At 34.8% G+C, this 144,179-nt stretch overlaps 1 protein-coding gene across 4 annotated transcripts; it reads left to right on the top strand.

The window, feature by feature from the left end:
• VWDE (von Willebrand factor D and EGF domains) lies at positions 35,018 to 105,158 on the top strand. 4 transcript variants are annotated; one of them, XM_013979734.2, is made up of 31 exons: positions 35,018 to 35,359; positions 42,107 to 42,291; positions 43,525 to 43,756; positions 52,489 to 52,554; positions 55,609 to 55,856; positions 56,638 to 56,727; positions 58,233 to 58,377; positions 61,084 to 61,301; positions 61,554 to 61,627; positions 62,985 to 63,255; positions 65,279 to 65,487; positions 65,639 to 66,609; positions 69,808 to 69,944; positions 73,451 to 73,606; positions 73,730 to 73,834; positions 75,335 to 75,449; positions 77,058 to 77,308; positions 79,012 to 79,231; positions 80,788 to 80,925; positions 83,801 to 83,941; positions 86,126 to 86,692; positions 88,053 to 88,148; positions 88,235 to 88,330; positions 89,403 to 89,498; positions 90,371 to 90,466; positions 91,713 to 91,808; positions 98,750 to 98,827; positions 98,950 to 99,045; positions 99,796 to 99,891; positions 101,915 to 102,018; positions 104,860 to 105,158. In XM_013979734.2, the coding sequence occupies exons 1-31, from the start codon at positions 35,293 to 35,295 to the stop codon at positions 104,872 to 104,874; spliced, it is 5,475 nt and encodes a 1,824-aa protein (XP_013835188.1). In that variant the 5' UTR covers positions 35,018 to 35,292; the 3' UTR covers positions 104,875 to 105,158. The 4 variants fall into 4 exon arrangements, with proteins under 4 accessions (XP_013835188.1, XP_013835187.1, XP_013835189.1 ...); XM_013979733.2 differs by having other exon boundaries at positions 98,750 to 98,845; XM_013979735.2 differs by lacking the exon at positions 88,235 to 88,330 and having other exon boundaries at positions 98,750 to 98,845.

Genomic DNA, 144,179 nt, shown 5'->3' with positions numbered 1-144,179 from the left:
TTAATTTGTTGCGGTGACTTGTGATCAGTGATCTTTGATGCTACTATTGTAATTGTTTTAGGGCCCTATGAAGAGTTCCTATAAAAGATGGCAAACTTTACAGGTAAAAGCCATCAGAACTGATGGCTCCACCCACCAGTTTTTCTACCATTTCTCTCCCTCTCCTCTGGCCTTCCTATTCCCAGAGACACAACAACATTGAAATTAGGCTAGTTATTATTCCTACAATAGCCTCTAAGTGTTCAAGTGAAAGGAAGAGTCATATGTCTCTTACTTTAAATCAAAAGCTAGAAATGATTAAGCTTAGTGAGGAAAGCATGTCAAAAGTCAAAAGCTAGGTCTCTTGTGCCGAATAGTTAGCCAAGTTGTGAATACAAACAAAAAGTTTTTAAAGGAAATTAAAAGTGTTACTCATTGAACATACAATGATAAGAAAGTGAAATAATTGTATTGTTCATATGAAGAAAACTTCATGGGTCTGAATAGTTCAAACCAGCCACAGCACTCTGTTAAGCAAAAGCCTAATCCAGAACAAGGCCCTACAATTCTATGAAGACTGAGAGAAGTGAGGAAGCCACAGAAAAAAAGGTTGGAGCTAACAAATGTTGGTTCATGAAGTTTAAGAGGAGAAGCCATCTCTAAATTTAAAAGTGCAAGGTGAAACTACTGATGTAGAAGCTGCAGCAAGTTATCCAGTGGATCTAGTTAAGATAATCAATGAACGTGGCTGCACTATACAACAGATTCTCAGTGTAGACAAAACAACCTTCTACTGGAAGAAGATGCCATCAAGGACTTTCATAGCTAAAGAAGAGAAGTCAATGCTTGGCTTCAAAGGACAGGCTGACTCTCCTGTTAGGGCCTAATGCAGCTACTGAAGCCAATGATCACCTACCATTCTGAAAATACTAGGGCTCTTAAGAATTATAGACCAACAACAGAAGACAGGACATTTATTTACAACATGGCTTAGTGAATATATTAAGTAAGCCCACTGTTGAGACCTATTACTACAAAATATTACTGCTCATTGACAGTGAACCTGGTCACCCAAGAGCTCTGATAGAGATGTACAATGAGATGAATGTTGTTTTCACAGCTGCTAACACAACATTTACTCTCCAACATCAAGGACCACGGAGTCATTTTTGACTTTAGAGTCCTACTATTTAAGAAATACACTTTGTAAGTCTATGGCTGCCATAGATAGTGATTCCTCTTATAGATCTGGGCAAAGTAAGTTGAAAACCTTTTAGAAAGGATTCACCATTCTATATGCCATTAAGAACATTCATGACTCACAGGAATTCTAAGTGTCTTGCTATTTCCACCACATCTGCAGTTACTCTCTGCACTGAAGTCTTAAAGCCCTGAAAGTCATCCATGATGGTTGCAATTGACTTTTCCAAACTCCTGTTAATGTTGATATTCCAAATTTTCACCCCTAATTTGGCTCTAAAAACTGCTTTCTTTTCAGCATTCCTACTGTGACCCTAAATTTTATTGGGGAAATTTACGAAGATCTTCACATACTAAATGAAAGAAAGATCACATGAGCTCTTTTAGTGGAATGGGATGAGATATTATTTGGACTTGTCCATTGTAGAAACTTTCGTAGTTTCTTTTATTAAAATGTCAATTGTGACTCTGATTTATATCTATGATTTACTTATTGTGTTAGTTTTAATTTTTTTTTTTTGTCTTTTTTTTTTGGCATTTCTTGGGCCACTCTCATGGCATATGGAGGTTCCCAGGCTAGGGGTAGGATCAGAGCTGTAGCCATCAGCCTACGCCAGAGCCACAGCAACACGGTATCCGAGCCGCGTCTGCAACCTACACCACCACAGCTCACGGCAACGCCAGATCCTTAACCCACTGAGCAAGGCCAGGGATCGAACCCGCAACCTCATGGTTCCTAGTCAGATTCATTAACCACTGTGCCACGACGGGAACTCCTACTTATTGCGTTAGTTTTAAAACATAAACCAAAATTCTTTGACTCTTTCCATGATGGCATTGGGGGGTAACTGTTGGGTGGTCAGCGCTCCCTCTTTTGAATCTGGGAAGGTATTTCATTGATTCCAACAATATATTACAGTAAAAGCAATGCTATATGATTTCTGAACTAGGTCAGAAAAGGCCATCCAGCTTGCACCTGGTTCTCTTGGGATGCTTCCTCTGAGATAAGCCAGCCAAAATGTAAGAAGATTGCCTACTTTGAGTCTACCATGTTGCAAGGAAAGAACATTACAGGAAATTGTTATATGCTAAGGGATCAAGTACAATGTAAAAGGGGGAATAAAAAAGAAAGTGAATAAAAACAGAATATGAAGAATATAATAGTGGTTGCCTCTGGCTGATGGGATTATAAGCCATATTTTCTAGCTTTTACTATATTAGACTTTCTAAAATATTTATTAAATGTGTGTATTTTCATTATTATCAAAGCAAAATAAGATAATAAAAGAAGGGAAAAGTAAATCATATTATTCTAGATAAACTTAAACCTTAATATATTTGTTACTTTAAAATGTTTTCATTCATTGTTATTGAAACATACAGATATCAAATAACAATAAAGCAAAATTTAAAAGACTAGGGATAGATGAAATAATTACATTTATTACTTTTATCTAATGAATGGACAGATATTAAAATTATTTATTGAAAACTTAGCTTCTTTGTGGGACCTATTGGCTAAATGAAATATTTTTAAATAAATGAGAAATTGACAATACACAAGTAATATAATAATCAAGTGTTTTATAGAATGTTAGAATTTAAAGTATGATGAAATAAGCCATATGACATAAAATCAGAGTAGGTTATAAAAGGAGCAGTTCCCAGATCTATAAGTAAACATGTTCTATCCTTAAAAAGAAAAGTATTTACAAGTGGGAATTGACACCTGCAAACATTCAAATGCACACAAAAACATAAATCTATTTTCACCTTACTCTGTTCTTTGGAAGAAAAAGATGCTCATCACCAGCTATTACCGTTTTCCTTAAATATTATCATTATCCTTGATCTTCATCTTTGGTAAATTATTCTTTCTTCTGCCTGGCTGCTTCACTATCTAGTTTGTGTAGATTATCTATTATGGGAAGTTTTTCATGTTTGTGATTTCTTCGTGGGCTTAGGGAAAAGGGATAAGATTCAGGTTTTATTATAGACTGCATCTATAATGGAAATACATCAGTACTAATAATAGGGCCACTTATGACTTGGTTATACAAAAATTTAATACCATGAATTACTAACAAGTAGTTTTGCCAACAATATTTTATTGAATTAAACAGAAACAGCTCCTGACCTGTGGTATGACAATTTTGTGCACCATGCCTTGCTAAAAAGTAGCCTCCTGCTTTTGTGAGGGAACAGACCTTTGGAGCCTGAAGAGAAGACTGATTCTCAGAGACTGAGTGAGACAGTTGTACTGAACATGACATATATTTGGATTATGTGTAAAGACACAGCTCAAAATTTGGACCTTCTACTTAAACTATAAACTAAAGCAGAGTGCCTTGAAGTAGTCAGGAAAAAGTCAAGGAAGGCTCAATAATAACTGCTTTTTCACTAGTTACATCCAAAAGGAAAACCTGGACCACACCAATACATTGACTTCAGTGAAAGGAATGTAAGATTAGGGAAACGGGCTGACGATTTTACAAGCTCCTTCTTCCTTAACAGCACCCAAGATATACCTACAACTACACCTGTTATCTATACCCCTATATCAGCTATACCTGTATCATCTATCTGTCTGTCATATAACCATCTACCTATCTTTCTTTTCTTTTTATGAGCCTAATATTAAGAATGTCTAACTTCTTTCCATGACTATATGAAAATGTAACAAATATTTTATTAGAAATTATTTTGTGACTATTTCAGGATATGGAATGAGGGATAAATGCTTCTGTCAAGGAAACAAAAAAATGGTACCAAAAACAAACTGAAATAACTTCACAGTTTTGCTCAGTGACCACCAGACAAAAAAGGTAGAGGAAGACAGCCTCTACATGGAATAAGCGGAAAGAGTTAGACTATGAGGCTTTATATTTGACCCTGAAGATACTGAGTAATTAAGACAGAAAAAATACTTCAAGGGAGTTCCCATCGTGCCTCTGCAGAAATGAATCTAACTAGCATTCATGAGAACGCAGGTTCGATCCCTGGCCTTGCTCAATGGGTTAAGGATCCAGAGTTGCCATGAGCTGTAGTGTAGGTCACAGACATGGCTGGGATCTGGTGTTGCTGCGGCTGTTGCATAGGCAAGCAGCTATTCTATTCCTAGCTTGGGAACCTCCATAGGCCACGGGTGTGGCCCTAAAAGGACCAAAGACAAAAAACAAAAAACAAAAAACAAAAACCCTCACTTTAAGGATCTTCTTATTTAATAGATTGTGTTTTCTGGAAAATGAGAACTTACATAGTTGTTATTCATGTAAAGGCCAAAATACACATTAGAATATGTCCTTCTAACTTCTGTCATCAATCATCCCTATGCACAGACCATTTTCCTCCTTATTTTAGGGGTTGCTGCTACCTATGGATATGAATAGAACATTACACTTTGCATCAAGACTGCCTAGTATCCATCAGCGAGCAACATAGTTATGACTGTCAGATGTAGCTTGTTTCAAACATTTCAGTTCAGTTCACTTCAGTTCAAACAGTATTTGTATTCAATATTAAACCCTTAGTTAGGAACTGGACATTCAAAGATATATTTAAAAGGCTTTGATTCTCAAGGAGTTTAGAGTCTAGTAGGTAGAATAAACCTAGAAACATACAATTTCAATACCATGATATTTAAAAACAAAAATGTGCAACTGGTCAAGAGGATAATTCAGCTTTAATAATGTTTGAGTGTGAGGCAGGAAGTGTGTGAATATAATCTGGGAAGTTATACACAGCCCAGATCATGGAAAATTGTGTGCTTTAACGTAGAAAAGTACTTCAAGTAAATTAATGACAGCATAAGTGTGTTTGTGTGTGTTGCTAACATACAAAAAATTAGGTCCTGCACAGTTGAGTGAAGATATTGATTATATGAATCTGAAGCTCATACAATGGTTCTGGACTGGATATTCACATTGATGGGTTTGGGGATATGAGTAATAGATAAAACATGAGAAAGAATGCATCATACAGTAATACTATATAGGGAAAGGGAAAACAGCTGGCCAAGGAAAGGAGTTAAGAACACATTTATTAACAGTCAGAAGAACAAGAAACCTGCCAGGGATATAGTTTATAGGGTAAATCCAGGAAATTCCTAGAGCACTGAGAAGAGATTTTTTCCCCCAAATTACAGGATTCTTTTAAAATACCTGGTAAGAACATATGTGCATTTTATCAGTAAAATCAATATAAAATAACATTATGTAGAATATATAATCTTAACCAATAACAATTAGATAACCAGTATAATTGATATTTACTTGTTAAAATATTTCATAAATTAGCTGTAGAATATAAAATCGATATTAATAAATAGCTGCATCCTTGTATCTCTAGTTTTATATTTTAAATATAGAAATGAAACTGGGAAGTAAGAAAAAGCATGGTTTATTAGGAAGAGTTATTCTTTGATTCTCAATTGCAAAGCAGACTTTCATGTGTGAAATATTCATTAGAGATGAATATTACATTAATTTAATATTGTGTGAAAATCCTTGACTCATAAAATGACATAGCTACATGTAGGAAATAAACTACAAAGCCTGCATTGCCAGAAAAATGTGGGCAAGTATGATGTAACGTCAGATTTTCCAAGACTCTAAGCTGAATTCCTTTTACATCACTGCCTTTGTCCTCAGATCAATGACGGCAAAGATCTTCTTTGGCAAAATTTGTCCTACTAATGATGTGCAATTGCCAACTGGCAGTTATACAAGAAACCAGAAGAAGGACTCTGGTACTCCCACTCCATCATCAATGAAATCTCTAGACACACAAAATTTTCTTTGAATATTTTTTCTATCTTTTAAAAAAAGCTTAAGAACTGAAGTTCCCGTCGTGGTGCCGCAGAAACAAAGCCGATTAGGAACCATGAGGTTGCGGGTTCTATCCCTGGCCTCGCTCAGTGAGTTAAGGGTCCGGCGTTGCTATGAGCTGTGGTGTAGATCAAAGACACTGCAAAGATCCTACATTGCTGTGGCTGTGGCATAGGCCGGCAGCTGTAGCTCCAATCAGACTCCTAGCCTGGGAACCTCCATATGATGTGCAGCCCTAAAAAGATGAAAGACAATAATAAATAAATAAATAAATAAATGTTTAAAAATCTAGTGATTTAGATGATGTCTCCAGTTCTTAAAAAGTTCTTTTTAATGCAGATACCTATTTTTTTACCCTGGTTTATTGCTGTGTAGATTAGAATATACAAAAGCTCTGAAATAGGCAGATTTGATGTGTTTTAATATAACAAAAAATAAGATCATGTAGATAAAAAAAAGTCTGTGGAAGACATGTTGACAATTATTAATGTAATTCGCATGGAATTTGTCAACATACTATGGCTGGCATGCCAAATAAAGCTGGGTTCTGTCACTGTAAATAAGGTTTTTTTTGGGGGTTGGGGAGGGTTGGCCACACACATGGCATGTGGAAGCTCCCAGTCCAGGGACTGAACCCAGGCCACAGTAGCAACCTGAGCCACAGCAGTGACAACACCAGGTCCTTAACTTACTGAACCACCGGGGAGCTCCATAAATAAAGTCTTAATGGAACACAGCTATACCCATCTGTTTGCAGATTGTCTACAGCAGCTTTTGCCTCACAATTGCAGAGATAAGTAGTCTCCACAAAACATTAGTCAGTAAAACCAAAAATGTTTACTATTTGACCCTACTGAAGAAAATGTGTCAAACCTAGAGCAAAAGTTGAACAGCCTGCTTAGTGGAGAATGATTCCAGCTCAGATGAGGACTAAATAGAATTTACAGTTCCCTGGCTAAGTGATAACTAAGACAGCCTCTTTGTCCTCTTAGATCTTTTATTTTAATTAGCATATTTACTCTGTCACCAACAACAGAAGAGGGTATTTCTTTTCTTTCTTTCTTTCTCTCTCTCTCTCTTTTTTTTTTTTTTTTTTTTTTTTTTGTCTTTTTGCCTTTTCTAGGGCTGCTCCCGCAGCATATGGAGATTCCCAGGCTAGGGGTCTAATTGGAGCTGTAGCTGCCAGCCTACACCAGAGCCACAGCAACGCGGGATCCAAGCCTCCTCTGTGACCTACACCACGGCTCAGGGCAATGCCAGATCCTTAGCCCACTGAGCAAGGCCAGGGATGGAACCCACAACCTCATGGTTCCTAGTTGGATTCGTTAAACACTGAGCCACGACGGGATAGGGTATTTCAATCCCATGTTTGTACTAATGACCCAGCAATGACAGTACAGTAATTGCTGCTAATCATTGAGTCCTTACCAGCATTATGCTCAACATTTGATTAGTATCACTTAATTTAAATTTTATCCCAACTTTATCACGTGACTCTATATTATTCCCATTTTCAAGAGGATAAAATGAGGCTTAGATACTTTATGAAACATACTTTAATCTAACATCATCAATGTCAAGAGGCTAAACTCCTAATAATGAAGTTAGGGGCCCAGTGGAATAAATAGTGGAGGCTTGCTTATACCTAGCCTTTGAGTGCAGGCAAGTTTGCTAAAGGTGATGTATTAGCTAATTCATAAGAGAAGAGGAAGTTTTAACCAGAAAAACAGAAGAGAGGATAGGTATATGAAGACCATAGGTGATCTCTAAACTCCCTGACAATTTTGTAAAGTAATGTGTAATTTAGCCTTTTTCTGGCTGCACTGAGTAAATCTGCTCATTTAGTCAGATTCTACTGATAGACCATATGAGAAATAATAAATGCTAAAAACAACAAAATCTTTCCTGTTTATCGAGCACATTTTCCATACTAGGTATGCTAAATCTTCACATGTATTTTTGCTTCATCCACACAATAACTTTATGAGTCAAATACTATGATTATCCCATTTTACAGATGTCAAAAACAGGTGAAAACAAGGTAAAAACAATAGAGTTACCTTGTTGGTTAGTGGCAGAGCTAGTTTTCAAAACAAGTCATTCTGATTCCATGTCTCTTAACCACAGCACTGAACTGCCTTACATTGTTCTTCCTCAAGTATAATGCAGTAGCTCTCAGAATAACAGCACCCTGGCAGCAACTCACCTCCTACCAGATGACTTTCCTCGTCTTGAATTCAAACTATCCAAAGTTGAGGACAGAATGTTTAGAGAATCAGCTCTGTCTTGAAGCCTCCTGCTATGGACTGATTTGAGTGTGCCACCCACCCCACCATACCCTTTCATATGTTGAAACCCTAAGCCCCAGTGTGACTATATCCAGAGATAGGGTCTTAGAAAGTAATTAAGGTTAAATTAGGTCAGAAGGAGACTTGCAGATAGCACCATTCTCATATGGAGAAGAGATAACCTCTCTTCCTCTTCTTATAAGGCCACAGTTCAATGAGATTAGGGCCCCCCCTTATGACCTGCAAAACAGATTCAGTACCAGAGCACAGTTAGAGAGCACTCATTTAGAAATCTGCCCTCTTTCATCACCAGCCCCAATATTGTCTGTCCTGGTGGCCAAGCACGCGTTTGCGTTGAAGTGAAACTTGCAGGGGTCTAGGCAATCACTTGAAACCTACAAGCTAACTTCTACAGTAGAGCTGTAGTGCCCTTTGGAACCAGGCAGGGCCTCCTGAAGGCCAAATAAATGAACTTCCATCCAGTCCTGTAGCAGCTGTGCAATGCTCTGATGGTGTTGTCTGAATTATAGACACAAGACTCAAGTCTGTTTGGATTTTCCTGTGAAATTCTAGTGTGAACTGCTTTGAATGTATTTAATACAAAAAGCTAATTTACTTTAAGGAAGAAAAAAAGAGCTAGTCAAAGATTTTTTGTTTGAGTTGAAGAATATCCTGAAGTCAGCAGGAAGATAAGACTTATTATAGAAGACTCTATAATAAAGTCCTCAGATCACCTGCAGTGGAGGCCAGGCCTTTGAAGTCACAAACTCTGTGCTTGGCAGCACTTAGGAGAGATGTGAACAGGTCCCTAAGGGATACAATAAACCTTGTTGGCAAAGGACAGAAAGGAGACTTAACAAAAAATTTCATTTAATGGAGTGAGGATAGCTTCTCTAAGGGCAGTCACAATCACTTAAAGAGTCATCAAAGTCACTACAACTCTAAGTGACTGAGTCCAAAAATAACTTAAACTCTTCTCAGAAGCATAAAGAACTATGTCACAGGGGAATAATGGTATTGATGCAAATGCTTAACTGCAGAAAGCTTAGGATTTTTGCCCAAGAAGATGCTGAATATCAGGAAAGAATGTAAAAGCCAAAGGAACAACAACAACAAAATGAAAACTTCGACACACAATGGAACTCTGTAAATGATGAGGAGTGAATCTAAAACCTCAGAGTGAATCTCTCCTGAAGAACTGTGCTTCATCTCATTAGAGAAGTATCAGTGTCAGTGTCACTGATATTGACAACTTGAAATCAGAGGGACAAAAAGTATTTCAGAAAAATGAGACCAAAAAAATAGTCAGAAGTGGATTTGAAGAAACTTAAATACTTCTTCAAATAGACTTAAAAGAGAAAACAAGTGATATTTTAAAAGTTATATGATGATGATCAAAAGATTGAAACAATTCAAAGTTTCAAACTGAGAGAGCATCTTTATGTATGAAAATGCACATTTTGAGCATGAGATTCAAAAGCTTCAGCTGAGACATCGAAAAACTGTCTAAACTACATCATGATTATGAAACACAGCATCCGTTGAGGAATTCGTCACTTGAAATGGAGAATGGGGAAGGCAATATGAAAATGATGGCAGAGTGATATGGCCACAAGTCAAGGAATGATGGTAGCCCCCAGAAGTTGGAAGAGACAGGAAGGAATCCTTCTCTGGAGCTCTAAAGGATTTGAGTCCCTGACAGCTCCTTGACTTCTGGTTTCTGGCTTCCAGAACTGTGAGAAAAGAAATCTGTTGTTTAAGAAAAAAGGAGAAGACTGTATAAACTTCTCAAAGTTTATGAAAACATTACCCTTACACACTAAAAGCGTGAAACCTATGGTAAGATGGCCAAAACCTGAAGAAAGAATTGGAAAGCTCCACTTATTTCTATCCCATAGGATTTTCTGCTATGACAAAAAAAAAAAAAAAAAAAAAAAAACCTTAAGTTTCTTAGCAGCTCTGTTGACTAAAAGGTCAATTGACTAAGGAAGGAAAATGATCATAACAAGCAAAAATGCATAGAATCAGAGCTTAGAATCCAGCTTTTGCCAAAGGGCCCTTTTCATGCTGCTATTCCACATGCAGCCCAGGGCAGCTGCTAGAGAGGTCAGGGCATTCCCTGCATCCTCAGGTCCCTGGAGGAGGGGGGGTGGGCGATGAGAGGACACAGGGGTCCAGGGCGAGGCGCAGGTTTGTTCAGCTGTAGAAGAGCCCATTCTCCAATGTCCAGCACAGCAGAAAATCTGATGCTTTCCTCTCTTTAAAGCAATTTTGGTTGATCTTTTTCTAGTGTAACCGCTGCCCTTTAACTAATGATGCATATTCTCTCTCTCTTTTTTTTTTTTGTTTTTTTTTTAAAGTTTTATTGAAGTGCAGTTGATTTACATTGTTGTAATAATTTCTGATGTGCAACAAATTGATTCAGTTATACATGTACACACATTCATTCTCTCTCAGATTCTTTCCTCACATAGAACCTGTGTCCTCATGAATGCTAGTCAGATTCATTTCCACTGAGCCACGATGGGAACACCCCTAAGTTTGTTTTCCATGTCTGTGAGTCTGTTTCTATTCTGCAAATAAATTCATTTGTATGCTTTTTTAAAACTCCACATATAAGTGATATTGTATGATGTCTGTCTTTCTGTCTGACTTACTTACATTTAGTATGATAATCTCTAGGTCCATCCATGTTGCTGCAAATACCATTATTTCATTCATTTTTACTGCTGAGTAATATTCCATTGTATATATGTGCCACATCTTTATTCATTTTTCTGTTGATGGACATTTGGGTAGCTTCCACGTCTTGTTTATTGTAAATAGTGCTTTAATGAACACTGAGTGAATGTGTCTTTTCAATTTACATTTTTTTCAGATAGATGTCCAGGAGTAGCATTGCAGGATCATATGGTAGTTCTATTTTTAGTTTTTTGAGGAACCACCATACTATTTTCCTTAGTGGTTGTTACCAGTTTACATTCCCACAAACAGTGTAAGAGGACTCCCTTTTATCTGCATCCTCTCCAGTTGTTATTTTTTGTAGACTTTTTCATGATAGCCACTCTGATTGGTGTAAAGTGGTACCTCATTGTAGTTATTTGCATTTCTCTAATAATTAGTGATAGTTGAGCACCTTTTCATGTGATTTTGGTATGTCTCTTTTTTGGAGAAATGTCTTTTTAGATCTTTTGCCCATTTTTAAATTGGGTTGTTTGTTCGTTTTTGATATTGAGCTGTATAAGTTGTTTGTATATTTTGGAGATTAATCTCTTGTCAGTCACTTCAATTTTGTAGGTTGCCTTTTCATTTCATTTATGGTTCCCTTTGCTGTGCAAAAACTTTTAAGTTTAATTAGGTCCCATTTGTTTATTTTTTGCTTTTATTTTCATTACTCTAGGAGGTGGATTTGAGAAGATATTGCCGCAGTTTATGTCAGAGAGTGTTCAGCCTATGTTTTCCTCCAGGAGTTTTATAGTTTCTGGTCTTATATTAAAGTTTTATATATTATAACTTCTAAGAGAGTATTTCTGGAATATAAATGACTGAAATAATAATTACTAATACATTATTTTCGTTTAATTGGACCTTCTAGAATTCAATTGTGTTGTGTTGTATTTTAAGTGAATAAATTTGTCCATGATTATTTCAGCCACAATTGAAATTTGACATGACCAGCTGGAGATATTTGAAATACTAAAGTTTATTTCTATATGCTATTAAGTTTACTAAGAAATCTGTACAAATAACCTAATATTTACTTTAATAATTGATGATTGGCTTTGAAAATAACAGGGAGGGAGTTCCCATTGTGGGACAGCAGAAATGAATCCGACTAGGAACCATGAGGTTGTGGGTTCAATCCCTGGCCTCGCTCAGTGGGTTGGGGATCTGGCGTTGCCATGAACTGTGGTGTAGGTCACAGACGCAGCTCAGATATGGCATTGCTGTGGCTCTGTCGTAGGCTGGCAGCAACAGTTCTGATTAGACCCCAAGCCTGGGAACCTCCATATGCCCTAAAAGGACAAAAAAGACCAAAAGAAAAAAAAAAAAAAGAAAATAACAGGGAAAAAACATAAAAATATCCAAACAACAATAACAAACCCCTGGCAAAACTTCAGTGTTTTTATTCTTCATTCTCTTTAAGAATTCTTCTCATTTTTTTGGATGTTAATCTTTGTTTCCTTCATTTTTCCCTTTCTTCTCTTTAATTAGCATCTTCATATAATCTCTGAGATAATGGATAAAATAGGAAGATGATATAAATTTGTTCAGTATGTTCCAGCTTTTTATCTTGAAGACCTTAAACCATGGAGGAGGGAGCATATTTGGAAAGTGAATAAAATATCTTTGGGAGAAAGATGAACAGTATATTCCCCTTCCTCTGTTATCACCCCAAACACAAAGACACATGAACAGACCCAACCAGAGTCCTCTAAATTTGGAAAAGGGAGAGAAGAAAGGTAGGGGAAGAATCTTTAAAGGAATGGCCGTATGGCAGATCTAGGCAGAAAGATAAGAATCAGCCTTAAAGAAAGTTTCCAGTGCCCCCAAAATGGCTGTGAAAGAGCAGCAAGCTGAGAGGACCTGAGGATGCATAACAAGCAAGGCAATGTCTGTTGCAGGGGATAAGCATAAGGGTAGAGCTCTCCATCCTGACAAATTGTTGCCACTCGGCAGAGCCTCTAGTACCTTGACAAGATCAGGGGTTGTACCATAAGAAATAAGCACTCTCCTGTCTTCCAATAAACCCTGTGTCGCACACACACACACACACATACATATTAATAACCATTTTGTTATATTGATGATTTGTTTCCTCATTTAGTCTAATTATATCCCATATCATTTTATGATTTTGTTGACATTAAAAATTAGGGCATGATACCACACCCCTCATTTTGTCATTTCATTCAAATAAGAAATAATACACTGATACTTCAGTTACTGCTCTTTATTTTTATTTATTTATTTATTTTTATGGCTGCACCCACAGCATATGGAAGCTCTAGGGCCAGGGACTGAATCCAAGCCACAGTTCTGTCAGCACTAGCTATTTTAACCCACTGCACTGGGCCAAGGGTTGAAACCCAATCCTACAGCTACCTGTACCACTGTAGTCAGATTCCCTTTTTTTTTTTAGAGCCATACCTGCAGCATATGAAGATTCCCAATCTAGAGGTTAAATCAGAGCTACAGGTGCTGGCCTACATCACAGCCGCAGCAACGCAAGATCCGGGCCGCATCTGTGACCTACACCACAGCTCACAGCAATGCCAGATCCTTAACCCACTGAGCGAGGCCAAGGATCGAACACTCTACCTCATGGTTCCTAGTCGGATTCGTTTCTGCTGCACAACGACGGGAACTCCTGCAGTCAGATTCTTAACCCATTGTGCCAGGGAACTCCCTGCTACTCTTTATTTTTATTGAATTCTATGAGTTAACCCAAATTTATGGTTATGCATATTATTTCAGAATTTGCCATTTATTTGTTCTATATTTTACTAAATTTGGTATGTATTTTTTATATTTTGATGTTTAGGAATTTTGTCATTTGTGACTTAATTTTTTTTTTTAATTTTGTGAACTTTTTAAGGTCATATATAACACTCACACATAAAGACAAATAAACCAGAGGTACATGGTGACTCCATGAGTACAAGTGATCGTCCCATTACAGCGCATTAGTCAGGAGAAAGAGTATCCACAGCAAGTCCTCCTCAACCTTGCGCAGCTGGAAAGTTTAACCAAATAAGGTTTGGTTTATGGCTCTGAATGACCAATGTGGCTGCTGCCTAATTTCTTTTTCCTTTTCCTTTCAAGATAGCATAATTTCCATGCACTACATGCATAGTTCCAAGAATTTTCATAATCAGTGTGCACCTACTTCTATAAGCAAAATATAACACAGATATCTCACCCCAAAATGTATTCCTTGTCCATTTGAAATCAACAAATACCCCACTACCAGCCCTGGAAGCTACTTATATATTCTTTGAGAAGATAGTACTACCTTGCATTAATGTCTGCCGTGGATGCGGCCCTAGAAAAGGCAAAATGCTCCCCCCCAAAAAAGCATTAATGTCATATAAATGGAATCAAGAAGTATGTAGCCATTTAAGTCTGTCTACTTTCACACTGCATAATGCAGCTGAGACTAATCCTTGGAAAAATGCTGTATTTGCTTTACTACTCTAGTGCTGCCTGTTCAGCAACATTTTTTTTTTTCCAAACACAGCCTGCCAATGCCACTTATTTACAAAAAATAGATCATTTTTAATGTTGGGGAGAGACACATAAAGTTTATTAAAATACATCTTGACAATCACTAAGCAAGTATAAATAAAGATTAATGGTTGCAACAATGAGGGGACATAAAGAGTGATGCATGTGACACAATGGATATGACTCTTTTCTTGGCATGTAATTTATAACTCCTTTATCTCTGATTTTACTTCAGCTGAATCATCAAGACGCTCTTGCGGTAAGAAATAGGGATAAAGGCAGTTTAGGCAAAGGAAACAGTGAGTACAAGGACATGGTCATGAGAAAACATCTGGTACATTTTGATGTCACAGTGCAACACAGTGTATTTACAGAAATGGCTTGCATCAACCTCAATTTCCTAATCCAAATACAAGACCCTTCTAAGCATGGAAACACCATCATATAGCGGTGAATGGTGCCAAGTATTGAATTGTGTTTAGATGGCTCTTTTCATTTCTGGAGTTCCGTGAAAGCTGCAGAGAAAGAGGAATGTCGCAATGAGGCCATTAGGCCCTCATCCTACCTCCCCTCACTGAGATGGAAGGTGGCAGGCGCATCTTCAGAGAAGCACGTTCGTCCTCATGGGCACTCCAGCAAGAGCTTTGAGAGGGTGAAGACTCTGTCAGCAGGGATAATCAGGGGGCGCTACCCTCTCCAACTGAACCATACCTGGCTTCAGTGATGGAAACTCCATCTCAAGTTTCTAAAACTACCAAATTTCCCCAAAACCAGTGCACTTAGCTAGTAGCCACGCAGGGCCTGGCTACTTGCCTAGCTGCTCGGGGCAGCAAGAAGCTGGAGCTGGAAACGCCGCAGGCATGTTTTCTGACCCGTGGGTCTGGGTCGAAGGCCTAAGTCAGGGAGGCACAGCGCACAGACTGACTTCGCTTTCCATGAGTAGGGCTGGCTGAGCCATGGTGAGCACACGCTGCCAACCCAAATTTGTAGCAGGAACAGACAAGGAAGGCCAGGATGGCCCCATCGTCCCTTGTCCCCATGCTTTGGCCTCAGGGACGTCTTTGTGATGGGCATGGGAGCCATCTGGTGCTCCTGCTCACGAGGAAGTTGAGAGATAGGGGGGCGCCTCCAGGTGCGGAGGCGGGAGGCTCTGTCAGACAACCCCAGGAGTGTCGCTGAGCATCTTCATGTACAGCTGGAGGCTGTGACTAACCCTGACTGATGGCCACCTGCCTCGTTCCTGCCTTTGCAGTAGTCACTTTTCTTCCAGTTGTTTTAGCTTTCCTTTAAGTACTGGAAGTTGTCTTCTCCAGGAGATACTGGGGGGTTTCTTTGTTTTTGTTTGTCTTTTTGCCTCTGACGTCCTGCTCCTTAAAATTCCCCTAGTGAACAGCAAGAAACGTCTAGATCCTATCAGACATCCCAGCGGCAAGGAACTTATAATTAGAAAAAGGGTAATCAGACACTTTCTGTTCCAGTCCCTCTCCCTACTGTAAGTGAGGAAAGACCCTCCCGCCCCCAATTCCTTTAATGTAAGCAAAGAAAACGTAGCTAATATACAGCACAATTAAAACAGAACAGCATTCATTATTGATTCCTAGTTATTGTTCAAGATCCATGTAGACAGGAATAGTAAAGTAAAAGTAGTTTGTTTTTATTTTCCAAGTACCCTTATGTTTTAAAGAAAATAAACATCTTATATATATGAAGTACAACTGTCTGCAGCTTTTAAAAAGTGCAAGACTTAACTGTTTAGGATATGATACTTTTGTTATTATCCCGTTGACTATAATCTATTTTATTAAGGTTAGTTTGATTTGTAAAAATGGAAAGCTATCTTATCATCTACCATGCAATTTAAAAATGAATATTAGATTCAGTTTACTAGATAATATCTTGAAATAACACACCTGAGTATGAGTGCTTTCCTTTTTTCTCTAACATAAATACCATGTCTTATAAGGAACACTTTAAAATGGATGCATATAATATATAAAATACGAATTTATTATAATTAGACAAAACATTTTACAGAAAATATTTCACCAAAATTTAAGATAAGAGATGTCAGATTTTTTTTTTTTTTACAGTTTTACTATAGAGCGCATATCCTCTTTTTACCCTTAGCCTTGTCATCTGTCTTCTTTGAGCAAACATTATCACAGATTCTAAGCTACAAGTATCATTGGCTGGTACTTCCCTTGTTTTGCGCACAGATTTACCATGGCTTCATAAACATCTTTTAAAAATGCATGCATGTAACACAGTAATTGTACATTTATTAAAGAAAATATCTTACAAAAAAGTGACTAAAATTTAATAAAGAAATAGACTTCATTTTTTACTATAGATGGCATCTTTTTAGCTTTCACATAAATAGTGCTGTCATTTCTCTAAGACTAATATTGTCGCTTATCAGGTTCTAAGCTCCTATAAAAGTACCATAGATAATATCTTTAACTGAATAGAGATACAAAAGAAGTGAGAGGAAATTGATTTTTATTGAGCAACTTTTATATAATAATAAAGAGAATATTGACCCATTTTCATTGAAATCTCAATTAAGACCATTATGGAAGCCTTGACATGGGGAATAAAGCTGCCTTACACCTGGTTCTCCTGAAGGAGAAGCTGTAGATAGAAATTAGCTAAAAGCCAAAATAGGAGGACCTAGTTAAAGTGGTTGACATATTTTTGATTGTCACACGCATTGGAATACATACTGCAGGCACCGAGGAAAATTTTTCTTATGTATTAAACTTAAGATTTTGTTCATTTTTATTTGTTCATGTATTAGGTGTAATAATATCCTTTCTTTATTATATACTCCTTATGATTTTTGAACATATAACCCAATAATAATACAAAATATTATTAAGCATTTGCAATCTTCATAACCTCTTAATTTACATACCCATAATACTTTAGAATTTGTTCACGTAACATAGAACTAACATAGGATTGAAAATAATCTTGGTCTATTTTTCTCCACTCTGTCACACATGATGACTAAGCTGTAGTTAAAATATCCCAGATCTGATGCTTTACATTGGAAAGTGAGTGGAATGGAATTAGCACAAAGATATTGAGGGGTAAACCTGTTTTGCTCATCTGTTTTCAAATATTCTATGTTATTTTGTACTATCAATAGCAACAAAAATTATTTTCTAATCTCTCATGTTTACACTTAGACACTGTAATAGAATATCAATTTGAATTTTGAAGAGCTATTTTTGATGTGTTCCATATTGGTTTTTTGTGTGTGTGTGAGTTTCTGCTGTGTCAGAAGGCAGATAGATCCTTTTTAGATGTGTTCTAACAGTAAATATCCACTTTAAAATGTAAAGTTTCAAAAATTTAGATATTTTTGATAATGAGTTGTATGTCATATGATAAAAGTAGAGTATATTTAATATTATAAAGTTTCCTTTCTTGTATTTGTTTTTATATCATTTTACCTAGTGTTAGAATTTCCTAAAGTTTGACCATTAAAGCAGATCCATTTGAAACTTCTATCTTTTGAAATTATATTTTGTGAAGCTTTTGATTCTAAAATTTATCAAAATAATTTTAACCAGATAACAGAACAAAGTCACAATGATTTTGGCTTTGAACTTGTTGGGTTTTGTAGATAGAAGTATGTTTGATAGACTTTTTTTCTATATGGGTCTTCATGGTACTCTGCATTAACTTTTTTTTAATTTATTTTTTTCCCACTGTACAGCAAGGGGATCAAGTTATCCTTACATGTATACATTTTCCCCCCCACCCTTTGTTCTGCTGCAACATGAGTATCTAGATAAAGTTCTCGATGCTATTCAGCAGGATCTCCTTGTAAATCTATTCTAAGTTGTGTCTGATAAGCCCAAGCTCCCAATCCCTCCCACTCCCTCCCCCTCCCATCAGGCAGCCACAAGTCTATTTTCCAAGGCCATGATTTTCTTTTCTGTGGAGATGTTCATTTGTGCTGGATATTAGATTCCAGTTATAAGTGATATCATATGGTATTTGTCTTTGTCTTTCTGACTCATTTCACTCAGTATGAGATTCTCTAGTTCCATCCATGTTGCTGCAAATGGCATTATGTCATCCTTTTTTAAGGCTGAATAGTATTCCATTGTGTATATATACCACATCTTCCGAATCCAATCATCTGTTGATGGACATTTGGGTTGATTCCATGTCCTGGCTATTGCGAATAGTGCTGCAATGAACATGCGGGTGCGTGTGTCTCTTTTAAGTAGTTTTGTCCAGATATATGCCCAAGAGTGGGACTGAGGGGTCATATGGAAGTTCTATGTAGAGATTTCTAAGGTATCTCCAAAATGTTCTCCATAGTGGCTGTACCAGTTTACATTCCCACCAACAGTGCAGGAGGCTTCCCTTTTCTCCACACCCCCTCCAGCACTTGTTATTTGTGGACTTATTAATGAGGGCTATTCTGAATGTTGTGAGGTGGTATCTCATGGTTGTTTTGATTTGCATTTCTCCTATAATCAGCAATGTTGAGCATTTTTTCATGTGTTTGCTGGCCATCTGTATATCTTCCTTGGAGAATAGTCTAATAATTTAGAATTTATATTTGTGTCTCCTGACATCTCAGTGAACTAAATCAACAAAATGTATTTATTGATTCAACTTGAAATTGAGCACTTGTGTGCTAGTTCCAGAAGAAAATATAAATGAATTGGTAATAAGAAAACACATAGAAATTCTCCATGTGCTCTGTTGTCAAGAAAATGTATTTCTAAATGAAGAGGGGAAAATGATACATGTGACTATCAAACAGGTAGATATTAATAAATAGTTTAGGGGGTTTAAATTGTGTTGCTGCTGTTACTATTGTTGTAATGTTAGAGCTGTGTCATTATAGCTCCTGCTTACTTAGTGGAGAGGAAGTTGGAAGGAATCTAATGACAGTTTTAGAGACAAGAAATTGTCTCAAATTCAGGTAATGTGTTTTTGTTGGAGAAGGGTTAGAATCATAGGAACCCAGTAATCTCAGTAAATGACTGTTGACTGAGTAAATGATTCAAGTTGTTAATTTGTCAAATATATTAAGTATCTGGTAAGTGCAAATCCAATTTGAGAGAAATGAATGATACATATGGAATTTTTGCTAAGTTATCATGGTCAGTCTAGCTTTAGATGAAAATAATGCTTCTTACCATTTTTTCACTGTTATCCTGAAATTCCATCATTACAAAACACAAATGTGCTGCCAGTTTGATATTTATTCTATTGTTTTCAGAGATTATTATTAAGAATAGGCCATGCTAGGAGTTCCTGTTGTGGCTCACCAGCAATGAAGCTGGTATACATGACGATGCAGGTTCAGTATCTTGCCTTGCTGTGAGCTACGCCATATGTTTCAGATGCAGCTCGGATCCTTCATCTACAGTTCTGAATCAACTCCTAGCCTGGGAACTTACATATGCCACAGGTGTGGCCCTAAAAAGAAAAAAAAAAAAAAAAAAAGAATAGGCCGTGCTGATTTATTAAAGCAAGCTGATTACTATTTTAAAAATCAGGTTTAAAGAGGACCATGCAGGAAATTCCTGTCATGGCTCAGTGATAACAAACCCAACTAGTATCCATGAGAACGCGAGTTCAATCCCTGGCCTCGCTTACTGGGTTAAGGATCCGGTATTGCCATGAGTTGTAGTGTAGGTCACAGATGTAGCTGGGATCCCATGCTGCTGTGACTGTGGCGTAGGCTGGCAGCTGTAGCTCCAATTTGACCCCTATCCTGGGAACTTCCATATGCCATGGGTGCAGCCATAAAAAGATAAAAATAAATAAATATAAATAAATAAACAGGACCATGCAACTATTGCATTTGGACTGCATAAGCAATGAGATCCTGCTGTATAGCACAGGGAACTATATCTAATCACTTCTGATTGAACATGACAGAAGATGTGAGAAAAAGAATGTATATGTATATGTACAACTGGGTCACTTTGCTGTACAGCAGAAATTTCCAGAACACTGTAAATCAAGCATAATATATTTTAAAAAAAGGAGTTCCCGTTGTGGCGCAGTGGTTAACGAATCCGACTAGGAACCATGAGGTTGCGGGTTCGGTCCCTGCCCTTGCTCAGTGGGTTAACGATCCGGCGTTGCCGTGAGCTGTGGTGTAGGTTGCAGATGCGGCTGGGATCCCGCGTTGCTGTGGCTCTGGCGTAGGCCGGTGGCTACAGCTCTGATTCGACCCCTAGCCTGGGAACCTCCACATGCCACGGAAGCGGCCCAAAGAAATAGCAAAAAAAAAAAACAACAACACAAAAAACAAAACAAAACAAAACAAAACAAAACGACATGGAAGCAACCAAAATGGCCATTGAAAGAGAAATGGATAAAGAAACTATAATGGAGTTCTATTCAGCCATGAAAGAGAACAAAACAATGCCATTTGCGGCAACATGGACCTAGAGATTATCATATTAAGTGAAGTAAACCAGACAAACATAAATATCATATGGTATTAATTATATGTGTAATCTTATAAAAATATATTAAAGAACTTATTTATAGAACAGAAAGAAACACAAAGATTTTGAAATCAAATTTAGGGTTACCAGAAGGGAAACCATGGGGGGAGGGATAAACTGGGAGGATGGGATTAACACATGCACACTACTATATATAAAATAGATAACTAACAAGGACCTACTGTATAGCACAGGGAGGTCTTCTCGATGTTCTGTAATAACCTGTAAGGGAAAAAAATGGATATATGTACGTGTATAACTGACTCACTTTGCTGTAAATCCGAAGGTAATACAACATTGTAAATCAAATATACCCCAATTAAAAAAAAAGCTAAAAAAATAAATAAACAGGACCAGAAAAAAGTATTTCCCTGCCAAAGACTCCCAGGAATCTTCTCAAATTGTATCCCACTTCTAATAGTGAGTTATGCACTTGATATTTTTTTTTCTTCTGCTTCTTTTTTAGGGTTACACCTGCAGGATATGGAAGTTCCAAGGCTAGAGGTCAAATTGGAGGTGCAGCTACTTCACAGCCATGCCAGATCCAAGTCACATCTGTGACTGATATGGCAACAATGAATCCTTAACCCACTAAACCTACATCCTCATGGATACTAGTCAGGTTCTTAACCTGCTGAGACAGAATGGGAACTTCTGCACTTGATCTTAAGAAATTAAACCTAAACATGGTGATTTGCTTTTCAAAAACTTTTTTTTAATTTCTGTAATGTCCTCTATCATCTACAAAATACTTTTATTACAGTGCTTTAGAGATGCATACTTTTTCATTACTGCCTGAAGTTGACACTGCTACTCAATGGAAACAACCTGTAGCTCTAAGAAACTACAGACAGGAAATCCAGGTCCTGAAGTCTGAGGATTTTCTTTGGTAGGTAAAGGGGAAGAAGTCTTTTCAAAGGCTTCACTTTACTAGAAGTCTCTCATTAAAATTGTTGTTCAACATGACATAGTTTACAAGAAGGTACATGTTTCCTCAACATGGCAATTTTTTCAATGTCCTTTTGTAGTTAATTATATTCATCTGTTTGCTTATTTTGAGGTGTAGTTCCTTTCTCAGATTAAGTGTCACAGCATTAAAGGTGACACCAAGATATATAATGTTTCACTGTCAGCTAGCAGATGGGCTCCTCTGTGACTGTTGGCACTTGAACTGTCAGTGTTACATATTTGTAATCCTACCCCTCTTTGGAAACTTATGTAAGCACTCACACTGTAGGTTTTTTTTTTTAATTGAAAACTAAGGTAACTAAATAATTCTGATTTGGGTTATAATTTTTTGAGATATTTGTTCTATAGACCCAGAAAGACAAAAATGCCTACATGTACTCAGTCATGCTTATCTAATGAAGATGCTTAGACCTGTATTTTCACACTACCTCACATCAAAATTTTCATGGCAATTTAAAATTTAATAATAGCCCCATTTATCAACTGTTTGCTGTATGCCTGGAATGGGTAAAAGGGTATTTCATTCACTGTCTCAATTTATCCCTCACCTCAGCCCTATGAGGTATTTACCCCCTTATGTTATAAATGAAAAAGCTGAGACATAAGGGGGTCCAGAGCTGGGGTTTCTAGAATAGGTCTGCCCAACCACAAAGTCTGTATTCTTAGCTGCTATCTGATCAGCAAGTTCTTTTCCCAAATCAAAGAAAGTATGTTAGTGAAAAGAACATTCGGATGCTGAAGTCAAAGAACATATTCCAGCCTTACACAAGTTATGATTTCTCATTGTCAATCCTCCTATCCATAAAAAGATGACTTTGACCCTGAGGAGAGGTTGCTGATTGGCTGCTGTTCCCTGGAGTTGTTTCTTTGCTCTGACAAGCAATGCTTCTTTTTCATTTGTTTTTAACTCTTTGTAGATTTTTAAATGTGTAGTATTTCATAAATATAAAAAGAGAAAAAAAAGGCTTGGCTTTTATTGAACAAACTGATGTTCTTACAAAATAGGCCCAATTTCTGTTAGTACAACAATCAGCTGGTGATAGCAGGTGCTCCCTTTATGTGGTCAATGCATTTCCATGTGCTAGTCCCCACCTCTCCCAGTTGTCTTGAACCAAACCATTGTCACATATTTATGTCTCCTACTCTGCCTCTGTGGACACCTGACTATATACTGTGCCCTCAAGCCATATTTCCCAAACTATCTTCTGCAGAGGTGGTGGGTAGGGCCCTAAGACTTCCACTCCATCTTTTATCAAAGCCATTGATATACACTATTTTAAAAATAAATTGTTTGTCTTAAAATAACCTTAAAAACCACTGATCTTGATAACTTCCCCAGCTCTAAAATAGGTAACTTTTATTGAGAATTTTTTTTACTATTTGTATCATTATTATTCAGGTACAAAAATACAGAAATTCTAAAGAGGTTTAAAATATTCGGGAAAACAAAAAAATAAGATCACGTATTTAAAAATAAATATTCTTCAATGCCTTTCTGTTTAGGTAGGCACTGAGATGTTAAGCCTCACTTTATAAACTAAAAAATTAGTTTTAGGAACAATTAAATAACTTACCCAAGGTCATAAAGCTTTTAAACTATTAGGTTCCAATTTTGAATAAAGGTTTGTCTAAGCTACTAAACAATATTCTACTAAACAACAAATGATCACTGAAGACGTTAAAGAAGAAATAAAAAAATACCTAGAAACAAATGAGAATGAAAACACAATAAGCCAAAACCTATGGGACACAGCAAAAACAGTTCTAAGAGGGAAGTTTATAGCAATAAAATCTTTTTTCAATACAACTCAACAGCAAAAAAGCGAACAACCCAATGGAAAAATGGGCAAAAACCTCAATAGACATTTCTCCAAGGTTGATCTACAGATGGCTAACAAGCACATGAAAAAATGTTCCACATCACTGATTATTAGAGAAACGCAAATCAAAACTACCATGAGATATCACCTCACACCAGTCAGAATGGCCATCATTAATAAGTCCACAAATAATAAAGGCTGGAGGGGGTGTGGAGAAAAGGGAAGCCTCCTGCACTGGTGGTGGGAATGTAACCTGGTACAACCACTATGGAGATACCTTAGAAATCTATACATAGAACTTCCATATGACCCAGCAATCCCTCTCTTGGGCATATATCCAGACAAAACTACCCTTAAAAAAGACACATACACCGTATGTTCATTGCAGCTCTATTCACAATAGCCAAGACATGGAATCAACCCAAATGTCCGCTGACAGATGACTGGATTAGGAAGATGTGGTATACATACACAATGGAATACTACTCAGCCATGAAAAGAACAATGTAATGCCATTTCCAGCAACATGGATGGAACTAGAGACTCACATCCTGAGTGAAGTAAGTTAGAAAGAGAAAGACAAATACCATATGATATCACTTATATCTCAAATGTAATATATGGCACAAATGAACCTTTCCACAGAAAAGAAAATCATGGACTTGGAAAATAGACTTGTGGTTGCCAAGGGGGAGGGGGAAGGAGTCAGGTGGTTGTGAGTTTGGGGTTAATAGATACAAACTATTGCGTTTGGAATGGATTGGCAATGAGATCCTGCTGTGTAGCACTGGGAACTATGTCTAGTCATTTATGATGGAGCATGATAATGTTCCATTATCATGTGTAATGGAAAATAGGATGTGTAAATGTATGTGTAACTGGATCACCATGCTGTACAGTAGAAAAAAATGTATTGGGGAAATAACTATTAAAAAATAATAATACAAAAAAATCTTTTTTTCAGGAAACAAGAAAAATCTCAAATAAACAATCTAAACTTACACTTAAAACAACTAGAGAAAGAAGAACAAACAAAACCCAAAGTTAGCAGAAGGAAAGAAATCATAAAGCAGAAATAAATGAAATAGAGATGAAGAAAAAATGAAAGATCAATGGCTCTTTGAAGAGATAAATAGAATTGACAAACCTTTAGCAAGATTCATCAAGAAAAAAAAAGGAAGAGGGCTCAAATCAATAAAATTAGAAATGAAAAAGGAGAAGTTACAACTGACACCATGGAAATACAAAGAATCCTAAAAGACTACTACAAGCAACTATTTGCCAATAAAATTGACAACCTAGAAGAAATGCACAAATTCTTAGAAAGGTACAATCTTCCAAGACTGATCCAGGAAGAAATAGAAAATATGAATAAACTGGAGCTCCTGTTGTGGCTCAGCAGGTTATGAATCTGACTAGTATGCATGAGGATACAGGTTCAACCCCTGGACTTGCTCAGTTGGTTAAGGATCTGGCATTGCTGTGAGCTGTGCTGTAGGTCACAAATGTGGCTCAGATTCTGAGTTGCTGTGGCTGTGGCATAGCTCAGCAGCTGCAACTCCAATTTGACCCTGAGACCAGGAACTTCCATATGCTTCAGGTGCAGCCCTTAAAAGAAAATATGAATAGACCAATCACAAGTACTGAAATTGAAATTGTGACTAAAAGTATTCTAACATAAGTCCAGAACCAGACGGTTTTTTAATCAAACATGCAGGGAAGAGTTAACACTTATCCGTCTGAAATTCTTCCAAAAAAAAAAAACTGTAGAGGAAGGAACACTCCCACGATCATTCTATGAGGCCATCATCACCCTGATACCAAAACCAGACAAAGATACCACAAAAAAAGAAAATTACAGGCCAATATCACTGATGAATATGCAAAAATCCTCAAGAAAATATTAGCAAACTGAATCTGACTATATATTACAAAGATCATGCACCATGATCAAGTGGAATTTATCCCATAGATGCAAGGATTCTTCAATAACCACAAATCAATCAGTGAGATACACCAAATTAACAAATTGAAGAATAAAATCCATATGATAATCTCAGTAGATGCAGGAAAAACTTCTGACAAAATTTGACACCCATTTTTGATAAAAACTCCCTAGAAAGTGGAGGGAGGTACCTCAACATAATAAAAGCCATATATGACAAAACCACAGCTAACATCATGCTCAATGATGAAAAGCTGAAAGCATTTCTACTAAGATCAGGAACAAGACAAGGATGTCCATTCTCACCACTGTTATTCAACATAGTTTTGGAAGTCCTAGCCATCACAGAGAAGAAAAAGAAATAAAATGAATCCAAATTTGGAAATAAGAACTAAAACTCTGTTTGCAGTAATATTAATATATATAGAAAATCCCAAAGACACTACCAGAAAACTGTATGAGCTCGTCAGTGAATTCGGTAAAGTTACACTATGCAAAATACACAGAAATCTTCTGCATTTCTATATATTAACAACAAAAGATCAGCATGAGAAATTAAGGAAACAATCCAATTTAGCATTGCCTCAAAATAATAAAATACCTAGAAATAAACCTACCTAAAGAGAAAAAAAAGACCTGTACTCTGAAAACTATAACATACTGATAAAAGAAGTCAAAGATGACACAAACAGGTGGAAAGATATACCATGATCTTGGGTTGGAAGAATCAATAGTGTCAAAATGACTATACTACCCCAAGAAATCTACAGATTCAATGCAATCCCTATCAAATTACCAATGATTTTTCACAGAACTAGAACAAAAAATTTAAAAATTTGCATGGAAAACCAAAAAACCCTGAATAGCCAAAGCAATCTTGAGAAAGAAAAATGGAGCAGGAGGAATCAGACCCCCTGACTTCAGAGTATACTACAAAGCTGCAGTAATCAAAACAGTTTGATTTGATGAAAACAGAAATATAGATCTGTGGAACAAGCCAGAAAGTCAAGAAATAAACCCAAGCATATATGGTCAACTAATCTCTGATAAGGGAGGAAAAAACATACAAGGGAAGAAAGTTTCTTTAATAGTGGGTTCTGAGAAAACTACATGGAAAAGCTACATGCAAAAGGATGAAATTAAAACATTCTCTAACACCATACACAAAAATAAACTCAAAATGGATTAAGGACCTAAATATAAGGCCAGATACTATAAAACTCCTCGAGAAAAGCATAGGCAGAACACTCTTTGACAAAAATCACGGCAATATCTTTTTTGATCCACCTCCTAGAATAATAAAAATAAAAACAAAATAAATGGGACCTAATTAAATTTAAAAGCTTTTGCATAGCAAAGGAAACCATTAAAAAAAGACATCATAGAGTGGGAGAAAATATTTGCAAATGAAGCAACCAACAAGGAATTAATCTCCGAAATACACAAACATCTCATGCATCTTTAATATCAGAAAAACATACAACCCAATCAAAAGATGGGGAGAAGCTCTAAACAGACATTTCTCCAAAGAATACAGATGGTCAAAAAGCAAATGAAAAGATTCTCAACATCACTAATTATTAGAGAAATGCAAATCAAAACTACAATCAGGTATCACCTCACAGCAGTCAGAATGATTATCATCAAAAAGTCTACAAACAATAAATGTTGAGAAGGTGTGGAGAAAAAGGAATCCTCCTACACTGTTAGTGGGAATGTAAATTGGTGCAATCACTATGAAAAACAGTATGGAGGTTCCTTAAAACTAAAAATAGAACTACCATATGATCCAGCAATCCCATCCCTGGGCATCTTTCTAGAGAAAATCAAAACTTGAAAAGATACATGCACCCAATGTTCATTGCTGCACTATGTATAATAGCAAGACATGAAGCAACCTAAATGTCCACTGATAGAGGAATGTATAAAGAACGAGTGGTACATATATAAAATGGAATATTACTCAGCCATAAAAAAGAAGGAAATAACATCATTTGCAGCAAAAGAGATGGAGTCTAGATATTGTCATACTAAGTAAGTCAGACAAAGACAAATATCATATGACATACTTATATGTTTAATCTCATAAAATGATATAAAAGAATTTTTTTGTAAAACAGAAACAAACACACAGCTTTCAAAATCAAACTTATGGTTGCCATAGGGGAAACTGTAAGGGGGAGGGAGAAACTGGAAGGATGGAAGTAATATATACACACTACTCTATAAAACAGATAATTAACATGAACCTACTTATACCACAGGGAAATCTACTCAATAGTTTGTAATAACTATATGGAAAAAAGAATAGATGTATTTATATCTGTAACTGGTTCACTTTGCAGTATACCTGAAACTAACATAATATTGTAAGTAAACTGTATACCAATAAATTTTTTAAAAAGTTGGTCTAAGCCAATAATGTATGTTCTTTTATTTCTTATTATGACAACTCATATATTACACAAAATTTAAATTCCTGATATTTAAAAAAGATAATCCAGGAATTTTTATGTACACTAAAAGATTTGTTTTTCTTTTAATTTCTAAGAATTATTTGAAGTCTAAAAGCATTGAAATAGATGGATCACTCATGAGGAAACACTGCTGAAAATTTAAAAAATATTGACAATAAATTTCATCTATAATAGTCATAAAAGTTTGAGAAAATTTTAAAGATTGACTTCAAAGTTTCTCATCCCAGTTGGATACAAACAAATCTTTGAGGTTTTACTTTATTTCACCTAATAATAAATGGAATGCATTGACATTTTGAGGCAATCTGTTTTTTTAAACCATGGCTGAAATTATTATAACTATTTTGCCAATAAAGTTTCAAAACTGAATCATAGAAAAAAAAGATCTAATTTTTTTGGTCCAAAAATTTCTGAGGGATTTTTATTTTGGAGAAATACAAGCCAAGAACACACATATAATATACAAATTTACTTTCCTTTTTAAAGCAAGTTTGTTTGGAAAACAATACAGAATTTCTTTAAAAACAAAACATAGGCTTATCATATGACCCAGCAACTTAATTCCTAGAACTCCATCCACAATAATGAACAGACGTGTACACTTAAATGTTAATGGCATCATTATTCACAATGATCAAAAAGTGAACAACTCAAAATGTCCATCAGCAGATGAATGGATAAACAAAATACAATATATTCATACAATGGGACATTATTTGCCAATAAAATGGAATAAGGTACTGACTATGATATGGATATTCTTAAAGATTGAAAAAAGCCATTTACAAAAGAATACGTGTGATTCCATTTATATGGAATAGCAAAGAAAGGCATTTATATAGAGGCAGAAAGGAGATTAAATTTTGCTTGAGATTGGAGATGGAGAAAGACTATAAGTTGGCATGAGGTTTATCTTTAGAATGATAGAAATGTTCTAAAATTAGGTTGTTGTAATGTCTGAACATATGCTAGTATTCATTGAGTTATACTCTAAAAACACGTGAATTCTATGTATGAATTCTATGTTAGGTAAATTACACATCAATAATCTATTTTTAAATATTAATTTGCATTTTGTAAAAATATGGCTTTTTTTCAAATTGATTAGGGTGGGTGTTTGGAACAGTTGGACAAAAACGAAGTATCTTGACATCTATTAGATTTTTTTTGTAAATCTATCCATTTACTAAATAATGAAATTACTGCTCCAATATTATCAAGCATTCTTTCTGTGGTTAAGAATTTAACTAATTATATATTACAAGTTATAATTGTGAGGCTCAAAATGCTTTGAGATTTAGAAAGTGATGATAACATAAATAATATAAACAAAAACATAAATATCACATAGCTTTGCCACCTGCTACAACGTTTTATTTAAGATTTCTAGAAGAGTCTAAATAATATTCCAGTGCAATTATGACACTTACTAGCCAGACATTTCAATTATAAAGGTATTGTATAACATATACTTCAGATGCAAACAATATTGCTTATGTGTATGGGTGGCTGTCAAAAGGGAAAATATACACCTTTTCCAGCTTCATGAAAAGGAATTTTAGTATTCCAATTTCATTTTTAAACCACATTGAAGAAATGAGTAAATCGAAAGAAATTAATTTTGTATTAAAATAAGGATTTTTAAGAGTTGCTTTTATTGTTGAGTACCAGAAACTAACATAGTGTTGTAGGTCAATGACACTTCAAACAAATATACAGACACAGAAAAAGGGGTGAGGAGTTCCTGTCGTGGCTCAGCAGAAATGAATTTGACTAGTATCCATGAGAACGCAGGTTTGATCCCTGGCCTCACTCAGTGGATTAAGGATCTGGCATTGCCGTGAGCTGTGGTGTAGGTCGCAGACGTGGCTTGGATCTGATGTTGCTATGGCTGGGGTGTAGGACAGTGGCTACGGCTCTGATTTGACCTCTAGACTGGGAACCTCCATATGCTGTGGATGCATGTGGCTCTAAAAGACAAAAAAGAAAAAGAGGTCAGATTTGTGGTTACTGAAGGTGGCGGGTAGGAAGACTGGGAATTGGATGAGGTGGTTAAAAGATACAAACTTGCAGTTACAAAATAAGTAAATAGAGATGTAATGTACTATATGATAAATATAACACTGCTGTGCAGTTATGTACAAAAGTTGTTAAGAGTAAATCCTAGGAGTTCCCATCAAAAGGAAAATATTATTTTTCTTTGTCTTTTATTTCGTATCCATGTAAGATGACGGGTGTTCACAAAACTTATTATGGTAATCATTTCATGATTATGTAAATCAAATCATTATACTGTTTACTAAACTCATACAGTGCTATATGTCAAATATATCTCAATAAAACTGGAAGGAGAAAAGCAAAAATAAAAATTGCTTTTATTGTATAAATGGCATAGAAACAAAATCTTTTGAAAAGCAGTAATTTCTCAGTCTTCTGTAAAGCAGTATGACCTACAGTAAAACTACTTAACTGGTAAAACGTCACCATGTTGCAATCTATGTGGTTTTGCATGGTTGATTGATATGTAATAAGGTTGTTACCTCTATTTGAATTTATGCCGAAAATAAACTCAATCAAGGATTGAAACATTTCTACTCTATTGAACATTTCCAAGAAACCTCCTTGGAGCCAATGAGGCTGAGATATGTTTAAATAAAGGGCTTGCTTTCTGGCTGATGGATAAAAGATTCATTCTTTCTATTTTATTTTACTTTTCTATTGAAGTATAGTTGATTTACAATAATGGTTTCAGGTATGCAACACAGTGATTCAGTATTTTTATAGATTATAGTTCATTTAAAGTTATTACAAAACAGGGGCTATATTTGCCTGTGTTGTACAATATCCTTGTTGCTTATTTATTTTATACATTGTAATTTGTACATTTCAATCCCCTATTCCTATCTTGTCCTTCTCCCCACTAGCTTGTTCTCTGTATCTGAGTCTGTTTTGTTACATTCATTTATTTGCTTTATTTTTAAAATTCCACATACAAGTGATAACACAGAGTGTTTATCTTTCTCTGATTATTTCACTAAGCTTAATGCCTTCCAGGTTATCCATGTTGTTGCAAATGGAGAATTTCATTCTTTTTAATAGCCAAGTTATATTCCATTTATCTGTTGATGGACACTTAGGTTGCTTTGCATATCTTGGCAACTGTAAATAATGTTGCTATGAACATTGACATGCAGTACCCTTTTGAATATTTGTTCTCATTTTCTTTGAATATATACCCAGGAGTAGAATTGCTGGGTCCTATGGTAGTTCTATTTTTAGTTTTCTGAGGAAACATATTGTTTTCCACAGTGGCTGAATATAATTTCATTCCCAGTGTATGAGGTTTCCCTTTTCTCCACATCCTTAGCAAAATTTGTTATTTGAAGACTTTTTGACAATAAGCATTCTGACAGGAATGAGGTGATATCTCATTATGATTTTGATTTGCATTTCTATGACGATTAGCAATGCTGAATATCTTTTCATGTGTCTTTTGACCATCTGTATATTATCTTTGGAAAAATGTCTATTCAGATTTTCTGCTCATCTTTTAATTGGGTTATTTGGGGTTTTTTGGATACTGAGTTGTACGAGCTATATATATTTTGTATATTAGCCCCTTACCTGTAATATCTTTGCAAATATTTTCTCTCATTCAGTAGGCTGTTTTTTTTTTTTTATTTTATCAGTGGTTTCTTTGCTGTGCAAAAGCTTTTCAGTTTAATTAGGTCTCATTTGTTTGCTTTTTTTTTTTTTTTTTTTGCCTTAGGAAACAGATCCAAAAAAATGTTGCCATGATTTATGCTAAAGAGTTTTATGGTTTCAGATCTTACATTTAGGTCTTTAATTTATTTTGAGTGTATTTTTGTATATGGTGTGAGAAAATGTTCTAATTTCATTCCTTACATATAGCTGTCCAGTTTTCACAGAACCACTTATTGAAGAATCAGTCTCTTCTACACTGTATATTCTTGTCTCCTTTGTGGTAGATTAGGTGACCATAAATACATGAGTTTATTTCTGGGCCCTCTATTGTGTCCCATTGTGTCTGTTTTTGCACCAGTACCATGCTCTTTTGATCATTCTAGCTTTGTAGTATAGTCTGAAGCTATGTAGCATGATTTCTTCAGCTTTGTTCTTTATTTCTCAAGATTTCTTTGGTTCATTCTTTTTACTTATTTTTTTTCTATTGTAACAAAGTATATATAACATACATTTACCATTTTAGCCATTTCAAGTACAGAATTTAGTAGCAATTAGTATATTCACATCGTTGGGCAACCATCACCACCATCCTTTTCCAGAAAATTTTCATCTTCCAAATTAAAACTCTGTTCTCATTTAATAATAACTCCCCATTGTCTTCTTCTCCCAGTCCCTAGCAACCACTGTTCTATTTTCTGTCTCTGTAAACTTGACTGCTGTAGGACCTCATATAGGTGTGGAACCATACAGTGTTTGGCCTTTTGTGACTGGTGTTTTTCACTTAGCATAATGTCTGCCAGTTCATTCCTGTTTGTAGCCCGTTTTACAATTTCCTGATATTCCATGGTATGTATATACCACACTTTGCTTACCACTTATCCATCAGTAAACACTTCCGTTTCACCTGTGCTTTAGATATTATGAATAATGCTGCTATGAACATGGATGGAGAGAGAGTCATTCTTATAACCAGCATTCATGCCAGGCATACAGTTCCCCTCTTCCCGCTTATTTACATTACTTCCTAAAGACATGCCATAATAAACATTATCAAATTCACAGTTGCTAAGCTCAAATATTGATTTGCTGATGCCCTTCTCTTCCCCTAATGCTATTTCTACCAACTTCTCTTCCCACCACCAAAAAAAGAGATAAATCCCTGGTAAGGACCAGGCTTTCTAATTTAGTAAAACATACATGGGGCAAGAAATTCATATATTATATAAATGTGTGTTTTTGGTAAGGTTACTCCAAATTATACTGAGCACCATAAGAGGATAACACTGAGAAATGATGAACTTTTCTATAATAACAAGATTTAAGAAAAAGTATAATTATATGGTCTTGCACCTTGGTTTTATTTTCTGTAAACTAACATGAATGTGTGTATATATGTATGTATGTATATATATGTATATATACACACATTCATGTTAGCTATCCTGTACCAGACACTAAGTACTCTCTCTCCAAACCCCTCCTCCTCCACACCCACCCCAACTCATACATAGACTTTTTTTTTTTTTTTTTTTGCCTTTTTGCCTTTTTGCCTTTTTCTAGGGCTGATCCTGCGGTATATGGAGATTCCTAGGCTAGGGGTCTAATTGGAGCTGTAGCTGCCAGCCACAGCCATAGCCACAGCAACTCCAGATCCAAGCTGTGTCTGCGACCTACACCACAGCTCACGGCAATCCCAGATCCTTAACTGAGCAAGGCCAGGGATGGAACCCACAACCTCATGGTTCCTAGACGGATTCGTTAACCACTGAGCCACAACAGGAACTCCAGACTCTTGTTTCTTAAACTCTATGGGGTAGGTATTATAACATCATTTCCACTGCACACACACACACAAAAAATGAGGTTCAGAAGGGTTAAGTGTTCCATCCAAGGTGACATAGCCAATAAACAGGTAGCAGAGCTAGGATTAGAACCCAGATGTCTTGATTTCAGCCTTGTGCACTTAATAACTGCATCTTTCTGGCCCCTGAATTTGGAGGTTTTCCCATATAAGTTCATCATAATTTTGCAAATGAACCTGACAAGAGCCATTTCCTTTTTCAAGGAAATTCTTATTTGAATTTTTTCACTATTAGGCTTTTATTTTCACTCAAGTTATAAATTCTTGGCTTCATTTTATCTTCCACATTGAGAGTCTGTACTATTTCTCTCTCAGTGATATTTACTGCATTTACACATAACTTTGCTATTTATAACTAGGGTACCATGAAGCCATTGTTTTTCCTCCTTTTCAAAAATAAAAATTTTTTAAATTTGAATATTACACCAAACTTTGATGAACCTCACTACATAATGTGTGTTAAAACATCCTTAATCCTTTTTATCTTTCCCATAGTCCTGTAACTAATTTTTCTTCAGTATATTCTGTGGACTCAAACCAGTTTAGATGAATTTTCCATTGAGATTTAAAAAAAAAATTAAATTATGCTAAGGGTTTCTTTTTCCATCTTAATTCACTTCTATGGAAGAAAATTCATTCTCTGTTACAATTCTAACTGGTATTCATGAATCAAAACTGAAAAAACAAATGAAACCCATTATACTTTAGCTTGTGTTCATGGTTTGCTGGAAGTCAGGTTTGTGATGTGGTCCTCCAGGAAGGTATATAAAATTTGATTGCATTTTTACAGATATTACTGGACAAAAAATTTGCAAAAAAGCCCGATATGATTTAATCCTGATTATAAATATTATTTCTGGTGATTTCACAAAAATAATTAGAAAATTGATGTTTATTTTTCTGTCTCAGTTTTGGACAGAATAAGAGAGCTACTACTGTCACAACATTAATTTCTACTTCCTCCTCCTATCGTTCATCACTGAGGACTAAGGTGACAGGTACAGCCTCTGAGAAGCACCTTTAGAAGCAAATCAGCACTCAGATTACCAAGAGTCCGTCTGCAGGTATAATCAGAAGCACTGCCCCTCCAACAGAATTTTGCAATCCATCTAAAGAGTTTCTAGGATTAGCAAAGTTTTTCCAAAGCATTTGTTGGAACATGGAGACGCGAGATGCCAAGTTATATCCTGGGGTATTTCCCCCTGAATGTGCGACAACTGTTAACCAAAACACTAGTGGAACCACTGTCCGACGCGCAGGGCACAACGCGGTCTCCTAGGACTGGTTGGGCGTGACTTTCAGGCACGCTGGCGGGCTTGGGAAGGAGGAGTCACCAGGCTCGAGACGTTATCCCCAGAGCCAGAACACGCAGCGACCCGAAGTGCAAGCAGGGACAGCCTGAGTGCTGTGAAAGAAGCACGGAGGGGCTGAGGTGGCCCCTCCTGCCCGCGCACACGGACGGAGCTCTGCGACCCCTTCGTCTCACCTGGGGCAATAGCGATGCCTGGCGGAATCTGGATGCTGACGCTGGTGTCCTTGCTCCTGACCCCTGGGAAAAGTCGGCCAGGTAGGGCGCTGGCCGATGGAAGCTGCAGGGGCGCCACCTGGGCCTTCGGGAGAAGGGGGGTTAATGACTTCCTGGATGACACGTGGAACGTGCCTGTGCATCTTTATGGCTGCATCTTATATTTGTCTCATACCCACCCCTGCTCTTTCATACTGCCATCTTTGAAATGGTCACTTTGCAGCTTTGGTGCTCTTCAGTTTTCCTTCAGCACTGGCTATTGTTGCTTCCTCTTCTGCTCTTAAGATTCTCAGTCTTGTTTTTGTTCCTTTGTTTCCTGCTGATCTCCTTTCCTTAAGATCCCTTTAATTTACTGTAAGAAACTTTTTCTGGATCTGCCAAATATCCTAACGGCAATGGACTTGAAATAGTCAAAAGGAGTTCAATTCCAAACTGTATCATTTCTACACCACGCCTACCCTACCTCCGAAATAATAAATTAACATTTTATCCCTAGAGTAATTCATTACGTTGTTTTCTGTATGATGTTTTTCATATATTTGTTAGAATCAGTTTTGCTACTACAAAAGAGATCTCTAAAGAGAAAATAGCTCTCCTCTCACTTAAATCCAGGACAAAGAACACATAGTTTAAAACACAGTGAAGTTAAAACACTGGTCAGCTCTTGCTGACTGTTTTTGTGTTCATATAAACAGGAACATTAAATGAAAGGTGACTTGTTTTTAGACATGTCCTTATGTTTTTCAGAAATAAATTGGATCTGTGTAAAATTACCTGAAGCTTTTCAAAAAAGATTGTGTTCAACATTTATAAGTGTTCAGCATATAATTTTGTTTTATCACCTTGTTGGTCTTGGTCTATTTTACTAAAGTAAGTTTTCTCTATAAAAAGAGTGTGGGGGTAAGCACTCCCCCATATAAAGTTGTAAAAAAAATATCAGAACCCAAATGTTATTTCCTGAAATACCTTAAGAAGCTGTAACTGAACTATGCCTTCTTTGCTTTGCTTACACATTTACTAGATTTTCATGAAGAACTATTAGAAATACATGTAATATACTGAATATGCACTCATTGAATTTATATAATGTTTCCAGAAAAATAATCAATATTTACAAAAGAATTTGCTTCAATGTTTACTATGATCACATAACCTTTTCTAGCCTCTGTAAAATAGCCTTGCAATCTCTCTACTGAAGGTGAATATTAACCGTTACCAGATTCTAAGCTCATATCATGGTAAAGCTGATAATAAAGTTTATAATAACTTCTTTATTATAATGAAGTAGAGATAAAAGTGGAGACATATGGAAAATATAAGGCTTTTCTTTTTAAAAACAGCTTTATTAAGATATAGTTCATATACCATACAGATCACTCATTTATGGTATACAATGTTTTATTATAGTGTACAATAGTCTACAGTTTATGCATATTCACAAATATGTGCAACAATTACCACAGTCAATTTTAGAACAATTTTATCACCTTAAAAAGAAATACCATATTCTAGCTATCCTTCTCCTACATCCTCCTTCACTCTTTCCACCTTCCCAACTGTAAGCAATCACAAATCTACTTTCTGCTCTATAGATTTGCCCATTCTGGATATTTTATCAAAATAGAATCGTATAATAGATTGTCTTTTGTGACTGACTTTTTTTCATTTAGCATAGTGTTTTCAAGGCTTGCCATGTTGTAGCAGGTATCAGTACTTCATGTCTTTTTTGTGATGAAGTAATATTCCATTGTAAGTATATAGCGTGTTCTGTATATACATTGACCAGCTGATGAACAGTTGTGTTGTTCCACCTTTTGGCTATTATAAATTTGCTACTATAAACATCTGGGTACAAGTTTTTGTATGGACACCTTTTTAGTTTAGAAATATAGCTAGCAGGGGAGTTAGTGGATCATAGGGTAATTCTGCTTAACCATTTCAGGAATAGCCAAGATATTTTCCAAAGTGATTGTACAGTTTTATATTCCTGCAGCAGTATGTGAGGGTTCCAAATTTTTTTTTCTTTTCATATATTTTTCTGGCTTTGGTAGCAAGGTAATACTGGGCTCATATCTGGTAGTATTCCATATTTTTCTATTTTTTGGAAATATTTGTGAAGAATTGGTATTATTCTTGAAATGTTTGGTAGAATTGAACTCTAGTGCCATCTGCACCTGGCCTTTTCCCTTTGAATGCCTGTGGTTTTTATTTTTATTAATTCATTTTTTTTACATGATATAAATCTATTTGGATTCCTTATGTTTTCTTGAGTCAGCTTTGTAGTTTGTGTCTTTTAAGGAATTTATCAATCTTCTATATGTTATCTAATGTACTGACATGCAATTGTAATAGTATTACTAGTATTACTAAGATCTCTAAAATGTGCCCTATTTCATTTCTGATTCTAGTAAGTCAGTCCTCTCTCTTTTTTCTCAGCAAAGTTAGAAATATGTCAACTTTGTTGATTTTTTTAGAAAATATCTTTCAGTTTTACTGATTTTTCTCACTGTTTTTCTACCTCAACTTCATTGATTTCCTCTTTAATTTTTAAATTCCTTTCTTTCTGCTTCGTTTAGATCTAGTACGCTCTATTTTTTCCAATCTTCTGGTGCAAGGTTAGTTTATTATATTGTTTTTTTTTCTTTTTTAATATAGACATATGTATCTATAATTTTCCTTTAAGCATTGCTTTAACAGCAGTCCATAAATTGTGGTATGTTGTATCTTTATTTTAATTCTTTTCAATGTATTTTCTCATTCCTATTTTCATTTCTTTGACCCACTGACTTTCTAGGCTGTCTAATTTACACATTTGTAAATTTCTTAAATTTCTTTATGCTATTGATTTGTATGTTCATTCCATTGCAAAAGGACATAATTTGTATGATTTGCATCTTTTCAAATTTATTGAGGTTTGTCTTAATAGTCTAATGTATGTGTAATAGGTGTATTTATGTTTAAAATTGAATAACTTCCTCATGGGTGAAATTTTATTGTTCTAAAATGTCCCTCCTTGCCTCTAGTAACATTTTTTAAAACATATTTTGGGTCATGGCCATTCTGGCTGGTGTAAGGTGGTACCTCATAGTAGTTTTGATTAACAGTTCTCTAATAATTAGTGATGTTGAGCATCTGTTCATGTTTTTTTTAGCCATCTATATGTCTTCTTTGGAGAAATGTCTATTTAGATCTTCTGCCCATTTTTTGATTGGGTTGCTTTTTGATATTGAGCTGCAGGAGGTGTTTGTGTATTTTGAGATTAAACTCTTGTCAGTTGCTTCATTTGCAAATATATTCTCCAATTCTGTGGATTGTCTTTTTGTTTTATTTATGGTTTCCTTTGCTGTGCAGAAACTTAAGTTTAATTAGGTGCCATTTGCTTATTACCATTTTTATTTTCGTTACTCTAAGAGGTGGATCTGAGAAGATACTGTTGCAGTTTATGTCAGAGAGTGTTCCACTTATATTTTCCTCTAAGAGTTTTATAGTATTTGGTCTTACATTTGGTCTTCAATCCATTTGGAGTTTAATTTTATGTATGGTGTTAAAGAGTGTTCTAGTTCCATTCTTTTGCAGTAGCTGTCCATATAGTTTTCCCATCATCACTTATGTCTTTTGTCCATTGTATATTTTTGCCTCCTTCAACATAGATTAATTGACCTCATGTGCTTGGGTTTATTTCTGGGCTTTTTATCTTGTTCCATTGATCTATATTTCTTTTTTGGGTGCCAGTGCCATACTGTTTTGATGATTGTATCTTTGTAGTATAGTCTAAGTTCGTAGAGCTTGATCCTTCCAGCTCCATTTTTCTTTCTCAGGATTGCTTTTCCTATTCGAGGTCTTTTTTGTTCTCATATAAATTAAAAAATATATTTTTATCTAGCCCCATGAAAAATGCCATTGGTGATTTGATAGGGATTACATTGAATCTGTAGATTGCCTTGGGTAGGGAAACGGGTTTGTAGAGTTACTATTCTAGTACTCGAGGAGTTAGGCCCCCAAATTGCCAAATGGGAATTCAAACCAGCCAAAGTTAACTATATCCTCTATTCTAGACTTAAGGTTGTAATGAAGTTTTTAAGAGCATGGCTTATTAATTGCTAAAATGATTCAAAATTTTTCTAGAGATTTTGAACATTTTAAGAGTGACAAGTAGATGTGGAGAAAAAAACCACTAAATAAATTATATAAAATATGAGATATTATGAATTATAAAATTGAGAAATTTCTTCTATATAAAAAGTAAATAAAAATAAAAAATAGGAGTTTCTATCATGGTGCAGCGGTTAATGAATCCGACTAGGAACCATGAGGTTGCAGGTTTGGTCCCTGCCCTTGCTCAGTGGGTTAACGATCTGGCGTTGCCGTGAGCTGTGGTGTAGGTTGCAGATGCACACATTATACAGCTCTTTAGCATTGTTCATGGCTTACTGTGATTGCGTCTACACATTTGCATCTTTAGCTTTGGATTAGAAAAAAATTATTCAAAGCAGCAAAGTCAAAGGAAGCATCAGAACTGTAAAAGCACTTAGGAAGGAGAAATACTACACAGAATAACTTTTTTCCCCTAAGACCAAATTCTATTTCAGGAAAAGATCAGAGAAAACATTTCAATAATTCATGCACATCTCACTAGTAATCTCTTTTATAATTTTTCCTTAGTTTGCAAACACATGCAGTCTTCTGATAATGACAGGATCTTAAAATTATTTCAAAATTAAGTGAAATGATAGCACATCCCTTAACTTCTATACACATGCATTTTATAAAATATTTATCTAGTGTTGACAGATTGAGACTGTCAAAATCACTAGAGCCTTTTGAGACATATGTAATTGGTGAAACTAGAAACAAAAGAAAGAACCTTTTGTAGTCATTCCTAAAATCCTTTGCTAAAAAAAATTCTTTAGGGAGATTTTTTTCTTGTAAGACAATAACTTTTTTTAACAGTTTAGTTGCTGTAACCATAAACAACAAAATGAAAAGCAAAGAAATTCTAAGCTACACATGAGATTGATTTGCATATTAATATCACTAGTTTATTGTGCTCCTTGTTAACTTGTTTGGAAACTGATTTTTGTTTATAAATACTCTTTAACCTATAATTATGTAATAAATGTTTGGGGATTTTGTTCAGTTAGATGATTTCTTTTTTTCCACAGTGAAGTACTTTGGTAATGATTACATCTTCCTTTTCTATTTCATAGATATTTTATTTATTATAGTGTATTCCTTGAACAAATATAATATCTAATATTGAGAGCTTGTCTCACTAATATGTCAACAAGGTACTCCAAGTAAGGCTATTTCCTTGTGTTTCTTATTATTTGGGTGACAGGAGCCTCAAATAAGAGCTCTATTTCTCAGATAACTGTTTCATTGCCTCCTCTTCTGTCTTCACGCTGGGAAGATACCCTTTCTGTTTTTTGCCTCTGTGAATTTGACAGAAAAAGTATCTTCCAGGCCATGGGTTTTCCATTGTGGCTCAGTGGTTAACGAACCCAACTGGTGTCTGTGGGGATGTAAGTTTGATTCCTGTCCTTGCTCAGTGGGCTAAGGATCGAGCACTGCCATGACCTGTGGTGTAGGTCACAGACACGGCTTAGATCCTGCATTACTGTGGCTGTGGCAAAGCTCTGATTCGACCCAGAGCCTGGGAACCTCCATGTGCCTCAGGTGTGGCCCTTTTTTTAGGTGTGGCTCTTTTTTAGACAAAAGATCCCGCCCCCCAAAAAATATCTTCTAGCAACTGAGGCTCAAAAAATGGCTTCCCTAAAAAAACTTCAAAACTGTCTATTTTTCCATGGTCTTTTCTTATTATTTCTTCAGAACTGTTCCCCTCCTCCCCATTCATTTTCTTGTGCTTAGAAATGAAAACAAACTTCTTTGATATTTTAAAAAGGAAAAAAAATTGAAAACTTTTTTTTCCTGCACTAGAAAAAAAAAAATGTAGGAAACTTCAGTAGGAGGGCATTTTATAAAAATTCTATTAGCATTTAAAGATTGGTTTAATTTGTTGCATTCCAGGACCTGGCAGAGATGGTATTTGGGGGGCATGTGGCTTCTGTGGCAGAAAGCAGGTCATGGAGAATCAATAATAAAATTCAAACCTGGAGGACCATTCTCAAGAGGAATCTTTGTAAGCCTATGCCTTTGGATAATAGAAATAAACAAATCCTGACTCAACAGCAATCAGCAATTTTGCTTGTACAAATTAAATGAACATAAAGTCCTTGAAGCTCAAATACTTCAAAAATACATTCTAAAAAATTTGCTGACCAGCTTATTGTATTTATGGAAAGTGTAACTTAACGTCATCTTTGTTTTACTAAGAGACCATTGCATTTCATACGGTCTTCATGTGCACCTGTAGGTTTATTTGCTCTGGTTTTTTTTTTTTAATTTTATTTTTTTAAATTTATTTATTTTATTTATTTTTTGTCTTTTTGCTATTTCTTTGGGCCGCTCCCGCGGCATATGGAGGTTCCCAGGCTAGGGGTCGAATTGAAGCTGTAGCCACTGGCCTACGCCAGAGCCACAGCAATGCGGGATCCGAGCCACGTCTGCAACCTACACCACAGCTCATGGCAACGCCGGATCGTCAACCCACTGAGCAAGGGCAGGGACCGAACCGGCAACCTCATGGTTCCTAGTTGGATTCGCCAACCACCCCGCCACGACGGGAACTCCTATTTGCTCTGTTTTTGTTTCAAGAATCAATTTTAATTGAGGACTGAACTATGTCAATAAGAAAATAAAAGACATAAAGACATCTATCTTTCATTCTAGCTCCGGAGTGCTCTCCTGGGGGATACCAGTTTCTTCAGAGCCCTTATAGAAATGTCCATTTTGACTCCTTGCACCTCCAGCAGTCAGCCATTCAAGACCTGATATGTGACAATGCCCTTTCTCCCGGATGGTATCGATTTCTCCTCTTTGACAGACCTGCCAAGATGCCAACCGAATGTGTTGAGGTATCAACTCACTAATGTGAACTACATCCATTTTTTCTTAAGTATTTTCTCATATAAGGATTGGATCTTGTTACAATCAATTTGTTTCTCATGTTGAAATACTATTTTAATTTTGTATCAAGATTCAGTTAATCCAAGGGAGTATTCCCATGTACTCTAATAGTAACAGTTAATGTAGTGATCAACAGTCACCAAATATTTTTACTTATAGTATCTTGTATCATTTTTACAACAACAGTATAAGATGGTCTATCATCATAATTCCTATCACACAGTACAGTAAACATATTTTTAGATGTAATACTCCTAGATAGCAGGACAGACAGCCAACTTTTGATTACAGTCAGTCATTCTCAAGAGCTGATGTAATCTCAATAACTTGCAAACAGTAAAATACTGTATATTTTAAGTGCTTTAGTTCTTGTCTGCTTAATAAAAGGATTATTCATTTTCCTTAACATTACCCACATTTTAAAAATTATACAGAAGTGGGAATTATTTCCTTTTTCAGGTATGTGATGTAAAAAGAACTCAGAAAAGATCTCCAGATTTGTCTTCAAGTGAGGCCTTAACTTCATTTTTTTTTTTTCAAATTGCCAACCAATTTGTCTGTCACCAGATTTTGAGCAATCTTTTCTTTCTCCCCTGATTTTTTATTTTTTAATTTTCCTGGCCATTCCTATGGCATGTAAAAGTGCCCAGGTCAGGGACTGAACCATGCCATAGCAGCAATCCAGGCCACTGGAGTGACAAAATCAGATCTTTAATCCACCACACAACAAGAGAACTCCTCTCCTCTGATTTTTTGATGCCTCTTCTACTGAGCACTAACTTCTTACAAATACTATTTCCAGAAATTTTTGAAGAATTCTCCTAGATCAGTTTATCTTTGTGCAATATGTTAAGATGACTGAAGATTGATTTTTTTAAATCTTTGAATGTATCAACTATTTTAGTAAGCTGACACTGAATTTATCTTATTCACAATACAAGAGTAATAAATGGAAGAAAGGTATTTTAATTTGAAAAGATTATATGAATTATGAGAAATCTACCCTTAAATTTACTGTTCCATAAAGTTATTTTTCTTTTATGGTACCCGTTATTAAATTTTTTAAATAATTGATAATTTAATATTTTAAAAGGCTGCTTAAAAGGAAATGCAAAGTTGATTTATCTATCACATATGAAACTAAACTGGCTTTTCAACTTTCATCTTCTCTGATCCAAAAGATGAACCACTGTGGAACACAAGCCCCCATCTGGCTATCTCTGAGAGATTCAGAAACACTGCCTCCACCTGGGGAGATCAAGCACCTGACAGCTTGTGCCACATGGCAATTTTTATTTAGCACTACAAAAGACTGCTGTCTTTTTCAAATCCCAGTGTCTGTGAGAAACTGTGGAAAGTTTTTTGTGTACTTGCTACAGCCCACTCAGGGATGTATGGGATATTGCGCAGAAGGTGAGAAAAATGTGTAATACATATAAACTGCTAATAATGGGACTCTGTGTGTTGGTGGGTTTTTTGCCATCCTCTGGCTAGGGTGTATGGACCTAATGCAACTCTTAGTGAGAGATCTGGCTTACTATTATCACTGTAATTAGGTTAAATTTCTGATTTAAATTGGCCAGATTTGTTCAGGATTCTTTGCTAAGATTTTAGAATCCTCAAAATATTTGTTAATATGAAAGTATCAATGGTTAATATTGCAGTGATAATGCATATTGATGTTATTTATCTGCTGATAACAGGCAATAAAATGGACCCTTCTCCTTTGTGGTATTCTTCCTCAAAAGGCATAACCCCAGTGTAATTATAAGCAAGCTCATATAAACCCAAATGGAGAAACGTTCTGCAAAATACCTGAATAGTACTCTTCAGAAGTGTCAAAATCATGGAAAACCATGAAAGAGTAAGAAATTGCCAAAGACTAGAAAGGTCTAAGGAAACTGTGATGGCATTCTGGATTGGATAACTGAAGCAGAAAAGAACTTCCATGGAAAACTAGTAAAATCTGCACAGTCTTTAGTTTTTTTAAGAGTAGAGTCCTAGAGACAATGTCTTAGTTTTGACGTATGTATCTTGATTTTGTAATAAAGGAGTACTGGTGGAAGATGGATATAGGTATATGGAATAGCTCTATGTTATTTTGCAAATTTCATGTGAACCTAAATTATTTTAAAATAAAATGTTTATAACAAAGCAAAAGTAAAATTATTTTCGAAAGCAATAAGTGTTGTAGATTAAAGAAAACTAGTCAATGCAATAAAGATTGACTGGCACAGAGATGCTATCCTTCAAAGGGAACCTGTGAAATGTCAATCTGAATAGGTGATGAGCTTAAACTGAGTTCTGAATGAAGAGTATAAGCCAGTTGAGAAAGATATGGGAAAAGAGCATTCCAGGTAAAAAGAACAGTGAATGCAAATGTCCTTAAATAGCGGTAGAGATGGCCACTCAAGGAACTGAAGGAAAATCAACATGGCAGGAACAGACTGATAGCATGAGCTTTGGAAAATGAGGTCAGAGAAGTTGAAAGGGAATAGAATCTGTAGGGTCTGATGACCGTAGCAAAAACTTACATTTAGTCATAACTGTAATAAAGTTTTAAATAGGTGAATAACATGATCCAAGGATTGTATTTAAAAGGCTACTATTCCTACAGTAAGACTCTATATAGGAAGCTGTCACATTAATTCTATAGAAGATGGTAGTGGCTTACAGGTTGGAGGAAGTGAAAATGGCCTCGACTGCTGGCAAAAGAAAGAAAGTAATGAGTTGAAATGTTTTTGGCAGGCAGAGCTTATGTATGGGAGAAAGTGGAAAGATGGAAAGAAAGGAACCAAGAACATCTAGTTTTTTGCTTGAGCAATTGAAATGGAAAAGCTAAGTACAAAGACATTGGCTGAAGAGAGAGAGAGAGAGGAATTGAGTTATATTTTGGCCTGTTATCTAAGAAGGGACATGAAATATACAGATATAAAGTACACATAAGACTGATGACCCCAACACTGACCATGCTACTGACTAAGGATGTTAGAGAATGGGGGCCCTTGCTGGAAGCTCCAAAATATACGATTATGGAGCTCACCGTAGATTATTGAACCCATTTAAATTCTTTTGTTTACTTTTCTCTGTGCTCAATAATGACTGTGAATTCTTTGAAAGCAAACGATATACCCTTTACATCACGGTCTCAAGACTTTGTATCCTAAACAAAGTAGGGACTTGACAAATGTATATTTAATTGAAGTATTTAATAGAACTAGTGACCCAACTCCCCTGATGCAAGGAGCTCAAAATAGAAAGAAACTATATAATAGTGATTTTTTTTTTTAACTTGGACTGTTTATACAAGAATGAAACTGATAAGTAAGGGATTTATTCCCGATGGACGGTGAGGCCGGGGTGTGCTGATATATGACCAGGTTATAGGAGGAAATCAACCCCCTTCCAATACATTATCTGGGCTCTTTGTATGTAGGAGACTGAAAATGCTGGGACATACTGCTATGGATTAGTGTTTTAAAACTAGGCAAACATTGTGAATCAAATAATAATCGTATGGGTAAGACTCATGAACATTTTTATCCTGAGATTATTAGACTCTCCAAATTAGAAAACCCCGAATGACACAGATACAGTGAAACAATGGCAAAGAATACACATGGAATTATACATTACAATTAATTTTAATTAATTATTTAAATTATGAATGAAAAGATTAAAAGTTTTATAGAATACTGGAGGTAAGGGTAGTAGAGCCTTTTTCGGAGAGCAGGACATTAACACTGAGAGTTTGAAGGTAAACAGACCTTGGTTGGATAGAGAGGGAGGGGAAGAACATCCCAGATAGGATCCATAGCACATGGAAGGCCTTAAGGCTATTAGATGTGCTCACAGGAGTGAAGACAGGCAAAGATGCTGGATCTCAGGGCGTGAGGGAAAGCATAGCAAGACATGGAGTGGGAAGGGCAGCAGAGCCTAATATTTAAGGAGCTCTGCATTTTATTCTCCATGCATTGAGAAGTCTTTGGAGAATTATACTTAGAGAGTTAGCCAGTAAATTTCTCCTTTGCTTACACAGCTGCTGGCCAACTAAATCTAGATGCAAGCAATATGCTCAATAAAGAAAGGCAGCATCTGCTCAGTTAGTAGAGCCAATGTCATTCACTGGGAAGGAGAAAATCCAGAGAGATGTGTTAGCTTCATCGAGTGGCTAGGATGAGATATTTTGAAAAATGTCTTTTAAAAGTATTTTTCTATACTCTTGCCATCAAAAAATAGTTAATTGTTATAAAATTTCAAGTAATATTACCAAATATTTGTATAAAACTCTGCAGATGTTTCAGTGGAACAAAACAGCAATATACTTACATTAGTTTAAGAAATATTGGCAACAGTTTAAAATGAAAAAAAAAATCTTTTATGCCAGAGAATACCATAAAATATAAATCATCAATTCAACAGAAATTTTGTTTATTGCTTATGCTAAATTTATTTACCTCAATATTTAAAATTTGCACTTCATGCATGCCTTTAAAACTTAAAAATATTTGCTGTTTTGTTAATGTCATTACTGCCCATTCAATTTCTCAGCCTTGGAAGAGTCAAAATTATTTCTCTCATTCTCCATATTCAAGTCTTCCTACTGGTTTTAGGGAAGGAGAATTTCTGGGAGATGATTATTTTTTACTCAGTGTACAAGTTATTATTTAGATGTTTGCATGAATTATCCTTTCTGATTTGCCAGTAAAAGCTTACTTTGAAGTAGCATATAGACTTGAATTAAACTTCATAGTTAGCAAACAAAAATGTCATTTAATCCACTTAAGAGTTTCTTTTTCTTGCTTACCAAGAATCTGAAACAGATGTTCCCTAATGATGGTGATTTGGCCAGTATATCATGTCAAGCTGAGGTCTCTGTGTGTCTCTAGGCTTTTCCTTTATGGTGACAGGATGAAGGTCCAGGTTTAGCCTTTATATTTCATTTTAGACAGGATAAAAGGGAAACCCCAAAGGGTAATAGAGGTATAGTGCTAACTTAAACTTGCCTGTACCCCCCACTTATGGAGATTGCTTAGGAATAGCCTTATCACAATTACTTCAGAATTCTCTGGCTCATCTCTGGTTCATCGTCAAAGGCAATCTATGAAATGGAGTTTTTACTTGAACATATTTCTGTTCCCAAACTTATGGTTATTGAATAGGTAACAGTGACTCATATTTAGCTTAAACACCATCAAAACAGCAAAAATTAAGAAAATTGCTTTCACTTTAATAGTATATTCTCATGATTGGATTTGGTCTTTTGTAATTTCTGTCATTTTCACACAACTTATCTACCCTTAGCAACTTTTAGAAGCCAAATAAGAAAAGAAACATTGATTTAATATTATAATTTTAATCAATACCATTGAAACAAAAAGATTGACATATGTGTATTTTTTAGAATAATCCATGGGAAATATATTTCTCATGTTTTCTGTATTTTTAGTTAGCAATGTAGTTAGGTCCTTGTGCTATACATGAAGAGGCAACATATCAATTGAAAGTAGGCTGTAAGACATAGAAATAACCTAAATGTCCATCAATAGATGAATGGATAAAGAAGATATGGAGTGTATACAGACAATGGAATATTACTCAGCTGTCCAAAAAATGAAATATTATTTGCAGCAACATGGATGGATCTAGAGATTATTACATTAAAAGAAGTAAGAAAGATAAATACAATATACTATCACTTTTGTGTAGAATTTAAAATAGAATACAAATTAACATATCTGAAACAAAAACAGACTCACAGATATAGACAACAGACTTGTGGTTGTCAAGAGGGAGGGATTAGGGAAGGGAAGGATTGGGATATTTGGATTATCAGAGACAAACTATTATATATAAGATGGATAAACAACAATGTTCTACTATATAGCACAGGGAACTATATTCAATAACCTGTGAGAACTCAAAATGGAAAAGAATATGAAAAAGAATATATATATATATGTGTGTGTATATATATATATGAGTCACTTTGCTGTACAGCAGAAATTAACACTGTAAATCAATTGTTCTTTAATAAAATTATAAAACAAAAGAAAATAGGCTGTGAGAAATTAAGAATGTATGCTATAAATCCTATAGCACCCACTAAAAAAAATTAAAATGTTATAGCCAATCAGCCAACAAGGGATATAAAATGGAATCATAAAGTATACCCTGTTTTTAAGGGGCAGAAAAAGATGAGAGGTGCCAATAGGACAAGTAGAAAATAGCAACACAGTGAATATAAACCCTACAATATCAATAATTAAATAAGAATGGTCCAAACACATCAACTGAAAGTCAGAAATTGTCAAATTGGATCAAAAAACAAGACTTTCAACTATAGGCTGCCTAGAAAAGCCAACTTTAATAATTTTAAAAATGAAGTCGAAGTATAAGAATAGAAAATGATATACTTTCTTACACAAATCACTAGAAATCTTGAATGGCTACATTAAGTTAGACAAAGTAAATTACAGAGAAAAGAATATTACCTGGAAAAACAAAGTTCATTTTCTAATGAAAAAAGCCTCAACAGTAGAACATAAAAATTCTAAATACTTACGTACCTAATAACAGAGATTCAAAATACATGAAGCAAAACTTACTGATATTCAAGAAGAAATAGACAAATCTACAGTCTATGTTGGAGATTAATACCCACCTATCAATAAATGAGTTTGTAGAAACAAAAACAGCAAAAATGGAGGAAACTAGAAGAACTCTTATCAACCAACTTGCTCTGACACTTAGAGAAGATCCCACAAATGATAGAACAATTCAGGTTATTTACAAATGCATATGAAAAATTTACCAAGATAAATGCATTCTGGGCCCTAAATTAAGGAAATTAACATATTAGAAAAAGCTTGAAGTTAACTAAAAGAAAAAGCCACTTAACATTTATTTTGGAAAACATGAAAGGTCACAAATTAAAGACCTTAGCTTATACACTGAGACTAAAAAGAAACACAAATGAGACCCAGAGTAGGCAGTCAAAAGGAAATAATGATCAGACTGAAAAAAATTATTGAAACAGAATGTTTATTCACACATACACATGAATTATCCTCTCTGATTTGCCAGTAAAAAAGAGAAAACTTGGCAAAAAAAAAAAAAACTCAAGAAAATAAAAAACTGGTTTATTTTAGAAATTCAATAAAATCAATAATTCACAAGACAATTTGATCTGTCAAAAAGATAAGATAGACATTACCAGTATAGGAACAAGAGAGGTGATACAACTACAGATTCTACAGATATTACAAGGATGAGAAAAGTATTATTATGAATAACTTCCACCCATGAACTAAATTTAAATTAAGTAGACAAATTTCTTGAAGCACAGAAAACCAAATCTCACTTAAAATAAATAACTTCAAAGGCCCTATATCTTTTAAGTGGATTGTATTTCTAGTTGAAATTTATCCCTCCTAAAAACAGTGTTAACATATGATCCTGCAAGCCCAGTCCTGAGCAGATATCCAGAAAAAAACTATACTTTGGAAAGATACATGCATCCCAATATTCATTGCAGCACTATTTACAATAGCTAAGACAGAGAAGCAACCTAAATGTCCATCGACAGATGAATAAAGATATGATGTGTGTGTGTGTGTGTGTGTGTGTGTGTGTGTGTATGCAATGGGATATTACTTAACCATTAAAAGGAATGAAATAATGCTATTTGCAGAAACATGGATGGACTTAGAGATTATTATACTAAGTGAAGTATGCCAGGTAAAGACAACTATCGTAGGACATCACTTATTTGTGGGGTCTGAAAAAAAATGGTACAAATGAACTTATGTTCTGTTCAAAACAGAAATAGATCCACAAACAGAAAAAACAAAAAAACAAAAAAACAACTTAACGGTTACCAAAAAGGAAAGGGAGGAGAGTGATAAGTCAGGAGTTTGGGATTAAAATAAACATATCACTAGATATAAAATAGATAACCAACAAAGATCTACTGTATAGCACATAGAACTATATACTATTTTGTAATAAATAAGGGAAATGAATCTGAAAAAGAATAGTTATATAAATGTATAACTGAATCACTTTGCTGTACACCTGAAACTAACAACACTGTAAATCAACTATACTACAATAAAACAAACAAAAGCTCATGCCCAGATGGCTCTGGAATTCTTCCAAACATTCAAGAAGGAAATAATACCAATTTTATGCAACTCTTCCCATATAAATAAAGAGGAGGAACTACTTATAAACTTTGGTAAAACCAGCACTATTCTGAAAGTAAAACCAGACAAAGACATTACAAGAAAAGGAAACTGGAACAATATCCCTCATGAATATAAATGCATATGACATGATCATCTGTTTGGGAAATCCAGTGGAATCTACAAAATAGCTGCAGGAGCTATCAAGTGACTTTAGCGATCCTGAAAAAAAAGATCAACATCTAAAAATTAATTGTATTTCTTTACGCTAGAAATGAGGTGTAAATATAGGAAAAGATGTACAAAATATGTAAAATGAAAACTATAAAATTTTGCTGAAATTATAGAACACCTAAAATTAAAAAAAGAGATAAAACATGTTCAGGGATCAAAGGACTCCATCTTAAGATGTCAAGCTTCCTCAAAATGGTTTTTAGCTCTAAAAGAGTACTAATCAAGATCCCAAAAACTTTTCATGGAAACTGACAAGTTTATTCTAAATTTTATATAGAGGGAGTTCCCTTGTGCAGTGGGTTAAGAATCTGGCTTTGGCACTGCAACAGCTCAGGTAGCTGCTATGGCACAGGTTCAATCTCTGACTGGGAACTTCCACATGCCATGGATGCAACCAATAAATAAATAAACAAAAAAAATTTATTTGGGAATACAAAATACCTACAATGTCTAAAACTATTTTGACAAGAAAAAATGTTGGACAAATTACAGTGACTTTCAGACTACTCTAGAGTTACAATAATCTCAAAGGGTTACATTAGCATTAAGATAGACAAATTGAAGGAAAAAAGCGAAGTGCAGAAATAAAATAATACATACACAATTAACTGATTTTCAACAGAGAACATAGTTCTGTGGAAAATAACTGTATAGTGTTTTCAACAAATCAGATATCTATATACAGAAAAATGAACTCCAATTCAAATGCAAATGAAAAAAGTTGGGTTTCAAATAACAGAAAACAAGTAGAAGTAATTTTTTTTTTTTTTTTTTTTTTGTCTTTTTGTCTTTTTGCCTTTTCTAGGGCCTCACCTGCGGCACATGGAGGTTCCCAGGCTAAGGGTTAAATCAGAGCTGTAGTCACTGGCCTACGCCAGAGCCACAGCAATGCGGAATCCAAGCCGCGTCTGCAACCTACACCACAGCTCAGGGCAACGCCGGATCGTTAACCCACTGAGCAAGGGCAGGGATCGAACCCGCAATTTCATGGTTCCTAGTCAGATTCGTTAACCACTGCGCCACGATGGGAACTCCTGAAGTAATATTTTTAAAAAAGATCAACACTAAGATTTTAGGATATTTAATTGACTCTGAGGAGGAGTCAAATAGAAGGCCTCAGAAGGTGTGGGCAATAAAAAATTTCTATGATCATAGGAGTCTATAGACATTCATTCCTACAAATCTCCTTCATTAACTCAATTTTCAAATCATCTCTCATTTTAAATTCTAAATTCTTCTGAAAAGCAATCTGATGAGCCTATGTTTGATCAAATAGTTACCCAATGAACTGAGCTTATCATTGGATTACAGTATTACCATGACAGCTGTAGACTCATTTCTATTACCCTGTGCATGATCATGGGGAAGGTAATTCCCAAGGAAGGGGGTACGGAACCAACTGTTGTATAAATTTCTTGACATTGTAATGTTTAAAAATTACATTACAATGTAGACTAAACATTACATTACAATGTACATTGCATTATAATGTAGACTGAAATTTGGAATCTAAGATATGAAAGCTATTCATTGTTTCAATATATGATCCCCAGAATATTTCCATTTGATCTCATCCTGAAAAGGGAAAAAGTTATGAAAAAAAATGAGAACAATTAAGCCTAAGTCTGTATTAAAACACACTTTTCCAAAGCATTGTCATCTTGGCAATCTATCACCTATCAATTTAATCAGTTAAATAACTTTAAAAATCTTAACCTTTTGTAGCTATTTCTGATGAGAATTTATACCCATGTGGCCCTGATGAAATTGAAAGTGGAGGTGACTGTTTCCGTAAGTATCACATTTTATTTTTTAACCATGTATTTATAAATTAATAATTTCAACGGGTTTTTATGTTCTGTGACTTACTTTATGTGTCTAATTATGCTAATATTTGATGATGCTCCAGTCTTGGGGGTATCAAAAAAATCATTTTATTGTGCTTTTAAGAAATAGTCTTGGAGTTGGCAAAGCTACAGGGAGTTGGGCATATTCGTATCCTGAAGATGTGTATGTATATTGGTAGAATCTTCTTATGAGAAAATTTGGTAATTTATCTCAACCATGTTAAAAATTCACATGCATTTGTTTTTAGGAATTTCACTTCTAAATATCTATCTAGAGAAATATTTAAAGTGTGAGGATACTATGTTTATAATAGCATTTTTCAAATAACATAAAAAGTCAATTGTGCATATCCAGTAACTGCTGCTTGATTCAATGGTTTTGATGTATCCATAATGATAAAATAGTCTCTAAACAATATTAAAATGCAGGAATACATTCTCTGACATTCATGGTATATTGTAGTTACTAAATCAGATTATGGAATACAACATTATTTTTCTCTTCTAGGAATGACTACATTCGTACCAAATAAGTCTTGGGAGATAAACACCAAAAATGTTAATTTCCCCCCTTCAATCTGTATATTTCATTTTATAATTTAAATTTTTAAAAGTTATTTCAAATATTGACTCCCCCAGTATAACAAATCCCTCTATATAGATCGTGTGATAAAATTTAAGACATCTACTTAAATTAGGAGCAGAAATTAAAATTATTTAATGAAACATTAGCTTTTTTGTAGGGCCTATTGGTCAAATACATTGATGACATATGGTGATACACTGAATGAATTAGCAATTTGTTTACATATAATTGACAAAAGTGTTTTTCATAGTGAAATAAACCATAATGACATAAAACAAATCAGGATAGATCATATAAAATTTAGATCTATCTAATTAATATGCTTTATCTTGAAAAATACTATTATAATAATCCTCAAAATAAATCATGCTGAGTTGTTTTCCTATGCCCTATTACATTTGTAAATGGTTTTTCCAGCCCATTTCTCTAGTATTCTCTAAGCAAGCTATTATCTTCAAAAAATCTGTTTGATTAGACCCTGTTATAAAAAAATGAAACAATATCTTAATAATAGTAACATTACCCATAAAGTATAATGGTTTGGCTATTCTGAATTATAGGTTTGGATTTTCTTTATCATACACATATATTGTCATAAAATCACTTCTCTCTCTTGAAATAACAATAAATTTAATCTACTTGTTATGCTATTCAAAGTACTGATGCCATTAATTGGAAAAAAATTGCTATACAAATCATACACAATTTGGGAAAGTAACACTTGAATGAAAACATTGAGTCAAAAGTCAACAGATAAAGCTTCAGGATAAAATAGAGAATATATCAATACATTTAGCACATGCTAAATTTAGAATTGACAGTGATAATAATTGTGCTTTTCAAGAAGAAATAATTTATCTATCATTTTTTTCTTTAAGTATATTTTAAAATACAAATGTTCTTTGATCTACAATGTTGTAACCAATGATCAGCTCACCCAGATTGTTGATTCCAAATGATTAAAAAATTTATCTTCATGCATTATTTTCTTTTCAGTCATTTGTTACCTCTTATTCCTAATAATCATTTCCATAGATAGTTCCTCCCTGTTTGGAAATAAGTTCAACCTCTTTTCCTTAGTTTAAGAGAAAATTTTTACTCGGATGTATAAGTATTAAAAAATCATATATATTCAAAAGTAATCTGTTATTTTCTTCAAATCTAGATATAATGATTTGGCCTAATGTTTAAAACGTTCAGCAAAATATTTATTACTTAGATTAATTTGAAAACAAGTCATTTGTTACTGGGATTTTGTAATTGGATATCTAACAAAATAAGACTTTAAAATATCTGAAAGTACATAAGGTTTGTCCCCCTGAGATTTAGACTAAGGTCTCAGAATTTTCCAAAATCTATATGACAGAATTGAAATTTTTTTTTTTTTTTTTTTTTTTTTTTTTTTTTTTTTTTGTCCTTTTAGGGCTGTATCCATGGTTCCCAGGCTAGGGGTGGAATCGGAGCTCTAGCTGCTGGCCTACACCACAGCCACAGCAACGCAGGATCTGAGCCACGACTGTGACCTACACCACAGCTCACACAACATCAGACCCTTATTAACCCATTGGGTGAGGCCAGGGATCAAACCTGCATTCTCATGGAATCTAGCCAGATTGGTTTCCACTGAGCCACGACAGGAACTCCGAAAAATTATTTTATTATTATCATAAAATTACAGTGTATATCATAGAAAATATTCGTATATTTTAGGACATTTAAAAAATCTTTTAAAATTGATCACTGAGATTTTTTTCTCTTTTCTAAAACATAATGAAGCAAATAAAAAACTCCTTTAGAAATGTTTTAGATCCCTAGATTTAGTCTTGCAAATGCCCAGAGATAAAAATTGTAAAATCTTCCTGAGTTCCCAGAGAAAATTAAAAATTTTTTTAACCTCAAAAAAATGAAAAGAATTAGACTGTTTAACATTTAATACATTTCACTAACACAGTATAATCACTTCAATTAGCAGCTCTTTCAACCCAATGTAATGATGGATTGAATTATAAGATAATTTGTAAGAGTAAAATAGTAAGGCATTTGGTTTTGCATTATCATGACTATTTTTCTAACAGGAAATTATAAAGTAGAAAATCTTAATTTTATTTGTTCGATGTTTTAGAAAAGGCTTGAAAGTACTTTTCTCATAAGAGCTAGACTTTTTAAGAGTAGTCATGTTCAGCCTGCTTTAATATAAGCTTGATGAGCTGACAAATTTGTTATCAATATTTATTTAATTATGAGTCAAAATAAGAATATACTACTTTGTTGATTGCCAGAGAATATTTCTATAAGTGTAATGTATTTTTCCTTAACGTACACCCCTGAGTTATAGTTTTCATGAGCTTTCCCATAAGTCAGTCTCCACTCTTTAAAGTGCCCACCGACAGATTTTGCATTTTCTCCCACCAGGTCAACTGACAGCCTCATTGCCCCCACCACCTCCAGGAAGGCCAGAGGTTGTGGTGGAGATGATTGAGTCCAGGCTTTTCTGTAGGTGTACTTTTGATGTTTCCCCTACAAACAACTCAGTGGGATTTCTCATAACTTGGTCTAGACTTTCTTCTCAAGAAATCAAAGAGGAGCTGAAACAAGAGACCACAATTCAGGCATTCTCTCTTTTAGAGCTGGATGGCATAAATCTCAGACTTGGAGACAGGGTATGTTTAAGAACAGTTGGGTTGTCTTTACTTTTCATAAATATGTTCATTTTCAAAATGGATTTTTTAATATATTCTAAAATTAGTTTTTGTCTCTGGAATAGATAGCACATTTTTTTCTTTTTTCTTTTTCTTTTTTTTGGCAATTGTTCCAACTCCAGTGACAATTGGATAAGTCAATAATCTTAGTGACTTTATATGAGTATTTGCTTTTAGAAATTCACTGATTACTATTAATGAACCCTTATGAATTTATATATATTTCTGGTTTTAAATGACATAATTTTATTATAGAAAGGTGTTTTTATTTTTTCAACAATAATAACAATTATTATCTACTCATAAATATATTTTGATTACAAAGTCTACAACCACTTTGATTTATGTTGAGGTTTGGGTAATTAATATTTTATAATGACAGAACTTTTCTCAATTTTCTTTTTTAATTTTTTTAATTAAAGAATAGTTATTTACAATGTTGTGCCAATTTCTGCTGCATATCAAAATGACCCAGTCATACATATATACATATTCCCTTTCTTATGTTCTCTTCCATCAGGGTCTATTGCAATAGACTGGAAATAGTTCCCTCTGCTATACAGTAGGACCTCATTGCTTATTCATTCTAATTTTCAGTCAACTTCTTAAGTTATTTTGCTTTATATTATATCTTATTTAAAAATCCCTCAAAAATTAAAATTAAGTACTTAAATATAATAATTTACAAATATTTCCTCCATAATTGTGTTGCTGAATGATCATTTGTTAACTGTATTCATAGATATTTTGCAGTGCTTCCATCTTTTTCTTGGAGAAGCCACATGTACAAAGTTTAGCCATCAAAAGCCAAGAATTTTTTGCAGGCATTAAGGTATGTAGCAATGGGGGTCTATTTAAGGATGATTCCTCTGGAACTATTTTCCATATTGTGATCTGTGGATGCTGGTTCCATGACCTCATCACAGACCGAAGGTTGAGACCTAAGAATCTGTATTTTTGAAAAACAATCCAAATAATTCTAGTGCCAATTAGGTTTGAAGGCCTGTTAATGAACTAAAGCTGAAATATGCTTGCATTTTTTTTTTCAGAAATAGCTTGAATTAGAATAAAGCACAAATTCTATCCCCATATATTCATCATTTAACTAAAAGTTAGAATGTCAAAATTTATCATGCATTTTGGAAGACAGGTACCAGATCAAGTACTGGAGCCTCTGGCTAGTGCAGAATTGGCCCAGAGATTTGGGCTTTCTGAACAGCAAAAACTGAACTAACTAAATAAGGCAGTATCTATGGTCACTGCTGGTAGCACTGCCACCCAAGAACTGCTGAGCTATTCTAGTGGATGAGCAGTCATGACAGGGAATCCAGCAGTGATGGAAGGAGGGAGGGCAGTATTAGTAGGCAAGCATGGTGCGACCTCTGAGGTCTAGGCCACGGGACTGGAGTTTGACCTGATCTCATCTCTAGTTCAAGGACAAGATGGGAAAATCGATAGATTGTGAGAATAAGACTTAAACCAGGACAAAGCCTATTTCTGGATAAAGTCCACTTATACATAATAGAGAGCAAGGAAATGAAAGAGGAGCTTGAACTGTTATCAGAAGAGCATAAAACCCAGTGGGAAGGGAGGGGAAGCAGAGCCCAGGCTCTGAGAACACAGAACCTTTGCATCTATATTGGTAAAAAACCTTGCAGACAATAGGGCCAGTGTCCAGTCCGCAGGTTCTATTTCTGATCAGGCTATAGGGCGACTATTCAGAGTCAACTCTTTTGAGAGCCAGCTGAGAACCAAAACTGTATAAAAACTCCTGGCTTCAAAAAAGGATTGACTGTGAACTAGGGTAAGAGCAGTCCTGTATTTCAATACTCAGTAAATCCAACTATGGAAAGCAGAGGCTGAGAACTAAGCTGAAGATTGAGATATATGTTGTAACAATAGTATTTTGATTTCTGTATTAAAATATTTAGATTTCTAATTATATTAGGGATGATAATAATCCCTAAGAATAATATAATTTTCTATTGGTGTGTCAGTAAACTTTAGCAAACAAATGAAAGAATGTAGGAATCTTTCTGTCTCCTCTATTCACCAGTGCCCAGCACAAACCAGAATCCAGCCAGACTGCTTAACACATGTTACTGAACCAAACTGTGCCTAAACTCAGAGCATCATAGTGACTCCCTGTATTCTTCTCTACACTGCTGATGTTTTCAATCGATCTTGTTTAATTCAACAATTCTAGTGCTTAAGTTATTACTACCAGTTCACTCAGCAGAATATGGGCTATTGAGGGAAAATGCCCTTTCATAATCATTATATCCTAGAAATAAATTCTATTTTCACCTTACTTCTCTGCATATTTTCTTATACCAGTTACAGCCTGAACTGAGCACTATATCAGAAGATGGGAAAGAATACCAGTTGAGGATAGAGAGTACAGTTCCTATTGTTTGTCCCGAATTCAGTGAGCTTGATCAGGAGTGCAAAATCTCATTAAAACTGACAACTGTTGATGAAGGTAAATCCATTTAATTTTATTATTATATTTTGAATGATAACCAATGCTTTTTTTCATTCCAGAAAGTCACTGGAATGTACTCATATACTTAATAATGTTCCATGTTTACATCAAATTACAGCCCAGTCATATAAATAATACTGGGCCAAATTTATGATTGTCAAAGCAATCTATGTTGCAATCAACATTTACCGCTCCTGGGCTCAAAGCACAAATTAGAAAAAAAAAGACAATAATGAACAATCTCCTCTTCATTTTCTTTCTTCTCCTTTTCTTCCTCTTCCATCTCTCTTTTTTAACCTCCTCCTCTTCATTATTCTTATACATTCTTAAAATCTTTAAGATTTTCCATATCCTCCCTAATGGGGGAGGTGTGATAAGTTATACTAAAAGTTCCAGCTCATGCAACATGAGTGTCATAATGCAAGCTTCATGCTTCACTCCCTAATATAAGCTTGTGTTTGAGATCTTCTGTTTTAAAATTCTTCCATTTAAATTACTTATTGTATATATTGAATGATACATGACCACATATATATCTTCTGTCACAGCCATATAGAGAGCTGAAATTCTTCCACAGAACAAAATAGACTACTAGAGGACAACCCACGTAGAACAGCGATTGGGTTGTTGGGTTCTTTCCCCCTAAGCCTCTGATGTAGAGAGCAAGCACATAAAAGATATATAAATTAAAATCACCTCAGAGAGATTATGATTCTGTTCACATACTTTTTCACCATAAGCTATTACACTTTACTTAGTAAATACACCAAATACCATATATCTAGTCTTCGTGTCTGTATTATATCTAAGTCAGAGAAACCAAAAGATAAAATGCTAGGTGAAAGAGAGTGTCATGGGAATGACTCATCCAGAAAAAGAGAGGACTATGGAAGGAGAGAGGAATCGAGAGGCCGTCCCAACATACTTGACAGTCACAAACTTAGGTAACAACCAGCTTTCAGGAGGACCATGAGAAACACTTTATTCTGAAATACAACCGGGAAAATGAAATTAAACCCTCTCTCTCAGGCTGTCTGACACAATTCTACTTCAACTATTTGTATACTACGCAAATTTTATTACAGTTTATGGGGGAGTATAGGAAGAGGAAGATGTTATTGACATTTTCCAAAATCACGTTAAGGCAAAAATTTCCTTCCAAATATACTTTAAACTGCATTTGCATACACTCAATTCTTTCAACAAGACAAGCATTACTATAATATAAAAACAGCCTAAATATATTCCTACATTTTAGAAGTTTGCATGTTCTTATTATCTGTCGATTAAAAATGATTTCCTTTTATTTTTCTGGAGAAAAATTTCTGGATTTCGCTGATATTCTTCATCTCATCTTTTTTAAGTATATTTTTATTATGTCTCTACTTTTATAGAGAACAAGTTGGTGTCTCCAAGTGTATTTCTACAAAGGCAAGACTCTTTTTCAGTCTTAAAGGGAACAGAATTTGGCCCTCACTCTATAGACCAGGGGAAATTATGTCATGGGTAATAGCTAAGCCAGATGTGTTCCATATTCACCTTAGGGAGCTGGTTAAGGGTTTGGATGTTTCTGTTGTTTGTTATGTGTGTGGGAAAACTATATATTTCTAGGAAAAAAATGCATGAAGAGAAAATTTTTTTAGGAATTTTGAATCTATGCAGTACTCCTATGTTATATCTGAGAAGAAAGTTTTTAATGACTTCTGTCCTCCTCTTTGATCTCAGATGGACTTTGTATTTATTAATTGGTGTGAGAGCAAACTTCTTTTGTAGCCAGGTTTTTGAGGATCTATCCTTTTTGGGAGTTCCCATCTTGGCTCAGTGGTAATGAACCCAGTTAATACCCATGAGGACAGGGGTTCGATCCCCGATCTCACTCAGTGGGTTAAGGATCTGGCATTGCTGTGAGCTATGGTACAGAGCATTGCTGTGAACTGTGGGGTGGGTCACAGACACAGTTTGGATCTGGTGCTGCTGTGGCTGTGGTATATGCAGGCTGGCAGCTGCAGCTCTGATTCGACCCTTAGCCTAAGAACTTCCATATGCCAAGGGTTAGGCCCTAAAAGAAAAAAAAAATACCCTTTTTGTTTAGTTATACAAATCCCTAGAATTCCTTCCTTTTCTTTTGTTACCATTTTCCTTCCAAATTATTATTTTTTTTTTTGCATGTTCTTTGTTCCATAGGCAACTCAAGGTTCTGAATATATCTGGACATTTTGGAGGTGAAAGTGTTGAGGATTTATTATTGGTGTGAAATAACTTAATTTGTTTTGATTTTTCCATTTTTTAAAATGATGAACTCTGTACCAGTAATCACTGCCATCACTCAAAAATGGATGGAACATGAGTTTAAGCCCTAAACATATCTGGACCCAAGGAAGAAAAAATTGCATTGTTTCTTATAATTATTTTATATAGAAACAAAGATTTTATATTGCTTCTGAATTTTATTCAGGTGCATATGAATTTATAACCTATAAAACAGTCAAATGTATGTGACCTAGGCTGATTAATTATTTGTAAAGATTACATAGAGTTAAATAACTTTGGCTTATTTACACAAAATTATAATCATATTTTTAAGGTAAGAAAAAATAATTTAAGAATAATAATTCAATGTTCTGTGTTAATCAACTTATTTACATGCTTTGGTTGGTAGGTTATCTTAGGAAATTCTTCTGTGTATTTTTTTCATTAAAACAGGTAAAGAAGAGCGAGGCTTGAATTTGGCACTGTCTTCCTGTCACGTGGACCTTCACCAGACTTCACCCTGTGCCAATGGAACATGCAGCCATGCTTTTGTGTACTACACTGCTATAACAGATTTTTCTCAAGATGGAAGCAGAGTCACAAATATTGTAGTAGAACCTATAGCTAATGAGGATTTCCTGTGGAACAACTACATTCCAGACAGTATCCAGGTTAACAAATTACAAAAAATACCTTTATAAATGAAGCTTTTAAAAAGATATGTGTATTTTATCACTATATCTTGTAAACTTTTCATTTCAAAATCACTGAACAAGCTACTTCAATTTTTAACTGATTCCAGTTTCAATAACTATGATATAAACAGTAGTTAATTAAAATTCATTGAAAGTGATAGGAAATTTATTGTGTATCACTAAATAACAATGAATGACAATAATACTGAAAATGTCTTTGCTTTTAAGATCAGAGTAAAGGATGTCCCAACTGCTTACTGCTATTCATTTACCGACCCACATATAATTACCTTTGATGGCAGGTAATTTCCTGAAAATTTTTTCCTTTAGTAGTTTTTCTCTTGGATTCTGTTGTTTTGTTTAAATATAATAATATTTTAGTTCTTAGTCCTATTCCCTGAAAGATTAGAAAGGAAGGCATGTATAGACATCTCTGGTTTATTTCAAAATACTCATTTATTTGTGTGGAATATTTTTGCCCCAAAATCTAGTTCTTAAGTTGTGAAGCTGAATTTGTATAAATGAGGATTCCTAAAAATACTAATATTTAAGCTTGATGTCCATTTATTTTATTTATAATAACTATTAAATTATCTACTCTAGAGATAGGTCCTGTACTGTATTTCTACATGATACTGAAATAATCTTTAAGATTTAGGCAGAACATTAAAACTAACACAATTATTATAAAAACTAATCAATTCTAGTTCATTGCAAGGATACTCAAGAGAAAAACTATCACAGCCATCAAGAATACCTGAATATCTGCCTTTGGAACTTAAAATAAGCAAAATATCAAAAAAATATAAGCTACCTTGCTATTAATATCTGCATAAAAGGATTTAAACGCAGTTATACAGTTCTAGGGAATGCATGGTTTTAAGTCATCTCTAAAGAAATAATAAACACCTCATTGTTGAGTCATAATTTTCTTCATGATACAAGGTAATTTCTTCTTTAAAATAATTATAATGTGATCATTGTCAGTAAAATTATTCAATATCAGTGATTATATGTAGAACTCTCCAATAACAAATGAAACTCCAACAAAATTTGAAGAAGTATTGAAAAGTTATGGAAACTAATCCCACATACAAGAATCCACTATGGTTATAATTAAAAGCTTGGAAGTTTTAGTAGAAAAACCTCAAGAAAGTTTTACGGTGATTAATTTAATTTGTTAGAATTCAACAAGATTAACTGTGTAACAACTAAGTGACAGTACACATTCTCAGTACTAGAGGTATGGCAGTAAACAATACAAACATTCCCTAGCATCATGGAGCTTATTCTATTTGTACAGGTGGAAAGAAATATACACAATTAATAAATAAAAAGTATAGTGTATCTGAGAAAATAGGTGCTATGAAGAAAACTAAAGCAGTGTTAGAAAGAAAAGGCTGAAAGGGGATTGAACGAATTGATGAAATAGAAGGATAGAGTAGTGAGGGAGATTTAAGTGTTTATCACCACTTTGTTTAATTCAGTACTCTAGAAATAATTTCTTGTGACATAGAAAGCTATTAGAATATAGATTTTTCATTCTTGAATCAAAATATATTGAATGCATATACATAAATTTAATACACACTTTTGGTTTGTAACAGATTGTCATATTTTATACCAATTCTTAATGCAGTTGACTTCTGTTAATGATAGGATGTATGATAACTTCAAGACTGGAACATTTGTGCTTTATAAGAGCATGTCACGTGACTTTGAAGTCCATGTACGTCAGTGGGACTGCGGAAGCCTTCACTATCCTGTGTCATGTAACTGCGGCTTTGTTGCCAAAGAAGAAGGTGATGTAGTTACTTTCGATATGTGCAGTGGTCAGCTGCATGAATCACAGCCATATTTATTTGTAAAGAGTCAAGATGTAACCAGCAATATCAAGATAAGTGAATCTTACTTAGGAAGAAAAGTCACAGTATGTATGATTTTTTACTATTAAAAGTATTTTTTCTTTTTAGATTTTGGATTCAAATATAAACTTTTCATCTCTATTAAGTTAGGAACCATTTGTCAACATTAGCTTTTTCAAGAAAATAGCCCTTTAATGAACACTGATGTTAGAAGGAATATCTACGCTTAATCACATATTAATAGGCAGAACATAGTTAACACTGTCAAATCTAAAGTGCCGTCTTTTCAAATTTCAGTATTATATAACTTAGTGGTTTATTCATAAAAATATTTTTGACAATGCTTAAAATGTGGTATACTAGGCAGACATGAAATATATAATTAATAATAAATATTCAGAAATATCTAGCCCATTTTTTGAAATGAATAGAGATAGTTCTGCCTCAGGAATAATATGGTAGATACATGGAAGAGATTATAAAATCAAGAAACAGATACAAAATTATATATTAATTAATATTTTAAAATAATACTTAATATCTGTGAGCTAATTGTTTGTATAAGGTCATCTTCCTTTCACCTTCCAAAAAAGTAAATACTATGTGAAATTTAAATGTAAGTGAAAGTAGTAGAAAATGTATGCAAATGTTTTTATAGCACTGAAATGAATGAGAATTTTTAATATAACATTATATATTTGAATTCCATCATAAAAAACCAAGATGCAGATCAAAAATTGGGAAAATATTTGCTACATATAAAACATACAGTTAATATAAAACTTGTACATTACTAATATATAGATAGCCCTCCAGTTAAGATGAGCAAATGATATAAATAAGCAATGCAAAAGAAATAAAACTGATAAATATGTCCAAATGTAGAAATAACCAACAAAAATATGAAAATCTCAACCTCATTAGTTAGCAAAGAAACATAGATCAAATTCCTCTCATACAATATTGACAAAAGTAGACAAAGTAGTGATAGTCTTTCCAGAGGACATACATATTTTTCATGTATAATAAATTGAACCTATGCATGTCATTTTTTAAAAAAAATTACTTTTGGAAATTTATCATGATTAAAATTAAGGATGTGAGTAACTCTATAATGTTCACTGTATTTCTTCTAGAGGGAAAAATTATGATTAATCAGTGATGAACAAAATGGTTTAACCAAAACCCTAAATATACTGATATCACATAATAGAACACCTTGTGGTGATGAAAATTTTGGAATAAATGTATATTGATTGACAGGCAAAGAGATTAATGAAATATAGGAGAGGTTTTTAAAGAATTTGCACCAAGCTACATTAACTACCTCAGATTGAGTAATAATATAAGGTTTGTTTGCTTTTAAAATGATTCTCTGTTATGAACACTTACTATTCAAAAAAAGGAAAAAAAAAAGGCTATTTTTAAATATCAAGCATTGAAAGGGGATGGAGAGTCAGAGGAACAAAGACAGGTAGTGTATGGTCAGTGGTGTTCAACACAGATATCAAAGTCCTTGAGCTGCAGAGGTCAGTCTTCTGTGGAGGATCATAGTTAGATGATGCAGACTATTAAGATGATTCAACGAACTCCTTGCTCCCATTCCCAACTTTGCAAGCAAACTTCTGCTATAATTTGGCTTCTGATTCTGTTTACCTACTATCTTCAGGAGTATACTGAATAGTCACAGGAATATGTATGCCACAGGAATTATATGTATCTGTGCAAATTAATTACAAGGCAGTCTAATTCTATATTAAATCAAGAATTATGAGAGACATTACTTGGTAAACATTATCCTCAACATTATTCTAGCTGTTTTAATTGTAAAAATATGTAATTTTTTAAAGAAAGGGATATAAACAAAATATCTCACTGGAAGTATCAATATGGAAATCAAATTTCAAGTCAGCCAAATACAAAAGTCCATTACTACGATGTGTAGCATTAAAAGGAAAGTTGTGATCTAAAGAAAATCAGTAGTTTATTTTCTTTTTATATTAAAGGAATAAATGAATTTATTTCTTATAAAGTCTTGTTTTTTGAATATTGGATATTTTTTAAACATCTTCTATTTCTGTATTTTAGATCTGGTTTTCTTCTGGAGCATTTATCCGTGCTGATCTTAGTGAATGGGGCATGAGTTTAACAATCAGAGCCCCCAGTTTAGATTATAGAAACACTTTGGGACTTTGTGGCACCTTTGATGAAAACCAAGAAAATGATTTCCATGATAAAAATGGGATAAAAATTGATCAAACTTTTAATAATCGTGTTGCTTTTATTAATGAATGGAGGTAAGAAAATAACTTGCTTTCACTTGTTATTGTATTAATATTTGACTTGAAATGAGCTGTGGGTGCCTCAATATTCTGATTTTTTGCAATACATTACTGCGAAAAGTGTTTTTGTCCAAATTACTGTTCTTTTCTGTTTTCTATCTGGAAGGATTTTACCAGGAAAAAGCATGTTTGACATAATGCCAGTTTCTCTGCCGTCACCTAGAAAACCATCCTTTTGTGGCTGCTCGCTGGAAACTACTTCACTATATCCATCTTCTAATCCTCTAGAAACTGTTTCTCAATCAGAGATTGTTTCAGCTTGCAAAGACCTGAAACATATCAAATTTGCTTCTTTGATACAAGACCTAGATGTCACCTCTGAATATATTAATTCAGAAGCTCTTGGCAGAGGAATAAACAAGCATACATCTCGAGAAGAAAATAATTTGGATTTCTTTCCTCATGAAAAAACAAGCCATGTGAACTTAACCAATCTAGATTTAAATTTACAAAAACATCCTGGGAATGAAAAACAAAATGCACTAAAAAGTGTAGACGAAGGGAGACATACACAGAACCAGAGTAATCACAGCCAAGAAATGAGGTGGGATCGACAAAACAGATGGAAACGACAAAACTTTTATGAGTTTCTTCCATTGTTTGCTTTCCAGAGTCTCAGCCAAAGTGACCTAGAAGAGTTTACTTACTTTTTCCCTGAGGACCACACTGAGGATGTCCACCCAGAGTTTGTCCCCACATGGCCCACACCGTCTGGCCTTACCGAATACAGCACGTTGGCCCTGTGTCAGGAGACTCTTGCCAAGTCTGGCATAGGAAGGCACTGCCTTGCCTTTCTTGGCAAGAGACTGGATAGTGTTATAGATATGTGTGTTAAGGATGTTCTCCTAAAAGATGATCTTAGCTGGGCAGAAGCAGGTGTGGCCCTTTTAGAAAATGAATGTGAGAAGAGGATTTTGGAAGAGGGGAAATATAACAGAGAAGAATACAGAAAGTCAATTCAAGACATTCTCTTGGTACTAAAATGCCCCAATTTATGTAGTGGCCATGGGCAGTGTATGGAATGGGGGTGTGCATGCTCCCCAGGTTTTAGTTCCTATGATTGCAGTGATTCACATGGTGAGTAAATACTCTCCATCTTTGATATTATGTATGCTATTTGATCATGAAAATTTGTTCTTTTTTATTATCAGTGTATTTTTAATTTTTTATTGAAGTATAGTAGATTTACAATGTTGTGCCAACTTCTGCTGTACAGCAAAGTGATTCAGTTATACATATACATACATTCTTATAATATATATACATACACATATGAAATTTTCCATCATTTTCTATTCCAGGAGGAAGACTGTATAGAGCTCCTTGTGCTATGCAGTAGGACCTTATTGTCTATCCATTCTAAATGTAATAGTTTGCATCTATTAACCTCAAACTCTCAGTTCATCCCACTCCCTTCCTACTCCCCTTGGCAACCACAAGTCCATTCTCTATGTCTTTGAGTCTGTTTATGTTTTGTAGCTAGGTTCATTTTGCCATAATTTAGATTCCACATATAAGTGCTATCATATGGTATTTGTCCTTCTCTTTATGACTTAATTCACTTAGCATGAGAAACTCTAGTTGCTTCCATGCAGCTGTGAATGGCATTATTTCATTTGACCATCAGTATCTTAACAGACTTTATTCAGATTATATACAGAAAAGAACCCAAATTATATCACCAATCAATACAATAATTTTCCAAAAGCATCTCATCTCACACAGAGTAAAAGCTGAAGTACTTATAAATGGCCTGTAAGACACAACATGATCAAGCACACAGTATCTTTCAAGACAATCCCTTACTGCTATCACCTCACCCATCCCATTCCACCTACTTTGGTTTCTGATCTGTTCCTTAAAACGATGGCTTCTCTTGATCTTAGGGCCTGTGCACATAGCTGGTCCCTCTACATGCAGAGAACAATCGTTTTTCCAGAACTCAAATTTAGTATTAAAAGGCACTGTTTATAATATTTTGCTAATTTTACTAATTCACTTACTTTTTCCCTATGATATCTAAATGGCACAAATTCTTTTGTCTCTCTATATTAGAGAAAGGTATTTTTAAAAGTCAGTTTGATTCTATTAACCATTAAACCAATAACATCTGATTTTCTTCCTACCAACATCAACGTGCCCTTCTCTATCTCAGTGAATGTAAATGTCATTCATTCCTCTAATGGTTCACATTATAAACTTTGTAGTCACTTTGACTTTTCTTTTTCAATCATGCCTCATGTTTCATCCATTAGCAGTAAATCCTGCTCTGGCTTCAAAGAATTTCATCTTTTTCCCTGCTACCAACTTAGTTGAAACCACCCTTCTCTCTCCTTGGAATATTATAGATTCTCTCAAAGTTTATTCTCCATGCAGAAGCTAAAGTGATCCCTTTGAAATATAAATCAGTATTACGCCTCTGCTTAAATTACTCTATTGGCTCTTCATCTCCTGCAGAGTAAAACTGGTAGATCCTACCATGTTCTAGAAGACCCTGTGTAAGTTTAGGCTCCTCTCTCGTTGAATTCATCTACCATTCTCTCCATAGGCCATTACTTTTCAGTGTTTCAAGTGGTTGCTTTGCTCTTCCTCAAAAGACCACACTTGCTTTGACCTCAGGACCTTTCCACTTTCGGCTCCCTCTCACTGGTGCATTCTACAACATATCTTCATGAATGACTTCCTTCTCTATCCAAGTAACATTTTATCATAAAATACTCCCATGCTCATTCTAAATAAAGTAGTTTTTATCATACAACTCCATGACCTTCATCACCCTTAATATAGTTAATATACTTTTTCTCAGTGATAAGCTTTTATGTGATACACTTCATTTTTTTATTTGTTTATATTTCATCCTCCCATATTAGCATGTGAATTTCACGAAGGCAGGGACTGTCTTGTTCATTATTTTACCTCCAATATCTAGAATAATACTAGAAAAATAGCAGTTGCTCAGTAAACATTTGCTGACTATACAAAGGAATGACATGTTTTTTTCATACTTTTTATAAATATTTTAGGGTTCTGAATACACATAACTTAGGATTTTTATACCCTATTGCTATTAAAGTTATTATATTTACTTAGATTTTGCTAGTATTTAGGAAGGTAGTGTAAGATTCAATTACTTTTTTTTTTTTTTCTCTTTTTTGACAGTCCTGTGGCATATGGAGTTCCTGGCCCAGGAATCAGGTTTGAGCCACAGTTTTGACCTACACCACAGCTGTGGCAACACTGTATCCTTAAACCCTCTGTGCCTGGCTGGGGATTAAAGCTGCATCTCTGCTCTCCAGAGACACCACCAATTCCATTGTACCACAGAGGGAACTCCTCAGTTACTTTTCATACTGCATTTATCTATTTTGACAACCAGACCTTGGTGACAGAGATAATGAATGATCTTACCAAGACCAGAACCAGAGATATAACCATGTGAAGGTCAGTTAACATGACTGCTAAAAGAAATTTTTTCTCCTGTGACTGAAAAGTACACCTAAGATTATAGTAGTATGTAGAATAGCAATAAAACATAAAAATATAAATAATATCTGAACAGCATCACAATTTTTTTTTTTTCTTTTTAGGGCTGTACCTTCAGCATATGGGAGTTCCCAGGCTAGGGATCAAATTGTAGCTCCAGCTGCCAGCCTACACCACAGCCACAGAAACACAAGATCCAAGCCATATCTGCAATCTATACCGCAGCCTGCGGCAACTCTGGATCCTTAATCCACTGAGTGAGGCCAGGGATCAAACCTACATCCTCATGGATACTGGTCGGGTTCTTAACCTACTGATTCGCAGTGGGAACTCCTTTGATAATTCTTTTCTAATGCTTATATTTGAATATTAAAAAGATTTTAATAAATTGCATTGCTAACTATACTATCTTATTACAAAGGCATTTTTCTATAATCAATCTAGATGTCACAATCCAAAATGACAAAACCAAAATATTGGCCATGATAGCAGTAACTTGTTAATATTTGTACTTTTAAATGGTATCAAATATTATTGAAACATTCATTAAACTGATATAATTAGGCACTGGTAGTATCTGTAATGCTATTTATATTGGTTTGAATAGTAGATAACACATTTTTTAATACCAGATTACTTTTAACATGTAATAGTTTGATTCATGTGCTAAATAATATTTGGGGTAGACTTTAAAATATTAGTCTATGCACGCTTTTAATTGTGGCCTTGAAAATAATTAGGGTTTTTTTGAATTAAGGAAAATATGTCCTACTTTTTAATTTTTTCTCAAAGACAAGGTTCCTGAAATTATAGAACTTGAGAATGATGGATTCTGTAATATTCGAAAATATAACTGTATGCTGGTGAGAGTTTTTGGTCAAGGCTTCAAAGAATCACCTTCAGTTAAATGTGAAGTTACTAAACTGCAGGTATGTTAATTATAGTGAGAAAACAATTGAATTTATGAGTTACTCAGATTAATTTTTTTACATTAATTTAGAGTATCAATTAGCAACATAATCCCAAAGGATGTCACTTCCTCAGAGAGCTCAACAGGAAAATTATGAAGTTGCTTAACCTTAAAGCTTCCCTATTTGTTAAATTTATTAATCTATTTTATATAATGTCTATTGAGATACTGGCTATTTCAGCATAATAAGATATTAAAGTAATATCAAACTTGATATGTAAGCTTCTGTATTTACTGAAATGTGAAAACACAGAGAATGGAGGTTATTTTTTATCTAAGACAGAGTACATGAATTATAAGATATAGAATATAACAATTCCTTTTTACACACCCAAAAGTAAGGACTGATTGTGCTCATTCTTCATATTTCCCTTACTATAGATTTACTGTGGGAAAATTCCCCCCCTCAAAAAATATTGTTTTTTTCTTGAGACCACCAAAGACACATGATCACTCAGTTTGAACACTGGTATATCAATTTACACCTTACTTTTGATGATTATTTATATGGTTTTCCTTTTCTTTATTCTCGTGGGATTTTATTTTAAGAGAAGTGCTTTGAATTTAGAAAGTACTTAAACTACATGGATAAGCTGAAAACTAATAGCAAATCATAGTTTAGCAACTTTTTTATTTTTCTCTAAACTGATTCTGAGATTGAGAATTTAAGGAGAAAATAATTTTTGTATGTATTTATAAAATAGTTATACAAGAGAATTATGCTTATTTAAAGACTTTATGAGCAGAAGCTTTCTAAATGAGCCATGAAATATTTTAACCCCCATGAAATAATGACACACAGTAGAAAATGTAATATATATATAATTTCATTCACTTCGGTATCACCCGAGAGAGTAGTCATTATATTGTCCTTGGCAGAATAAACCATATGATACCACACAACAATTCAGTGATTTGACAAGAGAGAATTTTAGAGGCTTATATTCTCTTGGAAAGTACACTTTGTACTTATTTTCAGATATATTTTTTCCTGTGATATTTTTTCTCATACTATTTTCCTCCTCGAAATATCTGATAAATTAATAGTACACTCTGGAATTCTCTGCACTATACAGAACTATAGAAAGAAACAAAATAATATTCACTAGCCAAAAACAAATTTACATAGATTAGCTGTTTTCTTTCTCACTCTGTTTAGAGTGTTTATATATTTTATTTGTAATACGATTAGGTTTGTTTTTAAATATTTGTATTCCATTTTAATTTCCTTCATACTCTGGTTGATTTTAATTATATACTTACTTAGAAGGTGTTCAAAATTTATCATGCTTCTGAGAGTTAATGCCACATAGAAGGTAAACAGAGAAATGTTACTTTCTTCTCATCCCTACCTCCCTCTTCCCATTAGCCTTTTTTCTCTTCATTCCCATCCATCCTCTGAAGGTGACCATTTTCACTATTTTTTGGTTTATCCTGTGTTTATTTTGTACAAAAGAGCAGATAAATCCCTTCTTTTTTTACATAAAGAGTAGCATATTACAGATTCTCTTTTCTACTTTTGTAGTAGTAACTTAAAACAAGTTTTTAGCTAGAGATCACTTCTTTCACTCCCCTCAAAAGCAGCTAGGACTACACAGAATCCAATTTTTAAATCACTTACTTGTAGGATTAAATCCAAGTTGTTATCCTAGAAACAAAATGGCCCTTCTTGATCCAACTCTTGTATGTTTTTCAGGCTTGAACTTCCTGTGTTTGTGCTAGGAAAATCCTTTGCTGTTTCATGTATCATTGCCTTTGCTATTCCCTCCAGCTTTGCTGAATCACACTCTCCGTTTCTGCTCCCAGTGTCTAAATGGCAGCCTTTTTCTTTCTTTCTTTTTTTTTTTGAAGTCTTCCTTGACTGTGCTAGTTAGACTTAGTGGTTCTTTCTCTATCATTACACCTTATTTGAATCATGGTTATAGCAATAATAAAATATTTTGTTTGTCTTTTCCTTTGAGATCTCTTTTCATCAGGACATTCTCAGCAAATAAGATATTCACAAAATACTGATGAATGGGAAAGAAAGAGAACCCTATTTATTCCTCATTTTGGTAGGCTCTCTAAACAGAATGGTGGAAATAACTCTTCTATTCCCAGTCACTGCCAAGAGACCTTGTGTCCATCCAAGTGTCAGTTTCATGACTACCCTGAGACATTGTTATCAGTCTCCTCTGCTGGAAGAGAACCACTGATATATCTGCTAGGCCTGACAGTGCACATCCCCTTAAATATGGAGATGTGTTCCGGTGTTCATTCTTTCGATCAAATCTTCAACAAGATAGTTTCTACTAGCCACAGACTAATATGTTCTCACTTTCCTTTATTTTTCCTTTCTGAGCTACAATATTAAAGCATCAGCCTGCTCCTTTCCATTTTTAAGCGATAAAAAGCATTCTACAGTCATAAACTAAAAAAAAACTAAATAAAAAATTTTGTAATAAAACATATCCTTTTAGTTTTCCGTTTAGTTATATTAAGAAAATTATTCTTGCTTTTCTTCTTTAAATACCAATGCATTTCAGTATTGAAAAAAAGATACTTAAAATGTAAAATATGTATGAGATGCCACTGAGTTATTAAATAGGGTGAAGTGACTAAAATTTATGTAGTTTTGAGTTGCATAAATTCATTTGAACTAGCTTGAGCAAGAATGATATTTTGAGGATAGTGCATTTTGCACAGAATTAGGATAAGAATATAACTGCTCAATTCTCAGGAAAAAAACTTACACTTGGGACTCCATTTAACTCAGTATATCTGTATTTGTGTGTGTGTGTGTGTGTGTGTGGTGATTCTGCCTTTCTCTGTTGTGGCTTTATTTTTCCCTTTAAGTAGATCTTAGCTTTCTCCATATAGTAAAAAATGTGGCCATCAATATCTCATTAATCTTTTATCTTGCAACTCCAGCCACCAAAGGCAGACTGGCTCAACACAACAAAGTTAAAATATCTGAAGCAACTGAAGCATCGGCTTAGCTTAGGTCCACTCCTGGACCAGTCAAGTATAGTCAAGGAAGTGGGTCATATAAGAACATGAGAGGTCATGTGAGAAACATGTTTAGAGAGGCAGAAAGGGCAGTGTCAAGTAAAAGATGGGATCAAGAGAATAAAGGATTTTCTGGGTTCAAAATGATTCTGTTATGTTTAAACTATATAGCCAAATGTGTTTCTTCTTGCTACAAAAGTCTTTATATAGTGATGCATTATATGTGGCCAATATCGGTAACTTCTTTGATTTGAATTCACAAGAAATGTGAGTCATTAGATGCAGTTTACATCAAATTAGGATGCATATGCTTTCATTATTCTGAACATTACTATCAATGTCATTTTTATTTCTTCATTATACATTCCATTATACCAGCCATGTATTTTAAAGTTTACATTTTGATTGTATGTAATTCACTAGCAAAGCATTTCCATGATCTAACAGAAGTTAATTGCTTTCTCATTATGCTTTCAGTATAACAGCAGTAAATGGGTCCTTGGAGAAGCCATCTATACACATACTGTTTTTAGAAATAGCAGAACTGTTGATTGTCAGCTGCCCAGTAATGTTCAGCAATCTGGTGCCATGGCTCTGACGGGTGAAAAACCTATTGCAAAGTGGCAATTAAAGGTAAAAAAATATATATATGCTCATATTTATAAATAAATTCTTATTTCTTAAAACTTCATAATGAATTTGTGAAACTACCCTTAGAACAAATTATCTTATTATAGAACTACATATATCTTACAGGTATCTAATGACGGTTATAAATTCAGTAATCCCAAAATAATGATCATATATGATGGGGCTTGTCAAGTTTGTGGTCTCTATGAAAAGGACTCATGTACTATAAAGGTATATATCTTTTCAGTTATTTTTACATTTATAGTGTAAGTTTTTCACTTCCCATGCTCTTGGCATATTATGTAGGTTTTCATTTTCATATCAGAAATAGTAATAGAGAAAAGCCTTCCTTGAGTTTATGCAAGATTAATCAAAATTGTTCCTCTGCCCACAACACTTGTTGAAAGGGCAAAGAAGAGCTTCTACCTTTAAAAATTTTAAGTGGAAGGTTGTTTACTCCTAAAAAATCAAAAGAGGAGGTTCAGTTTGAATTTTAATTTATACGTGCATTTTTAAAGTAGTAGTAGTTATTTTCCAATAAAATATCATTTTATGGTTATTTAATATTCTTTTTGGCAAATGACATGCATTTGGATAGAGTTTGTAAAATGTGTGAGGCTAATACTTTCATAGGGAGTTTCTTGTGGCAACTAAGTTCACTGAACCATGCAAACATCCACCACTTGAGGGATTACATAAAAGTACAGCCTGAGCTGAATCTTCCCAGCAATACCCTTCTAAACCTATATCCAGTCTACTGAGTTTATCAACAGACTTCTTTTACATGTCAGCTGCTGATTCATAACTGATACCATGGATGTAATATCACTTGGCTCTTCAAAACTAAGCAGCATATCAAAAATATTTATGTATATGAAAATTTAACCATTATTTTAATTAAAAAGTTTTTTGAGACTAGCAATCGGATCATATTAATAAGAAATTTGTTATTGAAAAGTTGTTTAATTTTAATTTTCCACCAAATATTAGATTTCTACACGTCCTATAATAATTACTGTTAAAATGTTATTCACAATTGTTTTAACCTCTTGAGAATATTTTGTTCTTATTTTTGTGTAATGTTTTGTGTGATGTCAAAGGAGATTTGGTAAAATGAGAAAAGTTTATATATTCTAAACAAAGTTTGGTCTTCTTTCCAGGTTAAAAATGGTTGCTACATTTAAGATTATTTCTTAATCTTAAATCAGGATCTCTCTCCACTGATTTGTTCTGTGATATCTATTATCAAGTCTGGATAATTACGTCATGGATCTGGTTTAGTTTTGCCATGTTCAGAGGACTGAGTGGGCTCCTAGAGGAAGGGAAGATAGCTATAAGTCAGTATGGTTTCTAGATGTGCAGGGGAAAAGAGTCTGATTTCGTTATAAATAAAACTATTTTATCATAAGTTTAGCAATAAAAAGGCAAAAAGAGATCTTTTCTTCCAGGTTATTTCTGCACAGAGATCCAATTATATGTATTTTTTATTCCTGCCATATGGATCAGTTCCACAAGCATTTGTACATAAAGGAAATGATTTGTTTTCTAATATGCATTTAAGTTCAGGACATATGAAAAATGTTTTCTAATCCAAACAGACTTATAAAATGCATTCGTTGGAATAATCACCATATATGCTGCTATCCTTCTATGCATTGTGTTTTTTCTTTCCTAACACTAACTATAGTTGTATCTCGACTGGTGTTTTCCTTTTTAAAAAATTTCTCTTAGGAAAATGTTTGCATTATTGATGGACTCTGCTACACTGAAGGGGATAAAAATCCTACCAGCCCTTGTTCAATATGTAGACCTGAAATTTCAAAATTCACTTGGTCATTTTTAGAAAGTAAGTTGCTGTTTTTTAATCCAAATATTTCCTTCCTCTTTAAGATGGGTTTTCAAGTAATTTTAAACCATGAGTTATACAACTATGTTTAAGATGAACACTGTATAATTTAGAATTTTTCCTAACTGGATAATTTACTCTGCTGGAAGGAAATATAAGATGAAGTGTTTTATTTTATATAATTTCTATGACTATAGTACAATAGGGTATGATATTTTTACTTTAATATTTGATAAGGAATGCAAATTTATCCCTACCATTCTGTGACACTATGAGTATAATGTTGGACATGGATGATTTTTGGATGCTTTGTTCCACCCCCAAAATACCCAAATTATAGTCATATACCATATAATTTATTTACTTCCTTAAATACAGTTATGTATCATTCTACTTAGGTGTTCCTCACATGCTCTTTCTTCAGTCATAAGACCAGACCTGACACCATAAGATAGAACAAGATGTAGTTACTCCCTGGTTCCATGTAATTTTATCTAAGGAGTCATACAACCTTATATTTACATACTGCTTTGTAATGTCACTATGTATTTTATTTATGTGCAAATTTCATTACTGTTTTAGACTGTATGTCAGATGATTCATTGCTCTGGTATAAGATTCATGGTATATTATGAAGACAGTGGGAATTTGGGAAAGAATTTAGTACAAGAGACAAGGGAAACACATCTAACTTCTGAATTGGTGTCTATATTTTTAATGGTTTGGTACAACGGGTTCACAATGTTCAAATATATAAGAGGGTCTTGAATTATCATCTGTTCCAAGGCCCTTGTACTGAGATGTGAGGAAATTAAAATCAGTAAATCGTATAAGGATACAGAGGGGCAGAATGGGAGCCAGAACTACAGTCTCTGGCATCAGTGCATTTTCAATGCAAGCAGAGTGTTTGTGCCCAGTGAAATAAAAAAGGCTGTTCTTTCTGTTAAGACAGTTGTCAAAGAAGAGGACATTTTTTTACTATCACAATATAAAAAAGATGTTTTAAATCACTTCATGAACATAAAGGGAACGCTCACGATCTAGTTACATTCCAGTGTAAGAGTTTGGACCCTAGAAGGACCTCTGAGGAGCCGAGGATTGGTATGACTAAACGGTTCCCAATTATTATAGCTGAGGAGGCAAGTACTGAGAGGAAAGTTCAGGGGAGTCAAATGAACAATCCAGTCACTGGCAATAAGGAAGAAACAGAGAAAAGGAGGCATAAGGAACAAAGTAAAGGTGAAAAGAATAGATGGCAAAGAAAAAAGAGTGAAAGAGCAAGTGAGATGGTTGACATAGAAGTAATTTCAGACAGAAGGAGGAGAGGAATCTAGCTTGGGCAATGTAAATGAGTTCACATGTTTTATGGTATAATCAAAGTGCTGTATACACTCTCATAGCAAAGACTGAAATCTTGCACCAGTCAGTTTTACATTTTCTAATAATGGAACTGAATTTATTTAGAATGTTTTTTAAAAATTGAAAGCAGGTAATAGACATTTTAGAAGAGTTCAAAATTTATTGAAATGTCTGTCTCAGTGGGAACTCTCTGTATCATTCTTTTCCTTTTCCATACAGATAAAAAAATAAATGTTTTCTCTATTTCAGAAAACCAACCTCCAGTGATTCAAATACCACAAGCTAAATTACAGACATTTTGGGGTGAGAACTTTGTGTACCAGTTCATGGCTTTTGACCCTGAAGGCTTTGACATCCATTTTACCTTGGATTCTGGTCCTGTAGGAGCAAATGTTTCCTCTGCAGGACTTCTTATGTGGAAAACAGAGTCACAGACTCCCCAGCAATTCATCTTACATGTCAATGATGACTGCAACGCTGAAACTACAGTCATGATTGAGGTAATACTTATAATTGCATAAATGCCACTCAGTTAATTAAGAAAATTAATAACTATTTTAAATTTAAAATGTTTTTATTATCTTTACATTTTTTAGTATTTATATTCTCAATATGTGAAGAAAAACTAAGTTACTAAATATTTTATGGAAAATATTTTATGAAAAACTAAGTTACTAAATATTTTATGGAAAATTAAACTACCAAATTTTAAAATAATTTTTGTAAGAATTTAAAACCCATGAGGATAGAGAATTAATTCATGTCCATCTCTATGAAAGATCTGTGATAAACCTGAGATGGGTCCTTTTAAGTGAAGGAATCTTAGATGTTGAATTAGAAATCAAGATTATAAATATAATCACTGAGCTGTACACTTGAAACTAACACAATATTGAATTCAACTATATTTCAATTTAAAAAGATTATCCAATCTCTTGAGATAGACCATGATGGAAGATAAGAAAAGCAATGTATATATATATTTTATATGTACATATATATAATATATGTGTGTGTGTATGTATATGTGTGTATACACACACACACACACACACATGGCTGGGTCGCTTTTCTGTACAGCAGAAACTGGCACAATATTGTAAATCAACCATACTTTAATAAAAATTAATTAAAAATAAAAATATTGTAATATAAGATTTGAAATAGCTAGTTGCAAACTATATTTTAATTTTTTGTACCCTATATTCACTTGAAACTTGGGGACACTTTTACATAGAAGTAATAATATTAAGCACAGCTGTGTACCTTGTCATATTAACCAGATAATTCAAGTGAGTGGCTACTCTCTAGATTTTGAGATAAGTCAGGTGATTCACTACTTTTCACTTTAAGGATATTTTCCCAAATGCTCCATTTGCATTATAGAAATTGATCATTTTGGGAGTTCCCGTGGTGGCGCAGTGGTTAACAAATCCGACTAGGAACCATAAGGTTGCGGGTTCAATCCCTGGCCTTGCTCAGTGGGTTAAGGATCCGGTGTTGCCATGAGCTGTGGTGTAGGTGGCAGACGTGGCTTGGATCCTGTGTTGCTGTGGCTCTGGCATTGGCCGGTGACTACAGCTCTGATTAGACCCCTAGTCTGGGAACCTCCATATGCCACAGGAGCGACCCTAGAAAAGGCAAAAAGACCAAAAAAAAAAAAAAAAAAAATTGATCATCTTGTAACATTTTAAAAATGTATCCCAAACACTTATATTTGGCTATGCTCTTGAGAGTGGGCATAATTGCCTTATTAAACTGGTTTTTTTGTTTTTGTTTTTTTGCTTTTTAGGGCCACACCCATGATATATGGAAGTTCCCAGGCTAGGGGTTGAATCAGAGTTGTAGCTGCCAGCCTACACTACAGCCACAGCAATGTGGGATCCAAGCCGCATCTGTGATCTACACCACAGCTCACAGCAATGCCAGATCCCAGGCCCACCAAGCAAGGCCAGGGATCAAACCCATGGCTTCATGGATGCTAGTCAGATTCATTTCCGCTGTACCACAACGGGAATTCCTAAACAATCTCTTCAAATACTACTTTACATTAAACATATATATTATAAACATGTATTGCAAAATGTGTGATCTGGTTCTACCTGCAATTAACATGCATGCATTTTATGACGCCTAACATACAGGCATAAACTGAGGATGATTTATGGCAAAATAAATCCTTTACTTCTTGTTTCTTTGGCAGGTGATTGTGAAGTCTTGTGATTGCTTGAATGGGGGATCATGTGTGTCTGATATTCAGTTTCCTCCCGGAAGTGGAGCATACTTGTGTGTCTGCTTGCCTGGTTTTCAAGGTGATCTTTGTGAAGAGGATGTCACTGAGTGCCAATTGAATCCCTGTGGCCTTGGCAGATGTATCAGTGGTTTTCAAAACTATTCTTGTGACTGTCCACCTGAACTCAAAGGTAAGTTTTGGTTCCTCTTGAATGAAATTAGGGTGTGAACAAATTATAAAGGAAAGCTTCTTGGCTTTCCACATAATCTATTCATTATTCAAGCAAATGTATTATCTTAAAGATTTTGATGCTCATTTTAAAATTCTACTAAAATTCATCACAAATACATTTGATATATCCATATCCCTTCTTTTTTATTTTTATTTTTTATTACTCAATTGAATTTATCACAGCTATAGTTGTATAATGATCATCACAGTCCAATTTCACAGGATTTCCATCCCACAACCCAAGCACATTCCCCTACCCCGCAAACTGTCTCCTCCGGAGACCATAATTTTTTGTCTGTGAGTCAGCATTTGTTCTGCAAAGAAGTTCAGATTGTCCTTTTTTCAGATTCCACATATCCCTTCTTTATTGTACACTGCTTACATATACTGTTACAGTTTCACTCAGTCTTACAGTTTGAATGGCAATACTCATGTCTATATTGCATTTTGCAGGTTCCTAAATATTTCTATCTATATTTGGTAGGTAGAAATATATTTAAATGTATTACTATTGATATATAATATAGAATAAATAAATTTGCCATGGGAACTATAAAAATTATAATTTAAGAGAAGTTTTATTAGTAATTTATTAGAGTTGAAATCAAGTGAAATGTTAGAATATTTTTAACTCATTATTTATCCTACAATGTCTGATTTCAGAAACCACAAATAAGTATATGACTGACAACTTTTAATTTCCCAAGACTTTTAAAACTTCATACCAATATTTTATTTAATTAAAATAGGTATAAATAGTAAATAAGTAAATATAGTTATTGAGCTGATATTTTCCTTGAAGGCATATATTTTAATATTATAATGGAACTAAGCAGACTATTTGGATGTCTTTATTTTCTTCAGCATTTTAAAGTAAAAATTTTATTATTTGAAGCTATTTTGCTACAACTACATTTGAAAGAATTCAAATGTGGATTGCTTCATGGGTTTTACTGTAATAGGGGTTATCATCATTAATGATTGTAAATATATCCATTTAAATAAGTTGTAAAACATTGTGAAGAGCAACACTTCATCTCAAAAAAGTTTATTGAAGAAAGACTGCCTTTCCTAGCACACTGTAAAATTTTTATGGATTTTCAGAGCCAATGCAATAATGGACTGAATAAGTTGTCCTTTAGGTAAGCAGGCAACCATTCTAATAACTTCTTTAAAAAATCATTGGGTTTTTTAAACAAAGTACAAATTACTGCCATAATATGGTAATTTTTGCCTTAAAACATTAATAGCCTTCATAAGTCTTATTTATAGGGAAAATCTTATATACTTGAAAGGACTTGCTTAATGCTAAATAGAATCTAATTAATGACCTTATGCTTAATTATATAACACATTTTTTAAATAGTACACTTTTCTCCTATTTTTATACGACAGTTTTGGGAGAGTTACCAGAACATACACAGAGAGTAAAAAAAAATTTAAATGAGCATTTGACTTGACATATAATGTTTTTCAAATTAAATAATTTGAACTCTCAATCTGTATTTTATTTAGGCAAAAACTGTCAGGAAGATGTTGATGAGTGTGAATCCAGACCTTGCTTTCCAGGAGCAGAGTGTCTCAATACCTTTGGTTCCTATCACTGTGGTTCATGTCCAAAAGGATTTTATGGTGATGGAAAAATATGTCATGGTAAAAGTCCCTATTTCCTACTATGAGATTTTTTGGGGGGGTGGGTTGCATTTAATTAATTCAAATCACCCCGTTCCATTCTCTCTTGTACTCATGCATTTCTTCAGGGTCATGAACCAAGCTAGATGCAGAGGATGCAGAAATATATAAGATATATCCTCTGACTAATAGGTTTGAATATAACAGCAGGAACTATAGCATGTAATCCCATAGTTTAATATGATGTTCTGTGTCTTTTGATAGACGTGCCTAGAGAGAACAGTAGGAATAGTACACAAGGAATCATGCCTGGAGGGATAATGAAAAATTTTATAAAGGAAGTATCACTACAGCTAAATCTGATGCTTCTGATCGAGAAAGACAAAGGCATTCTTAGGCAAAGGAATCACAATGAGCAAAGGTAGAGAGGCATGTAACATCACAGCACAGCTTGGGCACTGTGAATAATTCTATATGCTTGGAATGGAGAGGGTAAGGGGTGGGAGCTGCTACAAGAGTAGCAGGGGTACCCAATGGACAGATCACTGTCAAATGATGAGAAATATGATAGGGTTTACATCAGAGAAAGTCTGCTTAAGAACATTGTGGGGGATGGACCACTTTCAGGTAAGGACTTGTGCAAGTGTGAAGGTGGGAAGAAGGGTTAAGACAGTATGACAAACATAGAAAAGACATAAAAATATTCTGACTTAAGATGAGGAGATATTGGATGAAAGAGACACCAAAGAAGCAAGCTGAGTCTGTTTTTTCACATTCACAGATATAGAAAACAAACATGTGGTTAACAAAGAGGAGAGAGAAGTGGGAGACATATTAGAAGTATGAGATTAAAAAGTTTTAAATACTATATATAAAACATACAAGCAACGAGGATATATGTATAACACAAGGAATCATATCCATTTTCTTATAATAACCTATAATGGAAGATAATCTGCAAAAATACTGAATCACTATGCTAGATATCTGAAAGTAACACAATATTGTAAATCAAGTACACTTTAGAAAAAAGGAGCAAGTTGATAGTCCTTGGTCAGTGACTGGGATTAGAACAGCAAGGGAGAGAGTCACTACATTTTAAGTGCTTGGTTTAGGCAAACCGAGTGGGTAGAATAGACATTCACATTGCCATGGACTGAATTATGTACTTCCAAAATTCACGCATTGATTCTCAAACCCACTCTATGGCTGTATTTGGAGTAAGGAAGTATTAAGGGTAAATGAGGTCAAAATGGAGAAGCCTTAATCCAATAAGTTTAGTGTCCTTCTAAGAGAAGCCACCAGAGAACTTACTCTCTCTTTCTCTGCCATGTGAGGACACAGGGAAAATGCAGCTGACTGCGACCTGGGCAGAAAGATCTCTCATCAGGAACCAAATGGGCCTGCACCTTGATCTTGGACTCCCTCCTTTCTAAAATAGTTAGAAAATAATTTCCTATTGTTTAAACCACCCACTCTATGATGTTTTAGTATGGCAGCTAAAGCTAAGACACACATGAACTATAAGGAAGAAGATATAGTTTCAGAGAGAAAAGATAATGAAGTCAGTTTGGACACATAGAGACTGAGGTGACAAAGTAATATTTAAGTGGAGCTCAGGAGGCAGGTTTGCGTTAAGGATATAATTCTTAGGATCATCGGTCACAGAGGAAACTTCCCAGTGATAACACTTAGAATTAGAGAAAAGAAGACCAAAAAAATGGTGAACATCAACATTTTAAAACTTAAAAGAGAAGAGTAAATTATTGAAGTCAGTGCCAAAGAACTGTGTCTTTGGTATTATTCAGAAAACAAGACCTATTTTGATGAAAAAATATATTAATAGCATAATACCACCTTGTGCTTAAAATTGGGTTGGGCCTGTCTAGCACTGGAGATGACAGGTTTGTAGAACACAGTGTAGGATGGTGAGGGGAATTCCCTGCTAGTTCAGCCACTGACATCTCCCCCTCAATATTCAGCCCCAAACAGTCCAATCTTCCACTCTGTGAACTAAAGATACCTAACATCTATCTTTTCCAAATAGTGGCCCATTCTCTCAATAGGACCTTTATCAAGTGGAGTTTAAGAAGAAAGCTCATCGAACCATTACACAGGAGTGACTAATAAGACTACTTTATCAGAGGCATTTGTGCATTTTAGGAAGTTACTTGTTAATACAAAATATTTTTTTTATCGTTGGGTGTTTACTTAGTTTTATGACAATCACCAAGTCAATGACTATAAAAGCAAATATAGTGCATTTCTTTTTCGTGGAGTTGCTAACTAGTAGAGAAAAGTGACAGCCAAGTGTGAGGACAGGATTCTGTGGAAGAACTAAGATGCATGGCTTTGATTTAGTGGGTAAGTGGGACTACAGGAACATCTATTAGCTAGCTTGGGCTGCCATCATAGAATACCATAGACCTGGTTACTTAAACAGCAGAATTTTTTTTTTTCTCATAGTTCTAGAGCCTGGAAGGTCAAGATCAAGCTGCCAGCAGAGAGTAGGGTTTGTTTCTGGCTTCTCTCCTTGATTTGCAGATTCCAGCCTTCTCACTGAACTCTTACATGTACACTCTTCTTGTATCTCCTCCTCTTATAAGGACATCAGTCCTATAGGAAGAGTGCCCCACTCTTATGACTTCATTTAACCTTAATTACCTCCTTAAAAGCATCTCCAAACACAGCCACAGTTAGGGTTAGGGCTTCAACATATGTATCTTGAGGAACACAATTCAGTTCATAACAAAAGCATTTGCTGACATTTAAGATAGTTCTCCGATCTAATTTTCAAGTTCAATCCAGATGGCTCTTTTATTGTATGTTCTTATTCACAGTGCTTTGGTTTTATAACAGTTTAACTCTGATTAGTTTTTCATGTGTGCATTTACAGTTGAAACACAGTTTTTAAATGAACTTACTACACATACTGTGGTTCTCACAAGTTCTGACAAAAGTGTAACTAAGGAAGAGGATGGTAAAAATGCCGATCAGAGAGAGAGGCATCTTAAACCAACAAATGGAAATACTTCTGGTAAGTAATGGTCTTATTAAAAATCTAATGACAAGTAGTACCTTCTCAGTAATTTTTATTTTCAAAAAGATCACCAAGGATCACGTAGTGCAGTTCATAGATTCCTCTTTTCCTTGCTAAGCTGTTGAATCTTCTGGCTTATATTCTGGAAAAATGATTCATGTTGTGTAATAAACAAATTATATCATTATTTAAGGTGATTTCAGAGGAGCTTAAAGTTGGAAGTGACCATTTCAAACTTATACTCTATAAATCCCTAGCTGTCCATCTCAAAACCTAACAGAATGAGAAGTTTATTTCATAAAGCCTTTACTGCTTTGCAGTGCTCTTTTTTTATTATAATGCTCTATGATCTTCATAATAATCTTTAACACATGTCTCATTAGCATTCCCTATGCCTCTGAGTTCTGTAACATTAGCCGTCTATCTTGTAGGATATCACTGTATTTGTTCATTTTGCAAAGTGTTGTTGATAGGAAAGCTGTCTTGTTTTTAATGTTACTTGTTTTAATCCAGTTGCCTTACTAAACTTATTTACACTGTTTTTTATAGTTGATTCTCTTCTGGATTTTATAGGTAAATCATAATTTTTTTTTGCAAATAGTGAGTTTGCCTCTTTTATTTACTTTCTTACAGTAACTAAGGTTTGATCTATGTTTATGATGTGCCAACAGAAGGCATATATTTGATCCTCATAGTGGCTATCTTTGGTAACTATTCTTATTACCATTTTATACACAAGTAAATAGAGGCATCTATGAGTTAGTTAAGTAATCTGTTCATATTTACAGTTTATAAATTACAAAGGCAAGACTTGAACCTGAGCAATCTAATGGCCATGTCCCAGCTCTCAAACTTAGGCTCTTATTGAAGTGGCTGGGACCTTCATTTCAAAGTGGCTAGGGATGGAATAGCTTTGTTTCTTATTTGTTTAAATGGAATTCTTCTCATGTCACCATTGAGTACAACATTACTCTGGGTTTCCGATAGAACTTTCATTTTATTGGTTGCTTTCTCAAAATTCTCTTTAGCTTTAAATCAGGAGTGGATTTTAAATTTTATCAAATACTTTTTCAACATCATTTATTACTTGCTATAATTTCCATTAATGTTTCCTTAGATTAACTTTTGCAGAATGTTCTTAACAAAAATTGTTTTATCAAATTACTTTTAACATTATTTTATATTATTTTCTTCATTAATTTCTTAATGTAATTGTTAGTTGAGATACAAGTCTGTTTCATCCTATGTAATTTATACACTGTTGCATTTGATTTAACTGAAAGGCTAATATTTCATTTAAAATGTTTATGTATTTTTATAAATAATATTGACTATAAGATTATGCCACTCTGATAAAACATTTTAAAATATTTCATCTCTTTGTGTGTGTTACAACAGTTTTATAAAATATTCTTTCCTTGAATATTTGGTAAATTTTTTTCCATTAGACTGACTGTCCTGGCATAATTTTAGAAGGGGATATTAGATTATTTTTCTATTTCTTTCATAGTACTTTTTATTTCATATAGTCTATCTCTTCTTCAACTTAATCATTTGTATTCTGCAAAAAAGCATTTATCTCATTGATACTTCAAAGTCTTAGTTTAAAATTATGTGTAGTATTCTGGTATAATTTAAAATTCTTTTCATATATGTAGCTTTTTCTATTTTCTCATCTTCAAAGTTGTTTAGTTATATTCTTCAACTTCTTTTTTTCTGGATACAACTTGCCAAAGGCTATTTGTTTTTTTTCAATAATTGTTGAGATTTGATTTTCTGTTAATAATCTGTTCATAAATTTTCTTTGACGTTTTGTTTATTTGTAAGAATACTTTATATATTCTGGCCATTGACCCTTTACTTAATGTGTATTTGAAATTATCTTTCTTATCTCTGTAGCTTGCCTTATCTATGTTGTCTTTTTAAGCAGAAATATTAAAATTTTATATAGTAAAAAATTAAATAATGCTTAATATTCTGTATTATTTTAGGTATCCAAATAAATTATAAATTTCAAGAATGCAGGAACTGTGTGATGACTTCTTATTACTGCTCTTAGTATAGTGTTATACATGTAATAGACATTAAATGAAGGAATGGATTACTTAATTTTAAATACTGTGGGTAGAGCAGAACATAAACAAAATTATCAACTAACATTTTTTTCTCTTTGTTGTTTAGATACAAATTGGCAGCAACCATCAACAGAACATTCACCAATTGGTACAAGCTTTATCCACAGCCCTGCAACTATCAAAAAGTTCTTGGATACAACCAACAACATCTCATACTTACTAAAATCAGTTGCCCCTCGAATGAATCATTCAAAAAAGCCTATTTCCCATCAGATATCAGGTTTTGAACATATGGTTCATACCCTCAGTACAAAGCTCAGTCTGGAGGAGTTGGAAGTTCCTACAAACAACCATAGTTCTTTAAGCATTAACCCAAACAGTTCCCATGATGATGTAAAGGATATTATCCAGGGTACCATCCAAACAGAGGCAAGTGGGTATAATTCTCAAACTAACAGGTCTGCCCAAAGTTACACACAGTATAAGGATGGGTTTGTGTCATCACTTACTAGAGCCATCACTAATTTGCCAGAAATGCCTGGATTGACCAAAGTATCAACTTGTGCCGAATCCCCCTGCTTTTTTGGTGTTTCCTGTGTGCCAACCACAGATGGTCGTTTCCAGTGTGGACGCTGCCCCTTTGGATATTATGGAGATGGTGTCAATTGCAGAGGTAGTGTGAAGACTCTTCAAAAGATACAAAGAAAACTATTTAGTCCACATTTAAGCAATTAAGCAGTTGTGATCTAGTTATTAATTTTCATTCACTCCATTTAGTTCACTAATTTCTATTCATTTATTGTTTGTGTATATTCACTTCATATTTCAAAAAATTAGTATGTAAGTTTCTGAAATTTTTTAATATTAATATTAAATAATATAACTATATAATACATTATTAATATGTTTATTGAGTACCTACTATGTTCTAGGGTTTGTGGAAATATTCTATATCAATTATGTCATACAATCCATAGAGACCCCATATATCAGTTGCTATTTTTCCCATTATACAGAAAAGAAAGCAGAGCCTTAGAGGGCTAACTAACTTTCCTGGCATTAAGCAGCCAGAAAAAAAAGTAAGGATGTGAATAACATGGTGGCCAGGGTTCTTTTCAGCTCACAGTGGGCATTTAGCACTTTAAATTATTAATTCTGGCAATATTCCTTATTAGATTTCTCTGTAATTCCTTTAGTTCTTGAGAATAAAACAAGTTGGGCATCACTTAAATTTTGAAAGTGTTTCCTTTTTTTTTTACAATCATCAGCATTGTTTTCTCTGATGCATAGTAAACTTCTAGCTTTGACAACATAGAAGCTACTTTTTGTTGTTGATATTGTTTTGTTGTTAGTGTTTTGTTTTGTTTGAATTTTGATTTGTTTGAGACCAACTTAAGCAACAGAGCTGATGGTGGGTATGTTCATTTGTTCGCAGTTATCTAGAAGAATCTTATTTTTATCTCTTTTCTGTAGGAATAGTGATAACTTTCAATAGTTACATGTTTGTAAAATAAAACCCCTTATTATTAGCAAATAAAGCAAAATAACCTCACAAATTTCAGTTACCCCAGAAAGTGTTAAATGCCCTATAGCTAGAATATATCAGATTGTTAGAAGTTTAAGGAATACAAACCTATAAGCTAATGATATGTTCCTGGCATCTTACTCCTTGACATTCTGATTATCCCTGCCATTCACCAACATTTACCTAATTAGAATCTGAAATTGTATTGCTCTTTGAAAGACTGTAATTCCATTTATGATTAGCAGCCACCTCCAACATCATGTTTTGCTATGGGAACCACATATGGTATGTTTTTCTTACCCTATTCATCATTTATCTCAGTAATTCTAGTAGTAAAACAAATAAAAGAGGAAAAATAATTTTATAGATGTATGCAGTGGTTATTGCTTAATAGTAGTGTCCAAATTTTCAAATTTCAGAGAATTTTATTTGTGTTATAATTAAGTCCATGAGCAATGTGCATATACTGTTGTCTATAATTTGGCCTTTTTCCCTTGATTTTTTGCAGCTATTTGTAGACATCCATGTGGAAAAAACAGGGAGTGTGTTGCTCCAAACATATGCAAATGTAAACCTGGCTATTCTGGTTCTAATTGCCAAATTGGTAGGTATAGCATTCATTAATTTGCATAATCAATCATAATTTAATGATAATTGATATTTCTAAACCATGAGCTTTATTTCATACAGCTGTATGTCATCCTGATTGCAAAAACCATGGAAAATGTATTAAGCCTAACATTTGTGAATGCCCCCCAGGGCATGGTGGAGCAACCTGTGATGAAGGTGATACTTCAAATTAAAAATTAAATAATAAAACCAAAATAAAGCAATATTTTCTTTAAAAACTTAAAAAGATAATCCAGTTTTATTGTGTAAATATTAATAGATACTCATTAATGCTGGTGAGGGAGTTCAAGTTTGTTAATGATTATTAAAAATAATTTATTTGAAAATTTGAAAAGCTTGAATTTACAAAATCAGAGAGCTAAAGTGCAATAGTTTATTTGTTCTTGGTAAAAGTATCTTTAAAATTTTTTTTTGTGTGTGTGATTTAGCTATATGGTACCATATTCCTACAAATATTTTAGCTTCAAAGGACATCTGCTTGTCGAATAACTTGTCAAGCATAGTTCCAAGGAACTATGAAATACCAAATAATTAGAGAAGATATCAGGTAGTAAGAAGAAACCTAAAAAAAAAGATTTCTTCTTAAATTTTATTGGAGTATAGTTTATTTACAATGTTTTGCTTTAAAAAAATTCTAAAACATGTCTATAGCCATATAATTTTATTGTCTTGGTTGAAATATTAAGTGGAGAGTTTAGGAAATGGCATGCCTTAAATGGATAATATTTCAAAGAAATAAATTTGTTATTTTTAAGTAATATTTTAAAGAATATATTTTAGTAGATTGTGGGCATATATATTTTAATAGATTATACCACATATAATTATTAACAGAGAGCCATTAAATGTCTTCATAACAAGGCAAGGTACAAATTAACAAGTTATAGTAAATACAGAGTGAATTAACAGAAACATTCAATATTAGTAGCATAGGAAATGTAGAAGTATTATATTTACAGCGCAAGCATGCATATATTCAAGTCTCATTCTTCAGAAGAAACCTAAGATCAAATATTTCCATCAAGTTAACTAAAAGTTTTACAAATCAAAACATGCTGTTTCCAGAGTGTGAATTCATACTCAATGCCACAGAACTAAATTTCATACTAAACTAGAACTGTTTGCTACAAATTTCTCTTACAAGAAGGTGTTGTTGGGGCTGTGCTTCAAAAGCATATACTGACTTTTTCTTAATTAAAAGCTGACTTGACATAATCTGTGTCTGCAGAGTACTGTAGACCACCTTGTCAACATGGTGGCACCTGCTTGGCTGGAAATCTCTGCACTTGTCCTTATGGCTTTGTAGGACCAAGGTGTGAAACAAGTAAGCAAAGCACCCTTGCAGTCTAACATAATAAAACTGCTCCTTTGAGCAGCTGATTTCTTTAATGCTGAGACAAACCCAAACCCTAAGTGAAAAATATACCTTCCTGGAGTTCCCATTGCGGTTCAAGGGAAATGAACCCTACTAGTATCCATGAGGATACAGGTTTGATCCCTGGCCTCCTCAGTGAGTTAAGGATCAGGAACTGCTGTGGGCTGTGGTTTAGATCACAGCTGCAGCTTGGATCCCATGTCGCTATGGCTGTGGCACAGGATGGCAGCTGTAGCTCCGATTCGACCCCATCCTGGGAACTTTCATATGCTGCACCTGTGGCACTAAATATATACATATATGTGTGTATATATATATATATATATGCGTACATACACACACATATACCTTCCTGGCTTATTATGACAATTACCATTCTGCATACCACTAGTAGCACTGAATACCAGTACTAAGATTAAGAAGCTTGTTCTTAGAAGCAACTCTTTTCTTGATGCTATCCATGACCATTCCTTTGAGACAACAAGAATTCTAATTATTTGACTTGTATGTAAATTTATCTCATTTAATTTATGTCTATGATTACTTTTAAGTAACTAATAATTTTCCCAAATAGGCAACTCTTGTTTACCATTCAGCTCAATGGTTTTCTGCTTTTCCCATCTCTATTCACAACAGCGACAACAAAAATACTGGATGTGAAAACTGGAAACCATTTAAAGCCACAAGATAAATTGTTTTTATCTTTCTGCTATTATTCATTTGAGAATGTTATTGGCAGTTATGAGCAATTATATAATAGCCAATAATATGACCAATTCCAAGCCTAAAGTACCTCTTTTATTTTTATCCTATGACCTTAGTGGTTTGTAACAGGCACTGCGAAAATGGAGGCGAATGTCTTACACCAGATGTTTGCCAGTGCAAGCCTGGCTGGTACGGACCCACCTGTAGCACAGGTAAAATTAGATTTTCAATAAATATATTAGTTAAAAGAAATTTAAAATGGACCAATGTCTTAAAGACTTGCACCCCAAAACATAATACAAATCTGACAAGATTGGTATAAAGTTTATTTCAGACAGATTTTTGAAACCATATCTCTCGTCTTCATTCTCTTTGTTCTTATATTAGACCATAGAATGTTTTCCAGCCTTACTATTATCCAACCCAGCTAATATTTTCTTTTTTAGGACTTTATTTTTCCCTCATATATGTGCCTTGTGGTGGAGAGAAAAATATCTGTATTGCATATACAGGAGTCTTTCAAGTTTTTTTTTTTTTAATCACAACATAGACATTCTATTTAATTCAGCATTTAAGCAAGTCCAAGTTAAGTAGACATCATAAGGTTATTCTTGTATTTCTCATAGTATCAGGCTTACTTCTTTGGCAGTGTTATTTGCAGTTAATCTGTGTTTAATTTAATCCATTGTGATCAAATGACTTCTCTCAACAGAAATTTAATTCAGAGTTTATAGCATGACAACTATGTGTGAAGCACGATGCAAGGGGAAACAAAGATCAATTTGATTTTTGCCCAGTTTCAAGCAGCATATCATTAGTGAGGGAAATACAGGATACAATTATAAAAAGACTATGATACAAGATGAGCTGTAAGTAATGTAATGTGTACACAGTTCTTTGCAAGCAAAGAAAATAAAATTAATTCTGGCAAGTGCAGTTAGGAAGAAAATTGTATAGACTTTGGAGAACTGGTAAAATCTGGGTTGAAAAAATGGAACTTGGGGGTGACTTTCAAAATGGAACAAAGGTAAAGAAGGCAAAACAAAGAATGCTTTTGAGTGTGCTAGGATTGAGTGCAGTGTTCCTATTTGACTTGGGAAGGAAACTTAGAGGTACATATGTATTTGAGCAGATTGCAGACTCTCCTGTGTGTGCTGTTGAATTGTCTTATCCTAACTTATGGTCATGTTTCCAGCTTACCCAGGGCATTCTGAATTCTAATCATAGCCTCTACATTCTTAGCTTGGTAATATTTGTAAACTTAATGAACAGTCTTTCAAAGCTATTATCCAGTGATTTCACTCTTATGTTTGGAAAAGTCTAATTAATTATAGGTTATGGGTTTTACACGCAGTAAAAATAAAATATTTCATTATGAACCATTTTGTACTTCAGTGCAGCTTTCATTTTTTAAATAATAAAACTGTTATGGTCTTTCTCCCTCCTGCTGTTCATTAGCTTTGTGTGACCCTGTTTGCCTTAATGGTGGTTCCTGTAATAAGCCAAACACTTGCCTCTGTCCTGATGGATTCTTTGGTGCACAGTGTCAGAATGGTAATTATACTTTCTTTATAAATAAAAAAAAAAAGCAAAGGGAAAGCTAGACATAAACAGAGGTCTGAGTAAACACGAGACAAGTTTCAAAGGAGAAGATGCTATTTACTGTTTTTCTCTATTTCTTATGCTGTTGCAGTTTTGGTCACAAAATGACCAGTTCATAGAAATATATGAGTTATTGTGTAAAATATTTATTTCTTCACATATCTTAGGCTCACAACTTTGGTACATTGGTAGTACCAAGTGTGAGACACAAAGCAAAAGCAAATTTCTCTTGCAATCTTTCATGTGAAATGATGTCAGTTTTGTTGCCTTCTCCAAAAACTGTTTGGTTTACAGTCCATCTAATGCCCACTATTATTATCTCTCTTGATTTAGTATCATTAAGCACTTATGAAGAGCCAGCTGTATACAGCATAATGCAACGTGATATGGGGACATAATGACGTATCATTTTCCCCTTTCATGGCATGTTATTTTAACACTTTACTTCATAGACTTAATGCTATTGGTTATTTTCAGAATAATGGGCATGACCTGAAGCTGAACGCATAGGCATGAAATAATTTCAGTAAACAAAATTTAAAATGTATTTTCTGCATGTTCATATTTTTTAGTAAACATAGAGGAGGTTTGTAATATAAAAAGTGTCAGACTATGTCATAATTTAACTCCTAAAATACATGCTTTCTTTGTTGTGTTACACTTTGATTTACAAAACTATTTTCTAACTTAGAGGTTGGTCAGAATTTTGAGACAGATATTGAGGTGAAGAACCCATCACTCTAACACTAGATATGTAATTATATGAAATGAATTTTTCTAATTCAGATTTCTGTTTAGAAATTAGTTTGCAAAAATTGAAAGTAGAGACTAATTAAGGCAAATCTTGAAAACTAGGAGACTGACTAAATGCATTTTTAAGGGTTTTGGGTAGGGTTTTGAGTAGAGAATGTAGAAGAAATAAGTTTATGTCTCTTATGCGATTTGCAGTAGATGTAAGATACAGTAAGAAACATTCTTTTCTAGGAGTTCCCCTCTTGCCTCAATGGTTAACGAATCCATGAGGATGCGGCTTCGATCCCTGGCCTTACTCAGTGTGTTAACAATTCAACATTGCTGGGAGCTGTGGTGTAGGTCACAGATGCAGCTCAGATCCCATGTTGCTGTGGTTGTGGCATAGGCCGGCAGCTGCAGCTCTGATTTGACCCCTAGCCCAGGAACTTCCATATGCTGTGGATGTGGCCCTAAAAAGGAAAGAAAGAAAAGAAGAGTTCCCTTCTAAAATGTATATGCCAGTTATATAAATGGGTAAAGGAAGGACTATCTAAATTACTACATTTAACTAAAAATTATTTTTTGAACATAGGTCATGTTATAGTTTTTAGAGTTAGCAGTCTCTATAATTTGCTAGCTGGTATAGATGTTGGAAATTTACTTGTAATCCCTAGGCCTCAGACTTCTTTACCTGAAAGTCTGAACAAGCCAGTTGCTGTGAAGTACAAATGAGACATATAGTGGACCACCTGCAAAGAGAGTCAGCACATGGCCAGCTGCCATTAAGTAATAGTGTTATTATCATAAGATGTGATACAGTGCAGAAGAAATAAAGACATGATTGTTATTTTTATTAGATAACATAACTTTGTGAGCCCAAATATTGGAAAGGGAAGATATACACATTAAAAGCCATTGAATAAAATTAGGCAGAACATGATTAAAAGTAAGTTTGAGGAGCACATGCTGTGTGTTCTACAGGATTTCAAAAGAGGAAGATAGACTTGAGCTGGAAGCGTCATGAAAGAGTTCAACTACTCTTTAAGCAAAACCTAAAATGTGTGGCTGAAGAGATGACTAAATACATCTTCTAATTTCCTCCACCTCTTAAATGCCATGAGCCCATTCCATACAGAAGGTGAGGCCAGATGACTTGGCTCATTTTGGAGTTCGATAGAAGATCCATCTGAGGCCTGTAGAATCTCATACATACACACGTGAAAGTGGGGCTTCTCCTGAACCTCATTTTCCCAAAATGGGATTAGAGGTGGGCAGGACCAAGCCAAAGTTTTAGGTAATTTCTCTATATTATTTTAATTATATATACTTTTTTGTATAAATGTAGTATTTATCTCTACATTGAATTTTGTAGAGTAGGTAAGTGTTGATTTTAACAAGACTTCCCATTATAAAAAGCTGTTTTATTATTTTTAAGTTTTAAATTTCTGGAGTTCACATCATGGAACAGCAGAAACAAATATGACTAAGAACCATGAGGTTACAGGTTCCATCCCTGGCCTTGCTCAGTGGGTTAAGGATCCAGAATTGCTAGGAGCTGTGGCATAGGTTACAGACGTGGCTCGGATCTGGCATTGCTATAGCTGTGGCATAGGCCAGCGGCTACAGATCCAATTGGATCCCAAACCTGAGAACCTCCATATGCTGTGGGTGTGGCCCTAGAAAGACCAAAAAAAAGACAAAAAAAAAAAAAGTTTTAAATTTCTAACCACAGGTCTTTCCCATAGTTTTTTCTTCTTTTATGACTTTTTAGGGCCACACCTGCAGCATATGAAAGGCTAGCAATTGAATCAGAGCTGCAGCTGCCAGCCTATGCTACAGACACAGCAATGCCAAATCTGAGCTGCATCTTTGACCAATGCCTTGGCTTGCAGCAATAATGCTCAATCCTTATCCAACTGAGTGAGGCCAGGGATCAAAGCTGCATCCTAATGGATACTAGTCAGTTCTAAAACACTAAGCTACAGTGAGAACTCCTCTCATAGTTTTTTTTTGTAATAGAAAGGATACATTTTCCCCAATAAATAGAAATAACCTTAAATTGTATAAAGAATAGCATGCAGAAAATGTTAGAGCATTTTTTTCACAGTAAAAAGTACCAATAAAAAATGCCTGGGAGGGAAGTTCCCATGTGGCACAGTGGGTTAAGAATTCAGTGTTACCACAGTTGTGGTGCAGGTTGCAACTGTAGCACGTGTTCAATCATCCCTGGCCTGGGAATTTTCACATCTCATGCATGCAGCCAACAACAACAACAAAAAAAGCCAGAGAAAGTAAACTCAAGTATTAACAAAAAATCTCAGTCTAAAAGTACATCAAACAGAGATGAAAAACAAATAAAAGTAATCCAAATTGGAAAGGAAGAAGTAAAACTATCACTGTTGGCAGATGATATGATACTATACATAGAAAATCCTAAAGATGCTATCAGAAAACTGCTAGAGCTCATTAATGAATTTGGGAAAGTTGCAGGATACAAAATAATATACAGAAATCTACTGCATTCCTATATACTAACAATGAAAGATCAGAAAGAGAAATTAGGGGAAAAATCCCATTTACCATCTCATCAAAAAGAATACCTAGAAATAAACCTACCTGAAGAGACATAAGACCTGTACTCTGAAAACTATAAGACACTAATGAAAGAAATCAAAGATGACACAGACAGATGAAAAGAATATAGTTCTTGGAGTTCCTGTCGTGGTGCAGTGGTTAACGAATCCGACTAGGAACCACGAGGTTGTGGGTTCGATCCCTGGCCTTGTTCAGTGGGTTAAGGATCCGGCATTGCCATGAGCTATGGTGTAGGTTGCAGACACGGCTCAGATCCCGCATTGCTGTGGCTCTGGCGTAGGCCAGTGGCTACAGCTCCGATTCAACCCCTAGCCTGGGGACCTCCATATGCCGCAGGAAGTGGTCCTAGAAAAGGCAAAAAGACAAAAAAGAAAAGAAAAAGAAAAGAAAAGAATACAGTTCTCTTGGATTGGAAGAATCAATATTGTCAAAATGACTGTACTACACTACCCAAGCAATCTACAGATTTAATGCAACCCCTATCAAATTACCAATGTCACTTTGCACAGAATAGACCCATTTAAAAAAATTTATATGGAAATACAAAATATCCTGAATCTGAGAAAGAAAATGGAGCTGGAAGAATCAGGCTCCTTGACTTCAGACTATACTGCAAAGCTACATTCATCAAAACAGTATGCTACTTGGCACAAAAAAAGTAATACAGACCAATAGAACAGATTTGAAAGTCCAGAAATAAACCCAAGCACCTGTGCTTGATTAATCTATGACAAAGGAGGCAAAAATACACAATTAACAAAAGAAAATCTCTTCAATAAGTGGTGTTGGGAAAACTGGACAGCTACATATCAAAGAATAAAATTAGAACATTCTTAATACCATATACAGAATTAAACTCAAAATGGATTAAAGACCAAATGTAAGACCAGACACTATAAAACTCTTAGAAGAAAACACAGATGAAACACTGATATAAACTGCAACAATATCTTCTCAGATCCACCTCTTAGAGTAATGAAAATAAAAACAATAAACAAATGGGACCTAATTAAACTTAAAAGGTTTTTCACAGAAAAGGAAACCATAAACAAAAAGACAAACCATAGAATCAGAGAAAATATTTGCAAATGAAGCAAATGATAAGGGTTTAATCTCCAAAATATGCATCACCTCCTGCAGTTCAGTATCAAGAAGACAAACAACCTAAGCAAAAAATGGGCAGAAGATCTAAATAGACATTTCTCCAAAGAAGACATATAGATGGCCAAAAAACACATGAAAGGATGATTAACATCACTAATTATTAGAGAAATGTAATTAAAACTGCTATGAGGCATCACCTCACACAGGCCAGAATGGCCATCATCAAAAAGTCTACAAACAATAAACTCTAGAGAAGTTTTAGAGAAACTGTTGGTGGGAATGTAAATTGGTACAACCACTATGGACAACAGCATGGAGGTTCCTCAGAAAACTAAATATACAACTACTATATGATCCAGCAATCCCACTCCTGAGCATATATCCAAACAAAACTGTAATTCAAAACATGCACCCATATGTTCATAGCAGCACTATTCACAATAGCCAAGCCATGGAAACAATCAAAATTTCCATCAACACATGAATGGATTAAGAAAATGTGGTACATATATTCAAAGGAATACTATTCAAACATGAATGAAATAATGCCATTTGCAGCAACATGGATGTACCTAGAAACTATTACACTAAGTGAAGTTAGTCAGACAGTGAAAGACAAACATCATATACTATCACTTATATGTGAAATCTAAAAAAGGATAAAAATGAACTTATTTGCAGAACAGAAATAGACTCACAGACTTTGAAAAACTTGTGGTTACCAAAGGGGACAGGTGGGGGTGTGTGGGAGGGATGGACTGGGGCTTTCATATTGGCATATGCACACTGAGGTCTATGGAATGATTGGCCAATGGGGACATGCTATATAGCACAGAGGACTCTGCCCAATATTCTGCGATAATCTATGTGGGAAAATAATCTGAAAGAGAATGGATATGTGTATGATTGGGTCACTTTGTTGTACAGCAGAAATTATCACAACCTTGTAAATCAACTATACTTCAATAAAAGTTAATAAATAAATAAAATAGTGAAATTATCCATTTGCTAAAACCATTCAGTTATACTGTTTTTATACATAAAGTGCTACATTATTTTCACTTACAAATCTATTTGAAATCAGTTGAATTTTTCTTACAGTGCTTAGAAATTTAAAAAGCAGCTTATTAAAAATGGAACTAATCCAAATGGGAAATCTGCCTACAAAGGCCGTTATTACCAAAATCAGTTCATCTGACATTCACTTTTAAAACACAAACTAAAATTCACTTATTTATCCCTTAAGGAAAATTAAATTTTAAAATTTCTAGGCAGGTTTGCCTATGTATCATTATTTTTTAAACAAGTGCATTTAATTATTATATCAGGAAAAAACATGAAGCATTAAAAATCCTCTCATAACAGATGATAAAGATTAACTTCTGAACTCCATGGAACAGAATCATATTCATAGAAGATACTATTACAGTGTATTCAAGATTATCCAATAAATATTCCTAAAAAAGCCAAGGATTTGTTGTTAAAAAGATTTTTTTTTGGGGGGGGGGCTTCCTGTTGTGGCTCAGCAGGTTACTAACCTGACTAGTACCCATAAGGATACAGGATTTCTGGCGTCACTCAGTGGGTTAAGGATCCAGTTTTTCTGTGAGCTGTGGTGTAGGTCACAGATGGAGCTTGGATTCCATGTTGCTGTGGCAGTGTAGAAGGCTGGCAGCTGTAGCTCCAATTCAACTCCTAGCCTGAGAAATTCTATATGCCACAGGTGCTGCCCTAAAAAGCAAAAAAGAAAAAAGAAAAAAAAAAAAAAAGAAAAAAGGAAATGATTTCTTGTCAGGCATTTACAGGAATAAGTCACATATAAAGCTCTGCCTTTGTGACCTCAATAGGTATCCAAAAGTTATCTTAAAAGTATTGTCTAGGTTAAGGACCTGGCATTGCCGTGAGCTGTGGTGTAGGCTGCAGACACTACTCGGATCCTATGTTGCTGTGGCTGTGGTGTAGGCCAGCAGTTGTAGCTCTGATTTGACCCCTAGCCTGGGAACCTGCATATGCCTCGGGTGCAGCCCTAAAAAGCAGGAAAAAAAAAGTATTGTCTAAACATGTGATAGATTAGTGATTTTATCTAATTTCCACCAGAACAAATATTCTTATTTTGAGATCAATGTTCACTTATTTTCTGGGTTTTGCCTAGGCCATTTCACTCTGCTTCAAAGTATGGTAAAACATAAGATAAGGTTCATAATATTGCAGTATAATACCAAAAGCTCTATTGGTTATACACACTTCACCAAGGCATTTCAAATTGTGCTAACCCACTAGTAACTTACAGGTATCAGCAATGTATTTTAAGATTTAGAAAGGCTGGTTTTAATGACTTGCATTTGTGATCTTTTAATAGCATATATCTCTGCCTATGTCCTTATAGATAATACACTCATGATGCAAAATGTAATATATAATAATATGTGATATTCACAGATTACTTCCATGTATTCTTTTAGCTGTCTGTCACCCTCCTTGTAAGAATGGTGGTCACTGCATAAGAAATAATGTGTGCACCTGTCCCAAAGGATACACTGGTAGGAGATGCCAAAAAAGTAAGATACCACTAAACATATTTGCCAACTATTGGTAAAGCAAACATACTAAAGAGTAAAAGTATTGACATTTAAGTACTGACATTTCATCCCTTTACACAAAGGTATCTGTGACCCCATGTGCATGAATGGAGGAAAATGTGTGGGACCAAACCTTTGCTCCTGTCCTTCTGGTTGGATAGGGAATCAATGCAACACACGTAAGAGAAATGCTCTTAAAATGCTAAACCCTACAGGAAACATAAAACAGAATTTTAAGACAAAACGCATTTTCCTTGTTTGTTTTTATTTTTTCTTATTTGTTCCTAACTTAGAAGATACCTTTCTGAAGTAGAAGGAATAAAATGCCCAGTCCTCTGAACTCATTCTTTCAGGTTAACAGAGAGAGGATACACTGTATTTTCCAGTCTGTCCACTATAATTGCCAGGATAAATGACAAGTCTTTAAATCCTTGTCTCTCAGTCTTAAGTAGGAGTGAGGGGTTGGTTTTTTAAAAATTAATGATTTCTTTGCCCCATTTCAAACCTATTCAGAATCTCCTGAGATGGGATTCCACTGCTTGAAAGTTTTGCTAGATTTTGAGATGATGACAGCTCTCCTCATTCAAATGTTTCATTTTTTTCCCTTTTTATAAATTGCTATTTTAAAATTAGCAGATATTATAATGTACTGGTCAAAGTGTAAAATGAGAGGCAACATAAATGTCCAATAATTGGGGGAAAATTAAATCACAGTACATTCAATTAATGGAACATTATACAGTCTTTAAAATCACATTTTCTAATAAGTAGTGACACTGAAACATATCCTCGATAAAATGTTAAGGGGAAACATCCCTAAAATCATTGATTTTTAACTGTTTCTCTTTTTTCTTTAATGAAAACTTTTATGGATTATGATAGGAGTAGTAAATTTTTATTTTTTAACCTGTTTATATTTCTATTTTTAGCTGTCTGCTTTCAGAAATGTAAAAATGGTGGTGAGTGTATTGCACCTGGCATTTGCCATTGTCCTGTCACCTGGGAAGGAGCACGGTGTCAAATCCGTAAGCCTACAGATTTTGTTTTCTATTCCCTCTTCTAAACTTGAATCTATTATAAAGGATAGCTTTAGGAGAAATCGATAAGAGAAAATAAACTTAAGCATGCTGATTCATTAAAAAAAGTTTTAAAAATATAAGTATATCTTATCCATTTTTATACCCATTTAAACAAAGTGTGGTATATTATATTAATATTTTATGTGACATAGCTCCAAATAATGGTCAATCGGTTTCCATAATTTAAGTTTTCTTAGGTAGGCTGAAGAAAGTTGTTTTTTTTTTCCATTTAAAAAAATCTTTCTTTTCCTTCCACTTTTACTGCAATATAATTAACATTAAGCATAGTATAAGGTGGACAGCGTAACGATTTGACTTACATAGATCATGAAATGATTTCCACAATAAGCTTGGTGAATATACATCATCTCATACAGATACAAAATTAAATAAATTGAAAAAAAATTTTCCTTGTATAAGAACTGTTACGGTTTACTCTCTTAAATGAAAACTTCCATGTATAATGTATGGCAGTGCTAATATTTATTTTGTTTATATTACATCCTTAGTACTTATTTAACTCATAACTAGAAGTTTGTATCTTTTGACTACCTTCATCCAAGGGAAATTGTATTACATATTTTGTCATATTATAAGGTAGGTATATATCTATCAGGAAATCACAGAATATATGAAAAAGTTTAAAAAATTAATCACTCCAAATTCCAACACCCAAAACTAGCTTCTCTTATGATTTTAGCATTTTACTATACTTCCATTCAGTTTTAGTCATAAGTTTTTACATAGATGGGATCTCAGGGTATGAAAATCATATGTGTGTGAGTGTGTGTGAATAACCGAATCATTTTACTGTACACATGAAATTAACACAACATTGTAAATGAATTATACTTCAGTTTTAAAAGTTTATGATAAAGAAGAAAGATGTGCTCAAAAAAACAGTAATTCTCACTGTACTGTAGATGTGATAAAATATTAGAAAAAAGAACTATCGACCTCAATTTGGGCTAATCATTCTGGAGAGAGGTCCGTGTGGACCACTAAATGTGCTAAAAAGTACATTAACATGGAAATATGCTCCAATGATTGAGGTACTCTGAGCACAGCTTAACTACGTGCACCCTGTTTCTGCAACTTTATGGGATTTTTCAAAGTCCTCTTCCTCAAAATGCTTCACTTCCATCTGTCCGTAAACTATCCAAATATTGATGACTTTATTTGTTCAAGATGTGTTACAGCCATCTTCTGGAAAACTGTAGTAGTAAATATTCAAACCTGTGACGTCTACGATGTGAACAGGACTTCCTTTTCTGTGGAACATTGTGCATTACACAACCTGCTCAACCATACTCAGTAGCCCTGATACAAACATATCTTCCAATGTTGTATTTATATCAAAGGGAATATTATTCTTGAATTACACAAGCTTTCAAGATGAGCTATTGAAACAGATCCCTCTCCCATGAAAAATAACTATATTGAATATAATTTATATATGCCTATTTTTTCTCAATATTACTTAAAAATGTAATTTTAAAAGAAGAAATTTCTAGTAGAGACTGTGTGAAAATCTTTAGGAAGCTTCCAATAGAGTTGTTGCACAGTAAACTTCCATTGACAGTATAAAAAACTGTTTTTACACACAATGGCCAGTAGTAATTGTCTCTTTTAAACCGCTCCTAGAATTTTTATTAAAAAGAAAATTATGAATGCTATCTTATGTCAGTGATTTGAATATACTCTCTAAAGAAAACAAAAAGATATATATTTAAATACTTTAAAATGCAGCCAATGAAATTTTTATTTGCTTCAATAATGAAACCATTGTGTTGAGTTTGGGGTGTTTTGTCTTTTGATGAGAGTTGCAGAAATATGAGTGCAGTTGGCCATTCAGAGATTCTTATGACTACTTTTATAGTCAAGTTGCCGAATAGCTCTAGACCACCAAAATATAATGTCACAAGCATTTGTGTCAAAAGATGCTAACTGTTAAATGTGTGTGTTGCAGCAATTTGCACTCAAAAGTGTCTTTATGGCGGCAGATGTGTACTCCCCAATGTGTGTTCTTGCCGCACCGGATATTCTGGAGTCAAATGCGAAAAGAAAATACAGGTATTTTTACATTTTAAACAAAATACATATTAGATATTTATATCTGCCATCTACTCAGACGTTCTATTTAGTAAATTATACCTATCTGATAATGTTAGATTTTCAAAATAGAAAACATACAAGGTTTTACTATTTGCTTCTAAAAATAAAAATTTTGTCATTTTGTGCCATTACAGAATTATTTTATTCTTCAAAATTTTTTACGTGCACTTAAGGAATTTCAGTGTGTAGATGCAACTGTCAAATGTAATGCCGGAGTTCATGACACCAGAACTTAAAGAGAATAAAAATTTCACAGTATGGATTTAAAACACCAATAATTTATATTTAGTCAAGTAGTAGATAAAAAGACCACCCTCACCCCTCTCAAAAAAATTCCCTAGTTTTAAATCAATGAACCACTACTTCATTGATTTGTGAGGGAGGGGTGTTTCTAAACATTTTCAGTGGGTCATATGCCACTGATGCTTTGAATATCCTCATTCATTTCCCAGATAGTAGTTCTTTCTCTTCATTTACTCCTTATTAAAATCCATTTCAGAAAAAAATAAAAAACTCTTCCCATCATTAGAATTAGAATTTATTTGTATTTCAGAAATCAAGAAAGCGAAGGAAGAATAAAAACTTTCTTAAGAGTTTCTGAAATTGCCCCTCACTACTTGCAAGGCCGGTGCTATAAAAACATCTATCTTAAAAGTTCTGTGATCCTAGAGTTCCTGTGGTGGTGCAGTGCTTAATGACTCCGACTAGGAATCATGAGGTTGCTGGTTCGATCCCTGGCCTTGCTCAGTGGGTTAAGTATCCGGTGTTGCCGTGAGCTGTGGTGTAGGTTGCAGACGTGGCTCGGATCCAGCGTTGCTGTGGCCCTGGTGTAGGCCAGCCGCTACAGCTCTGATTGGACCCCTAGCCTGGGAACCTCCATATGCTGCAGGAGTGGCCCTAGAAAAGGCAAAAAGACAAAAAAAAAAAAAAAAAGTTCTGTGATTCTACCTTTACTTATAAAATGAAACGATTATTTTGGTATCCAATCTTAAATTTCTTTTATTTTTATGGCCATGCCTGCAGCATATGAAAGTTCCCAGGCTAGGGCGTCAAATGAGAGCTGCAGCCACAGCAATGCTGAATAAGAGCTATATCTGTGACCTATACCGCAGCTTGAAGCAATGCTGAATCCTTAACCCACTGAGCAAGGCCAGGGATCAAACCTACATAGTGCATCTTCATGGACATTGTATCAGGTTCTTAACCCACTCAGTCACAACAGGAACTCCTACTCTTAAATTTCTAAATATCAACATCCAAGATATTTTTTTCACATACCAAGGTTGTTCTAACAATCTCTCTCTCTCTCTCTCTCTTTCTCACACACACACGTACACACACAAATTGTAGCAGAACTCCAAAAATTGCTTGAAGTTAATCTGTATTAGATTTTAATTTAAAAAGCAATAATTTGCTATTTAACACTTAAAAAAAACCCAAGGGTCATGAATATCAGAGTATTTTGGAGTATTATAATTTGGAAAATGATAAGGAATTTTCTTCCTGGAGCAAGATACTAAGTCAGTCTGGCTTAGAGGCAAATGGGTATATTATGTGTTTTTATCCTAGCATTGGTGTTCTTCCTGGAAGGATATGGTATCTTTTTTCAAAAAAAAACCAAGATCATAATAGTACTATGACTTAAAAACTAGAAAATAAAAGTTATTGAAAACTATTTGATCAGCTATTATTGAGAAAAATATAAAAGAGTGTGTTTCCTGAGTTGAAGGCAAACTAAATATACTTCATCTTATTTTATTTGAGATTTTATGGCACCAAAAACTCTAAAACTGCAAAAGCTTTCGACTCTGTTTTAACAAGCTAAATTAGGTTATCCTCTATATTGTATTTTTACATATTTCTTTACTTCTGAATCTTTCCTCATATGATTAACAGCAGATCATCCTCATGCCCACTAATGTTGCTTCTTAGACTGCATCTGGAATCATATTAAGGAAAGAAAGAACAGAATGTCATGGAAGGAAAGGAAAAAACAAAACAGAAAGACTAGCTAAAGGACCCACATGTCCTGCTTTACTGTAACCTGCTTTTCCAGGTTTTTATGGATTTCTAGAATTTAATGAAATTCCATGAGAATTGTTGGCTAGAAACAAAAGAAACAGAGAAAGAGAAAGTAGGAAAGGAGTTGCTAAAGATGGCAGGTCAGCTTTGGGAGGCTTCATAACTTGCTGCCTAGCTAAATGCCCTTACCATATCCCTGCCATTTGTTTGTTCTGTGACCTTGGGCACAGTATTGAACCCGATCTGAGGCTCATTTTTTTTTCTCTAACATGGAGCTAATAATAACATCTGATCATGGGGTTGTTATAAGGATTAAAAATGTTAATATATGTGAAGTACCTGGAACAGTGTCTGGTATGAGAAAACACTAAGTAAGTTTGTTACTGATGGTTACATTGAATAGAGGAATATAGAGAGGTGGGGGGAAAAAGTCTGGGTAAGGAGACTTGAGAGAAATGTTGAAATGCATTCTGAACATGAAAAGTCTTTTTCAGATGGATGTAAAAATTTTTATTTGGATGTTTCTTGAATGTAATTCCTTTGCCAAGACAGAGTTATGATGTATCCAAGCTACATTGTCACAACTGTTTTGACATTTAAGTATGACCTTGATTAGATATCAGTTTTTTCGAAAGCAGTATTTAGTCTCTGGTGGCAAACATAGAACCAAAAGAGCTTTATGTATCACATCAGGGGGAATAAGGTAACAAATAATGATTTGGAATTAAATGGTTTCCTAATGTTCTTTGACACTTGATTTCCCTCTTCCTACTACAGATAAAACGCCATTGAGTAATATCAGGTATATTAATGACAAGCATATACCCTAGAATGAAAATTTTTATTCAGAAGAAGTTGAAGATAACTACTTGAAGTTTATTTGGACATCATTTTTGAAATCATTTTTAAGACCGAAGAAACTAATAAAATATAAAATGATTTTAGTTGTTGCTAGAGAAAAGCTCTTTGCTTGAAATTGGAATTTTATTTTGAAATGTGATTTGATACTTACATACTGAAGTGATGTTTCTGATATTCCTGACATTGACAATATTTAATAAACTATTGTCCTAGTCCTTGCTGTGACAATGTATTTATCACTAGGGATCAGTCAGCATAACAGAAGCCACTTGATATATCTAGATATAAAGAGTTAATGCAGAATTAGGTACGTTCAGTACTCTTAGAAGAGCTGGGAGAGGGAACTGGGGACCCTAAGATAGAGGGCAGCAAAGCAGCTGCTGAAGGTCAGAAAAGTTGAGAGCGAAAGTGTCAGCCTGAAGCACCAAGCATGCCCTTTTACATTTCCCTGAAGCTGCTGCAATACTTGTGACTCCCCAGAAATTACCAGCAACTATCTCAGGCAAGGTGGGAAGAAAGAAAGAAAGAGAGAGAGAAAGAAAGAGAGAAAGAAAGAAAGAAAGAAAGAAAGAAAGAAAGAAAGAAAGAAAGAAAGAAAGAAAGAAAGAAAGAAAGAAAGAAAGAAAGAAAAAGAGAGAAAGAAAGAGAGAAAGAAAGAAAGAGAGAAAGAAAGAGAGAAAGTAAGAGAAGGAAGGAAAGAGAGAAAGAGAAAGAAAGAGAGAGAGAAAGAAAGAGAGAGAGAAAGAAAGAGAGAGAAAGAAAGAGAGAGAGAAAGAAAGAGAAAGAGAAAGAAAGAAAGAAAGAAAGAGAAAGAGAGAAAGAAAGAGAGAAGGAAGGAAGGAAAGAAAGAAAGAGAGAGAAAGAAAGAAAAGAAAACAGAGAGAAAGCAAGCAAGCAGGGAGGCAGGCAGGCAAGGAAGGAAGAAAGGAAAGAAAGCAAGAAGGAAGGAAAGGAAAAAAAAATTGCTGGAAAGCCACTCTGAATCTTTCATCTAAGTGAGTATCTAGCCGCAAACATATCTCAAAAAAGTAATGGCTTCCTATTCATTTCCATCTTCTAACACTCTGGAAAGCTTCTCCTTGGTAAAGTGCAACCCAGAACCACACAGAGAAGGGTTATTTGGAAAATGTTGCTCCCAGCCTTAGAAGACAGTGACTGTGGTGGCAAGGGGAAAAAAAATTGAGCTAACACAAAACTTGCTAAAATTTGTGTATTTTATTGCTTTGGACTGTATTTCAAAGATAAAGCCATTACTTCTGTGATAAAAACACCACATCTAGTTTTGTCTGTCTCTTTTCCCCCCTCTAGTCTTTCTGCTGCTCTGTCTACCATTTTTGGACAAGGAGGAAGAAATAGTGACATTTATTTGGTCACTGCATTTATGTGTAAAAAGAAAGTGAAAATGTCTGTTTTATCTATCCATTCTTTCAGTACCATGAACTATTTTGGTGTAGAAGCAATAGAGAAACTATTGTGGGACTTCAAGTCCCCTTCAAGGCGATAGAACTCAAAGCCTCTGGCCAAGACAAGAATTACCAGACCCTTATCATTGCCCCATCTGGCTCATTGTAATGCCCCCTCTGCAACCTTGAGCAACCTGGCCTACTCCTTCCTGCCCTCTACTGGGAAAGGTATGTGGCCCACTCCTCACCTCACCCCTATAGGGGCCTTAGATACCCCCAACCAACCAGCAAGTGTGTCATAATGTGCCTCTTTCCCCAACCAACCAGCAGGTCAGGTGTATGACAACACCTCTCACTTCTCCCTAGGTTATAAAAGCAGACATGACCACGTGCTCCTCATTGGCTCTCCCTGATTATCAGGAAGTTGTCCCACTGTGCTAGCAGTGTCTCTTACCTCAGTAAACTCTTCTTTCTCTTCACCTTGCTATGAATCCAGAAATTCTTCCTACCTGCATGCACAGACCATGATAACTATCACAAAATCAAATCCTTCTACAAATATCAAAAGGGAAGGGTATGCTTATAAAATAAAAATTACAGGACATGAATTGCTGAGGAAGTGAGAATGTCAATAGAGAATATATAATCAAAAAATTTGTCTCAGAGAGCAAATAATTAGTCAACTAGTTATAAAACTTCCGTTTCTCTAGTATCTTATACTTGACCTCAAATTTTTCATTGTCTTTTTCAAAAAGAAATTATTTTAGGAGTTCCCATTGTGGCACAGCAGAAATGAATCTGACTAGTAACCATGAGGTTGCAGGTTCTATCCCTGGCTTCACTCAGTGGATTAAGGATCTGCTGTGAGCTGTGGTGTAGGTTGCAGACATGGCTTGGATCCTGCATTGCTGTGGCTATGGCATAGGCCAGCAGCTGTAGCTCTGATTCAACCACTGGGAACCTTCACATGCTGTGGGTTCGGCCCTAAAAAGAAGAAAAAAAAAAAAAAAAAAAAAAGAAAGAAATTAATTTGATATACACACATTTTAAATCATGAGTTTACAAAACTTGTTTTGTTCTTTTAAGTGAAAAACTAAGCCTGCCTAAGCCATGTCTAAACTACAAGATAAAAGACATTTTTAGAATAAGATTATTGCTACTTTTTATAAAAATATTTTTGGGAGTTCCCATTGTGGTGCAGCGGAAATGAATCTGACTAGTATCCATGATGATGTGGGTTCGATTCCTGGCCTCACTCAGTGGGTTAAGAATCCTGTGTTGCTATGGCTGTGGTGTAGGCTGGTAGCTGTAGCTCCAATTGTCCCCTAGCCTGGGAACCTCCTTATGCCACCTCCTTAGTGGGTGCAGCACTAAAAAGCAAAAAAAAAGACTATATTAAATAATGGTATTCAATGTCAGACATAAGAGATTTTATCATTTCATATTTGCCAAAAGGTAGTTTTAAGCAATCATTTAAGAGTATATAACATTCTCATTATATTTTATTTTGTTACCAAAAAAATACAGAAATATAACCGCAAAAATAAACTTGACAATTAGTGTATATATACATTTTTTTTTTTTTCCTTTTTAAAGCTTCACCTGCAGCATATGGAAGTTCCTGGTCTAGGGGTCAGGTTGGAGCTGCAGCTGCCAGCCTACACCACAGCCAGGACAAGACTGAGCCTAAGCTGCCTCTGTGACCTACACCGAAGCTTACGGTAACACCAGATACTTAACCCACTGAACCAGGCCAGGGGTCAAACCTGCATCCTCAGGGACATTACTTCATGCCCTTAACCCACTGAACCACAATGGGAACTCTGATTTTTTTTTTTTTTTACTGTACACATTGTTTTAATAAATTTAGTAACCCTACAACGTCTTCTCTGGAATTTATATTTTTCAAAGTTGTCTCTAAGATAGGCTTTTTAAAATTATACTTATACATTATACTTAATTGAAGTATAATGATTTACAACGTTGTTAAATTTTTAAGCTCTTGTGAAAGTATGAGTACTACAAAGAAAAAAATTCTCTAGATAAAAGTGAATACTTTTAAAATTATTAATTAGAATTCAAACCCCTACAAAAATAGTTATAATGAAATAGATATAATTTGTATATCCATTTCTGCCTCCTTTGCTCAGTATACAACATTGCAACTTTAGCAGCAGCCTTACTAAGTTGACTTTCAATGTATACATTTTATGGTTAAAAAGTTATAATAATTCAAGGATTTATTCCAAAATGTATAAACCAATACTTTAAATCTACAGAAATATTTCCTAGATCCATACCAAGAATCCCAAAATACAATTACAATATTAATTGGTAAACTATCCATTTAAAATAGATTTAATGGACCTGTATATGCTAATAATGCAGAAATGGTATGGTTCATGGTTTACAAATCATACACAAAAGCACTCCTTATGAAAGCTAATGACTCGTGCAAATGGAAGTAATGTTTTAGAAATACAATGTATTTTGAAAAGCAAGTAATTTGATAAATTTATGGAGAATAAATTTAATGTTTTTAATTTCTTGGTGATATTTTTCAACCTATTAATTTCAAAATTTTTTACCCATAATCTATCTGGAAAATATTTTCAAGAAAATGAAAGTTTGGTAATTTAAGCAAAAGTACATAATTTTCAATGTTTACATTATAAATCATTTTCCAAAATTAATCCGATGGTAGACCATACTTTTGGCTATTTTGTGTTTATTCATGTTAGCATTTAAATGAAATATTTGAATTATCAAATTTTTTATCCTTTCTTTGATCCTCTATCTAAACTTTAAAATATGTCTAGTAGCCTTTATTCTAAAATATTAATATAATAATGTTTTTGATAGAATTATAAATGTTTCTTATTTTTTATATTCACAAATTATAATACTCCTCTGAACTGCAACAAAAATAATAATATTTTAAATTTCAGGTTAAAACTATTTGGAGTATTTGGAGCCCATAATGAAAATATATACATATTATATTCATTTTATAAACACCATTATAGTTATGTAATTTGTTTTAAAGTATTTATTGCCAGAATTTAAACCATGTATATATATACTAATCAAATTAATGTAATATTTTCTTCCCTTTTTATCATTTAATGATTTATTCTTTACAATATGTATGCCAGTTCTAAAATGGATGAAGTGGTCTAAATATTGAAGGATATATTAAATCAGGGGGTCGGAGGAAAACACAGTATAGACAGAAAATCTAAAAGGATAAACACTGCATTGCATATCTTCAACTATAAATAGGACATAAATAAGAGGCAGAGTTACAAGATTTGTTTGGCCACACCTGCAGCATGTGCAAGTTCCCAGGCCAGAGATCAAACCTGCATGGTTCAGAGCCATGCCAGAAACTTGGACCACAGCAGTGACAACGTTGGATATTTAACCTGCTACACCACAAGGGAACTCCCAGAGTTATAAGAGTCTACCTTTTTTTTTTTTCCCTAAGAGAAAGAGTCATTTGTCAATACAAAGCAAAGAAGGTGATCTAATGGAATATACTAGTTAGGTCTTCTATAATAGGCATTTGATAGCCCTGCAGCTGACATTTTCTTAGTCACTGTTTGCAAATGATACTGAGAATTATTAATTCAATTCTTGCTTTAAAAAAGTCTGCCTTGTATAAGTCAAACACATTTTCCCAGCTGAGGATATGTAAGAAATGGTGTATTTGTAAATAGCAGTAAAACAGAGTTGTGCTGAAATCATTAATATTTAATGTTGATTAAGAAACATAAAGCTTATTCCTAGATGCCATCTATTTGTCATAGAACTCAACCCTTAACCCCTGAAAATAGGCTGCAAAAATGAACCTGTTGATTAGCTTTTGTCAGCTTTTTCCCACCAGTTTTCTCTTTGCCTCATGAGGACCTCCTCATATAACATTTTCTTGATGATGAAAACAATCACAGGATCCTTGACCCTTTCCATCCCCCAGTCATCACATTCACAATGGCCTGAAGTGATCTGGAGTTCACTGTGGACAAGTATGTTGGAATGCTAAATACCCCTGGTGCTGCTCTCAGTTTCCTTCATTTTCTATCCTAAGTCTCAGTTGGTAAAAGATGCCTCCTTTCTCTCAGATGGAAGCCATCAAGTTCAGATTCAAGTTTGATTCAACTCATTGAGAATGGTGGTTTATTAAAAGGATAGAAAAATGTTGGAGTTCCCATCGTGGCTCAGCAGAAACGAACCTGACTAGTATCCATGAGGACGTGGGTTCGATCCCTGGCCTTGCTCAGTGGTCCAAGGATCCAGCATTGCCCTGACCTGTAGTGTAGGTCGCAGACACAGCTCAGATCTGGCCTTGCTATGGCCATGGTGTAGGCCGGCGGCTGCAGCTCTGATTCAACCCCTAGCCTGGGAACCTCCATATGCTGCGAGTGAGGCCCTAAAAAGCAAAAAGAAAAAAAAGAAAAAGAAAAAGAAAAAAATCTCACAAAACTCAAGGGCCAGATGTGAAGCTGGGCTTAATGGGATTCGGGAAGCCATCAAGAAAGGAGACCTACACCTTTTACTTTCTGCAGCTGCATAGATTATTTGTTCTCTGCAAATTTCTGGTTCTTTCTGCCCATTGCTGCCCATTATTGATCTTCCTCAGGATCCAATGTGACCACCAGATCCACAGGATAATCTTTTAGCTGCTATAGCTGACACCCATTGGCTAGAAATCATGTTGTTTAGTTCAAAAGTCTTGAGTGAGAAAAGTTTCAGAGGATAATAATGCCCAGTCAGTGGACTGGGTAAGCTTAATCCAGTGTCCCTCCATCTGCAGTCAGCCACAATCAGGACCAGCAGTCATATGGAGGGTGGAGCTGTCTGTATCAGACTATAGGGAAGTTCAAATTCTGATTTGGGCATGTAACAGGTCTGAACACAGGAAGTTCCCAGTGTGCCATCGTTTCTGGAGCCTGAATTTTGTGATGCTGGAATGAACTGAAGTAAATAATTAGGTCAGAACAGTTCCCTATTTTTGAAAAATTATGGTAACTGTAGACAGACCATGGTTGTCAAGGAAGGTTTTTTTTATTTCAGTTTTTTTGTCTCGTTTTGTTTTATTTTCATTTTGTTTATTTAAGGCAGGTAAACTAAAACTTGTGTGAACAAATATATCTATCAAAAGATAGTGCTAGGTGTGATGCTATCTCTGGTCAACATCTACTTTATTGTCATAAATCATTCAGCAGCATGCTGAAAAAATCAAAAGTATTTCCTTGATAAGAAATGGATCAATTATTTGGTTATCTAATTATCAGACTAATTTCAGGAAAGAAAACTAAGACGTATTGAGCTCAGGACTAGAGATTTTAACAAATATTATTTAGACCTCAAAAATCTACTAAGAGGGAGTTCCCGTCGTGGCTCAGTGGTTAACGAATCCCACTAGGAACCATGAGGTTGTGGGTTCAATCCCTGGCCTTGCTCAGTGGGTTAAGGATCCGGCGTTGCTGTGAGCTGTGGTGTAGGTTGCAGATGCGGCTCGGATCTTGCGTTGCTGTGGCTCTGGTGTAGGCTGGTGGCTACAGCTCCAATTGGACCCCTAGCCTGGGAACCTCTATATGCCATGGGAGCGGCCCTAGAAAGACCAAAAAAAAAAAAAAAATCTACTAAGAGATAATGAGTTTTATCCCCACTTTATAGATGAAGACACCAAAGCCCAGAAAAGTGCATTTAATATCCTGCTAATTACATATTTCAGTAGTTTTGTATGAATTCGCATCTATCTGACACCAAGACCTATTATTTATTTCAACTGCACAGTATCACATATTTTTTAAATGAGCCAAGGATTTCAATAGCTCTTAATGGCCCAAGACCACTTGATAATTTCAACAAGGCATCCTACTTGAATATCTCTTTGCCCTGACCATTTCAGTCCACATTAGTCTGCACATTAACAGAAGAAAACTCTGCATGTTGAGATAATAAATTTTAATTTATTAACTAGTTGACAAAAATATTTTGAAAGGAACACATTTTGAGAAAACTTTCTGAATTAGTAGCCTGTTTTAGTTTTAGCTGTGGAATACAAATCTGTTTCCAGAGAAGTGTCTGCCAAGGAAGAGCACCATGCAGAAATAGTACTGAAGGCAGGGGAACAGCATAACACATTGGGCTGAGACTTTAGAGTTGGGGGAAACCTGTGTTTTAATTCAACCCCCAATCCTCAGTCCACCTCGTGCCAATTATGTGGATTTACACAGAGTGCTTCACCTCCCTCTAGATTTAATTCCTTCATTTGAAGAGATAAATAATACTTATTCCATAGGATTACTAGGTAATTTTAAATTTAAACTGAGATAATTATAATTTTTCACAATGACCGTCGTCTAATAAATGCCCAAAACATGGGTTTTATCATATATTTTTTGTTGCTAAAAATGAATCACTAGAACCTGTGGAGAAAGAGATGACAGGTAGACTCCCTATTTGGATTTTAGTTTTCTGACGATTACTGTATATCGGTGTTTCTTGTTCCCTGACTAAAGAATTTGCTTTAAAAAACACTGATTAAACAATATGTGAATTAAAAACAAGATAACATAAGTGAACATAAATTTTAAATCAACTCTGTCATGCTGTTATTAAGAACCAGCCTAAAAAGGCTAAAAGAGGCAGGCATAGAATGATGAAAATTTGGCAGCTGCATGTGTGCCAAGTTTGGTTCTAAGTGGTTTGCATGGGTATACCTCATGATTATTTACTCCTAAAATAGCCACTATGGATGTTCTGAGAGAATAAAAGAAAAAAGGAAGACAAACTATATGGAATTTCAATTTATATTTTTTTATCACAAGAACAGTTTTGTACATCACTGTGAAAACAATTTTAACCTCAGCTATAAAGTTTTTGTAAAATCATTTCTACTTCCAGATGAAATTAGCAGAGTTTTGCCTGAAGATGGTGCTAGCTTCTCAGTTCCCAGGTAACTCACAAGCAATGCAAAAAGACTGTTTGGTAAGAGATCATATTAAATATTTAAAATAAAATTCTTAAAAATAAATGACATCTCCTAAAAATAAAATTCTTCACTAACACACCACCACTCTCTCTTGTGAGCCTAGAAGTCTTCATTATACCTGGTGAAAAATCAACTGCCACTTGGCTGATGGCAGTTAACAATTCCCATTGTGCTAGCAAGGGATGAGTTGCATTTAAAGATTTGGTTACTTAATCTACATGAGATTTAAATTGTTGTGAGTAGCATTAGGTTGGGCAGAAAACCTTTTGTTTCTCATACACACACTGAACTTGTAAAATTCTAGCAATTAAAATGGACAGTACTTACAGGTATTTCAAAACTAATACCTTTTCCCCCTTCTATTGACAAATAATCATAAGGCAATATGTAGCAGAGCCTGAGAAAAAGTCTTTGTAAAGGAAAATATTTTCCTGGATATGCTCCTTCTTGGCACCATAATTTTGTCTTAAGTAGAGTCCACCCAGCTATATGTCTTATATGGACAACACCTGGAAAGTCTTTGAGACACTATGAACTTGAAAAAAAGTATTTTAAGACTTACTGGATACAACATTATAGTAGGAAGAATCCCTCATTATTTCCCAATTCCCTCGATAGCCAGACAGAACGAGAAATAGATCAAACATACAGAGCGTACATTTTGACATCAAACTTAACCCTCGCTCACTGAGGAATTGTGGTAATCCTTGCTAATGTGGTCAAAAAATACTGTTATGGTCCAGTTTATTCTTTTTTTTCTTTTTTTTTTTTTTTTTTGTCTTTTTCTAGGGCCGCACCCGCAGAGTATGGAGGTTCCCAGGCTAGGGGTCTAATCGAAGCTGTGGCTGCCAGCTTAGGCCAGAGCCAGAGCAACGCCAGATCTGAGCCACGCCTGTGACCTACACCACAGCTCATGGCAATGCCGGATCCTTAACTCACAGAGCAAGGCCAGGGATTGAACGCACAGCCTCATGGTTCCTAGTCAGATTCGTTAACCATTGAGCCACAACGGGAACTCCTATAGTCCAACTGAGACTCTCATTCTAGGATCTAGGGATCTTCATCTGTATTCCTTTACACTTTGGTTCCGTGCTGCCTGAGCTGAGATGCTTCTCTCTTGGTTGAGGGTTCTGACTATGAATCAAAGGAAATTCTCAGGGTTTCTCTTCCCTGACTCCAAGTTATGTTTTAGCCACCAGGACCTGTCATTCATTTCTAGATGGTGCCTCCTCTATTAGTTTAAGGAGATAGCAGATGCAGGACACCTCAACCCCCTACTCCCACTCTTTGTTGCCAACATCACATAGAATGCATCAGTGAAAATTCTATGCTAATGCATTTTCACTGATGATTTGCAATTTCTGAGGACTCTAGAAATAAGCAGGATTTTTTTTTCAAATCCTTTCATGTGATACAGTCAGTTCCTTCTTTGCAGTTGAACTGAAACCCAGCTCTTCCTATCAAAGAATCAAGCCATCTTCAATGTAATGCCATCAGCATATCCTGCCTGCAGCATTACAGTGAAATAAATAAAGCATCAGAGAGGTGGTAGAGACCGGCCATTTCATTTCCTACACAGTGGCCTGCACAGAAGAATAGAATGGTTCAACCCAAGGGAAAAAACAAACATACAAACAAACATAAGGCAGCAGCAGAACTTGGCAAAAAATGTGGGCATCTTCACAGAGAAAAGGCATCAGGTCTGTCATGAGTGACAGACAAACATTTTGAAAAATATTTTAGTTTTATTTTTTCCCATAAAAGAAGAAACAGTTGTAGGAAATGGAAACTGACCTTACCAGGACAAAAAAAAAAAAAAAACGTATTGCTCATTTTGAGAGTTGGCATATGGCTGTGTGCCTTGCTCTGCAGAGCAAGAGTGGGATTCTTCTAGAGCCATATGGTTGAATCAAGAAGGGCAATGGGTTCGAGCAGACAGAAGGCAGTTCACAGGTAATGATAAAGTCCTGAGGCATAATATGTCCTAAAAAGCTTCCAGTCTTAGATTTGAATTTAAAAGGAGGAGGCTGCCAAAAAATACACCAGTGTGTTTTTCTCCTGAAATGAGAGAACAAATATCCCAGACAGAGCACTACCAGTCAGCTCTGCTTAGATGATCTAACCTTCCAATCACCATTAAATCAGCTAAAAGAAAATTCCTATTTTTAATTGTTTTGAACCCCATGGTAATCTTCCAAGCAAGTACATACTGAGTTTCCACTAAAACACAAAAATTCTTTACTAACCCATGCAGGCAGGCTGATTACAGGCTCTGCCAATCTGTATTACTAAGCACTAAATAACCGAGTGAGATAACTTGCTAGAAAGAGAGTTGTTATGTTCCCCATCCCTCAGGGAAAACTAAACTGACAAGCATGGTTGAAACCAAGATGGATAGGCAGTTTGTAACTTCTGATAGAATTCTCATGCTGAAAATACATATGTGAAATTTTGACTAATTAGGCCTCAAGCTCTTTGTAAAAGCCACATTGCAATTAATTAAGATGATTGCTACTCATTATTTTTCAAAAAGAAAATTCTTTATCATAATGTATAAAACTGTCAGGGAAGAATAAACACTCACACTTCCATATTGTTGTTAAGCTAAAAGAAATAAGATACTTAAGATGAACTTCAGTTGTTATTTTTAAGCTGTTCATTTGAGTAGAAACTGGCATACTATTATGAGTACTTCAGCTAACATGTAACTATAATTGCATTAATAAATGAAAATTAAAAACAAGATTTGTAACCTTTCATTGAGACCCAAATTTAAAGAACTGTCATATCCATTATTATGAAATGGGACTGTCAGTGAAAATCTTGAGAGATACAATCAATTAAGAGAAAACAAAAATTTTAAAGAAACCCTCTGATATATTACCTTTTTTTTTTTTTTTTTTTGGTCGCTTTAGGGCTATATGCATGGAACATGGAGTTTCCAAGGCTAGGGGTCAAACTGGAGCTGCATTTGCTAGCCCACACCACAGCCAGATCTGAGCCACATCTGTGACCCACACCACAGCTCATGGCAACACCAAATCCTTAACCCACTGAACGAGGCCAGGGATTGAACCCCCGCATCTGCATAGATATTAATTGGATTTGTTACCACTGAGCCACAATGGGAACTCGTATATATTACTCTTTTAATAATTTATTTTAATTAGTAGAATAATAATTTCACTGCCAAAAATGTTTATTGTGGCAATTTCTAATACTAAGAATAAAAATCAATAAATAATAAAATATTTTAAGTGACTTGTAGGAAAATGGTTAAATTATTACACATCCAGCTATGAAATTTCTATAGAGCATATAAAACAGTGAGTCATGCAGCACTATACCTTATATCTTTAAATGATGGCTATGCTATATTAAATGAAAAATATGAAAAGGCAAATTTTTTAGGTAACAATTTTACTATACTCTCATTTTAAAATGTGTATGTGTTTACAAGCACACGTTTCCAAGAACAGAAAAATTATATAAAGACAGACATCAAATTTTTAAAACTTGTTACCTTAGAGAAGTGTGACTAGGAGCTGAAGGGTGATTTATATATATATTGCTTATTACTTCTCATATATTTGTACTTTTTAAAATTTTTATAGTGATCTTATTTTTGTAATGTATACTTTTGCAGAATCTTCAGTTAGCCTCAAACAATGCAGCTCTCTTAAAATACCAATTAATAGACATTTTGAATAATATGAATTGAAAATCAAAGGCATAGTTTTTCTTAACTGAAAAGGGGCAATAAAATTAATTAAAAATTTAATATGTTATTTGTATAAAATTTTAGTTGTACTTATACTCTTTCAGAGTAAAAGACGTTGCTAATTCATTATTGCATATGTATTTAAGTTGGAAATTCTTGTATTTAAATTAAGGATGGTTTATAGTCCCATGAGTATTATCAAAAGATTAAAATTAATTGCTCAGTATTTTCATCTGAGACTAAACTGGACAGGTAATCAGTCACAAGCTAATGTTATTAGCTTGATTCATGTTATAAAACTGTGTTTCTGATATACAGCCAAAGGGGTGGCAGAAAAGAAATATACTACATATAAAAATGATGGAACCAAGTTCTTTTGTTTGCATAAGTTCTAATATTTAGAGGTAGCATTTACAGCAAAGACTTGAGTTTATTTCCTGAGTAATGCCAAAAAAAAAAAAAAACACATTTGCCTAAATTTAGGGGAGCAAAAATCCACAAAATATTTTTTCTACTTATTAGTTTATAGAGTACCTTTTATGTGAAAAGTACAGAGCCTTTAAAAGACTGAATTAATTATCCCTTAAAATGAATTAATGAATATTTTACTTTAAGGATAGAATTAAAATGCACTATTCAATGTACATATACAATCTGAGATGTGCAGGGGTGAGGCAAACTTCCCCAGACTCATAGATAAAGTGCAATGGTTAATTTTCAGTAGAATCTAAATTTATCAAGGATCAGTCTTAAATAGGAAAAGATTTGTTTTGTTTCAGAAAATGACTACTATCTTTCTTTTTTTCAGAAAATATGATACTGTAAACACACAAGAGAAAATGTTACTGTATCTCTAAAGTTAGAAAACATACCAAAATGGACACCTACAATTCAATAATCTAATTCAGAAATATGTCAATGCCAACATAGTTGCACTTCTATGTTCCTCTTATAATTCTGCTTCTCTGCATTCCAAACTACTGTTCTGTATTTTGGGTTTATTACCTGTGCTAGGTAATCTCTAAGATGGTCCCCAATGACCACTACTTCCTGATATTTACACCCTTATGTAATCCCCTTCTTTTGAGAGTGGGCTGAATTTAGCGATTCCCTTCTAACAGAATATGACAGAAGGAGTTGCTGTCACTTCTAAAATTAGGTTACAAAATAACTAGCTTCTCTCTCCGTCCCCTCCCTGTGCCACCCACCACCTTTTCTCTCTCCTCTCCCTCTCCCTTTCTTTGTGTCTTGTTTGCTCTGAGGAAAGCCAGTTGTCATGCTAGTAGTTTGCCCATGAAAAAGTCAATATGGCAAGAAACTGAGGGAAGCCTCCAGCCAACAGCCAAGAAGAAATGAGGCCTTCAGTTCGACATCCGAGGAGGAACTGAATCTTGATAAAAACTACAGGTGATTTTGGAGTGCGTCATCCCCAAGTCAAGCCTTGAGGTGAGACCATAACCCCCAGGAATCATCCTGACTGAAACCCCAAAATACATCATGATCCAGAGGGACTCAGTTAAATCGTACCTGAATTCCTGACTCCCAGTAAATGTGATATAAGAAAATCATGTTATTTTTGAACCACTATGTTTTAGAATAATTTGTTAGCAGTAGATAAAAAATGCATTATCCTTGCCTTTATAAAGTTTTGGTAAAGAGTACAGAGTGAATTAATTTCGTTAAATCAAACTTTTAAATTGATTAATTTTTTTTTCAGTTCTTCAGCTTGTGAATTTTTCATCTGCTTATTCTTCTAATAATTTTCTTTTCTTTTCTCTTCTTTTTTTTTAGAGCCATTCTAGCAGCACATGGAAGTACCCAGGCTAGGGGTCTAATCAGAGCTGTAGCTGCTTGCCTACACCACAGCCACTGTAACCTGGGATATGAGCCATGTCTGCAACCTACACTACAGCTCATGGCAATACCGGATCCCTGACCCACTGAGCAAGGCCAGAGATAGAACTCACATCCTAGTCAGATTTGTTTCTGCTCTGCCACAACAGGAACTCCTGAAGTCTCTTTTCTGTAATTTTTGTACTTTTCTATTTCTCCCTGTAGTTTTAGCAAATTTCCCTTGTGTACTTTAAACTATTAAAATAGACGACTGCAAATTTCTAGTATACTAAGCCTTTTATCAGGTGACTTAATACAGTTGTCAAGTGCATAAACATAGGACAAATTGCCTCCTGGCTTTGAGTCCTAATCTTATTCCTTACAAGCTGTGTGACCTTAAACAAATTATTTAATGTCCATCTCTTCATTTCCTCACCTAAAAAAAAAATGGAAATATAAATAATGCCTACCTGATAGAAGTTAAATGAAGTTTAAACAAGTTAATACTTCCATGCATACACAGTAGTTTAAATACAGCTACTGGTAAATCACTATATGTTCTGACCTCTTTATCCCCAATGTGTTTTGTTTAATAATAAAGGTAAAAATTATTCTGAAAGTTACCCCCAATTTTTTTTTTTTTTTTTTTTTGTGCCTTTCTAGGGCTGCACCCATTACATATGGACGTTCCCAGGCTAGGGTCAAATTGGAGCTACGGCTGCCAGCCTATGTCACAGCCATAGCAACAAAGGACCCAAGTTGTGACTGTGACCTATACCATAGCTCATGGCATCGTTGGATCCTTAACCCATTGAACGAGGCCAAGGATTGAACCCACATCTTCATGGATACTAGTTGGGTTCATTACCTCTGAGCCACAACAGGAATTCTGAAAGTTACACCCATTCTTTAAAAAAAATTTCCTGAAAAAATATATTTTTCTGATTAATCTTTTTCTACTGTACTTTCAACCTGTCTGTCTCCTTAGGTTTTATGTGTACTTCTGGAAATCAGTGTAAGGCTGATTTTTTTTTAACACAACTAGTCATTCCGTCTTTCAACTAGAAATAACTAAGTGTATTGTGATTATAAATATTTTGACCTATTTCTACCATTTGTTTTTGCTTGTTGCCCCACTCTTTTCTCGCTTCATGCTTTCTTTTGGATTGAGATATTATATAATAGTTTGATTCTTGGTTCATCTTTTCCCTTTAACTGGTTTGGCTATAACATATATTATGTATACATATATTTTTTTTGTCTTTTTTTTTTTTTTCGGTCTTTCCTAGGGCCACACCCGCAGCATATGGCAAGTCCCAGGCTAGGGTTCTAATCGGAGCTGTAGCTGCTGGCCTATGCCAGAGCCATAGCAACGTGGGATCCAAGCCGCATCTGGGACCTACACCACAGGTCACGGCAACGCTAGATCCCTAATCCACTGAGAAAGGCCAGGGATCAAACCCGCAACCTCATGGTTCCTAGTCGGATTCGTTAACCACTGAGCCATGATGGGAACTTCATATACTATATTTTTATGTTTTTGATTATTGCCTTTGAAATTCTCAACTGATGAACAAAACATAAAACACCCTTCACTCTCATTTCAAAAAATCTGATTTTTTTCAACAGCTTAATTCCTGTAAACCTCCTTCCACATTACATGCTATTGTTGTATTTCATCTTTTTATACTCTAAATTAGAAACTATTAACTATTACTTTGTAAAGATAATATTTGCATAAGTTTAAATGTTTACCAATTTTCTTACCATTCTTTCTTGCCTCCTGACCTTTTGGGGATCAATTTTTTACCCTTCGAATACATTCGTTTTGAAGTTCCTTTAGTGAATGTCTATTGATAGTAAGTATTCTGTTTTATCTTAAAATATTATTATGATTCCCTCATACTTGAAAACAGTTTTGCTGGATACTTAATTCTAGCTTTATAGTTATTTTCTTTTTATACATTGACGCTATTATTCCACTGTTCTTAAAACTTCTGTTATCAACTTAATTGTTGTTACTGTCTTTTATTCTGGCTGTTTCTATTCTCTTTTTATTTGGTGTTTTATAGTTTGACTACAAGGTGTTCAAATGTCAATTTATCTTTATACCATTCAAAAACTATTGTATTTCTTGTATTTTTGGATTCATCCTATACCCAATCATAAGCTTGTTAGATAGATGGATTAAGTTAGTTAATGAAAGTCAAAATGCTGTGAACAATACCTTGCACATAGTAATGCTATATGTAAGTGTTTTCTTTTGTTATTAAATAATTACATTTATTATTACCTCTGTTAATATTGTCTCCCCTGCATTATTTGTATTCTTTCCTCTAGGACACTTATTGGAATATTAAACACTTGTGCTTTTCATTCTTCATGTCAATTAACTAATCTTTCCAATTTTCCAAGTCCTTGATTCTCCATGCTACTGGGTAACTTCTTCAGACCTACCTTTAAATCACTAATATCTTTTAACTTTCATCCAATCTGCTATTTAACCCATCTGTGCTGGTAGTTAGCCATTCTCTGCCTGACTCTGTGCACTGCATTTGTTCTTTACAGTATCCCACATAGGGTCTCTGCCCTACAGTTTCTGATGGAGTCAGGGGAAGAGGAGTCATGAGCAGCAGATCTAAATTCAGGAGGAGGGAGTTGTCAGGGTAATTAGTACACTCTTATCTCCATGTTTTATCATAAAACTTTTTAATAGAGTTAATATTTATGTGAAGCTGGGCTTTATTCTTGATATTCGAAAGACACAAGAACACAAAGGGAATTTTTTTCTCAAAGATTGAATCGCATTCTTCAGAATCATGACAAATTCCCAAATAAACTGAGAAAAACAAATCATTTTTGCTTCACCTGAATATTGCTGTGCCCATCATCACTGAGTGTTTTATGTGAAACTGCTTCAAGAATGTTAAAGATAAATAGACAAATCCTTTTCTCTAAATAAGAGAGGCAGAGCAATTCTCTTTAGATATAGCACATCTGGAAACAGAACAGGGATTGTTGAATGAAGATGGAGAATCTGATTATAAGAAAGAAAAAAAATATTTGGAGATTTGGCATAATGTGATCTAAACTTTTCAGGAAAGAAAAAAGTAAAGACTGTAGAACCACAAAGTGAAATTATGAGCTAACATGTTTTTTCCTCTTCTGACACAGAAGATGGATGATATTTATAAAGATACTTTGCTACTTTTCTATATGTTTTTATTATTTATATGCAATTACTACAATATTAATGACATACTTAAGGGATAGAAATTGTGATTTAACTTCTAAATTTAAAAAGGAAGAATAGAATCTTTTCAAAGCATCTTTTCTCACTCTTAACATCCCTACTTTTAGTAACAGGAAATCTTAACCATCTCCCCTGTTTTGTCCAATGATCATTTTACTAATCTTAACCTGTTATAGTCCTGCCAAGGTTCTTGAAATGGTAAATAACTAGATCAGTTTGCCTAAACACCTCTACTATTCTCGAGCTTCCAAGGACCAAAACCATCCAAAACTCATTATTAAGCTTTCCATATCACCTAACTATGCTTTTAACCATCCTATAATGACAGAAATAAAATTGTAAATGAATGCTGGAATGACAACTATTTGCCTTGATATGCATGTATCTAGTTGTTAGGTCAAGACAGTTTATTATCTGCATAAGGGAAATTAACTACAATATTTCAGCACATATAAAACATAGTTCAATTATTAAATTATAAAAATTTAAATCAGAAAAAATATCTAATGAGATCTGGTATATAACAGCTCAAGAAGTTAAAAAGCATTGATTCATGTTTTGGACTTGGAAAATTAAGCTTGTCTCAGGAGTATTAAATTTATCTAAAGAGAAACCCTAATTTTAGAGTAAAGCATAAGTGTATTTCTTTTGAAAAGATGACATTTAAACAAAGGTTTTTTTTCAAACCAAATAATGTATACATTGTTATGTCTCGAAAATGGTGAGGACATGGCATATATGAATATTTCTAAAACTAAACCCAATTTATTCTAATTTTATATAACTTAACTAGAGTAAAACATCAAAGAATAAATATGAAACCACACTCTCTGTGTTGCTAAAAGTTAGATGGAAAACAATGAACAAATGTATCTGTCTTAAAAAATATATAACTGGACTCAGCAAACTCAATACTTTTTATCAATTATTAAGGATGCATGTAAAGGGAATTTTTCAGCATACCCTCCTTCTCCCCTTTGCTTTAGAGTTTTAAAGTTTCTTTGATCCTTTGATTTATTTTCCTGTTTGTACATTCCAGCCCCAGAGTCACAGTTAAGGGGACAGCTAAAATTAAGGGACTATGAAATATTCTGTCAATCTTTGCCCCTTGGGTAGAAGGCTGCTATAAAGCAAATGAAAAATGAAGCATTATTAAGAATAAATTGTAGGTTTTGAGTATGTTCCTTTATTCTCAAAATGGGTTTTCTTTTTTGAGAATAATTTCTTTCCATTTGAATTGGCTTGTATTATAGGCTGATTGTGGCATTTTGTTTTCATCTGAGTTTGTCCAGATGTTCCTTCCATTTACAGGGAAAAACAAATTCTACTTCTAACACAAAGTTCTGTAATTTTAAGCCCCATCTGATGAGTTAGGTTTCAAAGTCCTAGGAAAGTTTTTAGAAACTTATGACTTTTCTTTTAATCTGCACTTTTCTTTCTAATTTGAAAAGAGCCTTTGTTGACTTTTCTGTTTTAGTAAGCTTTGAAAGTTTTCTTTCATTTTGCCTACCAGCTAACTTTTAAATTTCAAAGAAGGATCTTCATGTTAAAATTTGTAATCTGACTCTTCAGTTTTGAAAAGTACCAATAGCTTTATTTTCACTTTTTGTTTCCATTGATGATTACTATTAATGGAAATTTTAATAAGCTTATAAATAATCACATTTAATTGAAAATATAGAAAACTACACATAAATATGAATATCATTGTGAGCAGAAGAAATACATTCAAAATAAAACCCGATCTTTCAACATCATTTTTTAAAGCAACTTTAATTAAAATTTTCATCACATAATCATTCTCTGTTAAATCAAATCAATGGAGTTAATGTATACATTTATTAAAGCACTCCAAAGAGAATAAAACCAAAAGGAACAATTTTTCTCTCACAAATGATATATTTCTCACCTTTTTTCATTTGAGGGGAAAAAAAATGTTGGCAAAAATCATGGCATGGGTGGAAGAGAATCTAGTTTTTAATCCACAAGTATCCTGAAAAACACAGCATTTTAGGAAAGAATTTCTAAGGCTAGTTATTACAGACACATCATTGGGATCAAGGTGAGGAATCTGCAGAATCCATTTTACCCATGTCTCCATATCCCAATATAGTGGAAAGGAAACATCTTCAGGTAAACCCCAGAAGCTGTTAGAAAGCTAATACCCAGACTCCTGTCATTGCAGGAAGGACTGCCCAGAATATGTCAACAAGAACAAGAGAATAATGAAGACTCTCCAACAACCCAGGCACCCTGACACAGAATGCAGTCCTCCATATCTTGTCCAAACAGCCACTGCATTCTCTTTTCCTTCCAGGTTTCTCTCTTTCCCTGATCCTCACAGGATGAATGATTTGTAATTGAACTACTGAAAATCTGCTGACCAAATTTTATTAAGCCTTTTAGTCTGGGCTCAAGGTTATTTCCTTAATAGTAATTTCCTTGCTCCTCCAGGCTGCTTGACTTTCTGCATTCCCAGAGCCTTGTGCATATTTTAACTGTCTCTGATGTCATATTCAATTTTAAGTTCCTACCACCAATTATCATGCCTTGTGTATGGGAGGTGACCAGAAAATGTCAGGTGGATTCATGAAGGAATCAAAAGAGTATTTTAGTTCTTCCTAAGTATAGACTGACACAGATTTTTAAAATTAACACTTGGTTAAAAAGCACTTGGATATTATGATACATTGATATTTATCTTTGGGTATCACATCCTTTTTCAGAAAACATATTATGGTCTATATGTCTGTTTTGGTACCAGTACCACACTGTCTTGATGACTCTGGCTTTGTAATATTGCTTGAAGTCTGGGAGAGTTATACCTCCTGCTTGGTTTTTGTTCCTCAGAACTGTTTTGGCAATTCTTGGTCTTTTGTGGTTCCATATAAATTTTTGGATTGCTTGTTCTAGTTCTGTGAAACATGTCATGAGTAATTCGATAGGGATTGCATTGAATCTGTATATTGCTTTGGGTATTATGGCCATTTTTACAATATTAATTTTTCCAACACAGGATCATAGAATATCTATTTCGTTATATCTTTCTTAATTTCCTTGATGGATGTTTCATAGTTCTCAGCACATAAGTCTTTTACCTTCTTGGTCAGGTGTATTCCCAGGTATTTGATTTTTTGGGGTGCATTTTAAAAGGTATTGTGTTTTTGTATTCCTTTTCTAATATTTCATTGTTAATATGCAGAAATGAGACTGATTTCTGAATGTTAATCTTATATCTTGCTACTTTGCTGAATTTGTTGATTAGTTCAACAGAATAGAGAACCCAGAAATAAACTCAGACACCTATGGTCAGTTAATCTTTGACAAAGGAGGCAAGAACATAAAATGGGAAAAAGACAGTCTTTTCAGCAAGTACTGCTGGGAAACCTGCACAGCTGCATGCAAATCAATGAAACTAGAACACACCCTCACACCATGCACGAAAATAAACTCAAAATGGCTGAAAGACTTAAATGCAAGACAAGACACCATCAAACTCCTGGAAGAGAACATAGGCAAAACATTCTCTGACATCAACCTTACAAATATTTTCTCAGGTCAGTCTCCCAAAGCAATAGAAATAAAAGCAAAAATAAACCAATGGGACCTAATCAAACTGACAAGCTTTTGCACAGCAAAGGAAACCAAGAAAGAAACAAAAAGACAACTTATAGAATGGGAGAAAATAGGAGCAAATGATGCAACTAACAAGGGCTTAATCTCTAAAATATGCAAACAACTTATACAACTCAACAGCAAAAAAGCCAACAACCCAATGGAAAAATGGGCAAAAGACCTCAATAGACATTTCTCCAAGGAGGATATACAGATGGCCAACAAGCACGTGAAAATGTGCTTAATGTTACTGATTATTGGAGAAATACAAATCAAAACAACCATGAGATACCACCTCACACCAGTCAGAATGGCCATCATTAAGTCCACAAATAATGAATACTGGAGGGGGTATGGAGAAAAGGGAACCCTCCTTCACTGGTGGTGGGAATGTAACCTGGTACAACCACTGTGGAGAACAGTATGGAGGTACCTTAGAAAACTACACATAGAACTACCATATGACCCAGCAATCCCTCTCTTAGGCATATATCCACACAAAACTCTACTTAAAAAAGACACACACACCCACATGTTCACTGCAGCCCTATTCACAATAGCCAAGACATGGAAATAATCCAAATGTCCATCAACAGATGATTGGATTAGGAAGATGTGGTATATACTCACAATGGACTACTGCTTAGCCATAAAAAAGAACAACATAATGCTATTTGCAGCAACATAGATTGAATTAGAGACTCTCATACTGAGTGAAGTAAGAGAAAGAGAAAGACAAATACCATATGATGCCACATATCTGGAATCTAATATAGGGCACAAAGGAACTTTTCCACAAAAATGAAAATCATGGACTTGGAGAATAGACTTGTGGTTGCCAAGGGGGAGGGAGTGGGATGGATGGGGTGCTTAGGGCTAACAGATGCAGCCTTTGCCTTTGGAATGGATAGGTAATGAGATCCTGCTATGTAGCACTGGGAACTATGTCTAGTCACTTATGATGGAGCATGATAATGTGAGAAAAAAGAATATATACATGTATGTGTGACTGGGTCACCATGCTGTACAGTAGGAAAAAAATGTATTGGGGAAATAACAATCGATTATAATTAAGGCTAAAGATTTTTTTTAAATATTCTGAAACTTGTGAAAACTAATTTTTACAAGATAAAGTATAAGTGATTACAGTATTAACTTTTACTGATTCAAAAGCTGTTTTAGGATTTTAAAAGAGGTACGATTCTCAGTTACCCAAGGTAAATTATTGGCTTATTAGTTTTCACCATAACTGAAATTTAACAAGAGTGTAGAAGTTTTATATCAAAACCTCGAGGCTAAATTACAAGTCACTTTATAAGAATTGCATTCTCACTGTGACTACTCAGAAATATTTCTTAAAGGGGACATAGTTTGAGCTCCAATAATTTTTAGAAATAAATTGTCAAAAATAAATCAAAAGCAACTAAACTTTCTTCTGACATTCTGAGTTACCCAAAAGTGGACAATTGCAAAGGAAAGGAACAAAAATTTCCATATGTACAAAATTGATTCTACATTTGTATATAAAATGATTATATCTTCATAATGGATGATGTAGTGTTAAGAATGTTATCCTTACTATATTTCTTGACACATATTCTTTTATTTTACATTATTTTGGCCTGTGTATATCATTATTACAATTTTTGTTTTAGTATGGTAATCCACTGGTATTTTTTAGAGTTTTCTCAGTGCCAAGATGGAAAGAAATGGCACATGGTAGATTTACAGGAGTTGAAGCTTGCCTTAAACATATTTGAACTGTTCCACTATGTACTAATTTGAGAAATGGATGACCTAAGGCTGTTATTTTCTTCTTCTCATATATCAATAGCAATTAACACCAATGAACTGTGCAATCTTTATAATATTACATCCTACTTCTAGTGCTAGTAATATTGTATAAGTCCATGCATCACTTTCCACCTGAATGCCATTCCAGTTCACAACAGGTGAAGGTCTTAGTGATGCTATATCATCCTAGGCACTATGTGTCACCAGCAATGGGAACTGTTAGCATTTAATTTCAATTCTCCCCACCCCCAGTAAACCCTAACAAGGGTTTGAGTGCAAGTAATTTATTGGAAGTTGAGCCTAGGTAGCTACCATAGGCTAGAGGAAAAATGAGACAGAAAAGGAAAGAAAGTCAACTAAGAAATAGACTACTGTGGTCAACTGAAGTCTGATCTAACACAGAGTGGACTCACACTTCAAACTTATTCACTGAAAATGTGAAGAGTTAAATGGTATTTATCTGCAAATTCCCACTAGTCATCGTTTGAAGAATACTGTGGGGAACTGGAAGACAAGAACTAGTTAATTTGGATTCCAGACCGTATGGGCAAAGTGGAGCAGTCAGAAAAATTGTGGCAAAAAAATGCACATGCTGATGATTAGAAGTAGGGCTTCCATGGTAGTTCTAGGAGCAAGAATGAGGGTAACTGGTAAGAGCACTTCTTGATTTATGTAACCCAAAAATGTAAAGAGTATGTGCCAAAAAGGCTGATGTCATCTCTAATGGTAGAAAAATCATTGATCCATTATCAGTTCCTAGACCTAAGTCATTTCTCTTTCCCAAGTGAAAGGTATGCTGAGTGCCATTAAGGAAGGACCAAGTAATACCACAGCAGGTATAATAGGTATTCCCCCAGTATATATGGATACAGTACATGTATCCATATAGCTGCACATGGAAGGAAGTGAGAAACAGATTCTTTGAGGATTGTTAGATACAGGGTTGAGTCGTAACTGATGATGAGGACCCATTTTATGCCATAGCAAGTAGGGCAGAGAGCATAGGACCATGGATACCACTGGCTCTACTATATACTTTATCAACCATAAAGCTTCCAGGTTAATAAAAGTTTTAATGGCCTGTTAAATGCCCAGCTGAGGCTTCAGCCTGAGATGCTTCCTTGAATAGCTGGGGGTTGGGATACTATTCCTCAAGATTCAGTGTATACTTTAAACCAAAAGCCATTATATGGTGATATTTTCTCAAAAGCTAGAACACATGGGCCTGAGTCCCATATATGGGAATGGGGTAAACTTTCATCATTGCTCACCACTCCTACCAATCTACTTGGGGAATGTTTTCTTAACTCTCCCACAACTCTAGGCTCTACTGGTTAGAGGTACTGGTTTGGGAAGGTGTATAGGATGGGATCCTTCTATCAGGGGATACAGTAAAAGTCTGTAACTAAACCTACAGCTGTGGTTACCACCTGGATATACTGGATTTCTGGTCCCAAAAGACAAGCAGGCAAAGAGAAATTTACCATACTGGGAAGAATAATGGGCACTATGTCTTTTTTTTTAATTTATTAAAGTGTAGTTGATATAAAATGTTGTGCCAATTTCTGCTGTACAGCAAAGTGACTCAGTCATACATATATATTTATATTCCCTTTATTATATTACCTTTCATCATGGTCTATCCCAAGAGACTGGATATAGTTCCCTGTACTATACAGTAGGACTTATTATGGGATTGCTTATTCATTCTAAATATATACTTAGCCTTTACTAACCCCAAAAGGGACCTGATTATCTTAAATAGATAAGGTTGCTGCTAGTAATAGAGGCAGGAAGCAGTATGTCTGAAATTTAGATGGTTCTATTGGATATCTCTTTCCACTTCATCATCTCTGATGGTAACTGTTAATGGACAATAAACTATGCACAGTCAATTATCACACTGATTAGGAAAAAACTCAACAGTGTGATGCTAGATTGATATAAAGATTTTTTAAGATACTGAGGAATAAAAGAAGTTTCTAAATTCAATTGAAATTTAAGGAAACTTAGTTGTTATTGCTTTTCAGTATCCATTTTCATTATGGAATATGATTTTTTTAATTAGAAAATGAGTTATGGATAATGTACAATTAAAATGAGATAAAGCTATATACACAAAAATCCACTTTTCTTTAATACAAGAATGTGTTTGAAATGCTACAGTGTAATAAGTCTTTAACTGAAAATTGAGAAGTTTAAGCTATTTGTTAGAGAACATCTATTTCTAATTTCAAAGGTTATTAAAATCAATTGAGAAACTGTTTCACCATATCCTTTCATTCCACTTCAGAGCACTCATACTGAACCCTACAGAGCTTGGACAATCATAGCAAGTTGGTTATTATGTAGCAACATTTTAAAGTCTGTGGGCTTATTATATAGCCATTAAGAAGACTGATTTTTTTTCTAAAGTAATTTTCATATTTCTGGTTTAAACTTCCCATGAATTTATTTTAGAAGTTGTGGGACGCATTGGAGATATATGAGAAAGTAAATTAAGCCCAAGTTGAAACATCATTTAAACCACAATTTTATATTTTATTTTCATACATTTAATTAATTTTCTCCTACATGAGGGGGTAATTCATTTATATTTTGCTTCCATTTCTATGCTGACTACCTTTTATGTGTCTCTGAAGATACCTTCCCCTAGGTTTTCACCCCATCTTTTTCCTGTTCTATGCCCCAGGGTGCCGAACCTAGGAGACACTAATGATTTACTTACCCACAGGCTTTGGCTTCAGCCAATGAGAAAAAGCCAGGAGACTAGAAAGGGTGGGGGGTGTAGTGTGAAGAGGATGTTCCTTCATATTGTCCCATGTGACATCACCTTTGGCCGTTTGTGATCTGCTGACAAGCTACCTTCTCTATAGAGCTTCCTTCTCCAGGATCTGATCATAGCTACCTTCCCCGGCCTCTTTCAACCAAAGACTAATAAAGGCACTCTCGTATTAGTTGCACAGGCACAGCACATCACCCCACCACCCTTCACGTGTTTTCTAAACCATGCTCTCACCATTGTAAAGAGTCATTTTACTAAACTCTCTTTCATAAGCCAAGCTTGAGTCCAGAGTTTTGACTTAAGTAAGTACTATATTTCTTTTCCATACATCAAAAATTCAAAAAGGTTACAAAAGCTAATAATTGCTTTCAAATTCATAACTTTTAATTGCTGTGCTTAATTTCTTTAGATATATACCCCTTCACTTCTAAATCCAAGATGGATGATTGATGTTCTTCCTTTATGAACAGAACACCGTTCTTTCTACTTTCTCATGTCGCTTTTCTGATTAGTTTACCTGGAACTTCTCTTTGTGCCTCTCTTCTTCCATTCTCTGCTCCCTCCAAGTGAACTAAGGTCCCCTACATACTGTATTTTCCCATTACATCATTCTTCTCTCCAACTAAAGCCTAGAAAGACAGACTCTTTCCTCTTTGGAGAAATCTTAAGTAGTCTTCAAGTCTTACCTTTGACCAATGCCCAAATGAATACTATCAGTTATCTACCGGACATTTTACCAAGTTATCTGATTTAATATGCTTAAATGTTGTCTTTATTTTCCATCTGGCTTCCTACTTTTCTTGAATAATGAATGGTTGTATGATCCTTATTAAACTAGAAACTGTTTTCATCCTCAAATCCAATTTTTTCTTTCTCTGGCATTGAGTAATAGTGGTTATTATAATGATAGTACTAAGTATACATTGATTACCTTTTATACACATGCCCTAAAATGGGTACTCTACTTACGTTATATAACATTTAAAATAGCAGCTAATATTTATTAGGAACTTTTATTTATCAAGATACCATGCTAAGAATTTAATTTGTACTATTCCAATCTTCATAACATAATTTTGATGCTACATATTATCTCCATTTTTCCAGGTAAACGTGAACTACAGTAAGTTATATACTTTACTAAAGTTAAATATATGATAGCTGGCATGACTTGAACACACAGTTTGAGTTCAAAAATCATTCCAGTAACCATCACATTATTTTCTTTTTCTAACTTTTTATGGGAGAAACTACCCATTTTCACAGATGAGAGAACCAATTTCCAAAGATGCTTAATTAACTTGCCCAAGATTACACAGATAGTCAGAGGTAAATACTGATGCAATATATTTCTTCTTTCAAAATTCCCAGCAACAATGACTTTCATTAAAATTTGCTCATAGGTCCTCCATAAATTTTTCTTGTAAAATGCCTCCCAAACCTCACTGTGAGCAAATTTGAATGAAAAATAATATTTATGGGGCATTTTGAAATCAAATTTGTGTGTACAACTTATACTCCCCAAACACCAATATCTGATGCCATAGCTAGGAAGACGAGAAGCAAGGACTACATCTTAGATTGTCTCACAGCAAAGCCCAGCTCTTTCATCTATTCTGTGTTATTATCAAATCATACAGAAAATAACTCTTTAAGTTCCCTCTATTTCCTCTCCATTTCTATCACTACTGCCTCATCATTTCTCTTTTGAATTACCCAATAAGGTCACAACTGTTCTTCCTTGTTCTTTCCTTATCTCTCCAACTCATCACTCACACTATTTTTTAATGTTTTTATAATAAAAATTCAGTTATAGGAAAAAAATGTTTCTATATAATATATTTGATAAGGGACTAGAATCCAAAGTATGTAAAGAACAATTCTCAACAAATAAAAGACAAATGACCCAATTAAAACATAGACACAAGATTTGAATAGATATTTCTCCAAACACATGAAAATGGCCAATGAGCACAGGACATGATAAGCAATATCATCAGTTGTTAGGCAAATGCCAATCAAAACCACAAGGATATACCATTTCACACTCACTAAGTTGTCTATATTCAAAACAATGGACCATAACAAGCGTCAGTGATAATGTGGAAATACAGGAATCTTCATACATTGCTGGTAAGGATGTAAAATGGTGCAGATGTTTTGGAAGCGGTCTCATTTATTCAAAAAATTAAATCTAGAGTTGTCATATTATCCAGCAATTCCACTTTTCAGTATAAACCCAAGAAAACTGAAATACATATGTTTACAAAAAACTGTACACAAATATTCACAGCAGAATTATTCATAATAGTAAAAAAGTAGAAATAACCTAAATGTCTATCAGTTAATAAATGGATAAATAAAATGTTATACATCCATAAAATGGAATATTATTCAGCTATAGTAGGAATGAAGTACAACATGAATGAACCTTAAAAACATTATTCTCAATGAAATAAGTCATTCACAAACAGATACAAATTATATAATTCTATTCATATGAAATGTCCAAAACAGGCAAATCCATAGAGCCAGAAAGTAGATTAGTGGTTACCAGGGGCCAAAGGGAGGGGAGAATGGGAAGTGACTGCTAATGGGTATGAGGTTTCTTTCGGACCAAGCCTTTTCTTTAACTATCATAACATGTTAGATTACATATACTATATTAGTCAAAACAGACTTAGCAGTGCTGAAGGAACAAGCCATGGTTAAAATCTAAGCAGTCTAACACAATCAAAAGCTAATTTCTCATAAATGCTGCAAGAAATATCTCATATTTTACATAATTTATAAGAAAGAGTTTGACTCATAAAATGACGGGTGAAATGTTTGCTGTATCAAACAGGGAATAAAAAGAAAGACAGATATGCTTTAATCATCCTTCCATTGACAGCATCCTCAGTAAAATATATTTTTACAATATAGGCTATATTTTGCCATTGAATATTTTCTTTTAAAAAAATCCTTTAACTAAAATATACATTTAAATAAAACTCTGAAAATTCATTGCTCTTTAATAACCTATAAGGGCTTTAGCCTTCCTGGTTTAAACATGTTTTGATGCCTAATTAAAGGTAAAATAAGCTTCTCTCATGCAGCTAATTTTCATGTCATTTTATGACCTTAAGAAATAAAATTAAATTTTGTAGTCAACAGCCAACTAATTTTTGCGGTTTAGCAATAAAAGCTTAGATGTAATGGAAATGTGTAGTGATTTGTCTTGTAAATAGTCAAATTATTAAAATAATGCATAAGGACATAAAATAATTTAATGATTTTTTAACATGAAGTCATTAATATTTTGGTACTCTAATAAACAGCTAATCAGTTAAGAAATTTTAATTACATAATGAGACAGAATTTGAAAGATAAGAAACACATCCTTAAACAGTAGCAGCCTCTTGAGTAGACAAAAATACAGATTGGCCTGTATTGTAGAACCTGAGGGTGTCTCTCCAAGGGCACTCCTACTTGCTACTCTGTCTTAAATGCCAATTAAAGATTCAGTCACCCAAATACTTGTTCTTTATTATGTACCACACTTTGTTCAAAGACTTGAGAATTCAACAGAGAACAAAAATGAAGACTACCCATTTTCCTGAAACCTGAGTCATTATCACTTTTATAAGATTTGCTATACATATTCATACAGCCTATACTATTGTAAACTTTATACTTTTCTTTAAAGTGATTTATTTTACTTAAATTTATGTAAGAAAGAATAGATATCAGTTCAACACATATTAAACAGAAAGCATTTGCTCTTAACAGACAGTAATTATGAAGAAATCAATACAAGGAAAAGAAAACAATTATTAATAAATTCTATTTGGTGCTCTCTATGACCCTGATGATTTTGAACTTGTAGAATGCTCTCTCCTTATATAAAGGAGGAAATTATAAAATGTTTGAGAAGTATTAAAGGCTATGAGAAAACTGCAACTTTTCATGTAATCAAAAGAATCATGGAGTGATTTCTTTTTTGTTTTATTTTGCTTTTGCCATGCCCACAGCATATGGAAGTCCCTTGGCCAGAAATCAAATCCCAAGCCACAGCTGTGACCTATGGCACAGCTGCAGCAACACCAGATCCACGTTTTCTGCTGCGGAGACAATACAGGATCTTTAAACCTCTGTGCCACAGCAGGAACTCTCAGTCTTCTGGGTTTTTTTTTTAGTTTTTGTTTTTTTGTCTTTCTGCTATTTCTTGGGCTGCTCCCACAGCATATGGAGATCCCAGGATAGGGGTCTAGTCGGAGCTGTAGCCACTGGCCTATGCCAGAGCCACAGCAACGCGGGATCCGAGCCACGTCTGCAACCTACACCACAGCTCACGGCAACGCCAGATCATTAACCCACTGAGCAAGGGCAGGGACCGAACCCGCAACCTCATGGTTCCTAGTCGGATTCGTTAACCACTGCGCCATGACGGGAACTCCCCAATCTTCTGTTTTTTAGTGTGACATCTTAACACTTACATAATCATCACTCTGGAGAGAATAATCTCCATTAAAGTAGGCTCCTTGGCTATAAGGATTTGTTGTCCTGTGAAATCTTCTTCTTAAATACTAAATATTCTGTATAAATTATTGTGTATTGTGAAAATACATCTGTACTTTAAGTGACCTCATCATAGGAAAAAAGCCTCCTCCTGAGGCATTAAGACTCCAAGTAGATTATAATGGTAGAGAACCACTGTGCTCAAGCCTCAAAACTCTGATAGGTTTCCACAAGGGGAAAAGTGGAAAGAATTCAAAAGTAAGGAGAAAATGAATTTAACTTCCTCCACAATTTTGCCTTTAAATCAGCTAGAAAGTCAGGAGAGGGTAAATAGGAATTAACATTTTCAATTTATAAAATGATTTATTTCAGGAATTCTCATTGTGGCTCAGTGGGTTAAGAATCTGACTAGTATCCATTAGGATGTGGGTTCAATCCCTGGCCTGACTCAGTGGGTTAGAGAATCTGGTGTTGCCTCAAGGTACAGCAGATGTGGCTGGGATCTGGCTTTGCTGTGGCTGTGGCGTAGCTGCAGCTCTGATTAGACCCCTAGCCTGGGAGCTTCCATATGCGCCAGGCATGGCCCTAAAAAGACATAAAATAAAATAAAACAAAAAAGTTTAGGAGTTCCCGTCGTGGCGCAGTGGTTAACGAATCCGACTAGGAACCATGAGGTTGCGGGTTCGGTCCCTGCCCTTGCTCAGTGGGTTAATGATCTGGCGTTGCCGTGAGCTGTGGTGTAGGTTGCAGATGCGGCTCGGATCCCGCGTTGCTGTGGCTCTGGCGTAGGCCAGTGGCTACAGCTCTGATTCGACCCCTAGCCTGGGAACCTCCATATGCCGTGGGAGCAGCCCAAGAAATGGCAAAAAGACCAAAAAAAAAAAAAAAAGTTTAGTTCAGTGGATTAGTAATAAATTTCTAAATAATATATTTCCAAATTAAACTTCACTTTAGGAAATTACTTGAGTGTAACAAATATTAAACCTGTGTGTGGTAAATTATTTCACTTGAGAAAAAAATAAGTCCTAGCTGAAATTACTAAGGGAAAAACCAATTCTGTCACTGCTGTGCTGGACAGTCTTTGCCCAACTAGATACTCTATTTATCCTTACCCTACTCGGTATTCTGGAAGACTGAACTAGTATGCATTACATCAGTGAGCTCCCTTGTCCTCTGACATCCTATTTAATTGAATAAGCATTAGCAGGAGATTGGAGGAAGGGAGGAAAATGAGGTCTGAAGGTTTGCTTTTTTTTTTTCTTCCTGGCTTCCTTCCTATGAGGTGAAATGGGGTGGCAAGCCCTTTGACTAAAGATCTCAGCTCCGACAAGGAATTCCTCTCAAAACAGCCCTGTTTTTTCAATCTTTTTGCTCCTTCTGTCCTAAGGGTGGTATAAGTGCCACAATTCTCTACTGCTTGTGGTTTCCCTATACTTTTAAAAAAGTCATTTTATTAACACTCCTCATATTACTCAATTTGAATGTATCATTTCATTTTTTCTCCTTAGTCCCTTAACTAGTGCAGTTATTTATCTTCTCAAGAACTTCATTGGGTTGGGGCCAAGTATTCAGCACACAGAATTAATCTTTCATAAGAAGACCTAGTTTTAAAAGGACATTTTCTTGTAATTGTTTTATATTTCTGAGAAAACAGACACTCTGCACTCTCATTAAAAATGTGAGTACTTATTCTCTACTCCTTTTCAGCTTACAGTCTTTAAAGGGTTAAAAAAAAAGAATTAGACTAAAACAAAAAATTTCAAAAATAGCTAAAATGTTATATCTGATTGAAAATACATATTAAAATAAAATGTTTTTCTCTTGTAAGATATTCAAGATAGATACTTGTTTTCAAATTTTAATGATTGGTTCTGGCTATTACAGAGTGGCTAGGAACAAATTAAAACTCCTCTTGTGAATATAGTAAAAACTGGAAAAAAATCTAAATTTAAAAAACAACAATTTTTAAGCACTGAAAACCTGCACAGAGGGTTATCTATAATCCTTGAGAGAAGGGAGGAAGATGAGATAAGGCCTAAATTCACCGGCTTTCTCACTGAGGCATTTTTCACACTGTGGTTAGCCAGGAAAACAGAGCTCTGAGAGCACAGAGTTCAGGGTTACATAGACAGTGGGTATTTGAGGATCAGAGTACCTAAGAGAAGGAGGCCAACACAAGGAGACCAAAAATATGCATTAAAATCCCTCTCTGGTCTTTGGCCACCTCATAAGGTTTGCATGTTTGTTATGAAGCACTGGGAGATCTAGTAGAGAAAAGCTGTTGGGATACTGAAGGGCGCAAGAGAGATTTTAGAAACTACACAGTACTGTGAAAATGAGAGACTGGATTTTAGACCGACCAGAATAGAAAATCCTTCACAAACAGGATTTTCGTCAAAAACCCAGAAGGGTCAGTCTTACAAGTGTGGACAAAAATACAGGAGTAGGAAGAAAACTAACATGGGCTGTGGCTACAAGTCCTTGAATCAAGCCATTCAAAGTAGGTGCTGGCAATTTACTTCTTGACAAAGCAAAAAATGACCAAGTCTAAAAGAATATAATATAATCAAGAATTCCCACATAAAAAAATTCACAATATTTAACCTGAATTAAAAATTACTAAGCAAGTGAAAAAAAAAACCCAAAAGGTAGTTGCTGATATTCAAGATGTAATATAGTCAATTGATTCAGACCTACAGAAGATTAAGGAAATGGAGTTGCAGAAAAAGACTTCAAAATTAGTGTGATTAATATGTTAAAGATAATAGAAAATATGAGGAAATGAATAGAAATGAATGATTTTTTGCAAAACCTTAAAAATCTATTTTGAAAGATTTTAATGAATATTGTAAGGCAACAGAAAGCAAAATATAGTATTTGGAATCAATAACATTGAATAATTTTAACAGTATACAGAACAGAGGCAAAGACAAAATTAGTGAATATGGAGATAAATGTAGATAAAACTCAAGAAAAGTATGGGACCCTTTCTAAGTCTGTGGCTCTCAGAGGTTTCTCCCTCTCACACTAGTTCAGGTCTGCCTCCCACAACTCATCAAGGTGACATGTAAATATTCCTACCAGCTTGTAGCTGCAGCAGCTTCTGCTCCAAGTAAACTGATTTTATCTATGATTTTCTATCTTTGTCTGTTTCTCCAGATTTTGCATGGTGGTTTGTCCTGTAACCTCAATTCTCTGGTAAGCCCAAAATAGTAATCTGATTTTCAGGATTTTTAAAATCATTTTTCTTGTAAGGATCAGAACGATGACTTCTAATTTCCTTACATGTCAGCATTGAAACTGGAAATCTACATATATTTTTAAATAAGCTTTTTATTTTAGAATATTAATATACATTTTTCAGAATTCATCTCTTAATCCAAAACAAAATATCCCTAGCATTAAACAGAGATTCTTCAGATTGTCCTTTTTTTTTTTTTTTTTTTTTTTTTTTTTGACAGGTTCAGTCTCCTCCAAAGGAAAAGCTATGTCTGCACTTGGTTCTTGCCTATGTCGCAACTACAATTTTATAGAGAGATGACAATCTTCTCAAAAATGATCCTAGTCAATTTTATTACACATCTTTAAATTTAAAAGAACCTGGACCCATATTTTATACCATATACAAAATTACTTCAGTATTGGTCATAGACTTAAACATGAAAGCTAAAACAACCAAGCTTCTACAAGAATACAAAGTAAACTATTACCCTTGCAGTAGCCATAAAAATACTGACATCTGTTAAAATTTAAAATCTCTCTTCATTAAAATAAATTATTAAGGGAAGGAAATGTAAGCCCAAACTGAGAGAAGATAATCTCAATATACATGTATCGACAGGCTCATATCCAGAATATATAAAGATTTCTTATTAAATGAGAAAAAGTATATTCAGTTGTTAACGTGTAAGATTTAAACAACACTTCCTAACAGAGATTATCAAAATACCCAATAAATACATAAAAAGACCCTGAAAATATCACAATACATGAGCCTATTTAGAGGAAGTTCAAAAAGAAACTAATGTGATAAAATCAGGATAGTGGTGTGGGTGTGTTGAGAACTGCTTGGGGAGGGGTACAAGAGAATCTCCAGGGAGGTCCAGAATGTTTCCTACCTTGATTAGGGTAGTGGTTACATGAATTAAGCAATATATAACATTGTATCAGGCTGTATATTTAAGATGTGAGCACTCTGTTTTGTGTAAGTGATTTGTCTCAATTTTTTAAAGACACATTGTCCTTACCCTCACAAATGAAATCAATATCAGGTTGAAATCTTTCCTCCCCACACCATCAATTATTTGTTCTGCAGCACAGACAACACGGAAATATTATCTTCAAAATATAAAGCACTTGAGGAGAGAGTCCACCGAGCCCCGACCTCCAGAGAAACAACCTGGTGCCACAGACCCCTTTGACTACTGGTGGTGCCACTACCCTCTCTGACCTGAAGCTTCCAAAACACAACCGGAGTGTGACAGGGATATTCAGACTAAGGCAGAGCTGGCCATCAGGGCACACATGCCTAAGGCAAAAGACCTAGATACCCTCATTTTGAGGAAAAGTTGACAGGCGACTATTATTCTCATGCTAATATTTGGTCACATACCTTAAATTGTCTGATTGTCTGATGTCCTTTGTCTCCAAAAGGTTTGGCAGAAGTGGTCGCTCAGGAATACGAACAGCCTGGGCTGAGACCTGAGGACCACGGAGCTTATCTAAAGGGAGCTGGAGCTCCACCGCAGTTTGACAGACGACCTCGAACTCGGCAGGAAGCAATTACAGAAGAGAACCTGCACCCACCAGCTCCTCTCAAGAATGAGGAGCTGGACAAAAGGCAGAGACTCGTCCCCTGGCAAAGTCCATTAATAACCCTTGGGAAATAAAAAGAGAATTTGGGCAATACAACGAAGCCTAAACTTTTCCTTCTTCCTTTGTGCTTTGTCTGGTGTCACTCGCTCCTGGGGCCAGCGTGCAGAGTCCCCCACACCCGGCCTTTCACAGCCGAGTTCCTGGTGCCAAATGGCTCTACAGACACGTCCACTCAGGACCCTGTGCCCAAGCGCAGCTTGGGACACTTCAAGATGGCGGCGGCAGGCTGATGCGGAGACGCTGTTCCTGTGGAGTGCAGGCTGGAACCAGGCAGCAGTGCGCCTGCGCCCTAGCTGTGAGAACTCCACCCCCACCCCTGATGAGACCCTATAAAAAAAAACAGCCCCTAAAGAGCACGTACTGCAGAGTAAAAGCTTGCCCCTCTCCGTTCTTTGATCAAATAATTAAGTTTTCCTTTGCTTCTGAACCAGAAAAAAAAAGAAAAAGAAAAAAAAAAAATAAGGTTTCCCTCTATGCTACTGGATTCATGCTTGGAATTCTCTGCCCACTTCGTGACCCCAGCCTTACCTCCAGGCACTTTTTTTTTTTTGGTATTTTTAGGACCGCACCTGCAGCATATGAAGGTTCCCAAGCTAGGATTGAATCTGAGCTGTACCCATCGGCCTATGTCACAGCATTGCCAGATCCAAACTGCTTCTGCGACCTACACCACAAATCACGGCAACACCAGATCCTTAACCCACTGAGCGAGGCCAGGGATCAAACCTGTGTCCTCATGGATGCTAGTCAGATTCGTTTCTGCTGAGCCACAACGGGAACTACCACTTCTTTTAAAGTGCTGAGGAGTTCCCATCATGTCTCAATTGTAATGAACCTGACTAGTATCCATGACGACGTGGGTTCAATCCCTGGCCTCACTCAGTGGATTAAGGATCCAAAATTGCTGTGGCTGTGGTGTAGGCCTGCAGCTACTGTTCTGATTTGACCCCTGGTCTGGGAACTTCCATATGCCCTGGTGCAGCCCTAAAAAGACAAAAAAAAAAAAAAAAAAAAAAGTAAAAAAATGAAAGTATCGAAAGAAGTCTGAGGCTGAGGACAGGTTTTAACTGAGACTTTTTAGAATTTTCTTTGTTCTACAACTGAATATGTTTATGAGGAAAGCAAGGAGAAGAGCACTCTCTTCAGTAGAACCTCTCGGGATTTTTTTATATATATATATATATAGACAATACTCACTGGAAGAAATGAATCTTTCATTGGCGGAAATCCAAGGTATTACAGCAAAGTTTATTGAAGATATTGTTTGGGCTGATGCGTTTTGTCTAGCTACCTCAGTTGAAATTAGGGACAATATCACAATCGCAATGGTGCATTTTGGAAACTATGATCAAGCTATACAAGTTTATACTTTTATGTTTTTTTTTTTAACCTAGGATCATTAAAAGTACTGTCACATTGCATAAATAATGCTGGTGATGGAGAGGAAGTTGAAAAGGCAGAATGGAAGATGTATGAAAATGATGTATACAATTTCTATTAAGAAATAAACAGAGAAAACATGATTAAAATTTCTTCAGTATGAAAAAAACTAAAACCAAAATCTTAGCTGTCCCCTTCGTAAGACAAAATAGCAAGTAGTTTTGCAAACTCTTTTTAGATATTTACATCTTATGTGTATATTCCAGATTTTCATTTTTCTACTTTACAACCTAGGAATGACTTCTCAGAGGTGCTATTAATGGCCCCATTCTCTCTTACTAATATGAGATTATAATTATTTCATTGGGAAGTTCCCATTGTGGCTCAGCAGAAACAAATCCAACTAGAATCCATGAGGTTGTGGGTTTAATTCCTGCCTTTGCTCATTGGGTTAAGGATCTAGCATTGCCATGAGCTGTGGTATAGGTCACAGACACAGCTTGGATCCCACATCGCTGTGGTGTAGGATGGCAGCTACAGCTCCAATTTGACCCCTATCCTGGGAACCTCCATATGTTGCGGGTGAGGCCCTAAAAGGCAAAAGAAAAAAAAATTATTTGATTGGGAATCACTGCTACATATTATTTTATACTTTTATCTCTTTCATAATTTTGTTCATGAATTAGTGTCATATAATATCTACCTTAAAAATATTATAATACCAAGAAAGAGTTAATGTAGAAATAACAATGATATATGGTGTCCCTACATATTATTTACGTTTGCATAATTTAGAGGTGCTCAAAGGGTTCCACAAATACTGAGTCATTAAAGCTTAGTACTCCTGTGAGGTGCACTTGGTTATTATCATTATAGGCTACTATTATTCAGACAACTCAGGTTTCCCCTGGAGCGCTAAATGGCTCTTGTAGAAAGCATTGGCTTTTTAATATTCTGTATCTGAGAATTCACATTTCAGGTTTATAAAATTAGATCATTTTTCCTAGGACTGTTTCTTGTGAGTTACCGGCCATCCACTTCAGGCAGCATAGCAGAAGAGGCTTTATCCAGCTTTTAGAAAGCCTTGTAGGTGAAAGGCCACTTTGCTTCCTTCCAGAGATATGGAGAAGAGGCAAAATAGTTGAGGAATGAAAAGTAATCAATGGATAGTTTGCCTTCCATCACCACCAAACAATGCTCCAATTCTCAGGAAATACCTACTGAGCATCCTACAAATCTAACTGAATTCTGACTCTCTCATCTTAGAGATGGTGTCACCCATGCTATGCAGCCCAGGCCACAGGATCAGAACTGTTTTTAACCATGCAGGCTAGTTATGCTTTATCAACATGATGCCGCAAAAGTCTATGACAAAACTAGACTCAGCTGGTTAGATCCAAGATAGTGGGCCAAGTAGGCTAAAAGTCACTGCTTTCCTGGCCTTGATCATCTCTGCAGCTCCATACAAACCCCTGGGAGATGAAGGACACTCCCTGAATTATCTGTGTTTGTTTCAAAAGTACCTGGTGAGTGGCATAGATGCTTTGCCAATGTACTTTGAAAGATACATGCTTTGAGAGCTATACAGTGGTCAACAGCCCTGAATGGCTCTGACTTCACTGCAGGAACATCCTGCACAGATGAAACCTGGAGCCTGGAAAACTGGGCATGCCTTGGCTGCCCCCAGCTACCCCCTGGAAATCTCCTCTAGCCCTGATGACCTATCTGCCTCTCATCTGTTAAAGTCTGGGACCAAACACAAGTTTCATTATTAGTAGTGCGAACCTGGGCAGGGGAGAACTTCAGTTCAGCTAGGACCCCAAGAAGGGGGCCCCATGTCTAATTCAGTGAAAACAGCATCAGATCCCACAGGTTAAGGGTTCGGTCCCATAAGTCTGCCCCCTACTTTATTTATTTATTTTTAAGTTTATTTTTTGGCCATGTCTGCGGCATGCAGAAGTTCCTGGGTCAGAGATCAAACCTGCACCACAGCAGCAACCCAAGCTACAGCAGTGGCAATGCCAGCTCCTTAACCTACTGAGCTACTAGGGAACTATTGTCCCCTACTTTAAACACCTGTTGAAGTCCAGGTTGTCACCTGTATTTCTCACTCACTGGCTAAAAACTAGGTTTCCCTTGACCACTTCCTTGAATTCAGTAATATGCTAGTATGGCTCGCAGAGCTCAGAAAAACATTTACTTATGTTTACCAGTTTATTAGAGAAGATATTATAAAGGATACAGATGTAGAGCCTGATAAATTCATGCACTGAGTAAGGTTGAGATGGTCCTGAGTTCAGGAGCTTCTGGCCTGTGGAACTGAGGTTTGCCACCTTCTCAGCATACAGATGCATTCACGAATCCGGATGCTCTTCCAAACCCATCTTATGGGGGTTTTATTGAGGCTTGATCTTATTAATTAGATCACTGGCCACTGGTGATTGAATTCAATCTCTAGTCCCACTCCCCTCCCAAAAGGTCTCAGCGGTGCAGTTGAAAGTTCCAACCCTCTAATCACATAGTTGATTAGAGGCAACCCCTATCCTTAAGTGCTTTTCAAAAATAACCTATCATAAACTTAGATGTGGGTGAAAGAGGCTTATTATGAGTAACAAAAGGCAATTTTATCATTATCACTCAGGAAATATCAAGAGTTTTATGACCTCTGTGTCATGAATGCATTGAAAACCAAGTATATATTTATTATAAATCACAATATCATAGTGAGTGACATGAAAATTATTGGTATATTTGCTAACATTTATAGAAAAATGTATCATGTGCCTGGATTATGCTACTTTTTTTCCAGAGACAAGGATATTGAGAATTTCAAAAGTTATATACTTTGCAAAAGCACAGCTCCTTAAGGGGCAGAGCCAGTCCTAGACATCTGGTCTTTTAAAAACTAGCCCAATACTCTAAACTCTATCCCTGAATTTCCTAAATTGTAATACGTTAGCTAATAGTGGCACAGAACTTAATTTTTCTCTTTACATAACAAGGTTTAAATGTAACGATTATGTATTTTTTTTTTTTTTTTGTCTTTTTGTTGTTGCTATTTCTTGGGCCGCTCCCGC

The sequence above is a fragment of the Sus scrofa genome, chromosome 9 (genome assembly GCF_000003025.6).
Source record: "Sus scrofa isolate TJ Tabasco breed Duroc chromosome 9, Sscrofa11.1, whole genome shotgun sequence".
Classification (NCBI taxonomy): domain Eukaryota; kingdom Metazoa; phylum Chordata; class Mammalia; order Artiodactyla; family Suidae; genus Sus; species Sus scrofa.
This window is presented reverse-complemented; position numbering and strand designations above follow the sequence as displayed.

Excerpts from the sequence above, each read along its gene's own strand:
- VWDE (XM_013979733.2), top strand. The coding sequence starts at position 35,293 with ATGCCTGGCGGAATCTGGATGCTGACGCTGGTGTCCTTGCTCCTGACC. Across the intron at positions 86,693-88,052 it reads AGATGGTGTCAATTGCAGAG|CTATTTGTAGACATCCATGT; the intron begins GTAGTGTGAAGA and ends GATTTTTTGCAG. Across the intron at positions 90,467-91,712 it reads CGGACCCACCTGTAGCACAG|CTTTGTGTGACCCTGTTTGC; the intron begins GTAAAATTAGAT and ends GCTGTTCATTAG.